We start from the raw sequence: 135912 nt of genomic DNA, 5'->3' as shown, positions 1-135912 counted from the left end.
CCGGAGTGGTTTTCGGCTTTGCGGAGTGGTTTCAGCCCCGACGGAGTGGTTTTCGGCTTTGCGGAGTGGTTTCAGCCCCGGCGGAGTTGTTTTAGGCTCAGCAGAGTGGTTTTAGGCCTGATGCAGTGGTTTTCGTCTTGGCGGAGCAGTTTCAGCCCCGACGCAGTGGTTTTAGGCTCGGCGGAGTGGTTTCAGCCCCGACGGACTGGTTTTAGGCTCGGTGCAGTGGTTTTAATATCGGCGGAGTGTTTTTGGCCCTGGTGGAGTCCTTTTCGGCCTGACAGAGCAATTTCCACCCTGACGGAGTGGTTTTGGTCCTGGCACAGTGGTTTCAGCCCCAACGGAGTGGTTTTAGGCTCGGCGGAGTCGTTTCAGGCTTGGCGGAGTGGTTTCAGGCCCGACGCAGTGGTTTCAGCACTGGTGGAGTGGTTTCAGGTCTGACGCAGTGGTTTCAGGCTTGGCGGAGTCGTTTCAGGTCCGACGCAGTGGTTTCAGCACTGGCGGAGTGGTTTCAGGTCTGACGCAGTGGTTTCAGCACTGGCGGAGTGGTTTCAGGTCTGACGCAGTGGTTTCAGCACTGGTGGAGTGGTTTCAGCCCCGACGCAGTGGTTTCAGCACTGGTGGAGTGGTTTCAGCCCCGACGGAGTGGTTTTAGGCTTGATGGAGCGGTTTCAGCCCCGACGGAGTGGTTTTAGGCTTGATGGAGTGGTTTCAGCCCCCACGCAGTGGTTTCAGGCTTGGCGGAGTGATTTCAGCCCCGACGGAGTGGTTTTAGGCTCGGCGGAGTGCTTTCAGCCCCGACGGAGTGGTTTTAGGCTCGGCGGAGTGCTTTCAGCCCCGACGGAGTGGTTTTAGGCTCGGCGGAGTGGTTTCAGCCCCGACGCAGTCGTTTTGGCCTCAGCGGAGGGGTTTCAGCCCCGATGCAGTGCTTTTCGGCTCGGCGGAGTGGTTTTAAGGTCAGACGAGTGGTTTTGGCCCTGGCGGAGGGGTTTCAGCCCCGACACAGTGCTTTTCGGCTTCACGGAGGGGTTTCAGCCCCGACACAGTGCTTTTCGGCTTCACGGAGGGGTTTCAGCCCCGACACAGTGCTTTTCGGCTTCACGGAGGGGTTTCAGCCCCGACACAGTGCTTTTCGGCTTCACGCAGGGGTTTCAGCCCCGACACAGTGCTTTTCGGCTTCACGCAGGGGTTTCAGCCCCGACGGAGCGGTTTCAGCACTGGTGAAGTGGTTTTGGCCCCGACGGAGTTGTTTTAGGCTCGGCGGAGTGGTTTTAGGCCTGACGCAGTGGTTTTGGCCCTGGCGGAGTGGTTTCAGGCCTGACGCAGTGGTTTCAGGCTCGGCGGAGTGGTTTCAGCACTGGTGGAGTGGTTTTGGCCCTGGCGGAGTGGTTTCAGGCCTGATGCAGTGGTTTCAGGCTCGGCGGAGTGGTTTCAGCCCTGACGCAGTGCTTTTAGGCTTTGCGCAGTGGTTTTAATGTCGGCGGAGTGGTTTTAGCCCTGGTGGAACGCTTTCAGCCCCGACGCAGTGGTTTTGGCCCTGGTGGAGTGCTTCTCAGCCTGACGCAGTGGTTTACAGCCTGACGGAGCAGTTTCTGCCCCAGCACAGTGGTTTCAGCCCCGATGGAGGGGTTTTAGGCTCGGCGGAGTGGTTCCAGCCCTGACGGAATGGTTTTAATGTCAGCGGAGGGGTTTTGGCCCCGGCGGAGTGGTTTTCCACCTGACGCACTGCTTTTCGCCTCAGTGGAGTGGTTTCAGCCCTGACGCACTGCTTTTCGCCTCGGCGGAGTGGTTTCAGCCTCAACGCTGTGGTTTTGGCCCTGGCGGAGTGGTTTCAGCCCCGACGCAGTGGTTTTTGGCTTGGCAGAGTGGTTTTAGCCCTGACGCACTGCTTTTAGGCTCGGCGGAGTGGTTTCCGCCCCGACAGAGTGCTTTTCGGCTTGATGCAGTGGTTTCAGCCCTGACGCACTGCTTTTAGGCTCGGCGGAGTGGTTTCAGCAGCCACGGAGTGGTTTTCGCTCCGGCGGAGTGGTTTTAGGCTTGGCAGAGTGGTTTCAGCAACCACGGAGTGGTTTCAGCCCCGACGGAGGGGTTTTAGGCTCGGCGGAGTGGTTTCAGCAACCACGGAGTGGCTTCTGCCCTGACGCAGTGGTTTCAGGCTCGGCGGAGTGGTTTTCAGCCTGACGGAGCAGTTTCTGCCCCGACGCAGTGCTTTTAGGCTTGATGGAGTGGTTTTAAGGTCAGACGAGTGGTTTTGGCCCTGGCAGAGTGGTTTCAGCCCCGACGCAGTGGTTTCAGGCTTGGCAGAGTGGTTTCAGCCCTGACGCACTGCTTTTAGGCTCGGCGGAGTGGTTTTCCACCTGACGCAGTGGTTTTAGGCTTGGCGGAGTGTTTTCAGTCCTGACGCACTGCTTTTAGGCTCGGCGGAGTGGTTTCAGCCCTGACGCAGTGGTTTTAGGCTTGGCGGAGTGGTTTCAGCACTGGTGGAGTGGTTTAGGTCCTGACGGAGTTATTTTGGGCCTGACGCACTAGTTTCAGCCCCGACGGAGTGGTTTTAGGCTTGATGGAGTGGTTTCAGCCCCGACGGAGTGGTTTTGGCCTCGGAGGAGTGGTTTCAGCCCCGACGCAGTGGTTTTAGGCTCAGCGGAGTGGTTTTAGGCCTGACGCAGTGGTTTCAGGCTCGGCAGAGTGGTTTCAGCCCTGACGGAATGGTTTTAGGCTTGATGGAGTGGTTTTACTGTCGGCGGAGTGCTTTTGGCCCTGGCACAGTGGTTTCAGCCCCGACGGAGTGGTTTCTGCCCCGACGGAGTGGTTTTAGGCTTGTTGGAGTGGTTTTAATGTCGACGGAGTGGTTTTAGCCCTCGTGGAACGCTTTCAGCCCCGACGCAGTGGTTTTGGCCCTGGTGGAGTGCTTTTCGGCCTGACGCAGTGGTTTACAGCCTGACGGAGCAGTTTCCGCCCCAGCACAGTGGTTTCAGCCCCGACGGAGGGGTTTTAGGCTCGGCGGAGTGGTTCCGGCCCTGACGGAATGGTTTTAATGTCAGCGGAGGGGTTTTGGCCCTGGCGGAGTGGTTTTGGCCCTGGCGGAGTGGTTTCAGCCCCGACGCAGTGGTTTTCGCCTCGGCACAGTGGTTTCAGCCCAGACGCAGTGGTTTTCGCCTCGGCGGAGTGGTTTCCGCCCCGACGCAGTGGTTTTCGCCTCGGTGGACTGGTTTCAGCCCAGACGCACTGCTTTTAGGCTCGGCGGAGTGCTTTCAGCAACCACGGAGTGGTTTTCGCCTCGGTGGAGTGGTTTTAGGCTTGGCAGAGTGGTTTCAGCCCTGACGCACTGCTTTTAGGCTCGGCGGAGTGGTTTTCCACCTGACGCAGTGGTTTTAGGCTTGGCGGAGTGGTTCCAGCCCTGACGCACTGCTTTTAGGCTCGGCAGAGTGGTTTCAGCCCCGACGGAGTAGTTTTCGTCCCGGCGGAGTGGTTTTAGGCTTGGCAGAGTGGTTTTGGCCCTGGCGGAGTGGTTTCAGCCCCGGTGCAGTGGTTTTAGGCTCGGCGGAGTGGTTTCAGCAACCACGGAGTGGCTTCTGCCCTGACGCAGTGGTTTCAGGCTCGGCGGAGTGGTTTAGAGCCTGACATAGCAGTTTCAGCCCCGACACAGTGCTTTTAGGCTTGATGGAGTGGTTTTAAGGTCAGATGAGTGGTTTTGGCCCTGGCGGAGTGGTTTCAGCCCCGACGCAGTGGTTTCAGGCTTGGCGGCGTGGTTTTGGCCCCGACGGAGTTGTTTTGGGCCTGACGCAGTAGTTTCAGCCCCGACGGAGTGGTTTTGGCCCTGGTGGAGTGGTTTCATCCCCGACGCAGTGCTTTTAGGCTTGGTGGAGTGGTTTCAGCCCCGACGGAGAGGTTTTAGGCTCGGCGGAGTGGTTCCAGCCCCCACGGAATGGTTTTAATGTCAGCGGTGTGGTTTTGGCCCTGGCGGAGTGGTTTTCCACCTGATGCAGTGGTTTTAGGCTCGGCGGAGTGGTTTCAGCCCCGACGCAGTGGTTTCAGGCTTGGCGCAGTGGTTTTAATGTCGGCGGAGTGGTTTTAGCCGTGGTGGAACGCTTTCAGCCCCGATTGAGTGGTTTTGGCCCTGGTGGAGTGCTTTTTGGCCTGACGCAGTGCTTTTAGCCTTGGTGGAGTGGTTTCAACCCCGACGCAGTGCTTTTAGGCTTGGCGCAGTGGTTTTAATGTCAGCGGAGTGGTTTTAGGCTCGGCGGAGTGGTTTCAGCCCTGACGCACTGCTTTTAGGCTCGGCGGAGTGGTTTCAGCCCCAACGCAGTGGTTTTCGCCTCGGTGGAGTGGTTTTAGGCTTGGCAGAGTGGTTTCAGCACCGACGCACTGCTTTTAGGCTCGGCGGAGGGGTTTTCCACCTGACGCAGTGGTTTTAGGCTTGGCGGAGTGGTTTCAGCCCTGACGCACTGCTTTTAGGCTCGGCGGAGTGGTTTCAGCCCCGACGGAGTGGTTTTTGCCCCGGCGAAGTGGTTTTAGGCTTGGCAGACTGGTTTTGGCCCTGGCACGGTGGTTTCAGCCCCGACGGAGTGCTTTTCGGCCTGATGCAGAGCTTTTCGGTTTGATGGAGTGGTTTCAGCCCTGACCGAGTGGATTTGGCCCTGGCGGAGTGGTTTCAGCCCCGACACAGTGCTTTTCGGCTTCACGGAGGGGTTTCAGCCCCGACACAGTGCTTTTCGGCTCGGCGGAGGGGTTTCAGCCCCGACACAGTGCTTTTCGGCTTCCCGGAGGGGTTTCAGCCCCGACACAGTGCTTTTCGGCTCGGCGGAGGGGTTTCAGCCCCGACACAGTGCTTTTCGGCTTCACGGAGGGGTTTCAGCCCCGACACAGTGCTTTTCGGCTTCACCGAGGGGTTTCAGCCCCGACACAGTGCTTTTCGGCTTCACGCAGGGGTTTCAGCCCCGACACAGTGCTTTTCGGCTTCACGGAGGGGTTTCAGCCCCGACACAGTGCTTTTCGGCTTCACGGAGGGGTTTCAGCCCCGACGCAGTGCTTTTCGGCTTCACCGAGGGGTTTCAGCCCCGACGCAGTGCTTTTCGGCTTCACCGAGGGGTTTCAGCCCCGACGCAGTGCTTTTCGGCTTCACGGAGGGCTTTCAGCCCCGACGCAGTGCTTTTCGGCTTCACGGAGGGGTTTCAGCCCCGACACAGTGCTTTTCGGCTTCACCGAGGGGTTTCAGCCCCGACACAGTGCTTTTCGGCTCGGCGGAGGGGTTTCAGCCCCGACGGGGCGGTTTCAGCACTGGTGGAGTGGTTCCAGCCCCGACGGAGTTGTTTTAGGCTCGGTGGAGTGGTTCCAGCCCCGACGGAGTGGTTTTCGGCTCGGCGGAGTGGTTCCAGCCCCGACGCTGTGGTTTTCGGCTCCGACGGAGTGGTTTCAGCCCCGACGGAGTGCTTTTAGGCTCGGCGGAGTGCTTTCAGCCCCGACGGAGTGGTTTTAGGCTCGGCGGAGTGGTTCCAGCCCCGACACAGTGCTTTTAGGCTCGGCGGAGTGCTTTCAGCCCCGATGGAGTGGTTTTAGGCTCGGCGGAGTGCTTTCAGCCCCGACGGAGTGGTTTTAGGCTCGGCGGAGTGGTTTCAGCCCCGACGCAGTCGTTTTGGCCTCAGCGGAGGGGTTTCAGCCCCGATGCAGTGCTTTTCGGCTCGGCGGAGTGGTTTTAAGGTCAGACGAGTGGTTTTGGCCCTGGCGGAGGGGTTTCAGCCCCGACACAGTGCTTTTCGGCTTCACGGAGGGGTTTCAGCCCCGACACAGTGCTTTTCGGCTTCACGGAGGGGTTTCAGCCCCGACACAGTGCTTTTCGGCTTCACGGAGGGGTTTCAGCCCCGACACAGTGCTTTTCGGCTTCACGCAGGGGTTTCAGCCCCGACACAGTGCTTTTCGGCTTCACGGAGGGGTTTCAGCCCCGACGGAGCGGTTTCAGCACTGGTGAAGTGGTTTTGGCCCCGACGGAGTTGTTTTAGGCTCGGCGGAGTGGTTTTAGGCCTGACGCAGTGGTTTTGGCCCTGGCGGAGTGGTTTCAGCCCCGACGCAGTGGTTTTTGGCCTAACGCAGTGCTTTCAGCCCCGCCGGAGTGGTTTTCGGCTTTGCGGAGTGGTTTCAGCCCCGACGGAGTGGTTTTCGGCTTTGCGGAGTGGTTTCAGCCCCGGCGGAGTTGTTTTAGGCTCAGCAGAGTGGTTTTAGGCCTGATGCAGTGGTTTTCGTCTTGGCGGAGCAGTTTCAGCCCCGACGCAGTGGTTTTAGGCTCGGCGGAGTGGTTTCAGCCCCGACGGACTGGTTTTAGGCTCGGTGCAGTGGTTTTAATATCGGCGGAGTGTTTTTGGCCCTGGTGGAGTCCTTTTCGGCCTGACAGAGCAATTTCCACCCTGACGGAGTGGTTTTGGTCCTGGCACAGTGGTTTCAGCCCCAACGGAGTGGTTTTAGGCTCGGCGGAGTCGTTTCAGGCTTGGCGGAGTGGTTTCAGGCCCGACGCAGTGGTTTCAGCACTGGTGGAGTGGTTTCAGGTCTGACGCAGTGGTTTCAGGCTTGGCGGAGTCGTTTCAGGTCCGACGCAGTGGTTTCAGCACTGGCGGAGTGGTTTCAGGTCTGACGCAGTGGTTTCAGCACTGGCGGAGTGGTTTCAGGTCTGACGCAGTGGTTTCAGCACTGGTGGAGTGGTTTCAGCCCCGACGCAGTGGTTTCAGCACTGGTGGAGTGGTTTCAGCCCCGACGGAGTGGTTTTAGGCTTGATGGAGCGGTTTCAGCCCCGACGGAGTGGTTTTAGGCTTGATGGAGTGGTTTCAGCCCCCACGCAGTGGTTTCAGGCTTGGCGGAGTGATTTCAGCCCTGACAGAGTGGTTTTCGGCTCGGCGGAGTGGTTTCAGGTCCAACGCAGTGGTTTTCGGCTTGGCAGAGTGCTTTAGGCCCCCAAGGAGTGCTTTTGGCCCCGACGGAGTGGTTTCAGGCTTGGCGGAGTGATTTCAGCCCCAACACAGTGGTTTTCGGCTTGATGGGGTGGTTTTAGGCTTGACGGAGTGGTTTTAAGGTGAGCTGGGTGGTTTTCGGCCTGGCGGAGTGGTTTCAGCCCCGACGCAGTGGTTTTTGGCCTAACGCAGTGCTTTCAGCCCCGCCGGAGTGGTTTTCGGCTTTGCGGAGTGGTTTCAGCCCCGACGGAGTGGTTTTCGGCTTTGCGGAGTGGTTTCAGCCCCGGCGGAGTTGTTTTAGGCTCAGCAGAGTGGTTTTAGGCCTGATGCAGTGGTTTTCGTCTTGGCGGAGCAGTTTCAGCCCTGACGCAGTGGTTTTAGGCTCGGCGGAGTGGTTTCAGCCCCGACGGACTGGTTTTAGGCTCGGTGCAGTGGTTTTAATATCGGCGGAGTGTTTTTGGCCCTGGTGGAGTCCTTTTCGGCCTGACAGAGCAATTTCCACCCTGACGGAGTGGTTTTGGTCCTGGCACAGTGGTTTCAGCCCCAACGGAGTGGTTTTAGGCTCGGCGGAGTCGTTTCAGGCTTGGCGGAGTGGTTTCAGGCCCGACGCAGTGGTTTCAGCACTGGTGGAGTGGTTTCAGCCCCGACGGAGTGGTTTTAGGCTTGATGGAGCGGTTTCAGCCCCGACGGAGTGGTTTTAGGCTTGATGGAGTGGTTTCAGCCCCCACGCAGTGGTTTTAGGCTTGATGGAGCGGTTTCAGCCCCGACGGAGTGGTTTTAGGCTCGGCGGAGTGGTTTCGGCCCCAATGGAGTGGTTTTGGCCCCGACGGAGTGGTTTCAGGCTTGGCGGAGTGATTTCACCTCCGACGCAGTGGTTTGAGCTCCAACGCAGTAGTTTCAGGCTTGATGGAGTGGTTTCAAGGTCAGCCGAGTGCTTTTGGCCCTGGCGGAGTGGTTTCAGCCCCGACGGAGTGGCTTTCGGCCTGGCAGAGTGGTTTCAGCTCCGACGGAGTGGTTTTCGGCCTGGCGGAGTGGTTTCAGCTCCGACGGAGTGGTTTTCGGCCTGGCGGAGTGGTTTTCCACCTGATGCAGTGGTTTTAGGCTCGGCGGAGTGGTTTCAGCCCCGACGCAGTGGTTTCAGGCTTGGCGCAGTGGTTTTAATGTCGGCGGAGTGGTTTTAGCCGTGGTGGAACGCTTTCAGCCCCGATTGAGTGGTTTTGGCCCTGGTGGAGTGCTTTTTGGCCTGACGCAGTGCTTTTAGCCTTGGTGGAGTGGTTTCAACCCCGACGCAGTGCTTTTAGGCTTGGCGCAGTGGTTTTAATGTCAGCGGAGTGGTTTTAGGCTCGGCGGAGTGGTTTCAGCCCTGACGCACTGCTTTTAGGCTCGGCGGAGTGGTTTCAGCCCCAACGCAGTGGTTTTCGCCTCGGTGGAGTGGTTTTCGGCTTGGCAGAGTGGTTTCAGCCCCGACGCACTGCTTTTAGGCTCGGCGGAGGGGTTTTCCACCTGACGCAGTGGTTTTAGGCTTGGCGGAGTGGTTCCAGCCCTGACGCACTGCTTTTAGGCTCGGCGGAGTGGTTTCAGCCCCGACGGAGTGGTTTTTGCCCCGGCGAAGTGGTTTTAGGCTTGGCAGAGTGGTTTTGCCCCTGGCGGAGTGGTTTCAGCCCTGACGCACTGCTTTTAGGCTTGATGGAGTGGTTTTAGGCTTGGCAGAGTGGTTTCAGCACTGGTGGAGTGTTTTCAGCCCCGACGCACTGCTTTTAGGCTTGATGGAGTGGTTTTAGGCTCGGCGGAGTGGTTTCAGCAACCACGGAGTGGCTTCTGCCCTGACGCAGTGGGTTCAGGCTCGGCGGAGTGGTTTTCAGCCTGACGGAGCAGTTTCTGCCCCGACGCAGTGCTTTTAGGCTTGATGGAGCGTTTTTAAGGTCAGACGAGTGGTTTTGGCCCTGGCGGAGTGGTTTCAGCCCCGACGCACTGGTTTCAGGCTTGGCGCAGTGGTTTCAGCACTGGTGGAGTGGTTTTGGCCCCGACGGAGTTATTTTGGGCCTGACGCAGTAGTTTCAGCCCCAACGCACTGGTTTTAGGCTTGATGGAGTGGTTTCAGCCCCGACGCAGTCGTTTTAGCCCTGGCAGAGTGGTTTCAGCCCCAATGCAGTGCTTTTAGGCTCAGTGGAGTGGTTCTAGGCTCGGCGGAGTGGTTTCCCACCTGACGCAATGCTTTTAGGCTCGGCGGAGTGGTTTCAGCCCTGACGCACTGCTTTTAGGCTCGGTGGAGTGGTTTCAGCCCCGACGCAGTGGTTTTCGCCCCGACGGAGTGGTTTTGCCCCTGGCGGAGTGGTTTCAGCCCCGATGCACTGCTTTTAGGCTTGATGGAGTGGTTTTAAGGTCAGCCGAGTGGTTTTGGCCCCGACGGAGTTTTTTTAGGCTCGGCGGATTGGTTTTAGGCCTGACGCAGTGGTTTTGGCCCTGGCGGTGTGGTTTCAGCCCCGACGGAGTGGTTTTGGCCCTGGCGGAGTGGTTTTAAACTTGGCGGAATGGTTTCAGCAACCACGGAGGGGTTTCAGCCCCGACGGAGTGGTTTTGGCCCTGGCGGAGTGGTTTTAGGCTCGGCAGAGTGGTTTTCCACCTGACGCAGTGGTTTTAGGCTCGGCGGAGTGGTTTCAGCCCTGACGCACTGCTTTTAGGCTCGGCGGAGTGGTTTCAGCCCCGACGCAGTGGTTTTAGCCTCAGTGGAGTGCTTTTAGGCTTGGCAGAGTGGTTTCAGCCCTGACGCACTGCTTTTAGGCTCGGCGGTGTGGTTTTCCACCTGACGCAGTGGTTTTAGGCTTGGCGGAGTGGTTTCAGCCCCGACGCAGTGGTTTTAGGCTTGGCGGAGTGGTTTCAGCCCTGACGCAGTGGTTTTAGGCTTGGCGGAGTGGTTTTCGCCCCGGCGAAGTGGTTTTAGGCTTGGCAGAGTGGTTTTGGCCCTGGCGGAGTGGTTTCAGCCCCGACGCACTGCTTTTAGGCTTGATGGAGTGGTTTTAGGCTTGGCAGAGTGGTTTCAGCACTGGTGGAGTGGTTTCAGCCCTGACGCAGTGGTTTCAGGCTTGGCGCAGTGGTTTCAGCACTGGTGGAGTGGTTTTGGCCCTGACGGAGTTGTTTTGGGCCTGACGCACTAGTTTCAGCTCCCACGCAGTGGTTTTAGGCTTGATGGAGTGGTTTTCGCCCCGACACAGTGGTTTTGGCCTCGGCGGAGTGGTTCCAGCCCCGACGCAGTGGTTTTGGCCTCGGCGGAGTGGTTCCAGCCCTGACACAGTGCTTTTAGGCTCGGCGGAGTGGTTTTAAGGTCAGACGAGGGGTTTTGGCCCTGGCGGAGTGGTTTCAGCCCCGACACAGTCCTTTTCGGCTTCACGGAGGGGTTTCAGCCCCGACACAGTCCTTTTCGGCTTGGCGGAGTGGTTTCAACCCCGACAGAGTGCTTTTCGGCTTGGCGGAGTGGTTTCGGCCCCGACAAAGTGCTTTTCGGCTTTACGGAGGGGTTTAAGCTCCGACGGAGCGGTTTCAGCACTGGTGGAGTGGTTTTGGCCCTGACGGAGTTGTTTTAGGCTCGGCGGAGTGGTTTTAGGCCTGACGCAGTGGTTTACAGCCTGACGGAGCAGTTTCCGCCCCAGCACAGTGGTTTCAGCCCCGACGGAGGGGTTTTAGGCTCGGCGGAGTGGTTTTAGGCTCGGCGGAGTGGTTTCAGCAACCACGGAGTGGTTTCAGCCCCGACGGAGTGGTTTTGGCCCTGGCGGAGTGGTTTTAGGCTCGGCTGAGTGGTTTCAGCAACCACGGAGTGGCTTCTGCCCTGACGCAGTGCTTTTAGCCTTGGTGGAGTGGTTTTAAGGTCAGACGAGTGGTTTTGGCCCCAACGGAGTTGTTTTAGGCTCGGCGGAGTGGTTTTAGGCCTGACGCAGTGGTTTCAGGCTCAGCAGAGTGATTTCAGGCCTGACGCAGTGGTTTCAGGATCGGCGGAGTGGTTTCAGCCCCGACGGAGTGGTTTTAGGCTTGGCGGAATGGTTTTAATGTCGGCGCAGTGGTTTTAGGCTTGGCGGAGTGGTTCCAGCCCTGACGCACTGCTTTTAGGCTCGGCAGAGTGGTTTCAGCCCCGACGGAGTGGTTTTAGGCTTGGCAGAGTAGTTTTGGCCCTGGCGGAGTGGTTTCAGCCCCGGTGCAGTGGTTTTAGGCTCGGCGGAGTGGTTTCAGCAACCACGGAGTGGCTTCTGCCCTGACGCAGTGGGTTCAGGCTCGGCGGAGTGGTTTTCAGCCTGACGGAGCAGTTTCTGCCCCGACGCAGTGCTTTTAGGCTTGATGGAGCGTTTTTAAGGTCAGCCGAGTGGTTTTGGCCCTGGCGGAGTGGTTTCAGCACCGACGCAGTGGTTTCAGGCTTGGCGCAGTGGTTTTGGCCCTGACAGAGTTGTTTTGGGCCTGACGCAGTAGTTTCAGCCCCGACAGAGTGGTTTTAGGCTTGATGGAGTGGTTTTGGCCCCGACGCAGTGGTTTTGGCTCTGGCGGAGTGGTTTCAGCCCCAATGCAGTGCTTTTAGGCTCAGTGGAGTGGTTTTCCACCTGACGCAGTGGTTTTAGGCTCGGCGGAGTGGTTTTCGCCCGAAGGAGTAGTTTTCGCCCCGACGGAGTGGTTTTGGCCCTGGCGGCGTGGTTTCAGGCTCGGCGGAGTGGTTTTCAGCCTGACGCAGTGGTTTCAGCCCCAACGCAGTGCTTTTAGGCTTGATGGAGTGGTTTTAAGGTCAGACGAGTGGTTTTGACCCTGGCGGAGTGGTTTCAGCCCCGACGCACTGCTTTTAGGCTCAGCGGAGTGGTTTCAGCCCCGACGCAGTGGATTTGGCCTCGGCGGAGTGGTTTCAGCCCCGATGCAGTGCTTTTAGGCTCGGCGGAGTGGTTTTAAGGTCAGACGAGTCGTTTTGGCCCTGGCGGAGTGGTTTTGGCCCCGACGCAGTGCTTTTAGGCTTGGCGGAGTGGTTTCAGCACTGGTGGAGTGGTTTTGGCCCTGACGGAGTTGTTTTGGGCCTGACGCACTAGTTTCAGCCCCGACGGAGTGGTTTTAGGCTTGATGGAGTGGTTTCAGCCCTGACAGAGTGGATTTGGCCCTGGCACTGTGGTTTCAGCCCCGACAGAGTGCTTTTCGGCTTCACGGAGGGGTTTCAGCCCCGACACAGTGCTTTTCGGCTTCACGCAGGGGTTTCAGCCCCGACACAGTGCTTTTCGGCTTCACGGAGGGGTTTCAGCCCCGACAGAGTGCTTTTCGGCTTCACGGAGGGGTTTCAGCCCCGACACAGTGCTTTTCGGCTTCACAGAGGGGTTTCAGCCCCGACGGAGCGGTTTCAGCACTGGTGGAGTGGTTTTGGCCCCGACGGAGTTGTTTTAGGCTCGGCGGAGTGGTTTAAGGGCTGACGCAGTGGTTTTGGCCCTGGCGGAGTGGTTTCAGGCCTGACGCAGTGGTTTCAGGCTCGGCGGAGTGGTTTCAGCACTGGTGGAGTGGTTTTGGCCCTGGCGGAGTGGTTTCAGGCCTGATGCAGTGGTTTCAGGCTCGGCGGAGTGGTTTCAGCCCTGACGCAGTGCTTTTAGGCTTTGCGCAGTGGTTTTAATGTCGGCGGAGTGGTTTTAGCCCTGGTGGAACGCTTTCAGCCCCGACGCAGTGGTTTTGGCCCTGGTGGAGTGCTTCTCAGCCTGACGCAGTGGTTTACAGCCTGACGGAGCAGTTTCTGCCCCAGCACAGTGGTTTCAGCCCCGATGGAGGGGTTTTAGGCTCGGCGGAGTGGTTCCAGCCCTGACGGAATGGTTTTAATGTCAGCGGAGGGGTTTTGGCCCCGGCGGAGTGGTTTTCCACCTGACGCACTGCTTTTCGCCTCAGTGGAGTGGTTTCAGCCCTGACGCACTGCTTTTCGCCTCGGCGGAGTGGTTTCAGCCTCAACGCTGTGGTTTTGGCCCTGGCGGAGTGGTTTCAGCCCCGACGCAGTGGTTTTTGGCTTGGCAGAGTGGTTTTAGCCCTGACGCACTGCTTTTAGGCTCGGCGGAGTGGTTTCCGCCCCGACGGAGTGCTTTTCGGCTTGATGCAGTGGTTTCAGCCCTGACGCACTGCTTTTAGGCTCGGCGGAGTGGTTTCAGCAGCCACGGAGTGGTTTTCGCTCCGGCGGAGTGGTTTTAGGCTTGGCAGAGTGGTTTCAGCAACCACGGAGTGGTTTCAGCCCCGACGGAGGGGTTTTAGGCTCGGCGGAGTGGTTTCAGCAACCACGGAGTGGCTTCTGCCCTGACGCAGTGGTTTCAGGCTCGGCGGAGTGGTTTTCAGCCTGACGGAGCAGTTTCTGCCCCGACGCAGTGCTTTTAGGCTTGATGGAGTGGTTTTAAGGTCAGACGAGTGGTTTTGGCCCTGGCAGAGTGGTTTCAGCCCCGACGCAGTGGTTTCAGGCTTGGCAGAGTGGTTTCAGCCCTGACGCACTGCTTTTAGGCTCGGCGGAGTGGTTTTCCACCTGACGCAGTGGTTTTAGGCTTGGCGGAGTGTTTTCAGTCCTGACGCACTGCTTTTAGGCTCGGCGGAGTGGTTTCAGCCCTGACGCAGTGGTTTTAGGCTTGGCGGAGTGGTTTCAGCACTGGTGGAGTGGTTTAGGCCCTGACGGAGTTATTTTGGGCCTTACGCACTAGTTTCAGCCCCGACAGAGTGGTTTTAGGCTTGATGGAGTGGTTTCAGCCCCGACGGAGTGGTTTTGGCCTCGGAGGAGTGGTTTCAGCCCCGACGCAGTGGTTTTAGGCTCAGCGGAGTGGTTTTAGGCCTGACGCAGTGGTTTCAGGCTCGGCAGAGTGGTTTCAGCCCTGACGGAATGGTTTTAGGCTTGATGGAGTGGTTTTACTGTCGGCGGAGTGCTTTTGGCCCTGGCACAGTGGTTTCAGCCCCGACGGAGTGGTTTCTGCCCCGACGGAGTGGTTTTAGGCTTGTTGGAGTGGTTTTAATGTCGACGGAGTGGTTTTAGCCCTCGTGGAACGCTTTCAGCCCCGACGCAGTGGTTTTGGCCCTGGTGGAGTGCTTTTCGGCCTGACGCAGTGGTTTACAGCCTGACGGAGCAGTTTCCGCCCCAGCACAGTGGTTTCAGCCCCGACGGAGGGGTTTTAGGCTCGGCGGAGTGGTTCCGGCCCTGACGGAATGGTTTTAATGTCAGCGGAGGGGTTTTGGCCCTGGCGGAGTGGTTTTGGCCCTGGCGGAGTGGTTTCAGCCCCGACGCAGTGGTTTTCGCCTCGGCACAGTGGTTTCAGCCCAGACGCAGTGGTTTTCGCCTCGGCGGAGTGGTTTCCGCCCCGACGCAGTGGTTTTCGCCTCGGTGGACTGGTTTCAGCCCAGACGCACTGCTTTTAGGCTCGGCGGAGTGCTTTCAGCAACCACGGAGTGGTTTTCGCCTCGGTGGAGTGGTTTTAGGCTTGGCAGAGTGGTTTCAGCCCTGACGCACTGCTTTTAGGCTCGGCGGAGTGGTTTTCCACCTGACGCAGTGGTTTTAGGCTTGGCGGAGTGGTTCCAGCCCTGACGCACTGCTTTTAGGCTCGGCAGAGTGGTTTCAGCCCCGACGGAGTAGTTTTCGTCCCGGCGGAGTGGTTTTAGGCTTGGCAGAGTGGTTTTGGCCCTGGCGGAGTGGTTTCAGCCCCGGTGCAGTGGTTTTAGGCTCGGCGGAGTGGTTTCAGCAACCACGGAGTGGCTTCTGCCCTGACGCAGTGGTTTCAGGCTCGGCGGAGTGGTTTAGAGCCTGACATAGCAGTTTCAGCCCCGACACAGTGCTTTTAGGCTTGATGGAGTGGTTTTAAGGTCAGATGAGTGGTTTTGGCCCTGGCGGAGTGGTTTCAGCCCCGACGCAGTGGTTTCAGGCTTGGCGGCGTGGTTTTGGCCCCGACGGAGTTGTTTTGGGCCTGACGCAGTAGTTTCAGCCCCGACGGAGTGGTTTTGGCCCTGGTGGAGTGGTTTCATCCCCGACGCAGTGCTTTTAGGCTTGGTGGAGTGGTTTCAGCCCCGACGGAGAGGTTTTAGGCTCGGCGGAGTGGTTCCAGCCCCCACGGAATGGTTTTAATGTCAGCGGTGTGGTTTTGGCCCTGGCGGAGTGGTTTTCCACCTGATGCAGTGGTTTTAGGCTCGGCGGAGTGGTTTCAGCCCCGACGCAGTGGTTTCAGGCTTGGCGCAGTGGTTTTAATGTCGGCGGAGTGGTTTTAGCCGTGGTGGAACGCTTTCAGCCCCGATTGAGTGGTTTTGGCCCTGGTGGAGTGCTTTTTGGCCTGACGCAGTGCTTTTAGCCTTGGTGGAGTGGTTTCAACCCCGACGCAGTGCTTTTAGGCTTGGCGCAGTGGTTTTAATGTCAGCGGAGTGGTTTTAGGCTCGGCGGAGTGGTTTCAGCCCTGACGCACTGCTTTTAGGCTCGGCGGAGTGGTTTCAGCCCCAACGCAGTGGTTTTCGCCTCGGTGGAGTGGTTTTAGGCTTGGCAGAGTGGTTTCAGCACCGACGCACTGCTTTTAGGCTCGGCGGAGGGGTTTTCCACCTGACGCAGTGGTTTTAGGCTTGGCGGAGTGGTTTCAGCCCTGACGCACTGCTTTTAGGCTCGGCGGAGTGGTTTCAGCCCCGACGGAGTGGTTTTTGCCCCGGCGAAGTGGTTTTAGGCTTGGCAGACTGGTTTTGGCCCTGGCACGGTGGTTTCAGCCCCGACGGAGTGCTTTTCGGCCTGATGCAGAGCTTTTCGGTTTGATGGAGTGGTTTCAGCCCTGACCGAGTGGATTTGGCCCTGGCGGAGTGGTTTCAGCCCCGACACAGTGCTTTTCGGCTTCACGGAGGGGTTTCAGCCCCGACACAGTGCTTTTCGGCTTGGCGGAGGGGTTTCAGCCCCGACACAGTGCTTTTCGGCTCGGCGGAGGGGTTTCAGCCCCGACACAGTGCTTTTCGGCTTCACGGAGGGGTTTCAGCCCCGACACAGTGCTTTTCGGCTTCACCGAGGGGTTTCAGCCCCGACACAGTGCTTTTCGGCTTCACGGAGGGGTTTCAGCCCCGACACAGTGCTTTTCGGCTTCACGGAGGGGTTTCAGCCCCGACGCAGTGCTTTTCGGCTTCACGGAGGGGTTTCAGCCCCGACGCAGTGCTTTTCGGCTTCACGGAGGGGTTTCAGCCCCGACGCAGTGCTTTTCGGCTTCACCGAGGGGTTTCAGCCCCGACGCAGTGCTTTTCGGCTTCACCGAGGGGTTTCAGCCCCGACGCAGTGCTTTTCGGCTTCACGGAGGGCTTTCAGCCCCGACGCAGTGCTTTTCGGCTTCACGGAGGGGTTTCAGCCCCGACACAGTGCTTTTCGGCTTCACCGAGGGGTTTCAGCCCCGACACAGTGCTTTTCGGCTCGGCGGAGGGGTTTCAGCCCCGACGGGGCTGTTTCAGCACTGGTGGAGTGGTTCCAGCCCCGACGGAGTTGTTTTAGGCTCGGTGGAGTGGTTCCAGCCCCGACGGAGTGGTTTTCGGCTCGGCGGAGTGGTTCCAGCCCCGACGCTGTGGTTTTCGGCTCCGACGGAGTGGTTTCAGCCCCGACGGAGTGCTTTTAGGCTCGGCGGAGTGCTTTCAGCCCCGACGGAGTGGTTTTAGGCTCGGCGGAGTGGTTCCAGCCCCGACACAGTGCTTTTAGGCTCGGCGGAGTGCTTTCAGCCCCGACGGAGTGGTTTTAGGCTCGGCGGAGTGCTTTCAGCCCCGACGGAGTGGTTTTAGGCTCGGCGGAGTGGTTTCAGCCCCGACGCAGTCGTTTTGGCCTCAGCGGAGGGGTTTCAGCCCCGATGCAGTGCTTTTCGGCTCGGCGGAGTGGTTTTAAGGTCAGACGAGTGGTTTTGGCCCTGGCGGAGGGGTTTCAGCCCCGACACAGTGCTTTTCGGCTTCACGGAGGGGTTTCAGCCCCGACACAGTGCTTTTCGGCTTCACGGAGGGGTTTCAGCCCCGACACAGTGCTTTTCGGCTTCACGGAGGGGTTTCAGCCCCGACACAGTGCTTTTCGGCTTCACGCAGGGGTTTCAGCCCCGACACAGTGCTTTTCGGCTTCACGGAGGGGTTTCAGCCCCGACGGAGCGGTTTCAGCACTGGTGAAGTGGTTTTGGCCCCGACGGAGTTGTTTTAGGCTCGGCGGAGTGGTTTTAGGCCTGACGCAGTGGTTTTGGCCCTGGCGGAGTGGTTTCAGCCCCGACGCAGTGGTTTTTGGCCTAACGCAGTGCTTTCAGCCCCGCCGGAGTGGTTTTCGGCTTTGCGGAGTGGTTTCAGCCCCGACGGAGTGGTTTTCGGCTTTGCGGAGTGGTTTCAGCCCCGGCGGAGTTGTTTTAGGCTCAGCAGAGTGGTTTTAGGCCTGATGCAGTGGTTTTCGTCTTGGCGGAGCAGTTTCAGCCCCGACGCAGTGGTTTTAGGCTCGGCGGAGTGGTTTCAGCCCCGACGGACTGGTTTTAGGCTCGGTGCAGTGGTTTTAATATCGGCGGAGTGTTTTTGGCCCTGGTGGAGTCCTTTTCGGCCTGACAGAGCAATTTCCACCCTGACGGAGTGGTTTTGGTCCTGGCACAGTGGTTTCAGCCCCAACGGAGTGGTTTTAGGCTCGGCGGAGTCGTTTCAGGCTTGGCGGAGTGGTTTCAGGCCCGACGCAGTGGTTTCAGCACTGGTGGAGTGGTTTCAGGTCTGACGCAGTGGTTTCAGGCTTGGCGGAGTCGTTTCAGGTCCGACGCAGTGGTTTCAGCACTGGCGGAGTGGTTTCAGGTCTGACGCAGTGGTTTCAGCACTGGCGGAGTGGTTTCAGGTCTGACGCAGTGGTTTCAGCACTGGTGGAGTGGTTTCAGCCCCGACGCAGTGGTTTCAGCACTGGTGGAGTGGTTTCAGCCCCGACGGAGTGGTTTTAGGCTTGATGGAGCGGTTTCAGCCCCGACGGAGTGGTTTTAGGCTTGATGGAGTGGTTTCAGCCCCCACGCAGTGGTTTCAGGCTTGGCGGAGTGATTTCAGCCCTGACAGAGTGGTTTTCGGCTCGGCGGAGTGGTTTCAGGTCCAACGCAGTGGTTTTCGGCTTGGCAGAGTGCTTTAGGCCCCCAAGGAGTGCTTTTGGCCCCGACGGAGTGGTTTCAGGCTTGGCGGAGTGATTTCAGCCCCAACACAGTGGTTTTCGGCTTGATGGGGTGGTTTTAGGCTTGACGGAGTGGTTTTAAGGTGAGCTGGGTGGTTTTCGGCCTGGCGGAGTGGTTTCAGCCCCGACGCAGTGGTTTTTGGCCTAACGCAGTGCTTTCAGCCCCGCCGGAGTGGTTTTCGGCTTTGCGGAGTGGTTTCAGCCCCGACGGAGTGGTTTTCGGCTTTGCGGAGTGGTTTCAGCCCCGGCGGAGTTGTTTTAGGCTCAGCAGAGTGGTTTTAGGCCTGATGCAGTGGTTTTCGTCTTGGCGGAGCAGTTTCAGCCCTGACGCAGTGGTTTTAGGCTCGGCGGAGTGGTTTCAGCCCCGACGGACTGGTTTTAGGCTCGGTGCAGTGGTTTTAATATCGGCGGAGTGTTTTTGGCCCTGGTGGAGTCCTTTTCGGCCTGACAGAGCAATTTCCACCCTGACGGAGTGGTTTTGGTCCTGGCACAGTGGTTTCAGCCCCAACGGAGTGGTTTTAGGCTCGGCGGAGTCGTTTCAGGCTTGGCGGAGTGGTTTCAGGCCCGACGCAGTGGTTTCAGCACTGGTGGAGTGGTTTCAGCCCCGACGGAGTGGTTTTAGGCTTGATGGAGCGGTTTCAGCCCCGACGGAGTGGTTTTAGGCTTGATGGAGTGGTTTCAGCCCCCACGCAGTGGTTTTAGGCTTGATGGAGCGGTTTCAGCCCCGACGGAGTGGTTTTAGGCTCGGCGGAGTGGTTTCGGCCCCAATGGAGTGGTTTTGGCCCCGACGGAGTGGTTTCAGGCTTGGCGGAGTGATTTCACCTCCGACGCAGTGGTTTGAGCTCCAACGCAGTAGTTTCAGGCTTGATGGAGTGGTTTCAAGGTCAGCCGAGTGCTTTTGGCCCTGGCGGAGTGGTTTCAGCCCCGACGGAGTGGCTTTCGGCCTGGCAGAGTGGTTTCAGCTCCGACGGAGTGGTTTTCGGCCTGGCGGAGTGGTTTCAGCTCCGACGGAGTGGTTTTCGGCCTGGCGGAGTGGTTTTCCACCTGATGCAGTGGTTTTAGGCTCGGCGGAGTGGTTTCAGCCCCGACGCAGTGGTTTCAGGCTTGGCGCAGTGGTTTTAATGTCGGCGGAGTGGTTTTAGCCGTGGTGGAACGCTTTCAGCCCCGATTGAGTGGTTTTGGCCCTGGTGGAGTGCTTTTTGGCCTGACGCAGTGCTTTTAGCCTTGGTGGAGTGGTTTCAACCCCGACGCAGTGCTTTTAGGCTTGGCGCAGTGGTTTTAATGTCAGCGGAGTGGTTTTAGGCTCGGCGGAGTGGTTTCAGCCCTGACGCACTGCTTTTAGGCTCGGCGGAGTGGTTTCAGCCCCAACGCAGTGGTTTTCGCCTCGGTGGAGTGGTTTTCGGCTTGGCAGAGTGGTTTCAGCCCCGACGCACTGCTTTTAGGCTCGGCGGAGGGGTTTTCCACCTGACGCAGTGGTTTTAGGCTTGGCGGAGTGGTTTCAGCCCTGACGCACTGCTTTTAGGCTCGGCGGAGTGGTTTCAGCCCCGACGGAGTGGTTTTTGCCCCGGCGAAGTGGTTTTAGGCTTGGCAGAGTGGTTTTGCCCCTGGCGGAGTGGTTTCAGCCCTGACGCACTGCTTTTAGGCTTGATGGAGTGGTTTTAGGCTTGGCAGAGTGGTTTCAGCACTGGTGGAGTGTTTTCAGCCCCGACGCACTGCTTTTAGGCTTGATGGAGTGGTTTTAGGCTCGGCGGAGTGGTTTCAGCAACCACGGAGTGGCTTCTGCCCTGACGCAGTGGGTTCAGGCTCGGCGGAGTGGTTTTCAGCCTGACGGAGCAGTTTCTGCCCCGACGCAGTGCTTTTAGGCTTGATGGAGCGTTTTTAAGGTCAGCCGAGTGGTTTTGGCCCTGGCGGAGTGGTTTCAGCCCCGACGCACTGGTTTCAGGCTTGGCGCAGTGGTTTCAGCACTGGTGGAGTGGTTTTGGCCCCGACGGAGTTATTTTGGGCCTGACGCAGTAGTTTCAGCCCCAACGCACTGGTTTTAGGCTTGATGGAGTGGTTTCAGCCCCGACGCAGTCGTTTTAGCCCTGGCAGAGTGGTTTCAGCCCCAATGCAGTGCTTTTAGGCTCAGTGGAGTGGTTCTAGGCTCGGCGGAGTGGTTTCCCACCTGACGCAATGCTTTTAGGCTCGGCGGAGTGGTTTCAGCCCCAACGCAGTGCTTTTAGGCTCGGTGGAGTGGTTTCAGCAACCACGGAGTGGTTTTCGCCCCGACGGAGTGGTTTTGCCCCTGGCGGAGTGGTTTCAGCCCCGATGCAGTGCTTTTAGGCTTGATGGAGTGGTTTTAAGGTCAGACAAGTGGTTTTGGCCCTGGCGGAGTGGTTTCAGCCCCGACGCACTGGTTTCAGGCTTGGCGCAGTGGTTTCAGCACTGGTGGAGTGGTTTTGGCCCTGACGGAGTTGTTTTGGGCCTGACGCACTAGTTTCAGCCCCGACGGAGTGGTTTTAGGCTCGGCGGAGTGGTTCCAGCCCCGACGCAGTGGTTTTGGCCTCGGCGGAGTGGTTCTAGCCCCGACGCAGTGGTTTTGGCCCTGGCGGAGTGGTTTCAGCCCCGATGCAGTGCTTTTAGGCTCGGCGGAGTGGTTTTAAGGTCAGACGAGTGGTTTTGGCCTCAGCGGAGTGGTTTCAGCCCCGACACAGTGCTTTTCGGCTCGGCGGAGGGGTTTCAGCCCCGACACAGTGCTTTTCGGCTCGGCGGAGGGGTTTCAGCCCCGACACAGTGCTTTTCGGCTCGGCGGAGGGGTTTCAGCCCCGACACAGTGCTTTTCGGCTCGGCGGAGGGGTTTCAGCCCCGACACAGTGCTTTTCGGCTCGGCGGAGGGGTTTCAGCCCCGACACAGTGCTTTTCGGCTCGGCGGAGGGGTTTCAGCCCCGACACAGTGCTTTTCGGCTTCACGGAGGGGTTTCAGCCCCGACACAGTGCTTTTCGGCTTCACGGAGGGGTTTCAGCCCCGACACAGTGCTTTTCGGCTTCACCGAGGGGTTTCAGCCCCGACACAGTGCTTTTCGGCTTCACCGAGGGGTTTCAGCCCCGACACAGTGCTTTTCGGCTTCACGGAGGGGTTTCAGCCCCGACACAGTGCTTTTCGGCTTCACCGAGGGGTTTCAGCCCCGACACAGTGCTTTTCGGCTTCACCGAGGGGTTTCAGCCCCGACACAGTGCTTTTCGGCTTCACGGAGGGGTTTCAGCCCCGACACAGTGCTTTTAGGGTCGGCGGAGTGGTTTCAGCCCCGACGCAGTGGTTTTAGGCTCGGCGGAGTGGTTTCAGCCCCGACGCAGTGCTTTTAGGCTCGGCGGAGTGGTTTCAGCCCCGACGCACTGCTTTTAGGCTCGGCGGAGTGGTTTCAGCCCCGACGCAGTGCCTTTAGGCTCGGCGGAGTGGTTTCAGCCCCGACGCAGTGCTTTTAGGCTCGGCGGAGTGGTTTCAGCCCCGACGCAGTGCTTTTAGGGTCGGCGGAGTGGTTTCAGCTCCGACGCACTGCTTTTAGGCTCGGCGGAGTGGTTTCAGCCCCGACGCAGTGCTTTTAGGCTTGGCGCAGTGGTTTTAATGTCAGCGGAGTGGTTTTAGGCTCGGCGGAGTGGTTTCAGCCCTGACGCACTGCTTTTAGGCTCGGCGGAGTGGTTTCAGCCCCAACGCAGTGGTTTTCGCCTCGGTGGAGTGGTTTTAGGCTTGGCGGAGTGGTTTCAGCCCTGACGCACTGCTTTTAGGCTCGGCGGAGTGGTTTCAGCCCCGACGGAGTGGTTTTTGCCCCGGCGAAGTGGTTTTAGGCTTGGCAGAGTGGTTTTGCCCCTGGCGGAGTGGTTTCAGCCCTGACGCACTGCTTTTAGGCTTGATGGAGTGGTTTTAGGCTTGGCAGAGTGGTTTCAGCACTGGTGGAGTGTTTTCAGCCCCGACGCACTGCTTTTAGGCTTGATGGAGTGGTTTTAGGCTCGGCGGAGTGGTTTCAGCAACCACGGAGTGGCTTCTGCCCTGACGCAGTGGGTTCAGGCTCGGCGGAGTGGTTTTCAGCCTGACGGAGCAGTTTCTGCCCCGACGCAGTGCTTTTAGGCTTGATGGAGCGTTTTTAAGGTCAGACGAGTGGTTTTGGCCCTGGCGGAGTGGTTTCAGGCTTGGCGGAGTGATTTCAGCCCCAACACAGTGGTTTTCGGCTTGATGGGGTGGTTTTAGGCTTGACGGAGTGGTTTTAAGGTGAGCTGGGTGGTTTTCGGCCTGGCGGAGTGGTTTCAGCCCCGACGCAGTGGTTTTTGGCCTAACGCAGTGCTTTCAGCCCCGCCGGAGTGGTTTTCGGCTTTGCGGAGTGGTTTCAGCCCCGACGGAGTGGTTTTCGGCTTTGCGGAGTGGTTTCAGCCCCGGCGGAGTGGTTTTCGGCTCAGCAGAGTGGTTTTAGGCCTGATGCAGTGGTTTTCGTCTTGGCGGAGCAGTTTCAGCCCCGACGCAGTGGTTTTAGGCTCGGCGGAGTGGTTTCAGCCCCGACGGACTGGTTTTAGGCTCGGTGCAGTGGTTTTAATATCGGCGGAGTGTTTTTGGCCCTGGTGGAGTCCTTTTCGGCCTGACAGAGCAATTTCCACCCTGACGGAGTGGTTTTGGTCCTGGCACAGTGGTTTCAGCCCCAACGGAGTGGTTTTAGGCTCGGCGGAGTCGTTTCAGGCTTGGCGGAGTGGTTTCAGGCCCGACGCAGTGGTTTCAGCACTGGTGGAGTGGTTTCAGCCCCGACGGAGTGGTTTCAGGCTTGGCGGAGTCGTTTCAGGTCCGACGCAGTGGTTTCAGCACTGGCGGAGTGGTTTCAGGTCTGACGCAGTGGTTTCAGCACTGGCGGAGTCGTTTCAGGTCTGACGCAGTGGTTTCAGGTCTGACGCAGTGGTTTCAGCACTGGTGGAGTGGTTTCAGCCCCGACGCAGTGGTTTCAGCACTGGTGGAGTGGTTTCAGCCCCGACGGAGTGGTTTTAGGCTTGATGGAGCGGTTTCAGCCCCGACGGAGTGGTTTTAGGCTTGATGGAGTGGTTTCAGCCCCCACGCAGTGGTTTCAGGCTTGGCGGAGTGATTTCAGCCCTGACAGAGTGGTTTTCGGCTCGGCGGAGTGGTTTCAGGTCCAACGCAGTGGTTTTCGGCTTGGCAGAGTGCTTTAGGCCCCCAAGGAGTGCTTTTGGCCCCGACGGAGTGGTTTCAGGCTTGGCGGAGTGATTTCAGCCCCAACACAGTGGTTTTCGGCTTGATGGGGTGGTTTTAGGCTTGACGGAGTGGTTTTAAGGTGAGCTGGGTGGTTTTCGGCCTGGCGGAGTGGTTTCAGCCCCGACGCAGTGGTTTTTGGCCTAACGCAGTGCTTTCAGCCCCGCCGGAGTGGTTTTCGGCTTTGCGGAGTGGTTTCAGCCCCGACGGAGTGGTTTTCGGCTTTGCGGAGTGGTTTCAGCCCCGGCGGAGTTGTTTTAGGCTCAGCAGAGTGGTTTTAGGCCTGATGCAGTGGTTTTCGTCTTGGCGGAGCAGTTTCAGCCCTGACGCAGTGGTTTTAGGCTCGGCGGAGTGGTTTCAGCCCCGACGGACTGGTTTTAGGCTCGGTGCAGTGGTTTTAATATCGGCGGAGTGTTTTTGGCCCTGGTGGAGTCCTTTTCGGCCTGACAGAGCAATTTCCACCCTGACGGAGTGGTTTTGGTCCTGGCACAGTGGTTTCAGCCCCAACGGAGTGGTTTTAGGCTCGGCGGAGTCGTTTCAGGCTTGGCGGAGTGGTTTCAGGCCCGACGCAGTGGTTTCAGCACTGGTGGAGTGGTTTCAGCCCCGACGGAGTGGTTTTAGGCTTGATGGAGCGGTTTCAGCCCCGACGGAGTGGTTTTAGGCTTGATGGAGTGGTTTCAGCCCCCACGCAGTGGTTTTAGGCTTGATGGAGCGGTTTCAGCCCCGACGGAGTGGTTTTAGGCTCGGCGGAGTGGTTTCGGCCCCAATGGAGTGGTTTTGGCCCCGACGGAGTGGTTTCAGGCTTGGCGGAGTGATTTCACCTCCGACGCAGTGGTTTGAGCTCCAACGCAGTAGTTTCAGGCTTGATGGAGTGGTTTCAAGGTCAGCCGAGTGCTTTTGGCCCTGGCGGAGTGGTTTCAGCCCCGACGGAGTGGCTTTCGGCCTGGCAGAGTGGTTTCAGCTCCGACGGAGTGGTTTTCGGCCTGGCGGAGTGGTTTCAGCTCCGACGGAGTGGTTTTCGGCCTGGCGGAGTGGTTTTCCACCTGATGCAGTGGTTTTAGGCTCGGCGGAGTGGTTTCAGCCCCGACGCAGTGGTTTCAGGCTTGGCGCAGTGGTTTTAATGTCGGCGGAGTGGTTTTAGCCGTGGTGGAACGCTTTCAGCCCCGATTGAGTGGTTTTGGCCCTGGTGGAGTGCTTTTTGGCCTGACGCAGTGCTTTTAGCCTTGGTGGAGTGGTTTCAACCCCGACGCAGTGCTTTTAGGCTTGGCGCAGTGGTTTTAATGTCAGCGGAGTGGTTTTAGGCTCGGCGGAGTGGTTTCAGCCCTGACGCACTGCTTTTAGGCTCGGCGGAGTGGTTTCAGCCCCAACGCAGTGGTTTTCGCCTCGGTGGAGTGGTTTTCGGCTTGGCAGAGTGGTTTCAGCCCCGACGCACTGCTTTTAGGCTCGGCGGAGGGGTTTTCCACCTGACGCAGTGGTTTTAGGCTTGGCGGAGTGGTTTCAGCCCTGACGCACTGCTTTTAGGCTCGGCGGAGTGGTTTCAGCCCCGACGGAGTGGTTTTTGCCCCGGCGAAGTGGTTTTAGGCTTGGCAGAGTGGTTTTGCCCCTGGCGGAGTGGTTTCAGCCCTGACGCACTGCTTTTAGGCTTGATGGAGTGGTTTTAGGCTTGGCAGAGTGGTTTCAGCACTGGTGGAGTGTTTTCAGCCCCGACGCACTGCTTTTAGGCTTGATGGAGTGGTTTTAGGCTCGGCGGAGTGGTTTCAGCAACCACGGAGTGGCTTCTGCCCTGACGCAGTGGGTTCAGGCTCGGCGGAGTGGTTTTCAGCCTGACGGAGCAGTTTCTGCCCCGACACAGTGCTTTTAGGCTTGATGGAGCGTTTTTAAGGTCAGACGAGTGGTTTTGGCCCTGGCGGAGTGGTTTCAGCCCCGACGCACTGGTTTCAGGCTTGGCGCAGTGGTTTCAGCACTGGTGGAGTGGTTTTGGCCCCGACGGAGTTATTTTGGGCCTGACGCAGTAGTTTCAGCCCCAACGCACTGGTTTTAGGCTTGATGGAGTGGTTTCAGCCCCGACGCAGTCGTTTTAGCCCTGGCAGAGTGGTTTCAGCCCCAATGCAGTGCTTTTAGGCTCAGTGGAGTGGTTCTAGGCTCGGCGGAGTGGTTTCCCACCTGACGCAATGCTTTTAGGCTCGGCGGAGTGGTTTCAGCCCCAACGCAGTGCTTTTAGGCTCGGTGGAGTGGTTTCAGCAACCACGGAGTGGTTTTCGCCCCGACGGAGTGGTTTTGCCCCTGGCGGAGTGGTTTCAGCCCCGATGCAGTGCTTTTAGGCTTGATGGAGTGGTTTTAAGGTCAGACAAGTGGTTTTGGCCCTGGCGGAGTGGTTTCAGCCCCGACGCACTGGTTTCAGGCTTGGCGCAGTGGTTTCAGCACTGGTGGAGTGGTTTTGGCCCTGACGGAGTTGTTTTGGGCCTGACGCACTAGTTTCAGCCCCGACGGAGTGGTTTTAGGCTCGGCGGAGTGGTTCCAGCCCCGACGCAGTGGTTTTGGCCTCGGCGGAGTGGTTCTAGCCCCGACGCAGTGGTTTTGGCCCTGGCGGAGTGGTTTCAGCCCCGATGCAGTGCTTTTAGGCTCGGCGGAGTGGTTTTAAGGTCAGACGAGTGGTTTTGGCCTCAGCGGAGTGGTTTCAGCCCCGACACAGTGCTTTTCGGCTCGGCGGAGGGGTTTCAGCCCCGACACAGTGCTTTTCGGCTCGGCGGAGGGGTTTCAGCCCCGACACAGTGCTTTTCGGCTCGGCGGAGGGGTTTCAGCCCCGACACAGTGCTTTTCGGCTCGGCGGAGGGGTTTCAGCCCCGACACAGTGCTTTTCGGCTCGGCGGAGGGGTTTCAGCCCCGACACAGTGCTTTTCGGCTCGGCGGAGGGGTTTCAGCCCCGACACAGTGCTTTTCGGCTCGGCGGAGGGGTTTCAGCCCCGACACAGTGCTTTTCGGCTTCACGGAGGGGTTTCAGCCCCGACACAGTGCTTTTCGGCTTCACGGAGGGGTTTCAGCCCCGACACAGTGCTTTTCGGCTTCACGGAGGGGTTTCAGCCCCGACACAGTGCTTTTCGGCTTCACCGAGGGGTTTCAGCCCCGACACAGTGCTTTTCGGCTTCACGGAGGGGTTTCAGCCCCGACACAGTGCTTTTCGGCTTCACCGAGGGGTTTCAGCCCCGACACAGTGCTTTTCGGCTTCACCGAGGGGTTTCAGCCCCGACACAGTGCTTTTCGGCTCGGCGGAGGGGTTTCAGCCCCGACACAGTGCTTTTAGGGTCGGCGGAGTGGTTTCAGCCCCGACACAGTGCTTTTAGGGTCGGCGGAGTGGTTTCAGCCCCGACGCAGTGCTTTTAGGCTCGGCGGAGTGGTTTCAGCCCCGACGCACTGCTTTTAGGCTCGGCGGAGTGGTTTCAGCCCCGACGCAGTGCCTTTAGGCTCGGCGGAGTGGTTTCAGCCCCGACGCAGTGCTTTTAGGCTCGGCGGAGTGGTTTCAGCCCCGACGCAGTGCTTTTAGGGTCGGCGGAGTGGTTTCAGCTCCGACGCACTGCTTTTAGGCTCGGCGGAGTGGTTTCAGCCCCGACGCAGTGCTTTTAGGCTCGGCGGAGGGGTTTCAGCCCCGACGCAGTGCTTTTCGGCTCGGCGGAGTGGTTTCAGCCCCGACACAGTGCTTTTGGGCTCGGCGGAGTGGTTTCAGCCCCGACACAGTGCTTTTGGGCTCGGCGGAGTGGTTTCAGCCCCGACACAGTGCTTTTCGGCTCGGCGGAGGGGTTTCAGCCCCGACACAGTGCTTTTCGGCTTCACGGCGGGGTTTCAGCCCCGACACAGTGCTTTTCGGCTTCACCGAGGGGTTTCAGCCCCGACACAGTGCTTTTCGGCTTCACCGAGGGGTTTCAGCCCCGACACAGTGCTTTTCGGCTTCACGGCGGGGTTTCAGCCCCGACACAGTGCTTTTCGGCTTCACGCAGGGGTTTCAGCCCCGACACAGTGCTTTTCGGCTTCACGGAGGGGTTTCAGCCCCGACACAGTGCTTTTCGGCTTCACGGAGGGGTTTCAGCCCCGACGGAGCGGTTTCAGCACTGGTGGAGTGGTTTTGGCCCGGACGGATGGGTTTTAGGCTCGGCGGAGTGGTTTTAGGCCTGACGCAGTGGTTTTGGCCCTGGCGGTGTGGTTTCGGCCCCGACGGAGTGGTTTTGGCCCCGACGGAGTGGTTTCAGCAACCACGGGGTGGTTTCAGCCCCGACGCAGTGGTTTCAGGCTCGGCGGAGTGGTTTTCAGCCTGACGGAGCAGTTTCTGCCCCCGACGCAGTGCTTTTAGGCTTGATGGAGTGGTTTTAAGGTCAGCCGAGTGGTTTTGGCCCCGACGGAGTTGTTTTAGGCTCGGCGGAGTGGTTTTAGGCCTGACGCAGTGGTTTTGGCCCTGGCGGTGTGGTTTCAGCCCCGGCGGAGTGGTTTTGGCCCTGGCGGAGTGGTTTTAAACTTGGCGGAATGGTTTCAGCAACCACGGAGGGGTTTCAGCCCCGACGGAGTGGTTTTGGCCCTGGCGGAGTGGTTTTAGGCTCGGCGGAGTGTTTTCAGCAACGACTGAGTGGCTTCTGCCCTGACGCGGTGGTTTCAGGCGCGGCGGAGTGGTTTTCAGCCTGACGGAGCAGTTTCTGCCCCGACGCAGTGCTTTTAGGCTTGATGGAGTGGTTTTAAGGTCAGCCGAGTGGTTTTGGCCCCGACGGAGTTGTTTTAGGCTCGGCGGAGTGCTTTTAGGCCTGACGCAGTGGTTTCAGGCTCGGCAGAGTGATTTCAGCCCCGACGCACTGCTTTTCGGCTCGGCGGAGTGGTTTCAGCCCCGACGCAGTGGTTTTGGCTTCGGCGGAGTGGTTTCAGCCCCGATGCAGTGCTTTTAGGCTCGGCGGAGTGGTTTCAACCCCGACACAGTGCTTTTCGGCTTCCTGGAGGGGTTTCAGCCCCGACACAGTGCTTTTAGGCTCGGCGGAGTGGTTTCAGCCCCAACGCAGTGCTTTTAGGCTCAGTGGAGTGGTTTCAGCCCCGACGCAGTGCTTTTAGGCTTGATGGAGTGGTTTTAAGGTCAGACGAGTGGTTTTGGCCCTGGCGGAGTGGTTTCAGCCCCGACACAGTGCTTTTCGGCTTCACGGAGGGGTTTCAGCCCCGACACAGTGCTTTTCGGCTTCACGGAGGGGTTTCAGCCCCGACACAGTGCTTTTCGGCTTCACGGAGGGCTTTCAGCCCCGACACAGTGCTTTTCGGCTCGGCGGAGTGGTTTCAGCCCCGACACAGTGCTTTTCGGCTCGGCGGAGGGGTTTCAGCCCCGACACAGTGCTTTTCAGCTTCACGGAGGGGTTTCAGCCCCGACACAGTGCTTTTAGGGTCGGCGGAGTGGTTTCAGCCCCGACGCAGTGCTTTTAGGGTCGGCGGAGTGGTTTCAGCCCCGACGCAGTGCTTTTAGGCTCGGCGGAGGGGTTTCAGCCCCGACACAGTGCTTTTAGGCTCGGCGGAGGGGTTTCAGCCCCGACACAGTGCTTTTAGGCTCGTCGGAGGGGTTTCAGCCCCGACACAGTGCTTTTAGGCTCGTCGGAGGGGTTTCAGCCCCGACACAGTGCTTTTCGGCTTCACGGAGGGGTTTCAGCCCCGACACAGTGCTTTTCGGCTTCACGGAGGGGTTTCAGCCCCGACACAGTGCTTTTCGGCTTCACGGAGGGGTTTCAGCCCCGACACAGTGCTTTTCGGCTTCACGGAGGGGTTTCAGCCCCGACACAGTGCTTTTCGGCTTCACGGAGGGGTTTCAGCCCCGACACAGTGCTTTTCGGCTTCACCGAGGGGTTTCAGCCCCGACACAGTGCTTTTCGGCTTCACCGAGGGGTTTCAGCCCCGACACAGTGCTTTTCGGCTTCACGGAGGGGTTTCAGCCCCGACACAGTGCTTTTCGGCTTCACCGAGGGGTTTCAGCCCCGACGCAGTGCTTTTCGGCTTCACCGAGGGGTTTCAGCCCCGACGCAGTGCTTTTCGGCTTCACCGAGGGGTTTCAGCCCCGACACAGTGCTTTTCGGCTTCACGGAGGGGTTTCAGCCCCGACACAGTGCTTTTCGGCTTCACGCAGGGGTTTCAGCCCCGACACAGTGCTTTTCGGCTTCCCGGAGGGGTTTCAGCCCCGACACAGTGCTTTTCGGCTTCACGGAGGGGTTTCAGCCCTGACACAGTGCTTTTCGGCTTCACGGAGGGGTTTCAGCCCCGACGGAGTGGTTTCAGCACTGGTGGAGTGGTTTTGGCCCCGACGGAGTTGTTTTCGGCTCGGTGGAGTGGTTTTAGGCCTGACGCAGTGGTTTTGGCCCTGGCGGAGTGGTTTCAGCCCCGACGCAGTGGTTTTTGGCCTAACGCAGTGCTTTCAGCCCCGCCGGAGTGGTTTTCGGCTTTGCGGAGTGGTTTCAGCCCCGACGGAGTGGTTTTCGGCTTTGCGGAGTGGTTTCAGCCCCGGCGGAGTTGTTTTAGGCTCAGCAGAGTGGTTTTAGGCCTGATGCAGTGGTTTTCGTCTTGGCGGAGCAGTTTCAGCCCTGACGCAGTGGTTTTAGGCTCGGCGGAGTGGTTTCAGCCCCGACGGACTGGTTTTAGGCTCGGTGCAGTGGTTTTAATATCGGCGGAGTGTTTTTGGCCCTGGTGGAGTCCTTTTCGGCCTGACAGAGCAATTTCCACCCTGACGGAGTGGTTTTGGTCCTGGCACAGTGGTTTCAGCCCCAACGGAGTGGTTTTAGGCTCGGCGGAGTCGTTTCAGGCTTGGCGGAGTGGTTTCAGGCCCGACGCAGTGGTTTCAGCACTGGTGGAGTGGTTTCAGCCCCGACGGAGTGGTTTCAGGCTTGGCGGAGTCGTTTCAGGTCCGACGCAGTGGTTTCAGCACTGGCGGAGTGGTTTCAGGTCTGACGCAGTGGTTTCAGCACTGGCGGAGTGGTTTCAGGTCTGACGCAGTGGTTTCAGGTCTGACGCAGTGGTTTCAGCACTGGTGGAGTGGTTTCAGCCCCGACGCAGTGGTTTCAGCACTGGTGGAGTGGTTTCAGCCCCGACGGAGTGGTTTTAGGCTTGATGGAGCGGTTTCAGCCCCGACGGAGTGGTTTTAGGCTTGATGGAGTGGTTTCAGCCCCCACGCAGTGGTTTCAGGCTTGGCGGAGTGATTTCAGCCCTGACAGAGTGGTTTTCGGCTCGGCGGAGTGGTTTCAGGTCCAACGCAGTGGTTTTCGGCTTGGCAGAGTGCTTTAGGCCCCCAAGGAGTGCTTTTGGCCCCGACGGAGTGGTTTCAGGCTTGGCGGAGTGATTTCAGCCCCAACACAGTGGTTTTCGGCTTGATGGGGTGGTTTTAGGCTTGACGGAGTGGTTTTAAGGTGAGCTGGGTGGTTTTCGGCCTGGCGGAGTGGTTTCAGCCCCGACGCAGTGGTTTTTGGCCTAACGCAGTGCTTTCAGCCCCGCCGGAGTGGTTTTCGGCTTTGCGGAGTGGTTTCAGCCCCGACGGAGTGGTTTTCGGCTTTGCGGAGTGGTTTCAGCCCCGGCGGAGTTGTTTTAGGCTCAGCAGAGTGGTTTTAGGCCTGATGCAGTGGTTTTCGTCTTGGCGGAGCAGTTTCAGCCCTGACGCAGTGGTTTTAGGCTCGGCGGAGTGGTTTCAGCCCCGACGGACTGGTTTTAGGCTCGGTGCAGTGGTTTTAATATCGGCGGAGTGTTTTTGGCCCTGGTGGAGTCCTTTTCGGCCTGACAGAGCAATTTCCACCCTGACGGAGTGGTTTTGGTCCTGGCACAGTGGTTTCAGCCCCAACGGAGTGGTTTTAGGCTCGGCGGAGTCGTTTCAGGCTTGGCGGAGTGGTTTCAGGCCCGACGCAGTGGTTTCAGCACTGGTGGAGTGGTTTCAGCCCCGACGGAGTGGTTTTAGGCTTGATGGAGCGGTTTCAGCCCCGACGGAGTGGTTTTAGGCTTGATGGAGTGGTTTCAGCCCCCACGCAGTGGTTTTAGGCTTGATGGAGCGGTTTCAGCCCCGACGGAGTGGTTTTAGGCTCGGCGGAGTGGTTTCGGCCCCAATGGAGTGGTTTTGGCCCCGACGGAGTGGTTTCAGGCTTGGCGGAGTGATTTCACCTCCGACGCAGTGGTTTGAGCTCCAACGCAGTAGTTTCAGGCTTGATGGAGTGGTTTCAAGGTCAGCCGAGTGCTTTTGGCCCTGGCGGAGTGGTTTCAGCCCCGACGGAGTGGCTTTCGGCCTGGCAGAGTGGTTTCAGCTCCGACGGAGTGGTTTTCGGCCTGGCGGAGTGGTTTCAGCTCCGACGGAGTGGTTTTCGGCCTGGCGGAGTGGTTTTCCACCTGATGCAGTGGTTTTAGGCTCGGCGGAGTGGTTTCAGCCCCGACGCAGTGGTTTCAGGCTTGGCGCAGTGGTTTTAATGTCGGCGGAGTGGTTTTAGCCGTGGTGGAACGCTTTCAGCCCCGATTGAGTGGTTTTGGCCCTGGTGGAGTGCTTTTTGGCCTGACGCAGTGCTTTTAGCCTTGGTGGAGTGGTTTCAACCCCGACGCAGTGCTTTTAGGCTTGGCGCAGTGGTTTTAATGTCAGCGGAGTGGTTTTAGGCTCGGCGGAGTGGTTTCAGCCCTGACGCACTGCTTTTAGGCTCGGCGGAGTGGTTTCAGCCCCAACGCAGTGGTTTTCGCCTCGGTGGAGTGGTTTTCGGCTTGGCAGAGTGGTTTCAGCCCCGACGCACTGCTTTTAGGCTCGGCGGAGGGGTTTTCCACCTGACGCAGTGGTTTTAGGCTTGGCGGAGTGGTTTCAGCCCTGACGCACTGCTTTTAGGCTCGGCGGAGTGGTTTCAGCCCCGACGGAGTGGTTTTTGCCCCGGCGAAGTGGTTTTAGGCTTGGCAGAGTGGTTTTGGCCCCTGGCGGAGTGGTTTCAGCCCTGACGCACTGCTTTTAGGCTTGATGGAGTGGTTTTAGGCTTGGCAGAGTGGTTTCAGCACTGGTGGAGTGTTTTCAGCCCCGACGCACTGCTTTTAGGCTTGATGGAGTGGTTTTAGGCTCGGCGGAGTGGTTTCAGCAACCACGGAGTGGCTTCTGCCCTGACGCAGTGGGTTCAGGCTCGGCGGAGTGGTTTTCAGCCTGACGGAGCAGTTTCTGCCCCGACGCAGTGCTTTTAGGCTTGATGGAGCGTTTTTAAGGTCAGCCGAGTGGTTTTGGCCCTGGCGGAGTGGTTTCAGCCCCGACGCACTGGTTTCAGGCTTGGCGCAGTGGTTTCAGCACTGGTGGAGTGGTTTTGGCCCCGACGGAGTTATTTTGGGCCTGACGCAGTAGTTTCAGCCCCAACGCACTGGTTTTAGGCTTGATGGAGTGGTTTCAGCCCCGACGCAGTCGTTTTAGCCCTGGCAGAGTGGTTTCAGCCCCAATGCAGTGCTTTTAGGCTCAGTGGAGTGGTTCTAGGCTCGGCGGAGTGGTTTCCCACCTGACGCAATGCTTTTAGGCTCGGCGGAGTGGTTTCAGCCCCAACGCAGTGCTTTTAGGCTCGGTGGAGTGGTTTCAGCAACCACGGAGTGGTTTTCGCCCCGACGGAGTGGTTTTGCCCCTGGCGGAGTGGTTTCAGCCCCGATGCAGTGCTTTTAGGCTTGATGGAGTGGTTTTAAGGTCAGACAAGTGGTTTTGGCCCTGGCGGAGTGGTTTCAGCCCCGACGCACTGGTTTCAGGCTTGGCGCAGTGGTTTCAGCACTGGTGGAGTGGTTTTGGCCCTGACGGAGTTGTTTTGGGCCTGACGCACTAGTTTCAGCCCCGACGGAGTGGTTTTAGGCTCGGCGGAGTGGTTCCAGCCCCGACGCAGTGGTTTTGGCCTCGGCGGAGTGGTTCTAGCCCCGACGCAGTGGTTTTGGCCCTGGCGGAGTGGTTTCAGCCCCGATGCAGTGCTTTTAGGCTCGGCGGAGTGGTTTTAAGGTCAGACGAGTGGTTTTGGCCTCAGCGGAGTGGTTTCAGCCCCGACACAGTGCTTTTCGGCTCGGCGGAGGGGTTTCAGCCCCGACACAGTGCTTTTCGGCTCGGCGGAGGGGTTTCAGCCCCGACACAGTGCTTTTCGGCTCGGCGGAGGGGTTTCAGCCCCGACACAGTGCTTTTCGGCTCGGCGGAGGGGTTTCAGCCCCGACACAGTGCTTTTCGGCTCGGCGGAGGGGTTTCAGCCCCGACACAGTGCTTTTCGGCTCGGCGGAGGGGTTTCAGCCCCGACACAGTGCTTTTCGGCTCGGCGGAGGGGTTTCAGCCCCGACACAGTGCTTTTCGGCTCGGCGGAGGGGTTTCAGCCCCGACACAGTGCTTTTCGGCTTCACGGAGGGGTTTCAGCCCCGACACAGTGCTTTTCGGCTTCACGGAGGGGTTTCAGCCCCGACACAGTGCTTTTCGGCTTCACGGAGGGGTTTCAGCCCCGACACAGTGCTTTTCGGCTTCACCGAGGGGTTTCAGCCCCGACACAGTGCTTTTCGGCTTCACCGAGGGGTTTCAGCCCCGACACAGTGCTTTTCGGCTTCACCGAGGGGTTTCAGCCCCGACACAGTGCTTTTCGGCTTCACCGAGGGGTTTCAGCCCCGACACAGTGCTTTTCGGCTCGGCGGAGGGGTTTCAGCCCCGACACAGTGCTTTTAGGGTCGGCGGAGTGGTTTCAGCCCCGACACAGTGCTTTTAGGGTCGGCGGAGTGGTTTCAGCCCCGACGCAGTGCTTTTAGGCTCGGCGGAGTGGTTTCAGCCCCGACGCACTGCTTTTAGGCTCGGCGGAGTGGTTTCAGCCCCGACGCAGTGCCTTTAGGCTCGGCGGAGTGGTTTCAGCCCCGACGCAGTGCTTTTAGGCTCGGCGGAGTGGTTTCAGCCCCGACGCAGTGCTTTTAGGGTCGGCGGAGTGGTTTCAGCTCCGACGCACTGCTTTTAGGCTCGGCGGAGTGGTTTCAGCCCCGACGCAGTGCTTTTAGGCTCGGCGGAGGGGTTTCAGCCCCGACGCAGTGCTTTTGGGCTCGGCGGAGTGGTTTCAGCCCCGACACAGTGCTTTTGGGCTCGGCGGAGTGGTTTCAGCCCCGACACAGTGCTTTTGGGCTCGGCGGAGTGGTTTCAGCCCCGACACAGTGCTTTTGGGCTCGGCGGAGGGGTTTCAGCCCCGACACAGTGCTTTTCGGCTTCACGGCGGGGTTTCAGCCCCGACACAGTGCTTTTCGGCTTCACCGAGGGGTTTCAGCCCCGACACAGTGCTTTTCGGCTTCACCGAGGGGTTTCAGCCCCGACACAGTGCTTTTCGGCTTCACGCAGGGGTTTCAGCCCCGACACAGTGCTTTTCGGCTTCACGGAGGGGTTTCAGCCCCGACACAGTGCTTTTCGGCTTCACGGAGGGGTTTCAGCCCCGACGGAGCGGTTTCAGCACTGGTGGAGTGCTTTTGGCCCCGACGGAGTTGTTTTAGGCTCGGCGGAGTGGTTTTAGGCCTGACGCAGTGGTTTTGGCCCTGGCGGTGTGGTTTCGGCCCCGACGGAGTGGTTTTGGCCCCGACGGAGTGGTTTCAGCAACCACGGGGTGGTTTCAGCCCCGACGCAGTGGTTTCAGGCTCGGCGGAGTGGTTTTCAGCCTGACGGAGCAGTTTCTGCCCCCGACGCAGTGCTTTTAGGCTTGATGGAGTGGTTTTAAGGTCAGCCGAGTGGTTTTGGCCCCGACGGAGTTGTTTTAGGCTCGGCGGAGTGGTTTTAGGCCTGACGCAGTGGTTTTGGCCCTGGCGGTGTGGTTTCAGCCCCGGCGGAGTGGTTTTGGCCCTGGCGGAGTGGTTTTAAACTTGGCGGAATGGTTTCAGCAACCACGGAGGGGTTTCAGCCCCGACGGAGTGGTTTTGGCCCTGGCGGAGTGGTTTTAGGCTCGGCGGAGTGTTTTCAGCAACGACTGAGTGGCTTCTGCCCTGACGCGGTGGTTTCAGGCGCGGCGGAGTGGTTTTCAGCCTGACGGAGCAGTTTCTGCCCCGACGCAGTGCTTTTAGGCTTGATGGAGTGGTTTTAAGGTCAGCCGAGTGGTTTTGGCCCCGACGGAGTTGTTTTAGGCTCGGCGGAGTGCTTTTAGGCCTGACGCAGTGGTTTCAGGCTCGGCAGAGTGATTTCAGCCCCGACGCACTGCTTTTCGGCTCGGCGGAGTGGTTTCAGCCCCGACGCAGTGCTTTTAGGGTCGGCGGAGTGGTTTCAGCCCCGATGCAGTGCTTTTAGGCTCGGCGGAGTGGTTTCAACCCCGACACAGTGCTTTTCGGCTTCCTGGAGGGGTTTCAGCCCCGACACAGTGCTTTTAGGCTCGGCGGAGTGGTTTCAGCCCCAACGCAGTGCTTTTAGGCTCAGTGGAGTGGTTTCAGCCCCGACGCAGTGCTTTTAGGCTTGATGGAGTGGTTTTAAGGTCAGACGAGTGGTTTTGGCCCTGGCGGAGTGGTTTCAGCCCCGACACAGTGCTTTTCGGCTTCACGGAGGGGTTTCAGCCCCGACACAGTGCTTTTCGGCTTCACGGAGGGGTTTCAGCCCCGACACAGTGCTTTTCGGCTTCACGGAGGGCTTTCAGCCCCGACACAGTGCTTTTCGGCTCGGCGGAGTGGTTTCAGCCCCGACACAGTGCTTTTCGGCTCGGCGGAGGGGTTTCAGCCCCGACACAGTGCTTTTCGGCTCGGCGGAGGGGTTTCAGCCCCGACACAGTGCTTTTCAGCTTCACGGAGGGGTTTCAGCCCCGACACAGTGCTTTTAGGGTCGGCGGAGTGGTTTCAGCCCCGACGCAGTGCTTTTAGGGTCGGCGGAGTGGTTTCAGCCCCGACGCAGTGCTTTTAGGCTCGGCGGAGGGGTTTCAGCCCCGACACAGTGCTTTTAGGGTCGGCGGAGTGGTTTCAGCCCCGACGCAGTGCTTTTAGGCTCGGCGGAGTGGTTTCAGCCCCGACGCAGTGCTTTTAGGCTCGGCGGAGTGGTTTCAGCCCCGACGCAGTGCCTTTAGGCTCGGCGGAGTGGTTTCAGCCCCGACGCAGTGCCTTTAGGCTCGGCGGAGTGGTTTCAGCCCCGACGCAGTGCTTTTAGGCTCGGCGGAGTGGTTTCAGCCCCGACGCAGTGCTTTTAGGGTCGGCGGAGTGGTTTCAGCTCCGACGCACTGCTTTTAGGCTCGGCGGAGTGGTTTCAGCCCCGACGCAGTGCTTTTAGGCTCGGCGGAGGGGTTTCAGCCCCGACGCAGTGCTTTTGGGCTCGGCGGAGTGGTTTCAGCCCCGACACAGTGCTTTTGGGCTCGGCGGAGTGGTTTCAGCCCCGACACAGTGCTTTTGGGCTCGGCGGAGTGGTTTCAGCCCCGACACAGTGCTTTTGGGCTCGGCGGAGTGGTTTCAGCCCCGACACAGTGCTTTTCGGCTCGGCGGAGGGGTTTCAGCCCCGACACAGTGCTTTTCGGCTTCACGGAGGGGTTTCAGCCCCGACACAGTGCTTTTCGGCTTCACCGAGGGGTTTCAGCCCCGACACAGTGCTTTTCGGCTTCACCGAGGGGTTTCAGCCCCGACACAGTGCTTTTCGGCTTCACGCAGGGGTTTCAGCCCCGACACAGTGCTTTTCGGCTTCACGGAGGGGTTTCAGCCCCGACACAGTGCTTTTCGGCTTCACGGAGGGGTTTCAGCCCCGACGGAGCGGTTTCAGCACTGGTGGAGTGCTTTTGGCCCCGACGGAGTTGTTTTAGGCTCGGCGGAGTGGTTTTAGGCCTGACGCAGTGGTTTTGGCCCTGGCGGTGTGGTTTCGGCCCCGACGGAGTGGTTTTGGCCCCGACGGAGTGGTTTCAGCAACCACGGGGTGGTTTCAGCCCCGACGCAGTGGTTTCAGGCTCGGCGGAGTGGTTTTCAGCCTGACGGAGCAGTTTCTGCCCCCGACGCAGTGCTTTTAGGCTTGATGGAGTGGTTTTAAGGTCAGCCGAGTGGTTTTGGCCCCGACGGAGTTGTTTTAGGCTCGGCGGAGTGGTTTTAGGCCTGACGCAGTGGTTTTGGCCCTGGCGGTGTGGTTTCAGCCCCGGCGGAGTGGTTTTGGCCCTGGCGGAGTGGTTTTAAACTTGGCGGAATGGTTTCAGCAACCACGGAGGGGTTTCAGCCCCGACGGAGTGGTTTTGGCCCTGGCGGAGTGGTTTTAGGCTCGGCGGAGTGTTTTCAGCAATGACTGAGTGGCTTCTGCCCTGACGCGGTGGTTTCAGGCGCGGCGGAGTGGTTTTCAGCCTGACGGAGCAGTTTCTGCCCCGACGCAGTGCTTTTAGGCTTGATGGAGTGGTTTTAAGGTCAGCCGAGTGGTTTTGGCCCCGACGGAGTTGTTTTAGGCTCGGCGGAGTGCTTTTAGGCCTGACGCAGTGGTTTCAGGCTCGGCAGAGTGATTTCAGCCCCGACGCACTGCTTTTAGGCTCGGCGGAGTGGTTTCAGCCCCGACGCAGTGCTTTTAGGGTCGGCGGAGTGGTTTCAGCCCCGATGCAGTGCTTTTAGGCTCGGCGGAGTGGTTTCAACCCCGACACAGTGCTTTTCGGCTTCCTGGAGGGGTTTCAGCCCCGACACAGTGCTTTTAGGCTCGGCGGAGTGGTTTCAGCCCCAACGCAGTGCTTTTAGGTTCAGTGGAGTGGTTTCAGCCCCGACGCAGTGCTTTTAGGCTTGATGGAGTGGTTTTAAGGTCAGACGAGTGGTTTTGGCCCTGGCGGAGTGGTTTCAGCCCCGACACAGTGCTTTTCGGCTTCACGGACGGGTTTCAGCCCCGACACAGTGCTTTTCGGCTTCACGGAGGGGTTTCAGCCCCGACACAGTGCTTTTCGGCTTCACGGAGGGCTTTCAGCCCCGACACAGTGCTTTTCGGCTCGGCGGAGTGGTTTCAGCCCCGACACAGTGCTTTTCGGCTCGGCGGAGGGGTTTCAGCCCCGACACAGTGCTTTTCAGCTTCACGGAGGGGTTTCAGCCCCGACACAGTGCTTTTAGGGTCGGCGGAGTGGTTTCAGCCCCGACGCAGTGCTTTTAGGGTCGGCGGAGTGGTTTCAGCCCCGACGCAGTGCTTTTAGGCTCGGCGGAGTGGTTTCAGCCCCGACACAGTGCTTTTAGGCTCGGCGGAGGGGTTTCAGCCCCGACACAGTGCTTTTAGGCTCGTCGGAGGGGTTTCAGCCCCGACACAGTGCTTTTAGGCTCGTCGGAGGGGTTTCAGCCCCGACACAGTGCTTTTCGGCTTCACGGAGGGGTTTCAGCCCCGACACAGTGCTTTTCGGCTTCACGGAGGGGTTTCAGCCCCGACACAGTGCTTTTCGGCTTCACGGAGGGGTTTCAGCCCCGACACAGTGCTTTTCGGCTTCACGGAGGGGTTTCAGCCCCGACACAGTGCTTTTCGGCTTCACGGAGGGGTTTCAGCCCCGACACAGTGCTTTTCGGCTTCACCGAGGGGTTTCAGCCCCGACGCAGTGCTTTTCGGCTTCACCGAGGGGTTTCAGCCCCGACGCAGTGCTTTTCGGCTTCACGGAGGGGTTTCAGCCCCGACACAGTGCTTTTCGGCTTCACCGAGGGGTTTCAGCCCCGACACAGTGCTTTTCGGCTTCACGGAGGGGTTTCAGCCCCGACACAGTGCTTTTCGGCTTCACGGAGGGGTTTCAGCCCCGACGGAGCGGTTTCAGCACTGGTGGAGTGGTTTTGGCCCTGACGGAGTTGTTTTAGGCTCGGCGGAGTGGTTCCAGCCCCGACGCAGTGGTTTTGGCCTCGGCGGAGTGGTTTCAGCCCCGACGCACTGGTTTTGGCCCTGGCGGAGTGGTTTCAGCCCCGATGCAGTGCTTTTAGGCTCGGCGGAGTGGTTTTAAGGTCAGACGAGTGGTTTTGGCCTCAGTGGAGTGGTTTCAGCCCCGACACAGTGCTTTTCGGCTCGGCGGAGGGGTTTCAGCCCCGACACAGTGCTTTTCGGCTCGGCGGAGGGGTTTCAGCCCCGACACAGTGCTTTTCGGCTTCACGGAGGGGTTTCAGCCCCGACACAGTGCTTTTCGGCTTCACCGAGGGGTTTCAGCCCCGACACAGTGCTTTTCGGCTTCACGGAGGGGTTTCAGCCCCGACACAGTGCTTTTCGGCTTCACGGAGGGGTTTCAGCCCCGACACAGTGCTTTTCGGCTTCACGGAGGGGTTTCAGCCCCGACGCAGTGCTTTTCGGCTTCACGGAGGGGTTTCAGCCCCGACACAGTGCTTTTCGGCTTCACGGAGGGGTTTCAGCCCCGACACAGTGCTTTTCGGCTTCACGGAGGGGTTTCAGCCCCGACGCAGTGCTTTTCGGCTTCACGGAGGGGTTTCAGCCCCGACGCAGTGCTTTTCGGCTTCACGCAGGGGTTTCAGCCCCGACACAGTGCTTTTCGGCTTCACCGAGGGGTTTCAGCCCCGACACAGTGCTTTTCGGCTTCACCGAGGGGTTTCAGCCCCGACACAGTGCTTTTCGGCTTCACCGAGGGGTTTCAGCCCCGACACAGTGCTTTTCGGCTTCACCGAGGGGTTTCAGCCCCGACACAGTGCTTTTCGGCTCGGCGGAGGGGTTTCAGCCCCGACGGGGCGGTTTCAGCACTGGTGGAGTGGTTCCAGCCCCGACGGAGTTGTTTTAGGCTCGGTGGAGTGGTTCCAGCCCCGACGGAGTGGTTTTCGGCTCGGCGGAGTGGTTCCAGCCCCGACGCTGTGGTTTTCGGCTCTGGCGGAGTGGTTTCAGCCCCGACGGAGTGGTTTTAGGCTCGGCGGAGTGCTTTCAGCCCCGACGGAGTGGTTTTAGGCTCGGCAGAGTGGTTCCAGCCCCGACACAGTGCTTTTAGGCTCGGCGGAGTGCTTTCAGCCCTAACGCAGTGCTTTTAGGCTTGGCGGAGTGGTTTCAGCCCCGACGCAGTCGTTTTGGCCTCAGCGGAGGGGTTTCAGCCCCGATGCAGTGCTTTTCGGCTCGGCGGAGTGGTTTTAAGGTCAGACGAGTGGTTTCGGCCCTGGCGGAGGGGTTTCAGCCCCGACACAGTGCTTTTCGGCTTCACGGAGGGGTTTCAGCCCCGACACAGTGCTTTTCGGCTTCACGGAGGGGTTTCAGCCCCGACACAGTGCTTTTCGGCTTCACGGAGGGGTTTCAGCCCCGACACAGTGCTTTTCGGCTTCACGGAGGGGTTTCAGCCCCGACGGAGCGGTTTCAGCACTGGTGGAGTGGTTTTGGCCCCGACGGAGTCGTTTTAGGCTCGGCGGAGTGGTTTTAGGCCTGACGCAGTGGTTTTGGCCCTGGCGGAGTGGTTTCAGCCCCGACGCAGTGGTTTTTGGCCTAACGCAGTGCTTTCAGCCCCGCCGGAGTGGTTTTCGGCTTTGCGGAGTGGTTTCAGCCCCGACGGAGTGGTTTTCGGCTTTGCGGAGTGGTTTCAGCCCCGGCGGAGTTGTTTTAGGCTCAGCAGAGTGGTTTTAGGCCTGATGCAGTGGTTTTCGTCTTGGCGGAGCAGTTTCAGCCCCGACGCAGTGGTTTTAGGCTCGGCGGAGTGGTTTCAGCCCCGACGGACTGGTTTTAGGCTCGGTGCAGTGGTTTTAATATCGGCGGAGTGTTTTTGGCCCTGGTGGAGTCCTTTTCGGCCTGACAGAGCAATTTCCACCCTGACGGAGTGGTTTTGGTCCTGGCACAGTGGTTTCAGCCCCAACGGAGTGGTTTTAGGCTCGGCGGAGTCGTTTCAGGCTTGGCGGAGTGGTTTCAGGCCCGACGCAGTGGTTTCAGCACTGGTGGAGTGGTTTCAGTTCTGACGCAGTGGTTTCAGGCTTGGCGGAGTCGTTTCAGGTCCGACGCAGTGGTTTCAGCACTGGCGGAGTGGTTTCAGGTCTGACGCACTGGTTTCAGCACTGGTGGAGTGGTTTCAGCCCCGACGCAGTGGTTTCAGCACTGGTGGAGTGGTTTCAGCCCCGACGGAGTGGTTTTAGGCTTGATGGAGCGGTTTCAGCCCCGACGGAGTGGTTTTAGGCTTGATGGAGTGGTTTCAGCCCCCACGCAGTGGTTTTAGGCTTGATGGAGCGGTTTCAGCCCCGACGGAGTGGTTTTAGGCTCGGCGGAGTGGTTTTGGCCCCAATGGAGTGGTTTTGGCCCCGACGGAGTGGTTTCAGGCTTGGCGGAGTGATTTCACCTCCGACGCAGTGGTTTGAGCTCCAACGCAGTAGTTTTAGGCTTGATGGAGTGGTTTCAAGGTCAGCCGAGTGCTTTTGGCCCTGGCGGAGTGGTTTCAGCCCCGACGCAGTGGTTTTCGGCCTGGCGGAGTGGTTTTAGCCCCGACGGAGTGGCTTTCGGCCTGGCGGAGTGGTTTCAGCTCCGTCGGAGTGGTTTTCGGCCTGGCGGAGTGGTTTCAGCTCCGACGCAGTGGTTTTCGGCCTGGCGGAGTGGTTTCAGCTCCGACGGAGTGGTTTTCGGCCTGGCGGAGTGGTTTCAGCCCCGGTGCAGTGGTTTTAGGCTCGGCGGAGTGGTTTCAGCAACCACGGAGTGGCTTCTGCCCTGACGCAGTGGTTTCAGGCTCGGCGGAGTGGTTTAGAGCCTGACGTAGCAGTTTCAGCCCCGACACAGTGCTTTTAGGCTTGATGGAGTGGTTTTAAGGTCAGATGAGTGGTTTTGGCCCTGGCGGAGTGGTTTCAGCCCCGACGCAGTGGTTTCAGGCTTGGCGGCGTGGTTTTGGCCCCAACGGAGTTGTTTTGGGCCTGACGCAGTAGTTTCAGCCCCGACGGAGTGGTTTTGGCCCTGGTGGAGTGGTTTCATCCCCGACGCAGTGCTTTTAGGCTTGGTGGAGTGGTTTCAGCCCCGACGGAGAGGTTTTAGGCTCGGCGGAGTGGTTCCAGCCCTGACGGAATGGTTTTAATGTCAGCGGTGTGGTTTTGGCCCTGGCGGAGTGGTTTTCCACCTGATGCAGTGGTTTTAGGCTCGGCGGAGTGGTTTCAGCCCCGACGCAGTGGTTTCAGGCTTGGCGCAGTGGTTTTAATGTCGGCGGAGTGGTTTTAGCCGTGGTGGAACGCTTTCAGCCCCGATTGAGTGGTTTTGGCCCTGGTGGAGTGCTTTTTGGCCTGACGCAGTGCTTTTAGCCTTGGTGGAGTGGTTTCAACCCCGACGCAGTGCTTTTAGGCTTGGCGCAGTGGTTTTAATGTCAGCGGAGTGGTTTTAGGCTCGGCGGAGTGGTTTCAGCCCTGACGCACTGCTTTTAGGCTCGGCGGAGTGGTTTCAGCCCCGACGGAGTGGTTTTTGCCCCGGCGAAGTGGTTTTAGGCTTGGCAGAGTGGTTTTGCCCCTGGCGGAGTGGTTTCAGCCCTGACGCACTGCTTTTAGGCTTGATGGAGTGGTTTTAGGCTTGGCAGAGTGGTTTCAGCACTGGTGGAGTGTTTTCAGCCCCGACGCACTGCTTTTAGGCTTGATGGAGTGGTTTTAGGCTCGGCGGAGTGGTTTCAGCAACCACGGAGTGGCTTCTGCCCTGACGCAGTGGGTTCAGGCTCGGCGGAGTGGTTTTCAGCCTGACGGAGCAGTTTCTGCCCCGACGCAGTGCTTTTAGGCTTGATGGAGCGTTTTTAAGGTCAGACGAGTGGTTTTGGCCCTGGCGGAGTGGTTTCAGGCTTGGCGGAGTGATTTCAGCCCCAACACAGTGGTTTTCGGCTTGATGGGGTGGTTTTAGGCTTGACGGAGTGGTTTTAAGGTGAGCTGGGTGGTTTTCGGCCTGGCGGAGTGGTTTCAGCCCCGACGCAGTGGTTTTTGGCCTAACGCAGTGCTTTCAGCCCCGCCGGAGTGGTTTTCGGCTTTGCGGAGTGGTTTCAGCCCCGACGGAGTGGTTTTCGGCTTTGCGGAGTGGTTTCAGCCCCGGCGGAGTTGTTTTAGGCTCAGCAGAGTGGTTTTAGGCCTGATGCAGTGGTTTTCGTCTTGGCGGAGCAGTTTCAGCCCCGACGCAGTGGTTTTAGGCTCGGCGGAGTGGTTTCAGCCCCGACGGACTGGTTTTAGGCTCGGTGCAGTGGTTTTAATATCGGCGGAGTGTTTTTGGCCCTGGTGGAGTCCTTTTCGGCCTGACAGAGCAATTTCCACCCTGACGGAGTGGTTTTGGTCCTGGCACAGTGGTTTCAGCCCCAACGGAGTGGTTTTAGGCTCGGCGGAGTCGTTTCAGGCTTGGCGGAGTGGTTTCAGGCCCGACGCAGTGGTTTCAGCACTGGTGGAGTGGTTTCAGGTCTGACGCAGTGGTTTCAGGCTTGGCGGAGTCGTTTCAGGTCCGACGCAGTGGTTTCAGCACTGGCGGAGTGGTTTCAGGTCTGACGCAGTGGTTTCAGCACTGGCGGAGTGGTTTCAGGTCTGACGCAGTGGTTTCAGCACTGGTGGAGTGGTTTCAGCCCCGACGCAGTGGTTTCAGCACTGGTGGAGTGGTTTCAGCCCCGACGGAGTGGTTTTAGGCTTGATGGAGCGGTTTCAGCCCCGACGGAGTGGTTTTAGGCTTGATGGAGTGGTTTCAGCCCCCACGCAGTGGTTTCAGGCTTGGCGGAGTGATTTCAGCCCTGACAGAGTGGTTTTCGGCTCGGCGGAGTGGTTTCAGGTCCAACGCAGTGGTTTTCGGCTTGGCAGAGTGCTTTAGGCCCCCAAGGAGTGCTTTTGGCCCCGACGGAGTGGTTTCAGGCTTGGCGGAGTGATTTCAGCCCCAACACAGTGGTTTTCGGCTTGATGGGGTGGTTTTAGGCTTGACGGAGTGGTTTTAAGGTGAGCTGGGTGGTTTTCGGCCTGGCGGAGTGGTTTCAGCCCCGACGCAGTGGTTTTTGGCCTAACGCAGTGCTTTCAGCCCCGCCGGAGTGGTTTTCGGCTTTGCGGAGTGGTTTCAGCCCCGACGGAGTGGTTTTCGGCTTTGCGGAGTGGTTTCAGCCCCGGCGGAGTTGTTTTAGGCTCAGCAGAGTGGTTTTAGGCCTGATGCAGTGGTTTTCGTCTTGGCGGAGCAGTTTCAGCCCCGACGCAGTGGTTTTAGGCTCGGCGGAGTGGTTTCAGCCCCGACGGACTGGTTTTAGGCTCGGTGCAGTGGTTTTAATATCGGCGGAGTGTTTTTGGCCCTGGTGGAGTCCTTTTCGGCCTGACAGAGCAATTTCCACCCTGACGGAGTGGTTTTGGTCCTGGCACAGTGGTTTCAGCCCCAACGGAGTGGTTTTAGGCTCGGCGGAGTCGTTTCAGGCTTGGCGGAGTGGTTTCAGGCCCGACGCAGTGGTTTCAGCACTGGTGGAGTGGTTTCAGCCCCGACGGAGTGGTTTTAGGCTTGATGGAGCGGTTTCAGCCCCGACGGAGTGGTTTTAGGCTTGATGGAGTGGTTTCAGCCCCCACGCAGTGGTTTTAGGCTTGATGGAGCGGTTTCAGCCCCGACGGAGTGGTTTTAGGCTCGGCGGAGTGGTTTCGGCCCCAATGGAGTGGTTTTGGCCCCGACGGAGTGGTTTCAGGCTTGGCGGAGTGATTTCACCTCCGACGCAGTGGTTTGAGCTCCAACGCAGTAGTTTCAGGCTTGATGGAGTGGTTTCAAGGTCAGCCGAGTGCTTTTGGCCCTGGCGGAGTGGTTTCAGCCCCGACGGAGTGGCTTTCGGCCTGGCAGAGTGGTTTCAGCTCCGACGGAGTGGTTTTCGGCCTGGCGGAGTGGTTTCAGCTCCGACGGAGTGGTTTTCGGCCTGGCGGAGTGGTTTTCCACCTGATGCAGTGGTTTTAGGCTCGGCGGAGTGGTTTCAGCCCCGACGCAGTGGTTTCAATGTCGGCGGAGTGGTTTTAGCCGTGGTGGAACGCTTTCAGCCCCGATTGAGTGGTTTTGGCCCTGGTGGAGTGCTTTTTGGCCTGACGCAGTGCTTTTAGCCTTGGTGGAGTGGTTTCAACCCCGACGCAGTGCTTTTAGGCTTGGCGCAGTGGTTTTAATGTCAGCGGAGTGGTTTTAGGCTCGGCGGAGTGGTTTCAGCCCTGACGCACTGCTTTTAGGCTCGGCGGAGTGGTTTCAGCCCCAACGCAGTGGTTTTCGCCTCGGTGGAGTGGTTTTCGGCTTGGCAGAGTGGTTTCAGCCCCGACGCACTGCTTTTAGGCTCGGCGGAGGGGTTTTCCACCTGACGCAGTGGTTTTAGGCTTGGCGGAGTGGTTTCAGCCCTGACGCACTGCTTTTAGGCTCGGCGGAGTGGTTTCAGCCCCGACGGAGTGGTTTTTGCCCCGGCGAAGTGGTTTTAGGCTTGGCAGAGTGGTTTTGCCCCTGGCGGAGTGGTTTCAGCCCTGACGCACTGCTTTTAGGCTTGATGGAGTGGTTTTAGGCTCGGCGGAGTGGTTTCAGCACTGGTGGAGTGTTTTCAGCCCCGACGCACTGCTGTTAGGCTTGATGGAGTGGTTTTAGGCTCGGCGGAGTGGTTTCAGCAACCACGGAGTGGCTTCTGCCCTGACGCAGTGGGTTCAGGCTCGGCGGAGTGGTTTTCAGCCTGACGGAGCAGTTTCAGCCCCGACGCAGTGCTTTTAGGCTTGATGGAGCGTTTTTAAGGTCAGATGAGTGGTTTTGGCCCTGGCGGAGTGGTTTCAGCCCCGACGCACTGCTTTCAGGCTTGGCGCAGTGGTTTCAGCACTGGTGGAGTGGTTTTGGCCCCGACGGAGTTATTTTGGGCCTGACGCAGTAGTTTCAGCCCCAACGCACTGGTTTTAGGCTTGATGGAGTGGTTTCAGCCCCGACGCAGTCGTTTTGGCTCTGGCGGAGTGGTTTCAGCCCCAATGCAGTGCTTTTAGGCTCAGTGGAGTGGTTCTAGGCTCGGCGGAGTGGTTTCCCACCTGACGCAATGCTTTTAGGCTCGGTGGAGTGGTTTCAGCCCCAACGCAGTGCTTTTAGGCTCGGTGGAGTGGTTTCAGCCCCGACGCAGTGGTTTTCGCCCCGACGGAGTGGTTTTGCCCCTGGCGGAGTGGTTTCAGCCCCGATGCAGTGCTTTTAGGCTTGATGGAGTGGTTTTAAGGTCAGACAAGTGGTTTTGGCCCTGGCGGAGTGGTTTCAGCCCCGACGCACTGGTTTCAGGCTTGGCGCAGTGGTTTCAGCACTGGTGGAATGGTTTTGGCCCTGACGGAGTTGTTTTGGGCCTGACGCACTAGTTTCAGCCCCGACGGAGTGGTTTTAGGCTCGGCGGAGTGGTTCCAGCCCCGACGCAGTGGTTTTGGCCTCGGCGGAGTGGTTCTAGCCCCGACGCAGTGGTTTTGGCCTCGGCGGAGTGGTTTCAGCCCCGACGCAGTGGTTTTGGCCCTGGCGGAGTGGTTTCAGCCCCGATGCAGTGCTTTTAGGCTCGGCGGAGTGGTTTTAAGGTCAGACGAGTGGTTTTGGCCTCAGCGGAGTGGTTTCAGCCCCGACACAGTGCTTTTCGGCTCGGCGGAGGGGTTTCAGCCCCGACACAGTGCTTTTCGGCTCGGCGGAGGGGTTTCAGCCCCGACACAGTGCTTTTCGGCTCGGCGGAGGGGTTTCAGCCCCGACACAGTGCTTTTCGGCTCGGCGGAGGGGTTTCAGCCCCGACACAGTGCTTTTCGGCTCGGCGGAGGGGTTTCAGCCCCGACACAGTGCTTTTCGGCTCGGCGGAGGGGTTTCAGCCCCGACACAGTGCTTTTCGGCTTCACGGAGGGGTTTCAGCCCCGACACAGTGCTTTTCGGCTTCACCGAGGGGTTTCAGCCCCGACACAGTGCTTTTCGGCTTCACGGAGGGGTTTCAGCCCCGACACAGTGCTTTTCGGCTTCACGGAGGGGTTTCAGCCCCGACACAGTGCTTTTCGGCTTCACGGAGGGGTTTCAGCCCCGACACAGTGCTTTTCGGCTTCACGGAGGGGTTTCAGCCCCGACACAGTGCTTTTTGGCTTCACCGAGGGGTTTCAGCCCCGACACAGTGCTTTTCGGCTCAGCGGAGGGGTTTCAGCCCCGACACAGTGCTTTTCGGCTTCACGGAGGGGTTTCAGCCCCGACACAGTGCTTTTAGGGTCGGCGGAGTGGTTTCAGCCCCGACGCAGTGCTTTTAGGCTCGGCGGAGTGGTTTCAGCCCCGACGCACTGCTTTTAGGCTCGGCGGAGTGGTTTCAGCCCCGACGCAGTGGTTTTTGGCCTAACGCAGTGCTTTCAGCCCCGCCGGAGTGGTTTTCGGCTTTGCGGAGTGGTTTCAGCCCCGACGGAGTGGTTTTCGTCTTGGCGGAGTGGTTTCAGCCCCGGCGGAGTTGTTTTAGGCTCAGCAGAGTGGTTTTAGGCCTGATGCAGTGGTTTTCGTCTTGGCGGAGCAGTTTCAGCCCCGACGCAGTGGTTTTAGGCTCGGCGGAGTGGTTTCAGCCCCGACGGACTGGTTTTAGGCTCGGTGCAGTGGTTTTAATATCGGCGGAGTGTTTTTGGCCCTGGTGGAGTCCTTTTCGGCCTGACAGAGCAATTTCCACCCTGACGGAGTGGTTTTGGTCCTGGCACAGTGGTTTCAGCCCCAACGGAGTGGTTTTAGGCTCGGCGGAGTCGTTTCAGGCTTGGCGGAGTGGTTTCAGGCCCGACGCAGTGGTTTCAGCACTGGTGGAGTGGTTTCAGCCCCGACGGAGTGGTTTTAGGCTTGATGGAGCGGTTTCAGCCCCGACGGAGTGGTTTTAGGCTTGATGGAGTGGTTTCAGCCCCCACGCAGTGGTTTTAGGCTTGATGGAGCGGTTTCAGCCCCGACGGAGTGGTTTTAGGCTCGGCGGAGTGGTTTCGGCCCCAATGGAGTGGTTTTGGCCCCGACGGAGTGGTTTCAGGCTTGGCGGAGTGATTTCACCTCCGACGCAGTGGTTTGAGCTCCAACGCAGTAGTTTCAGGCTTGATGGAGTGGTTTCAAGGTCAGCCGAGTGCTTTTGGCCCTGGCGGAGTGGTTTCAGCCCCGACGGAGTGGCTTTCGGCCTGGCAGAGTGGTTTCAGCTCCGACGGAGTGGTTTTCGGCCTGGCGGAGTGGTTTCAGCTCCGACGGAGTGGTTTTCGGCCTGGCGGAGTGGTTTTCCACCTGATGCAGTGGTTTTAGGCTCGGCGGAGTGGTTTCAGCCCCGACGCAGTGGTTTCAATGTCGGCGGAGTGGTTTTAGCCGTGGTGGAACGCTTTCAGCCCCGATTGAGTGGTTTTGGCCCTGGTGGAGTGCTTTTTGGCCTGACGCAGTGCTTTTAGCCTTGGTGGAGTGGTTTCAACCCCGACGCAGTGCTTTTAGGCTTGGCGCAGTGGTTTTAATGTCAGCGGAGTGGTTTTAGGCTCGGCGGAGTGGTTTCAGCCCTGACGCACTGCTTTTAGGCTCGGCGGAGTGGTTTCAGCCCCAACGCAGTGGTTTTCGCCTCGGTGGAGTGGTTTTCGGCTTGGCAGAGTGGTTTCAGCCCCGACGCACTGCTTTTAGGCTCGGCGGAGGGGTTTTCCACCTGACGCAGTGGTTTTAGGCTTGGCGGAGTGGTTTCAGCCCCGACGGAGTGGTTTTTGCCCCGGCGAAGTGGTTTTAGGCTTGGCAGAGTGGTTTTGCCCCTGGCGGAGTGGTTTCAGCCCTGACGCACTGCTTTTAGGCTTGATGGAGTGGTTTTAGGCTCGGCGGAGTGGTTTCAGCACTGGTGGAGTGTTTTCAGCCCCGACGCACTGCTGTTAGGCTTGATGGAGTGGTTTTAGGCTCGGCGGAGTGGTTTCAGCAACCACGGAGTGGCTTCTGCCCTGACGCAGTGGGTTCAGGCTCGGCGGAGTGGTTTTCAGCCTGACGGAGCAGTTTCAGCCCCGACGCAGTGCTTTTAGGCTTGATGGAGCGTTTTTAAGGTCAGATGAGTGGTTTTGGCCCTGGCGGAGTGGTTTCAGCCCCGACGCACTGCTTTCAGGCTTGGCGCAGTGGTTTCAGCACTGGTGGAGTGGTTTTGGCCCCGACGGAGTTATTTTGGGCCTGACGCAGTAGTTTCAGCCCCAACGCACTGGTTTTAGGCTTGATGGAGTGGTTTCAGCCCCGACGCAGTCGTTTTGGCTCTGGCGGAGTGGTTTCAGCCCCAATGCAGTGCTTTTAGGCTCAGTGGAGTGGTTCTAGGCTCGGCGGAGTGGTTTCCCACCTGACGCAATGCTTTTAGGCTCGGTGGAGTGGTTTCAGCCCCAACGCAGTGCTTTTAGGCTCGGTGGAGTGGTTTCAGCCCCGACGCAGTGGTTTTCGCCCCGACGGAGTGGTTTTGCCCCTGGCGGAGTGGTTTCAGCCCCGATGCAGTGCTTTTAGGCTTGATGGAGTGGTTTTAAGGTCAGACAAGTGGTTTTGGCCCTGGCGGAGTGGTTTCAGCCCCGACGCACTGGTTTCAGGCTTGGCGCAGTGGTTTCAGCACTGGTGGAATGGTTTTGGCCCTGACGGAGTTGTTTTGGGCCTGACGCACTAGTTTCAGCCCCGACGGAGTGGTTTTAGGCTCGGCGGAGTGGTTCCAGCCCCGACGCAGTGGTTTTGGCCTCGGCGGAGTGGTTCTAGCCCCGACGCAGTGGTTTTGGCCTCGGCGGAGTGGTTTCAGCCCCAACGCAGTGGTTTTGGCCCTGGCGGAGTGGTTTCAGCCCCGATGCAGTGCTTTTAGGCTCGGCGGAGTGGTTTTAAGGTCAGACGAGTGGTTTTGGCCTCAGCGGAGTGGTTTCAGCCCCGACACAGTGCTTTTCGGCTCGGCGGAGGGGTTTCAGCCCCGACACAGTGCTTTTCGGCTCGGCGGAGGGGTTTCAGCCCCGACACAGTGCTTTTCGGCTCGGCGGAGGGGTTTCAGCCCCGACACAGTGCTTTTCGGCTCGGCGGAGGGGTTTCAGCCCCGACACAGTGCTTTTCGGCTCGGCGGAGGGGTTTCAGCCCCGACACAGTGCTTTTCGGCTCGGCGGAGGGGTTTCAGCCCCGACACAGTGCTTTTCGGCTTCACGGAGGGGTTTCAGCCCCGACACAGTGCTTTTCGGCTTCACCGAGGGGTTTCAGCCCCGACACAGTGCTTTTCGGCTTCACGGAGGGGTTTCAGCCCCGACACAGTGCTTTTCGGCTTCACGGAGGGGTTTCAGCCCCGACACAGTGCTTTTCGGCTTCACGGAGGGGTTTCAGCCCCGACACAGTGCTTTTCGGCTTCACGGAGGGGTTTCAGCCCCGACACAGTGCTTTTTGGCTTCACCGAGGGGTTTCAGCCCCGACACAGTGCTTTTCGGCTCAGCGGAGGGGTTTCAGCCCCGACACAGTGCTTTTCGGCTTCACGGAGGGGTTTCAGCCCCGACACAGTGCTTTTAGGGTCGGCGGAGTGGTTTCAGCCCCGACGCAGTGCTTTTAGGCTCGGCGGAGTGGTTTCAGCCCCGACGCACTGCTTTTAGGCTCGGCGGAGTGGTTTCAGCCCCGACGCAGTGGTTTTTGGCCTAACGCAGTGCTTTCAGCCCCGCCGGAGTGGTTTTCGGCTTTGCGGAGTGGTTTCAGCCCCGACGGAGTGGTTTTCGTCTTGGCGGAGTGGTTTCAGCCCCGGCGGAGTTGTTTTAGGCTCAGCAGAGTGGTTTTAGGCCTGATGCAGTGGTTTTCGTCTTGGCGGAGCAGTTTCAGCCCCGACGCAGTGGTTTTAGGCTCGGCGGAGTGGTTTCAGCCCCGACGGACTGGTTTTAGGCTCGGTGCAGTGGTTTTAATATCGGCGGAGTGTTTTTGGCCCTGGTGGAGTCCTTTTCGGCCTGACAGAGCAATTTCCACCCTGACGGAGTGGTTTTGGTCCTGGCACAGTGGTTTCAGCCCCAACGGAGTGGTTTTAGGCTCGGCGGAGTCGTTTCAGGCTTGGCGGAGTGGTTTCAGGCCCGACGCAGTGGTTTCAGCACTGGTGGAGTGGTTTCAGGTCTGACGCAGTGGTTTCAGGCTTGGCGGAGTCGTTTCAGGTCCGACGCAGTGGTTTCAGCACTGGCGGAGTGGTTTCAGGTCTGACGCAGTGGTTTCAGCACTGGTGGAGTGGTTTCAGCCCCGACGCAGTGGTTTCAGCACTGGTGGAGTGGTTTCAGCCCCGACGGAGTGGTTTTAGGCTTGATGGAGCGGTTTCAGCCCCGACGGAGTGGTTTTAGGCTTGATGGAGTGGTTTCAGCCCCCACGCAGTGGTTTTAGGCTTGATGGAGCGGTTTCAGCCCCGACGGAGTGGTTTTAGGCTCGGCGGAGTGGTTTCGGCCCCAATGGAGTGGTTTTGGCCCCGACGGAGTGGTTTCAGGCTTGGCGGAGTGATTTCACCTCCGACGCAGTGGTTTGAGCTCCAACGCAGTAGTTTCAGGCTTGATGGAGTGGTTTCAAGGTCAGCCGAGTGCTTTTGGCCCTGGCGGAGTGGTTTCAGCCCCGACGGAGTGGCTTTCGGCCTGGCAGAGTGGTTTCAGCTCCGTCGGAGTGGTTTTCGGCTTGGCGGAGTGGTTTCACCTCCGACGCAGTGGTTTTCGGCCTGGCGGAGTGGTTTTAGCCCCGACGGAGTGGCTTTCGGCCTGGCGGAGTGGTTTCAGCTCCGTCGGAGTGGTTTTCGGCCTGGCGGAGTGGTTTCAGCTCCGTCGGAGTGGTTTTCGGCTCGGCGGAGTGGTTTCAGCCCCGACGCAGTGGTTTTCAGCTCGGCGGAGTGGTTTCAGCCCCGACGGAGTGGTTTTCGGCCTGGCGGAGTGGTTTCAGCTCCGACGGAGTGGTTTTCGGCCTGGCGGAGTGGTTTCAGCCCCGGTGCAGTGGTTTTAGGCTCGGCGGAGTGGTTTCAGCAACCACGGAGTGGCTTCTGCCCTGACGCAGTGGTTTCAGGCTCGGCGGAGTGGTTTAGAGCCTGACGTAGCAGTTTCAGCCCCGACACAGTGCTTTTAGGCTTGATGGAGTGGTTTTAAGGTCAGATGAGTGGTTTTGGCCCTGGCGGAGTGGTTTCAGCCCCGACGCAGTGGTTTCAGGCTTGGCGGCGTGGTTTTGGCCCCGACGGAGTTGTTTTGGGCCTGACGCAGTAGTTTCAGCCCCGACGGAGTGGTTTTGGCCCTGGTGGAGTGGTTTCATCCCCGACGCAGTGCTTTTAGGCTTGGTGGAGTGGTTTCAGCCCCGACGGAGAGGTTTTAGGCTCGGCGGAGTGGTTCCAGCCCCCACGGAATGGTTTTAATGTCAGCGGTGTGGTTTTGGCCCTGGCGGAGTGGTTTTCCACCTGATGCAGTGGTTTTAGGCTTGGCGGAGTGGTTTCAGCCCCGACGCAGTGGTTTCAGGCTTGGCGCAGTGGTTTTAATGTCGGCGGAGTGGTTTTAGCCGTGGTGGAACGCTTTCAGCCCCGATTGAGTGGTTTTGGCCCTGGTGGAGTGCTTTTTGGCCTGACGCAGTGCTTTTAGCCTTGGTGGAGTGGTTTCAACCCCGACGCAGTGCTTTTAGGCTTGGCGCAGTGGTTTTAATGTCAGCGGAGTGGTTTTAGGCTCGGCGGAGTGGTTTCAGCCCTGACGCACTGCTTTTAGGCTCGGCGGAGTGGTTTCAGCCCCAACGCAGTGGTTTTCGCCTCGGTGGAGTGGTTTTAGGCTTGGCAGAGTGGTTTCAGCCCCGACGCACTGCTTTTAGGCTCGGCGGAGGGGTTTTCCACCTGACGCAGTGGTTTTAGGCTTGGCGGAGTGGTTCCAGCCCTGACGCACTGCTTTTAGGCTCGGCGGAGTGGTTTCAGCCCCGACGGAGTGGTTTTTGCCCCGGCGAAGTGGTTTTAGGCTTGGCAGAGTGGTTTTGCCCCTGGCGGAGTGGTTTCAGCCCTGACGCACTGCTTTTAGGCTTGATGGAGTGGTTTTAGGCTCGGCAGAGTGGTTTCAGCACTGGTGGAGTGTTTTCAGCCCCGACGCACTGCTGTTAGGCTTGATGGAGTGGTTTTAGGCTCGGCGGAGTGGTTTCAGCAACCACGGAGTGGCTTCTGCCCTGACGCAGTGGGTTCAGGCTCGGCGGAGTGGTTTTCAGCCTGACGGAGCAGTTTCTGCCCCGACGCAGTGCTTTTAGGCTTGATGGAGCGTTTTTAAGGTCAGATGAGTGGTTTTGGCCCTGGCAGAGTGGTTTCAGCCCCGACGCACTGCTTTCAGGCTTGGCGCAGTGGTTTCAGCACTGGTGGAGTGGTTTTGGCCCCGACGGAGTTATTTTGGGCCTGACGCAGTAGTTTCAGCCCCAACGCACTGGTTTTAGGCTTGATGGAGTGGTTTCAGCCCCGACGCAGTCGTTTTGGCTCTGGCGGAGTGGTTTCAGCCCCAATGCAGTGCTTTTAGGCTCAGTGGAGTGGTTCTAGGCTCGGCGGAGTGGTTTCCCACCTGACGCAATGCTTTTAGGCTCGGCGGAGTGGTTTCAGCCCTGACGCACTGCTTTTAGGCTCGGTGGAGTGGTTTCAGCCCCGACGCAGTGGTTTTCGCCCCGACGGAGTGGTTTTGCCCCTGGCGGAGTGGTTTCAGCCCCGATGCAGTGCTTTTAGGCTTGATGGAGTGGTTTTAAGGTCAGACAAGTGGTTTTGGCCCTGGCGGAGTGGTTTCAGCCCCGACGCACTGGTTTCAGGCTTGGCGCAGTGGTTTCAGCACTGGTGGAATGGTTTTGGCCCTGACGGAGTTGTTTTGGGCCTGACGCACTAGTTTCAGCCCCGACGGAGTGGTTTTAGGCTCGGCGGAGTGGTTCCAGCCCCGACGCAGTGGTTTTGGCCTCGGCGGAGTGGTTCTAGCCCCGACGCAGTGGTTTTGGCCTCGGCGGAGTGGTTTCAGCCCCGATGCAGTGCTTTTAGGCTCGGCGGAGGGGTTTTAAGGTCAGACGAGTGGTTTTGGCCTCAGCGGAGTGGTTTCAGCCCCGACACAGTGCTTTTCGGCTCGGCGGAGTGGTTTCAGCCCCGACACAGTGCTTTTCGGCTTCACGGAGGGGTTTCAGCCCCGACACAGTGCTTTTCGGCTCGGCGGAGGGGTTTCAGCCCCGACACAGTGCTTTTCGGCTCGGCGGAGGGGTTTCAGCCCCGACACAGTGCTTTTCGGCTCGGCGGAGGGGTTTCAGCCCCGACACAGTGCTTTTCGGCTTCACGGAGGGGTTTCAGCCCCGACACAGTGCTTTTCGGCTTCACGGAGGGGTTTCAGCCCCGACACAGTGCTTTTCGGCTTCACGGAGGGGTTTCAGCCCCGGCGGAGTGGTTTTCGCCTTGGTGGAATGGTTTTGGCCCCGACGGAGTTGTTTTAGGTTCGGCAGAGTGGTTTTAGGCCTGACGCAGTGGTTTTGGCCCTGACGGAGTGGTTTCAGGCCCGACGGAGTGGTTTTAGGCTCGGCGGAGCGGTTTCATCAACGACCGAGTGGCTTCTGCCCTGACGCAGTGGTTTCAGGCTCAGCGGAGTGGTTTCAGCCCTGACAGGGTGGTTTTAGGCTTGGCGCAGTGGTTTTAATGTCGACGGAGTGGTTTTAGCCCTCGTGGAACGCTTTCAGCCCCGACGCAGTGGTTTTGGCCCTGGTGGAGTGCTTCTCAGCCTGACGCAGTGGTTTACAGCCTGACGGAGCAGTTTCCGCCCCAGCACAGTGGTTTCAGCCCCGACGGAGTGGTTTTAGGCTCGGCGGAGTGGTTCCGGCCCTGACGGAATGGTTTTAATGTCAGCGGAGGGGTTTTGGCCCTGGCGGAGTGGTTTTCGGCCTGATGGAGCAGTTTCCGCCCCAGCACTGTGGTTTCAGCCCCGACGGAGTGGTTCTACGCTCGGCAGAGTGGTTCCAGCCCTCACGGAATGGTTTTAGGCTTGATGGAGTGGTTTTAAGGTCAGCCGAGTGCTTTTGGCCCTGGCGGAGTGGTTTCCGCCCCGACCGAGTGGTTTTGGTCCTGGCACAGTGGTTTCAGCTTCGATAGAGTGGTTTTCGGTCGGATGCAGTGGTTTTAAGTTTGGTGGAGCGGTTTCAGCCCTGACGCACTGCTTTTAGGCCCGACGGAGTGGTTTTAGGCCCGACGGAGTGGTTTTAGGCCCGACGGAGTGGTTTCCGCCCCGACGGAGTGGTTTCCGCCCCGACGGAGTGTTCTCCCAAGCCCACCAGACTTAGCAGTAGGCCGTACCAGGCTGCACCAGCCCCCCAGCCCCCACACCACGCCACCCTAGCCCACCAGGCCCCGCACCAGGCTGCACCAGCCCCCCAGGTCCAGCACCAGTACAGCCAACCTCCACTCTCCAGGCAGCAGGCAACATGGCAATGCAGCTCTACAGCCCAACACGTCCCACACCCAGCCACAGCCTCTTCCTCTGCTTCCCACCTCACCTCAAGCCACCTCTGTCCTCAGCGGCCCTGCCAGCACCAGCACCTCCAGCGCCGCCTCCGCCTCTCCGGCACCCGCTCTCCACAGGCTCCACACGCCGCCTTTCCCCCTCCAAGCGCTCCGCTTCACCGCACCGCCTGCCAAAACCAAGCACAACAAGGCCACGCGCAGCTTTCCTAGGGACCCTCTCGCACGGCCGGGCCTTTCCGTGGACAGCAGCCCCCCGACCCGCGCCTCCTCCAGCCTCGCCGCCCTCGCCGACACCCCGCCTCGCGCAGCCCACCCCCTCGGGCCTCGCGGGACAACGCAGCGCCTCGGGGGCAGCGCTCCCCCGCAACGCACCCTCCCGCCTCGCTTGGCGGCACCCTGCGCACAGCCCAACCTGCTCCCAGCACTTGGCCTTCGGCACCGGCCGCTCCAGGCCCGCGCCAGCCACCGCCGCTTCCTGCCTGCCCTGCCCGCAGCCCCTGCCCTGCCCGCGCACGGCGCCTGCCCTCCCCGCTGCCCTCTGCCGCCACCGACAGCCGACCGCCCTGCTCTCCTGGCCGCCTCGCCCAGGGCCACCAACCCCCGAGCCCAGCAGCTCCCGGCCCACTTGTTTTGCCAGGGGCCCCTCGGCCCGCTCTCGCCCTTCGCCCCCACCAGAGACGCAGCTCGGCCGAGGCGCCCGAGCGGCACAAGGCGGGCGGGCACAAGGGGTGGACGGGGTCGAGGGGACAGCGAGGGGGACACTGAGGGGGGACAGCGGGGACCGCGTCCCTGGCGCCGGCAGACCCCGCCCCGCCGCCCGCCCGCCCGCCCGCTCGGCGGCGCCCACGGCCGCCGGACGCCATCTCCGGCCTCTCTCCGCTCCCTCCCGCCCTCCGCCCGGGCCGCCGCGGGGATTGGCCGGCCGGGCCAGCTGCCTCTCGGCCATTGGAGGGCGCCTGCGCGCCGCCCGCCGCTGATTGGCGCCCCGCTCCCGCCTCTGGCCGGGCGGAAGGGTGTGGTCGGCGGCGAAGATGGCGGCGGGGTGGCTGGCTGTGGGGGGGCGCCTGGCGGCGAAGATGGCGGAGCGGAAGGGGAGGGCTCCCCATCCCGCCCCGTCCGGCCCCGCGGCGCGGCGCAGTTGGAGAGCGGCAGGCTGCGGGACACGCGGTGGGTCGTGGCGCAGCCGGGCGGGCAGGGCTCGGGGGCGGTAGCGGCAGGGGCAGGGGGCGGGGGGCGGCGAAGGGGCTTTTCGGGGCCCGAAGGGCGGCGGCGCCTGCGCCGGGAGGCTGCGCGAAGGTGCTGGCGGCTGCGGGGCTGGGGCTGGTGCTGGTGCTGGTGCTGGGAGGCGGCGGGGTCGGTGCCGGGCGGGCCGGGGAGGGTTTGCGGCGGCCGGTCGGGCGGGGCCGGGGCCGGGGCCGGGGCCGAGCGGGGCTTCGGTGTCGCCCGGCGCCCGGCTGAGGAGGCCGGTGCGTCGCCGCTGGACGGGGGAGCGTTTGTGTCCGCCGCCTGCTCGCCCGCCGCCTGGGGAAGGGAGCTGAAGGGCGGCAGGGAAAGGGGTGGGGGAAGTAGGAGCAGGGTCGGGGGCGGGGCGGGGCGGGGGGGTGGGAGCGCGGGGCGTTTGCGGGGCGCTGGGCGGGAGGCGGCGGCGGCGGGAGGCTGGAGAGCGAGGCGGGGCGGGGGGCGGGCGGCGAGGAGCTGCTGAGCTCGGGCAGGCGGAGCGCGGAGCGGAGCGGGCGAGGAGGAGAGCGGGCAGAAGGGCGAGGTGGGGAGGGCGGGGCGGGGGCAGGAGGCGGCCTGGGGGCTGCTGGGGCGGGGCGGGGGCGGCGTGAGCGTGTGTGGCCTGGCTCCAGCTCGCCTGTCCTGTGGGTGGTGTTGAAGTGGTGTTTGTGTGCGCCGGAGACAGAGCTGGGTAAGCTGGAGCGAGAGGTGGGTTTTCCAGCTAGTCACCTTTAGCGGTGGCTGGTGTGTGGAGCTCTGAAGGTAGGAGCGCGACTGGTGCGTGCTAGCAGTGTTGCCTCTTGTGTGTGTACTTCTGTGATGGGGGTGTGTTGGTTTGAACTGTGCCTGAGCACGTTGTTTGAGCTCGGTTGCCTGGTGGGAGTTGAGGAGCAGCAGTGGAGTGGGTGCTTTGAACTGATGTGATGTTTGGTGTTGAGGGGAGTAGTGATGGCAGAGGTGTGTCACTTAGGCAGCCGCTTCCTTTTCCTAGCATCCATGCAAAACCTTGCCCAAGTGTTTGCACCTTATAACGAATGGCTGAAACTGGCTCTGTCAGGGTGCTGCCTAGGATTGCTCCAAGAGCTCTTGCAGCGTGGTGCTGGGAGCCTGTGTCTTGTTCATGCCTGGGTGTATGTCGCTCCCTCGAGTGCAGTAGTGAGCAGGAGTTTGTGGGAGAGGGTGTGCAAGTACATGTGGTGGAAGATGCCTTTGGACTGGGTGTCAAAGGAGGTGAGCTGAAGTGATGGGGAAGGTGTCTGGGGGGCTGCTTTTCAGCTGGTGGGCTTGAACTGGGTGGAGCTGAGAGGGAGCTGGGTCAGGTGCATTTGTTTAGTGGGGGGGGGGGGAAGGGAGGTTCTGGGTGAAGGCAGTGGAGTAGTTGTAGTTGCCCTGTGGCTGTGTCTGGAAGTGAGGGGTGGGCAGTGGTGCTTGGCCCATGGGAGTCGAGAGGCTTATTCCTGATGTGGGGTCATGTTACTTTGTCTGTTGGGTTTTTTTTTTGTGGGGGGATGGGGGGGATTGAACCTGATTTGATTACTGTTGTGTGTTCCCTGATAGAGGGGAAGTAAGGCCAGGCTAGAGAGAGGGTTTGTGCTAGAACTAGTTTTCTGGAAGACCATTCTGAAGTTGAACTTTGTGTGCCTGCCCAAGAAAGTGGAGGCAATGTGTATTGGAGCTGCTAATTGGCTGTTTGTTGCTTTGGGTCCCTTGGAGTCGTTCAGGTCTACTGTAATATGTTGCCCTTGATAGGCTGTGCAATTGGAGTGTAGTGCCAGTCTTGATAGTACTAATGTATGAGGTGGAGTCTTTTGCAAAGACTGAAGGTGCTAGTTGGAGCCCCTTGACACAGGAGTGCTGCTGAAAGGAGTGGGTTCATCTGTTTTTTGACCTCCTTTTGTTGTGGCTGGAGGTGGGAATGAGTGTTTAGTGTGGGGGGTGGTGGTGGTGATTGTTGTTGTTGTTGACAATGAAATGGGTGGGGTGGGGGGAATGCATTCTTTGGGCAAAGGATCATCTGTTCTTCTGCCAGTACTGAGTATGCCCTAAGCTGGTGTCAGACAGTAGGCTAAGAGTTTTTATCCTTTAGCTTAAATGCAAAAGTGTGCTTGGGGGAATAGGTTTCCCAGTGACATGACCACTCTTCCTCTTGCCCCCCCTCCCCCCCCCCGCCCCCAAGTGCAGGAGTTAACCAGTGTTTGAAAGCAGGTGTCAGTGAGTGAGTGTGAGAGAGGCAGTGTGCTACAGGGCCTGTATGCTTGGTGAGAAGCATCCCATGTTGAGCTGCTCAGGCTATTTGGCTATTGGATGTGCTTCTCCTGTGAAGGAGTAGTATGCTCTTGACCTATGAGTCATGTAGGTGCTTGTATGCTGAGTAAGCCAACTGCTCAGTGTGTTGAGCAGAGATGTTGGCGCATGAAGGAAGCAGTCCTGGTTTGAGAGCCTAGGGTGTGTGGTAGTGAGTCAGGGCATGGCTGCAGAGGATTGCTGGGCTGCTTCAGCTGCATGCTTGAGTAAGAGGTGGACTGCAGTGCTTGTCTTTGAGAAGACTTGTTGGCCTTCTTGGGTGCAAGTGCAGTTATTCCAGCAGGTGAAGGTAGGCTGAGGTCCAGCTGTTATGGTAGAGGGACCTTGCTGCCTTCTGGAAGCTTGTTGATGTTGCAGCCAATGGTGCTGGTATTAAAGCAGGCAGGAATGGTAGTTTGATAGAGGAGGGCATGGTTGGTGCTGAGGTTTAGCTGAGTGCTTTCTCTTGTGATGTTAATTGGTTCCTGCTGGGGTTTAGAGGAGGTGATAGATAGAGTGCTGAGGCTATCTGCTGGTGGCGATTAAGCTTTCTGGAGTACTTGTTCTAAGAGAAAAGAGTGGAGCTATGCCACGTGAGGAAGCTTTACAAGCAAGCCAAGTTCTGTCTGGGCAATGAGAGAGATGATGTTAGTGGAAAGTGGCAGTGTGGGCATCCAGTGGAAGTGATGCTTTGTGAAGCGTTGAAGCGCTGAAGTGCTGAAGGTTCAGGCTGTTAAGGCTGAGCTTGCAACTGATTGATTTATGTATTGATTGGACGCGTAGCCTCTAAAATGTATGGCAGTGATAACTGTGATTGCTGATGAGGCAAGTTCCTGTGTGAAGGGAAGGCTAGGCTTCAGAGCGTTGGCTGTGTTAAGATGACTTGGTGTTACCTGTGTGGGTTGCAATGCTTTAGAGGTAGGCAACACTGGCTACTGAAGTGCCTCCAGTTGTCTTTGTGCCCGTGCAAATCTAGAGGTCGAGTAGAGAAGAAAGAGCTGGTGCTTGCTGCTGAAGGCCAAGAAGTTAGGAAATGACTAAGGGGAGTCTTTTTGTGTCTAGGTCGCGTTTTGTATTTGTGATCCTTGCAGAACTGTGTTTTGTAGGAGGAAGGTTTTGGGTGGAAAGGGTTGAGGGGAGCAGCTGATTTTCCTGGAAGGTTAAGAGAAGATGTGTAGCAACTTGTGTCCGTTTGGGAAGTTGCAGTAGGGGACCAGTTTGGACTGGCTTAAACTTGCTGCTTGTTTGGGTGTGAAATGGATCTTTCACTTCAGGTCTTGGGAGTAGAGTAGCTTTCCATTGCGATATTGGTGGAATGAAGGTCTCTAGATCTGCTGCTTTTGAGCATGACTTGCTAATAGGCAAGCAAGCTGACTGGTGTTTGACACGTTACCCACTCACACAGTGGGTAAAGCAAATATGTTGTGTTTGTTAGCTATGGACCCCTTGTATGGGAAGGAGGAGTGAAAAGGGAAGCAATGCTGAAGCAGTTGCTTGTTTTTTCCGAGGAAAACCTGAATGGCATATTGACCCTTGTCAGTCAGTGTTCATAACTTGGAACAGATTATGTGTGGTTTGGGCTTGGAATGTGGAAATGGCCTGGAAAAGGGTGTGTTAGGCGTCATGGATGAAGGAGAGCGATCTGGCATGGTTAAAATGCGTTGATCTTGGAGGAACTCTTTTGCTGTTAGGTGTTTCCTGTCTCCTGTGCCATTGTGGAGTTTCACTGGGGTTTGCTGGGCGAGATCCTGTGAGAGTTGGCTCTATCTCAGCCAATGACTAGCAGCTGCATGTACTATTCTTGCTCTGAGTCAATGCAGGCTGTCATCTGGATTTAGAGCTGCTGAAATGGTTTAGGAACTAGTATTGTAGCTAGGCAACAATTTTTTTTTTCCTCTTGGCTTTTTTAATGTGACAGGAACTATTTAGACTTTGTTTGGAAAGACAGGACTGTTGTCTCCTGGTATTACTTGAGTATACTGGCCTGTGTAAAAGCAGTGACTTTAAGATATTGCCCAGTGCTGTCATTGTTGAACAGAAATCAGTTTTAGCGAGTCACAAATGAAATACTTGCCCTCGATGTTTTTTCGTGGTTTCACCTGTGGTTCTAGTGAAGTAAGAGCTGCCAAACATTGCTCTTCAGTAAACCTCTGGGTTGACCTGAGGTAGAAGAAAAAGTTTCAGGACTGGCTTTAAAAAGGTGGTCAAGGTTCTTGGAGATCTGTAAGCATGTGACCTGGTGTAACATGAGATGCTTCTCCTGTTTGGACACTAGGGGATGTTGGTTTTGGAATTGTGATTCCTGGGGAAGTCAACTGCTAGCAAGAGAGGCGTGTGGCTATATCACTGGCAGAACTTGAGCTACTTTGAGTTTTCTATAGCTGAAGGTCTCTGTTGTGGGTTAGAGGTTTCTCTATAGCTTTTTAGTGTAGAGGAAACTAAAATGTTTCCCTTTTTTTTTTCCCTTTCTCTCTTCCTGCTCTCCTAATGGTAGTGGAAGTACAAAGTTTGTATGACCCAAGACCCCAAAGTAGCATATTGGTTTTGTCATGGGACAGTAAATGCAGGAGGATTTGCCTGACAAGTGTGAGCTTCTCAGAGCAGTGTTTGGCTAGTAGGTAGGTTGGAAGCAGTTTCTAAATGACATGTTAGTAGATGTGGGAGAGTAGGGAAGTAGTGCTGTAGACTCTCAGGCCTTGAAGTGACCTGACTGAAGCCTTAAAGCACGGTTGCTGCCTTAGTGGTTGTAAGTTGTGGGTTACCCATGTAAAGCATGGTTCTTGGTGGTGGTGGTGGTTGTAGTTGTTGTCTCATTTCCTTTGGCTAGCAGTTATGAAACCGAAGTGGCTTTACCTGTAGGGAGGGAGAAAAGTAAAGAAAGGATGTTGAGGGCTGAGCCTTGCTTTTTGAACTGCTGCCTTGTTGCATGCATGTATTGTCTTAAAGTAGAGTTTTGTAGCAGCTTCTGAAGATGCATGGGAGAGTGGGAGAGAGGACATGGAGGTGTGAAGCCCTATTAATGGGCTAGAGAGGTTGCAGGTGCCTCATGCATGACTTGCCACTTGATGCTCAGGTTCATTGGATGTAACAGACATAATAGCATGTTGTTGTAGTTCTAGGCATTTGTGCAGGCTTTCTGGAAGAAATGACTGTGCCTGAAAGCAGACTAATGGCATGCCTGCGTTTCACCTTAGTTCTGCCTGAATGCTCTCTCTTGGTTTACAACTTGTGTAGTGTGTGTTTATAATGTCGGCAAGGGCTTGCTAGAAATCCCTCACTTCTGCTGGTCTCTAGGGGTCAGTTGTTGAGCAGGACAAAATAAAATTAAAAAAAAAAGCAGGTGCTTGGGGCTAGAAGAACTTTCCTTCAGCAGGGGATCAGTCCTTCAGTGAGTAGTAGTGTGAAAGTGAGTGCTGGTTGAAGGGTATGGATGTTGCATGAGAGTAGCTTTGTCGGGGAGGGGTACAAGGTGAGGTTTGCTAGAGTCTTAACAGCAGCTACCAGTAGTTATTTTTGTCCAGGAGAGAGTTTCCTGCTTTCCTGTGGGGGTTTTATTCTTCATATTCTGCTGGAAATTATTTTGGTACCTAAAAAAAAAAAAAAGGACTAACTTCTGCAATACTGTGGCTTCCTGGTGAAACTCTGTTGGAGATGTATATGGTGCTGGTATGAGTGCATGAGGAGGTGAGGACTAGATGGCAGGATGGTTCTTATCAGTTCAGAGAGTTGTGTGCAGGGTGCCAGTTGTATTAGAGCAGGTAAATATTTGCAGGAAAGGCAGAAGAGGGAAATATTGGCTGTTATCAAGCTAGCATCTGGGATTGCCTGGCTAGTCAGTGTAACTGGTGAACGTAAGTAATGGAAATATACTTGGGTGGACTTGAGGCTGAGCATGTGCATAGGTACGCGTTGCCAATTAGGCTTTATTTTTTGGCCCCCCCCCATAGAACAGGGTTGCATTTAGGACGTGAGTACTTTCCCATGCAAATCTAATGGTTTTTTGTACTGGCTGCTGTAATGATGCTTCTTGAAGAAGGTTGTATTGAGTAGGCAGGACTGGAGAGAGTTGAGTGTGAGTGATCTTTTGCCCTTTGCTTGACAAGAGAGTTGATTTCCCAAGTAGGCCTCCTCAGCTTGGTGCAGTGAAATGTTAGGAGAAGTGGAGCATAACAATTTGGGAAGTGCTTTGAGATGCCTACCTCGGTTCCTGTGCATGTCTCTGGTGCCTGTCGAAGGTGCGAGATGAACATTAGAGCAGAAGGCATCTGTCCGTGTAGCTGCTCCTGCAGTGGTCTGAGGCAGGAGTGCTTGTCAGTGTGAATGGATGTAGGAAGCCTCTTTTGCCCTCCAGCTTTGTCTGAAGTGCCACTATGAATCTGCAGGCTAGTAATTGTAAATCAGAGGCAACGTGTGTATTGTGTTAGTAGGTGGAGACTTAATAAAAGCTTCGTGCTGTGGCTTTACCTGTCTAATTGGGGAATGGTTCCACCGAGGTGTATAAAGTGGAGACTGAAACTTGCCTTGCCTTGCCTTGCTGGAAGCTGGAGGCAAAGGCTAGAGAGGTCCAGGCTGCAGGATTATGGAGGATGGAGGAGCTGCAGGAGCTGCTGAGCCTTCAGCCAGGAACGTGTGCTGGAGGAAATGGAGTTTCCTCAGCATGAGGGTCATCAGTGTTTTCTTTTGGTGGGAAAAATGCAGTGGGTGATCCGTTGGCCGTAGAGGGGTGGCCAGGAGGAACGGGGTCGGTTTTGAGGAAGGTGGCTCCCGTTTAGTAGTTTTAGTAAGGCATAGCTGAACAAGAGATTTGAAAAGCATAGAGTGCTGTGAGTTTGGCACTGGAAGTTAATGCCATGCTGTCGAGTTGTTTAATTCTCGGGATGCTGATGTTTCAGCTTCAGTAGCCTGACCTGTCCTTCAGAGAGGAAGTGGTGATTTTTCCCCACCACTAAATGCAGGGAGCGTTTATGTGCAGCCTTCCGATGACTCTTTGTTCCCTCCTAGCATGTTAGTGTGGCCAAGACTGATGTTTTAAGCTAGAAGACTAGACTATAAAATAAGAGAGTAACTAGGAGAGGTTCCTTATGCGCAGGGAATCCGATAGCTTGCTTTTTAAAATGATGCCCTAGTTTGAGGCATCTGTCCTCGAAGCCACTGCAAGGAATTGTAAGCGTGACTTGGCGCATTAATTGCTATATCAGCTTTCTTTTACTGTAGCAGGATTTTGAGGTAAGCCTGGTGAACCTTCTGAGTGCCTCCTTCCCAGCTCTGTTTGTTTCGGTTATCCTGAAAGACCTGAAGCTCTTGGGTTAAGGAACGTTTAACATCTCTTTGTGGGTCCCCGTTTATTCACTGCAAGGCTAGTTGGGGAGTAATGTGAGAAGCTCGACTCGAGATGCTGAAATGCCAAGCGTTGGGCAGAATTGGTATGCTTTGGAGTCCGCAAGATGGCTTCCCTCTGTTCCACGTGTGACCTGTCCTGAGTCTACCCTAAGTGATGTTCTTCTCTGAAATGTAATCTCTAGGTGTGAATTATTTTTTTCTTACAGCCCAGTTTGTGAGTTGTGCTGCTGCTGCTTGGATGACCTTTGAGAATGTTTGTAGTGCTGCCACGCAATAGAGTTAGCATGTGTGCTTTGCTGTATTTCTACTTGTATGTGCTTATTGTCCAATGGATGTCTTTGCAGTGTGGCAGAGTAGCCAGCTTTAGAAACTGAGGAGTGCAGAGATCATTGGATATGCTGTTGATGCTCAAGCTTCTGTCGGTGAAGTCCAGTTGCCCAGCTACTTGTTGATGCTCGTTGCATGAACTTATCAGAAGAAGCAGTTGTGGATCTCTTTGGGGGAAAAAAAGGATGGTAAGACGATGTGGCCAATCATGTTGAGAGTTTCGTTTGTTATGATATGAATGTCTATTAGGTAATAGTACTTTTCAAATGTTGTAGTTTTGGCAGTAGTGTGTTGGGGATGTGTGAGCTCAGCAGGGGGAGCGTAGCACCAGACTGATCTGTTCCATCGACCCTTGAGTAACTGATGGGAAGAGTCTGTACTGCTGTTCCATATGTTTCATTCATTCCAATGGGAGATTGGTCCGTGTGGGACAGCTGGGCGTGGGACTGCCAGCACCTGAGGCAAAAGAAGAGGGGAACCCCGCAAAGAGTGACTCTGGCCGTAGTAGGCGCAAGTATCCCGCGCAATGTACCCGCAGCAACCGCTCCACCCTATACCCCTTTGCTCTCGCCTCCTAGAGATTTATCTGTCACTTGCTCTCTCTCTCTTTCTCCTACTTCTACTCTGCCAGCTGCTGGACTCTCCCCTAGGGGTCCCAATGTTTTACCTAATCTGGCAGCGTTACAGCCGGGCGTAGCAGGGGGAGCTCCCCCTGCTCTGTTCCAGTGCTGCCTGTATTTACTAAGCAAGGCTGGAGCCCGAGTGATTTAGCATTGCAGGGAAGCAAGAAGCCCGGGTTGAGGGAAGACGCGGGAAGGTGTGCTCAGCTATTTTCTAATATATGCACGGGGCAGTAGTATCGCCAGTTCTTGATGGAGGTATGGAGTGAACGCAAGTCCCTTCTCAGAAGAGTGGGCTCGGTGGCAAGGAGCAGAATTGGGAAGCTGCTGAAGAATACCTGAAGGTAACTGGGGGCCACACAAGGGATGGACAAGGGAGAGGCATTCTCGGCAAGAGGTATCTGTTTAGAAGCTGCGTATCCAGAAAGGGAGACTGGGAATAGAAAGGAGCAGGAGCTAAAGACAGACCTGGAAGGTAGGAAGGCAGCTGAGTAGTTGTTGCCTTTGACAACTGAACAGCTGCAGAATGCAAGGAAAGACTAGGTGACAAGGACCTGCCCAGGCAACTCCCTGCGTGGGCCGAATTCATGCATGGCAAGGTTAAGCCCAGGCATGAAAAGGGCTGGGACTGATCTAACAGCTGAAAAAGGGAACCTGAAGCCCCAGGGGGAAGAGCTCATAGGGTGAGACCAGTGATATAGGCTCCCCCTGGGAATAGGAACTAAGTCAAAGGGAAATAAGCCTCCAGACCCGCGAACAGGATATCGGGAACTGAGCAATGGGCTGTGGAGGAAAGCCTCAGGATTCAAGGTGGGCCTACTGGCGTTGTCTGGAGTGTGCTTGAAGCATCCCAGAAACAAGAGAATGGCCGAAGGTGGTGGTGGGGGGGTGTACTTTTACTCCGCCAGTGCCAGCTCCCAGAGAGAGAGAGACAATGCCTAGGGAGGACTTGCAGGGCATGAAAGAAAAAAGAAAGGAGGAAAAAAACGAAAAAAGGGGAAAACCCCAAGCAATGCCCAGAAGGCAATTGGGTCTGCCTGTTGGGCAAGGGGAGGCTTATGAGTGGAGAAGTGATAATGGCCCATGTATCTAGATTGCAGTTGGTCCTCAGGGACAATTGGTGAAGTTGTAATAGATACAGGAGCACAAATGTCAATACTGACCCCACAAGGTGCCTAGGAGCTGGGTGTGTGACCCGGAGGGCAGAGAGTTAGAATTACTGGTGTGAAGGGAGCGAGTGTTGTGTGCCAAACTGCCAAGGGTTAATTCATGGCTCCCGGGCAAGAGGCGCATGTCGACTACTGGCTTTTTTGGAATATATTTGAACTTTTGATGTTTTAAACAGACGAACGTGGTGCCTGCTGGCTGGTGGTGTGTGTTCCTTCAGCTCAAACATGGGTACTAACCCCCGTAGAAAGAGGGAGGCTGTAGTGTGTGTACTTTGCCCAGCCCTGCACTCTCCGATTGAGAAATCGCTGACGGACAACAATAGCCGGTCTCTGCTGCGGCGCGCAATGGGATTTCTGAAGCCAGAGCTGATTTGGAGAAAGGACAAATGATCTCCAAAGCCCACTCCCCATATGACCCTCCTCTGTGGCCAGTTGGGAAAGCAGATGGGAAGTGGTGTTTGGGAATGAGTGATCAGGGCCCCCTTAACAGCTGCTGGACCAAATAGTGCAGCGTTAACAGCTCTATTGCAAGCAGCTGCACACCCCTGGATGGTGGCGCTAGCCAGGAAGGAGATGTTCTTTCTGGTCCCCTTGCAGGAAGAGGATAAAGAGGAGTTGGCTTTCCCTGGGGAGGGAATGCAATATACCTTTACCAGACTTCCCCCCCCACACCCCCCCCCCCCAAGGAGGGGGACAAACATTCCCCCACGATTGCTCCTGCTGCCGTTGCTGAACTTGTACAGACAGTCGCACTGCCTCCAGATGGGAAACTGCACCAATAGAGAGATGGTGTTCTGATGGGAGGACCTTCCCCTGAGAAAGTGGAGGAGGCAGCAGCAGCAGTGTGGCAAGCACTACAGAAAGCAGAAACTGAGGTTCCACCTGAAAATGGTCAGGGACCAAGGAGGGGAGTCAAATGTTTAGGTCCTTGGTGGATAGTGGGCAGTGCAGGGATTCCTCCAGACGCGTCCAGAAAAATGAGAGAGCTGCAAATGGCCCAACCAAGGAAGGAGGTTGCAACAGTTGATGGGAGCTTGAGGCTCCTGGAGGAAGCGTGTGCCTGGGTTTTCTCTTAGTGCTTGTCCATTATGTTCGCCCTTATGGGAAGGCAAACCCTGGGGGTGGAAATGAGAACACAGAGAGGTGGTCCAAACTGGAACGGAAGAAATGGAAAGCATATCAGTCATTGGGACCAGTATGCCCCCGTGACCCTGCTAGAGCCGAATGGGGTTTTGCAGAGCGTGCTACTTGATGTGTAACCTGTTCCAAACTGGCCCCGATCATGACTGAGAGCATTTCTGAGCCTGAGTACGTGTTTGAATCGGATTGTAGATGGGTGCAGCTGCACACTTCTGACTTCATGTCAGAGTCCAATGCTCTGGGTTTTTTTTAATATTCCACGTGTGGAGGGTTTAATGCTTAATAGGAAGTGTACTTATTTGAATTGTGTTGAAGTCGCACAGGATTTTGATTGAGCACAGTGTCCCAGCAGTGCACTGAAAGAACAGCATACGCCTAGCAGAGCACAGCAATTGCAATATCCAGTTGAATCCCAGCATCAGTCTCCTGACCGGTCTCTAGAATATCCTCGCTGTCGCGACACCGAGTGTGTCCAGTGGCCAGGAAGGAAAATGGAGGTTGAAAGCAGCTCAAGCCTGCTGCTCTCTTCAGAGTTCCTTTGTTCCTTGTTGGGTTTGTAGACTTCGTGTTGGGCTGAACCACGTATGCGCTCCCCATCCTCGCCTGGCTGAGTAGTTTATAGCCAGGAGGTCTCCAGTGCCGAGTCTGCGTCCCATCCCTTATCACTTCAGGCCTGCACGTCTCTAAGCTGTACTCTGTGCCTTTGCTTCTCGAAGCCACTGCTGCCGTCCTGGGCCTATATTTCAGTGTGTTGAGAGTCATCAGTAGCTGCCTGTACCTAGAAGGAGTGGGCCAGGCAGTTACAGGAGGAGTGTTTACGCTTAGCTGATGTAGGCAGTTTGTCTAGAACAAAGGCATCTTGCAGTGTCCTTTGTTGAGGTGATGTTAGCGTCCTTGGCCAAAACTATGGTAAATCACTCCATCGCTCTCCTGTGAGCCCTAAAGGGTGCAGAGTCTCTGCTTCTCTTGACAGCATTCCTCCCGTGTATGGGGGGGGTCCTCGGATCTGTCATCCTTCACAGGTCGGCTCCAAGCTGTGGGATAAGTAAAGCAGCTAACTTTCTTTGTGCCTTCTCCTTTGGAAGGCATTGTGGAGGAATTTTGGGAGAGGGGGCAGTAGTGAGATGGTAACAGGTGCAGTGAAATTTGAGTGCTACTAGTAGAAAGTATTCCGATGAGTTTTCTCTCGCCCAGACAAGTACATTGGTGGTGATTAGCCCTAAAGCGAAAAGGAATAGTGTTATCCTCTAGTGTACGTGAGTACTAAGGCCAAAAAGTAATGCAAGCGAGTTCCTGGAACTGAGCGCTCTCAGCCAAACGTGCCCCATTGGGTAGAATTTTCTAGTAAGAAATAATCCAACTTTCTTTGTTTCAGGGCTTCTTCACTGGGAGGGGGGGGTGGGAGGGTAAGGGCGTATTCTCTCCTGTTTGCTAAGGAGGCAGCACTGGAAGAGATATTGTGACCTAGTACCCAGCCATGCTTTGGTAGAGAAGCTTCTCTCTTGGTAGAGAAGCTTTGCTTAGTAGGACTGAGGGTGCCAGCACACTTCCAGGATACATGTTAACGAGCAGAAAACAAGCTCTCTGTATTCATTTCAAGTTGCTTGTCTTGGTTTCTGGGTGTGTATTTGTATGTATGTCTCTAGCTGAATACCCTCTGCAGTTATGTGTCTGAAACGTCAGCTAAGGAGTTGTCCTTGTAGGGGCTAGGCCCTGGAAACATGCATTGGAAGCCCTGAAAGTGGCAGTGGTTGGAGACATCTGTAAATAAGCCTTCTTTGAGAGGGGCTGATGATGGCAGGAGCATAATAAACATCTAAGCTAACATTTGAAAATGTTGAACCTAAGATTCTCTTCCCTAGTGTTGGAAACCAACCTTGATTAGCTTGTGTTTGTTGTCGAAGATAGATAGTCTACACATCAGCAAGGAGGTAGCTTTTGAAGAGCTGTATAGTCTTGCCCTCAGCTTTCCAGGTAACAGTGAAGGTAAGAGGCTAATAGTACATCAGCTATGGTTCAACAAGGTCAGCATGACCAGTTCACCTGCTCCTGCGGCCCCTTTTTGGAAAAAGTCCTTCTCCCACAATTCGTTGCCAGCTTCTCCTCTCCAGTGTTGAGGCAGAGGCCAGCTGGAGAAAGATGCTCTTGCATGTCCTAAGGTGAGGGGGCGTTTAGAACAGGGACTGACCCCGCGGGAGGACCTTTCTGCTGGGATCTGCCCTGGTTGCCCTCCAACTCAGCATGGAGCGCTTGAGGCAACAAATGGGCAATGCCAGGGCCTGTGTGCTGTAGGCCACAGTGCTAGAAAAGGTCTGGAGCTGCATCTCAGACCCCAGAGACCCCTTTGACGGGACAGGTAAGCCCTGCAGAGCGCGAGGCCTGCTCTTGCTCCACCATGTCTCTGGAGAGAGCAGGGGACGCGAAAGCTTTTCTTCTCCTTGCCTCTTGGTTTTGCACCCCAGCAGAGTAGCTGGCGCTTTGTGGCAAAGACGCAGTGTGTGAGCGTGTTCCGGCGGGAAGAGTGCATGTCCTAGCTCTCTCGGGATGATCCTGATTCCTTCAGAGCCTGAGTTTTCTGCTGTTTAGTTTCCACCAAGAAAAGATCCCGACATGTGGTGAAGAGGCAGGGCTGCTGCTTTGGGGAAAGTGTAGCAGTGCTATGGAAACAGTTTGAGCCTAGGTTTCCAAGGAGCAGAGTCTCGCACAGGTCTAGCAGCAAAAGGAATTGATTATTTGTTGGTGGTGCAGCAAAGCAAGAGCTTGAGGTGGATGCCTCTAAGGAGGGACCCCGAACAAAGAGATTCTTTACAGTCTTATTTCCCTGCCTGCCAGGGAAGGTCTCGTTCAGTTTCTACTGAGTTGGTGGTCTCTCTCTTTCTGATTGGTCTTGGCCTACATCCCGGGCTGGTTGCCATGTCCTTGTCTTCCATGGTCCCTTGTCCTCTCAGAGGTGAACCACCACCCAGGTGCATCCCGTCTGGTCTCCTGCATGCATCCTGTTGTATGTCCTCATTAGGTAGTTGTGTGTCCTCATTAGCTGATTTGAACTGACCTTGTGGTTTTGTGGTCAGCAATGATTCTCGAGTTTGTTGACAGTTCAGCCTGGAGGCTTGCAGGCTTTGTTCACTTGAGATGCTAGTGCTAAGCAAGAGTTAGACTTGTGCTAAGCTAGTTACCATCTGAGTTACCATGTCCTTCTCTAACAAGCACAGGGTGGCCTGGCAGCGGCAGAGAGGCCAGGAAGCCCCCAGAGTTCCTTGCGCGCTCCGGTGGCGGCCATGGGCCAAGCAGGCCAGGCTCAGAAGTGAGCAGAGGTGCAGCAGCAAAGGCTGCTGTGTCTTAGAGGCCGCTGCCACCTCTGCCACTTGTTCCTGATCCAGGAGGAGAGGGTTCCTTGGCTGGCTCTGGCTGGAGACTTTGTCCTTGAAGCTCTCAGGATCAGGATGGTTTGGGCCACCAGCGAACAAGTGGAGGGCCTGGCCCTCTTCTGCAAGGTTTCAAGGGCTGAAAGAGCAAGGACCAGAGCAGAGATCAACCCCCCTGGATCTGCACAGACCCCAGGCTTCCCCTCCCCTGCTGCCAGGGCCGGTCCCACCTAGCTCTTCCCATGGCCAGGAGGAAGTGGGGGGACAAATGGCTCAGCTGCAAGTGTGTGGCCAGGAATGTCCCAAGGGCCCCTGAAGTCTCTCTCTCTCCTCTCCCCCCAAGGCCCCTGCTGCGCAAGGGGAGCAGAGCAGTGGGGTGGGGTGCTCACTGCCCAGGGTGTGTCTTCCTCCCCGTCAGCCCTGGCTGACCTGCCACTGCCCTCACTCACCCTTGCAAATGTGCTGCAGCTCCTCCTCATCCTGCTCCCTCATCTGCCGTCCAATGAGCCCTAGGCACACACAGCCTGTCACAAATCCTGCTCGCCAGCGCACTGCCAGCAGCAGAGCTCCTTCCCAGCCCTGCTGGCGTGGCCACGGGCCCTGCTCTGTGCAGGCAGGGCTGACTGCAGGGTGCTCTCCAGAGCGTAACACTCAAGGAGGCTGTAAGGGACTGGCCAAGGCCCCCACTATTCCCACTGGTGTGGACAAGGCTGGGAGAAGGTGACATGGAGCTGCCAGGCACGGGGCTGCCTGCACGGGGCAGGTGGGGCTGTGGCAGCCCCGGGGCTGGTTGTGGCTGCCAGCCCAAAAGCCAGGGCTGGGGCCAAGCTGCCCTGGGACAGAGAGGGACCCCAGGAGGGGTTGTGGCTCACCAAGGAACCTCACGGCTTCCTCTTGCAAGGGCTCCTGCGGGCTCTGCAGGTAGCGCAGGCTCTGGCGCAGGTATTCCGCTCTGTTGTTCCCCTTTGCCAGCTGGGGAGAGCACAAGGGTTGGTGGTTGGTGCCGAGCCTCCCCACTCAGCTGTCCAGCACCTCCACCTAGGAGCAGTCTCCCCTTCCTTCCCCTGCCAGGGCGTTCACGGTGCCCGGCCAGGAGGCGCGTAGCGCTCGGGTTTGGAGGGAGCAGAGGCCCCGGTGCTGCCCAGGGATGGTGAGGTGCCAGGTGGGCTGGAGTTGCCTGAGCATGCCAGAGGTGAGCGAGGGGCACAGCTCGGGCCTGGAGGGGCCCAGGCCTTATGCAGGCTGGGTGCTTTGGGGCTGTGCTTACCAGGTACTCGCTGATGCGCCTTGTCTGTCCTGTCTCGGTGAGGTAGGTGAGCTGCTGCCATTTCAGGAACTTGGCAGCGCCCAGGAGGGCTTCCTGAGAGGCCTGCACAGCAGCAGAGAGTGAGAGATGCCACCGTGGCCCAAGGGAGGAGATCCTGTGCCCCCGTCCTTGCGGTGAGGCTCAGAGCCTTTCTTAGCCCGTGGTGGGAAGATGCCGCAGCTGGGCACCAAGGCTGCCACTGGGTTCAGTGCCCCAGGCAGAGATGTGAGGCAACCACCATCTCAGGTGCCACATGCTGCCAGGGCAGCAGGACAGAGATGGCCAAGAGGTGCTGAGCTGTAGCCAAAGCCAGGAGGAGGCTGAAGTGCTGCAGTCCCAGCGACGCCAGTGCAGGACTCGGGCAGAAGAGCCTCCCCTGGGGCTTCCCAGCGTGGTGCTGGGCTCCCTGTCCTGCTCAGTTGCTGTTGCCTCATGGCCAGGCTCCAGAGCTTGGTAGCTGGGATGCAGGGCTGGTTCTCTGCCCTGATTGCAAGTGTCTGTGTCTCTGCCCTCCCCAGGCAGGGGGAGGCTGGGCAATGTTCTGGCTCTCGCAACCCCTTGAGGGTGCTGCACCCCTCTGCAGGGGCCAAGTGCCCTGGCCATGGGTAGGGAGAACTCTGTTGCTGTGGTGGTCATGCCTTAGAGAGCTGGGGCATGCCCCAGCCCAGACACCTGGGTGTCCCCTGGGCAGAGCGTGGTGGGGCGGGAGGGGAGGAGGGCCGTGATGGGGAGAGCATAACCCTGGCTTTTTGACTCCTGCAGGGACAGCTGGGAAGCCTGTGGGGCCTCGAGTGCTTAGGCTGTTTTGGCCATGGATGGCTGCCGAGCCTTGTTGGAGCAGGTAGAGGAGCTCTGGGAAATGGCCAGCTTCTCTGGGCCTGCCGGGGCTCTTGCTATGGCCCGCACTGGTGGAGGGCTGTAGGGAGGGAGCGGGGCTGTGAGGGGACCTCAGCTCTCTGTCCATCTGTGCAGGAAGAGGCATGGCAGGAGGATGAAGGCAGGGCAGTGGGTGGCTTGGTAGAGACAGGGAGGAGGCTCTGTGCCCTGCTCAGGGCCTCCGGAGGTTGGGCCTCAAGGTAACACCCATTCAAAGGGAGCGACTGCCGGCAGCCTTTGCTCTTGATGCTGAGGCCCAGCCAAGGTGGGGAGGGGGTCAGCATTGCCCTCCTGCAATGACTGGTCAGGTTCGAAATCCACACCTGGGCCACGCTCTGGACCTGGTCGTGCAAGTGGAAGAGGAGGAGGAGCAGGCTCCTCTGCACTTGCTTCCTCATCAGTTTTCTTGTGGTGCCCGCTACCATTGTCATCATATCTTTCAGGAGGTTGATGGAGAGGTTTCTGACGCAGCCGGACTCCTGTTGGGAAGGAAGAGGAGAGGAGCTCAGCCCTGGCTGCTCTCAAACCACAATGGGCAAGGGGCTCAATGTGGCTGGAGCAGCCTGGGCTGGCCATCCGCATCAGATCCCGGGGGACCCAGCGGGTGCCCGACTGTCCCCCGAGCCTTACATCATCGAAGAGTGGCAAGAGTTTCTCAGCCAGCTGCGGAACGTTGAGGCTGGCCCTCTGCCCGTCCAGGAGATGGATCATGCTGCTGAGCAGAGCTAGGGCCTTCTCGCGGATGTCCGTGTCTGCGTCCTGCAGGCTCTCCATGAGGGCTGGCAAGAGGGCCTGCATTTTCCTTGCCTGTGGGAAAGGCAACTTCCTTCAGCACAGCATTCTTGTGACTGAGGTGGTTTGGAGGTGGCTTGCTTGGTGCAGGGCCAGGGTCTGGGTCTGCTGCCGGCACCAGTGCCTTTCTCCTTGTGCGGCAGAGCCAGGGCCCTGTCCCAAAGGACTCCCAAAGTGGGCAGAGGAAGAGGACCGCTCCTGAGTTGTAAGCTACTGAGTTACCCAGCCCCTCCTGCCCAGCCCCAGGCCTCTGGCATGGCTTCAGCTGGCTGTCCCCGCTCGCTCACCATCTCGGGTCTCTCCCACAGCCTGAGGAGGCCCCTGAACACCAGCCTGCGCATCACCGAGCTCTGGCTTTGCAGGTATCTCAGGAAGAGGTTCAGGATGTGATGGTCCTCTCCTCTGAGGTCAGCACAGCCCAGCAGCTGAAACACACACAGCAGTGGCAGACTGACAAAGCTGGCAGGACTCCCCATATCCTGCAGTGCTGGATCCAACCACCAGCTGAGGGCAAGGCCACCAGACCCGGGCAAGGCAGCAGTGGTTGCGAGAGCCCCTGTGGCCCTGTCCTGTGCCTCAGGGCACGCTGTGCAGCTAGCTCGCTTGTTCTTCCAGGCCAGGCCACCAGCTGCAGCCTTTTCCTGTCATGCCTCTGAGGAGCAGTTGAGTAGGGAGAGCAGGCACAAAGCAGATAGATAGGAAATACAGGTAGTGGCAAGCATTACCCCACCAGAAATGGACGGAGGTACTGCTCGGAGTGCACCCACCACCCTGCTCCATTCATTGCCACCCACGGTGCAGTGGTGGGCACAAGAGCAGAGTGGTTTGAGGCACCCCAGAGATGCACCGCTGGCCACTGAGCTCACCTCGACGAGGAAAGCCATAGCAGGGATCTCATGGGAGGGCTTCTCCCTGCTGAGCAGCTCTAGCAGGTGGTGGAAGATGTAGGCACGCTGGGGCCTGGGGGCCTTCCTCATCTCCCTGGCAGAGGGAAGAAGGTAGCGTTGGCCTTGAGCAGGGCAGGCCAACCTCTTCTGGGATGGCACTGCCCAGTCTAGGTGTTCTCCCACAGGCCAGGCCAGGCAGGGTGAGGCCATGTTTGTGCTCACCTCCAGCAGCATTTGTTTTGCCACCGCACTTTGCCATTAGAAAGGCAGTGCCCAACATGAGGAGGCTCATTTTGGTGGAGGAGGCTGGAGAAGCTCCCTTCCTGCCCTGAAGTCTGCCTTGCAGCACAGCCCATGTCCTGCCCACTGTGGAGTCATGCCCCGTGCCCCCACCCCGCGGGCTCTTGCAGTGTTCCCCTGTGCCTCCTGCCCCTTCCCTGCTGGGCTGCCTGGGGTGGGGGTGGAGGAGGCGACTGCTGCTGTGCATCACCCTCTTTTGTGCCTGGTAACACCAGCTCTCCTCCAGGAGCTCTCAGAGCTGGGCTGTGACAGAGCGAGACCCCCCCCCCAGCCCTTTGCCGTTCCCCTGTGCCATCCCTCAGTGACGAGGGCTGAGAGTGCAGCTCCTTTGTGGAGAGCTGGGGCCGGCCTGTCAGCCACGAGGAAGGGGATTGTATAGGGCGTCCCACCAGTGGGGAGAAGGGCTAGGGGAGAGCGGGGAGGAGGGGGCTCTCACATGGCCAGCAAAGCCACTCCGCAGTGGTGGGTGGCGGCAGTGAGGAGCATGTCCCAGGCGCCCTTGCTCTCCATGGCAAGCACTTGGCTCTTGTAGTTAGCCCAGCAGAGCAGTGCTTTCATGGCCTCTGCTGCGCACCTGCCCGCAGAGGAAAGGCCAGGTCACCCTGGGAGCCCTGGCCTTGGCTCCAGGTGCAGGGCAGAGGTGGGGGAAGTGGGAGGCAGTACCTGGTGGGGCTGGAGGCAGCAGGCTGATGCTGTTGGCATTGCCCCCAGAAGACAGCAACCTCCTCTGGCATCATCTCGAGAGCGAGGGAAATGTGGAAGAGCAGTGCCAGGAGGAGTTGGGGGAAAAAGAGCTTCACCTCCTGGGGGCAGAGGGGCTGATGGAGAATCTCGTGCAGCGCCCTGGTTGCCTGCAACAAACCCCCAGAGACAGTTGTCAATGATGAGATGGTGTTGCCCTGGCCGAGCTTGGGGCGTGAGGCTCAGGCGGTGCCCTGTGCCCCAGCAGATGCAGCGCAGTGTGCGCGCGGCCTGGCTGTCTGGGCAGGGCTAAGTCATGGAAGCTCTTGAGGCTCAGCTCCTGTTTGTGACATGGGCCCATCGAGCCTCCCTGCGTGGGCATGGACATCAACCTTGGGGCGGGGGGGGGGGGGGGGCGGCTCTCGCGTATCTCCTGTGTCAGCCCTTGCAGCCTGCTTGGGTTGTGCGTGGGCCCTGCCTGGCCCTGAACCCGGCCCCAACTGCTAAGCCTGCCCCTAACACAAGCTTCCAGCCTGCTGAGGAAGGCCAGGAGATGCAGAGACCCAGGAGGCCAGAGAGCTGCCCAGGCAGGCCTCGTGCTTGTGCGCGCAGGGCTCCAGGCGGTGCTCGGCAGCCCAGTGCACTGGCCCAGCAGAGGCTAGACGCTGGGCAGAGCCCTGCTGGCCATGGCCCTGAGGTGTGTGTGCCCTGTGGGAGGTGCCAGCTTGGGGGGCAGATGGGGAAGGCGAAAGGGAGCGCTGCCTCTTGCCTGGGGAGGCAAGCGCAGCCCTGAAGGTGATGGAGGCCTCGCCTGGAAACTCACAGCCCACGAAAGGATGCCCGCGTTGTTGCTGATGCAGGCGGATGTCTTGCCCAGTGGTGAGTCCTCCAGCAGCCTCAGTAGTTCAGGCAGCACCTTCTCTGCAGCGCCGGGCTCTGAGACCATCACCCGCCACATGGCCTTGGCAGCGCTGTAGGCCCCGAGCGCTCTGTCAGCAGGCTGCCTTGGGCGCGCCGTGGCCTGGCTGCCCTGGAGGGCCCAGGCTGGCCACCAGCCCTGCCTCTGCCCGCTGCCCTTTGCTAGCAACAGCCAGTGCGCCCTGCCCCACCAGCAGCACGTGGCCAAGCTGCAGTTCCTTATGGGGCAGGCAGGCACCAAGGTAGCCAGGCTCTGCGGCTCACTCGAGCAGCGCTCCAGGCAGGCCTGATCACCTCTGCCTGCTGCAGCCCTGGCTCATGCACCAGCACTGGGTCCAGTCCCTCAGCAGGGGTCCTGGAGATCTCCACCGCTCTGGTAGCCCCCATGGCATGAGCTCCCAAGGCTGCTGGGCCCTGAGCCCTGCAGGCAGCTGAGCCCCGTACCTGTTGCATGCTGGCGAACAGTACAAGAGGCTCAGGACTGCCTCGTGAGGGTGTGCGCAGGTCAGCTCCAGAAGAGCCCTGTTCACGCTGTGCCGGGCAGACGCCTCTTTGATGGCCATCAGGCAGCTGCACATGCACCTCATGATGTTGGCCACCTGCAGGGCACATGGCATGGAGGGAGGCATTTCTCCAGCTCCCACCGACAACTGCTTCCCTTCCCACCGCTCCGTGCTGGCCTCAAAGGCTCTTAGGTGCCTGGGAGGGAGACCTGCATCCAGAGGAAAAACAATGCCCTGCAGGGCTCGAGCCCCGGCCATGCCAGCCGCAGGCGACTTACGTGCTTCAGCTGAGAGGCGTCCTCTGTCACCAGCACATCCAGCATGTGAGCGGCTGCCTGTGTGACAAAGGCACTGGAGCAGCTCATGGCCCTGATGGCTACGACAATGAGATCTGCTCTCTCCGACGGCTGGAGGTATTTTGCAAACATCTAGAGCAGAAAGGAGGCAGGGAAGAGAGATGCATCACACGCAGTGCCCTCGTGCTGCTGGCTGCTGCCTGCTGCCCAGCTGAGCAGTGAGAGCGGCTCTGGAGAGAAGCGTGTGGCAGTGCTGGCTCTGTGCTGCCAGGAGAGCCAGGAGCAGGGGTTGAGCTGGGCTGGGTGATGGCCCCAGGCAGGAAGTGGGCGGCTGGGCTCAGGGTGCCCCTCTGCTGCTCCTGTGGGGAAGCAGAGCTCTGGTGGGGGGGGAGGGGGCCAGGCCACAAACTTGTGGCTAGTCCATGCTCAAGAACAAGGTGAGCCCCCTGCCCGATGACGGCAAGCACCCGTTAGTCCCCCTGTCAAAGGGTCCTTCTGTCCATCTGAGCATCGTGCTGACCCCACGGCCGGCAGTCCCAGCAACGGAGACGCTCCTTACCGCCGTGATTTCCCTAACGTCGTTGGGCGGCCAAAGGCGGCTTTTTGCCTCTTCCCTGTCCTTTTGGATCTGCAGGTGCTTTGGGCTATCGTGGGACAGCTCCATGCCTGGACAGGAGGGGAGACACAGGGCAATTAGGAGGGAGGATGGTGACTCAGAGGTGGTACCCTGCAGGCCTCAGCGAGAAACGTTGCTGGCAGAGAAAGCAGGCGTGCCAGAAATGGATGGGGAGCAGGCTTTCCGGGGAAGTCCTGGGCCTATCGCAAGGCAGGTGGGAGGGGAAACGGCTTTTAAGACTACCACAAGGCAGATGCGTTTGAGCAGCCGTTCTAGTAGGAAGCGAGACACAAGCCCTAAGAGGAGCAGGGGCTGCTGAAGGTTTTCCAGCCTGTTGGTAAGCGGGCGAGGGATTCCAGCAAGGCAGCTGACGGCCCTGTGTGAAGTCTAGGAGGTGGCTGCTGTTTATTAAGTAGTGTGTGCATGCCCCCTCTCTCCCCAGAGAGCTGGCTGCAGATCACATCCCCCATGGCCTCCTGCTTACGGGCCCGCTACACTGAGCCTGGGCTCTGTGGGCCCTGGCCTTTACGCAGTGCTTGCCCTGCGCCTACAATGCAGGAGTTTCTGGCGCTTTGCTGCTGCTGCGGAGAGTGGCTGAGGCAGCGCGGTGCCTTGCCTGCCCTTGCCTGGCTCTGTGCGTGTGTGGAAGGACTCAGCCTGCGGCCGCTTCTCTTACTTTCTTCCTGTAGGATGAAGGTGTACAGGTGATGAAGAGCTTCTGCAGCTCCGTGACTGGTGCCTTGGTCCTGGCAGGCACAGCACAGGATGACGTGTCCCACCAGCCCGCCCAGGATGGAGAACTGCTTCCTTCTGCAGTCGTCAGGGCCGTCACTGCTTCCTTCCAAGGGCGAGCGGACCTGGGGGAGGGAGGCAGGGCTGAAGGGTGCTGCTTGCCACCAAAGCCCCGAGGCCACGTTTAAGCCGTGACTGGACCGCAGGTGAGCGGGAGCTGTGGCGGGCCTACCAAAGGGGCTGGGCAGGGAGGGCTGCCAGAGCTGTTGGGCCCACAGTGTGTGCCCAGGGCAGTGCTGTCCTGCCCAGGGCTGCGAGCAGAGGTGGCGTCTGAGAGAGCAGGGCCTGCAGAAGGAAGGCCACCGAGGCATGGCCAAGAGCATAGCTTCAGGGCAGGGCCTTGCTGAGTGCCCTACCTTGTAGCCAGGCTTCCCTTGGAGGCAGCGCGGAGCTGCAGAAGGCTCCGGAGCACCATGGAGGGGTGATGGGGCAGCTGGAGGTTGCCTGGTCCTGAGGCGGCTTACCTTGAGCAAGGGAGGGATGACCAGGAGCTGCGTGAGCTCGGCAATGCGCCCCACAGCCCTCTGGCGCGTGGCTGCTTGCTTGGACCGGAGGAAGGGCAGCAGGACCTGGGAGGAGAAAAGCTCCTGGTCTGCGCGGTGACCTGCCAGCTGCTGCAAGTGAGGCAGCTCTGCTGATGCCCGGTCGGCTTTGCCCTTCAGCTCCTGGGAGCAGGAGCAAAGCCTGTAAGTGGGTTCTTGCCTTGCGAGTCCCCCCAAACTAGGGACAAGTCCCCTCGGCTGAGTGGCTGGAGCCAGGCAGGCAGCAGGCTCCCGTGGCTCCTGCAGCCTCTGCTGCTTGCCCGAAAGGGCCCGCTGGGCCCTCCTGTCGCGGAGGGCCAGGGCTTAGGGCTTTGCCTTCCCCTGCAGGAGTCGGGTGGGCAAGAAAGGACTCTTGACTGCAGCCAGGAGACACTGGGCTTGCAGAAGAGCACGGTGGGGAAGCCTCGCTCCCCCGAGGGAGACGCTCCTCTCCCTGCAGCATGCTCTCTGCCCCTAGCGCTGCGGGGCCGAGCAGAGGGAGGTCCCCTCCAGAGAGTCCCTTTGTTTTGGGGTGAGAAACAGTCAGTCCCTGTGAAGGCCACTCTTTGCGTAAATGCCACACCTGCAGGATGTTCTGCAGCTCCAGGAGAGCAGGCGAGAGACATGTGAGCACCAGCGCCTGCAGCATGCTGTCCAGGGCAGCCAGCGTCTGCAAGGAAGACAGAGGCTTGTGGCACTTCTTCCCTGGAGCCCCCTGCCTGCAGGAGAGGGGCTTGAATCCCTGCAGCCTGAGGGGGACACCCAGGGCCCTGCGGTGCCCGGGGAGAGGCTTAGGGCAGAGGAGCTGCCGCACGAGGACCAGCTTGGCGACACTACATGGGGCCATCGCCAGGGCAAGGGGGAAAAGGCACGAGGGTGGGGAAGCCGCGCTGCAGTGCTGCTCTGGCTTGGAGCTTGCGCTCATCTCTCGGCACAGAGCAGCCGGGGACCAGCCCAGGGGGACTGTCGGGCTCTGCAGCCCTCGGCCAGGGCGTACCTTGGAGTAGAGGGCAGCCTGCAGGCTCTGCATGTGCTCTGTGGGAGGAAGGAAGAAGACCGCGCAGAAGCAGGACTGGAGGAGGCTTGTCTTCTGGTTGCCATCTAGCACCAGCTTCGCTTTGCTGCAAGGAGGGAGAGGCGCTGCTCAGAGCCGGGGGCTGACAGTGGCACCTCCAGAGCTCGTGGGCGGCAGAGCCTATGCTGCTAGGGCTGCGAGGTGGGGAGGCGCCTCTTCCTCCTGTGATGCTGGCCCAGGGACAGAGGACGGGCCGGCAGCATGTGCCCGATACCCTCTGCATCTCCTGCCTCAGCTTTCGTGAGCAAAGTCCAGAGACACTGGACAGGGCCCCGGGGCCCTCTCTGCCCTCCCATCTCCAGCACTGTCAAGGCCCGTGCAGGGGAGAGCAGAGGCCCCGCAGACGCCTCGCTCAGACTGCCCCCGAACGGGAGATGCCGCCCAGCTGCAGCTGGTGCCGTCAGGTCCGTAGGCTGTGGAGGCCTTGAGCAAGGCAGGGGCTGGGGCAGCTACCTCATTGCAGCGATGGCGAGGAAGGCTTGCTGCCGCACCGCAGTGCTCAGCTGCTCCACGGGCTCCTCTCGCAACAGCACCTGGAGAGCGCAGCGAGGACGCGGCGTGGGAGCTGTCAGCAGCCAGCGAGGAGCCTGCCAGGCTGGCAGAGCCCAGGTGCCCCCGTCGCACCCCAGCGCTGGCACCCAGGGCAGCCCCCTCGTCGCCCCGCTCTCGGTGGCTTCTGGAGCCCTGCAGTGGGCAGCGCTGCGCTCACGAGCAAGGGCTCCCCACCTTCCCACGCTCACGCACCCCAGTCCTGGCCTCCCTGGTGTGCCAGTGCCTGGCTAGGCTTGCCCACTCCCCCAGGCCCCGGCCTGCGCCCTCACCTCGATTGCCTTTGCCAGATCCACCCTGCACAGGAAAAGCAGGACCCGCAGCAAGACATCGGTGCTGGCGCCTCTGCAGAGGATGCAGACGTCGGCCAGAAACTGCAGCTTCTCGGCCTCTTCCTGGCAGCAGCAGGACGAGAGAGACGGAGAGCATAAGTGCGCCAGAGGCATGGGCAGCAGCACCGGAGCGTTTGCGGCCACGCAGTGGTGCGTGGCGTGCCTCTACGGGAGCAGCTCTGCACAGCCAGCAGCCCTTGCGGGGCCGCCTGAGCGTTGCACGTGCAGGGGCCACCCACCAGGAGATGCAGGCACAGCCCAGGCACAAGTGCCTGCCGTTACCTTGCCTCCGCTTCGCAGAAAGGTGCGCATGCTTCCCAGGGCTTCCTCCTCTCCTGGCAGAAGCTGCCCTAGATGTGACCAAGAAAGAGAGTGGGCAGAGCTGTCGGGGCTGGCAGGAGACAGGGACCAGTTGAGGCCTGTGCCCAGCTATGGGCTCGCAGCCCCCGGTCCTGCCCAGCCCAGGGGTGCCCACTCACTCACCTGGCTGCAATGGCTGGAGCGAGCACTGCTCTGGCTGCGAGCTGCTCCCTGAAGGGCCTCCATCCTCCTCCTCCTCCTCCTCCTCCTCCTCCTCCTCCTCCTCCTCCCAGGCAACCCTGGTGGAGGTGGAGGGTCCACCCTCCTCCTCCTCTTCCCAGGCCCTCCTGGGGTGGCTCTCTGAAGGGCCTCCGTCCTCTTCCTCCTCTTCCAAGGCTTCCTTTGGGTGCCTGGGAGGTCCATCCTCCTCCTCCTCCTTCAAAGCCACCCTAGGGCAGCTGATGGAGCCATCCTTCTCATCCTCCCAGGCCACCCTTGGGAGCCTGGGGGATCTGTCCTCCTCCTTCAAAGCCACCTCAGGGCAGCTGACAGAGTCGTCATCCTTTCCCTTCTCCCAGGCCACCCTGGGGTGCCTGGGAGGTCCGTCCTCCTCCTCCTCCTTCAAAGCCACCCTACGGCGGCTGACGGAGCCATCCTTCTCCCAGGCCACCCTTGGGTGCCTGGGGGGTCCATCCGCCTCCTCCTTCAAAGCCGCCCTAGGGCAGCTGATGGAGCCATCCTTCTTCTCCTTCTCCCAGGCCACCCTGGGGTGCCTGGGGGGTCCATCCTCCTCCTCCTCCTTCAAAGCTACCCTAGGGCGGCAGACGGAGCCATCCTTCTTCTCCCAGGCCACCCTGGGGTGCCTGGGGGGTCCATCCGCCTCCTCCTTCAAAGCTGCCCTAGGGCAGCTGATGGAGCCATCCTTCTTCTCCTTCTCCCAGGCCACCCTGGGGTGCCGGGGGGGTCCATCCTCCTCCTCCTCCTTCAAAGCCACCCTAGGGCGGCGGACGGAGCCATCCTTCTTCTCCCAGGCCACCCTGGGGTGCCTGGGAGGTCTCCTCTCCATCCTGCAGGGAGGAAGAAAAGGGGGACGTTGGGAATGGAGGAGCCTAAGGCCAGGCCTGGCACCTGGAAACAGTTGCACTGTCCCCCTGGGCTTAGCAGACAGCCTGGCTGGAGAAGGCCGAGCCCACGGCTGTGGTTTTTCCATGCGAAAGGTGTCATTTGGAAAATGCGCGGAGGCTTTGCCAAGATGTTCTTGGAAGGAAAACCTTTCGCTAACCCCACCAGCAGAGGGTGGTTCCCTGCGGGACATTGGCGTCCCCCTGCCCGCTGCAGGTGTGCTGGGCCCTGGCGCCAGCTCTCCTGCACCTTAGCTCCAGCCCCACCCCATCACCCTGCCTGCTCCTTCCTCTCCTGGCCATGGCCATGGCCAAGGGCCCCCTTGAGGCCCTGGGGAGCTGCTCAGCCCCAGCCCCAGCCCTCTTACCCAGGTCTGAGCTGGGGGTGCCTTGGGGAAACGCCTCGCACTGCGGGGCTGCCCGGGGCGACAGGGAAAGACATCACGCGCTCAAGGGCTCCTTCAGCAGCCCTGCGTGCTCCTTCCTTTCCTGTTGCCGTCCTCCCGGACACTGCCTTGCTCATGCCATAGTGGTGCCCAACAACACCATGGGGCGCCATGGGGTCACAAAGGCCCCTGCTGTGACCCGCCGCCCTAGGGAGGGGCAGGGCACATCCCTTCAGGGGCGCAGGGCTGCCTGCCCCTCGGCCACCTCTGTCTGCCTCTGCACCTCCATGGGGCTCTGGTCACAGACTCACAGAGCGGTGGAGGTTGGAAGGGACCTCTGGAGATCATCTAGTCCAACCCCTCTGCTCCAGCAGGGTCACCTAGAGCGGGTTGCCCAGCACCCTAGCCAGATGCCTTTTGACTATGCCCACGGATGGGGACTGCACGACCTCGCTGGGCAGCCTGTTCCAGCGCTCCGTCACTCCCACAGCAAAGACGTTTGTCCTCATGGTCCGACGGACCTGCCTGTGCTTCAGTTTGTGCTCACTGCCTCTCCTCCTGTGAGTGGGCCCCTCTGACAAGGCTCTGGCCCCATCCTCTTGACACCCTCCCTTCAGATATTTCTACCCATTGGTCAGATCTCGCCCCCCCCCCCGCTCCCAAGTCGTCTCTTCTCCACGCTGAACAGGCCCAGCTCTCGCAGCCTTTCCTCCTATGCCCCCATCCCTTCAGCATCTGAGGAACCCTCAGCGGCACTCACTGCACTAGCTCCATGTCTCTCTTGTATTGGGGAGCCCACCCCTGCACCCGGGACTCCAGGCGAGGCCTCACCAGGGCTGAGGAGAGGGAGAGGATGACCGCCCTCAACCTGCTGCCAATGCTTTGCCTACTGCAGCCTGGGAGATCGTTGGCCGCCTTGGCCACAAGGGCACGTTGCTGCCTCGTGCTCGACTTGCTGGCCACCTGCCCTCCCAGCACCTCACTCCCCAGCCTGTACTGCTGCACCAGGGTGTTTCTCCTGCAGGGCAGGACTCTGCCCTTCCTTGGCTTGAACTTCATGAGCTTCCCCTCTGCCCATCTCTCCAGCCTGTCGAGCTCCCACTGAACGGCGCTACAACCCTCCAGGGTTGCAACCATACCTCCCAGTTCAGAACAGCCGCAAACTCGCTGAGGGTGCACGCTGTCCCTTCAGCCAAGTTTCTGAGGAACAACTTGAACAGGATTGAAGCCAGTATCGACCCCTGGGGTACCCCACTCGCTATGATGCACTAAGGCATCCAAAATAACTGTAGATGTCTGCCATGCAGATAATTAAGATGATCCCCTAGGATAGGATTTAAGATTTACATCTTAATTTGGGGGGATGTGCGTGTGTAAAACTGCGTGTGAGCAGGTGCCCTTTTCTATTCACTAGGGACATAGTCGTTAAGGTCAGTGTTATCTCGAGAGCTATTCACAACGTGCCAAGTGGACACACACTGTTTGGTCAGCTTGGTCTGCCATTTTCCTGATGTACCAAAGCCAATACACAGCCTAAATAAGACACCCCCCCCCCCATCTCCAATCATTAAAGGAACAAATGCAGTAAATACCAGTGTTTTTTCTTGGGGAATGTGATGTCATTTTTTCCTACTATTCCTAATTAGGCTCGAAGCAAAAAGAAGAAGAGAGAGTGTTTCCAAAATAAAAGGAGTGTGTTTATTTTATGTTTTTCTTGAGGGAGTAGTCAAAGAAGCTGTTGTTCTCCTCACTAGGCAATGACTTCTTCGTGTCGCCGTGCCTCACCTGAGGGGATCTGTTTCTAGCACCACCAACAACAACAGCAGCACAAGTTAGAGCAGCAATTCTACTTCGCTCTCCTGTCTCCAAGTGGCCACAAATCAAGCATGCCCTTTAATTTGCTTCCATTCTCCAACCCTTTGGGGCTGAAAGAATACCTCCTTTTCTTCTCTCTTCAAGTATGGCACCTCCTAGCTCCAGCTGCTGTTGAAGGACACCGAGACTTGCCTTGTTCCCCTTTCCCACAGCACTTCGTTCCAGGCAGCTCTCTCCTACCTCTCTCAGCTGTCTCTTTTCCTTCCTGAAGAGCCCTCCTCCAGGCTCCCGTTCCTTTAACGGAAAGGGTCATCTCTTTGACTAGTCTGGTCATGCTTTTCTACATCCTTCTCAGTTCCAGGAAATCCTCTGGCACCCCAGTATTTCACAGAGTCACAATTGGAATTCGGGATTTCGGCTCACCACGTGGTGAGAGTCCTTTCCAGATGCTTTGATACACGCCTAGCACACGTGAGACTACATTTAGACAGGATTATCATTTTCCTCCGGTGGCAGACATAACGGCTAGAGACGTGCAGTCCTTCTGCAGTGCCACCGCTCTCTGGGATCGATTGGGTGAAGGGCTCTCTGGAAGGGCCTGTTTTTCTCCACAGCCTAGGGAGGGAGCCCGGAGAAGCAGTTCAGACCTTAAGTTTGGCTTCCTAAAGTTAGATGAGATAACTCCACCCCAGTTACTAGCCTAATGGGTTTTAAGACTGTCGGCTTCCTATCAAAAAGCTGCTTTTTTCCTTTTGCCTTCCTTTCCTGCTGTCTGCCTTCCTTTCGAGCCTCAGTTATGGGCACAGAAGATGGGGTTAACATGTCTTGGAAACCACACAGGACGTGTCTAAGGGGAGGAAGGGAAAGGAGAAAGACTGCAGCGAGGAGGCCTAAGGCAGATGTAAGGCAGCAAAGATAACGGCAAACTGATACTAGCTCATAGCGCCCGGCATGGGCCCGCACGAACTCGGAGCGGTCCCGTATGAGCCCGTAGGGCCCAGCACGAGTCCGTTGGAGTCCCTAGGGCCCAGTGCGGGCCCGTACCAGCCCACAGGGCCTGGCACAAGTCTGTATGAGCACGCAGAGCCTGGCGTGGGCTCGTACGAGCCCGTAGAGCGCTGTGCAGGACCGTACAGAATCACAGAATCACAGAATCGTTTAGGTTGGAAGGGACCTCTGGAGATCATCTAGTCCAACCTCCCTGTTCAAGCAGGGTCACCTAGAGCATATTGCCCAGGATCACATCCAGACAGCTTTTGAAGATCTCCAGCGAAGGAGACTCCACCACCTCTCTGGGCAACCTGTTCCAATGCTCTGTCACCCTCACAGTGAAGAAGTTTTTTCTCAGGTACCAGCCCACAGAGCTCGGCACGGGCCCATATGTGCTCAGCACGGGGGTGTACAAGCCTGTAGAGCCCCAAACAGCTCTGTAGGAGTCCACAGAGCCCCGTGCAGGCCCATGGAAGTCCATAGAGCCCGGCAAGGGCCCACCCGAGCTTGGCGGGGACGGGGGGACAGCGAGGGGGACACTGAGGGGGGACAGCGGGGACCGCGTCCCTGGCGCCGGCAGACCCCGCCCCGCCGCCCGCCCGCCCGCCCGCCCGCTCGGCGGCGCCCACGGCCGCCGGACGCCATCTCCGGCCTCTCTCCGCTCCCTCCCGCCCTCCGCCCGGGCCGCCGCGGGGATTGGCCGGCCGGGCCAGCTGCCTCTCGGCCATTGGAGGGCGCCTGCGCGCCGCCCGCCGCTGATTGGCGCCCCGCTCCCGCCTCTGGCCGGGGGTGGGGGGAGCGAGCGGCCGGCGGCGAAGATGGCGGCGGGGTGGCCGGCTGTGTGGTGGCGCCTGGCGGCGGCGGCCGGGTCCCGTCGCGTCGCGTCGCGTCCTGTGTGGTGCGGTGGCGCGGCGCTGCTGGAGAGCGGCAGGCTGCGGGACGCGCGGCGGGTCGTGGCGCAGCCGGGCTCGGGGGCGGCGGGGGGGCCGGGCCGGGCGCGGGGAGGCGGTCGGGGCGGCCGGTCGCTCTCGCCTGGGCAACGCGCAACGGTTGTGGCAGCGCCGTTGGCAGCGCGGCGGGACCGAGCGGGACGTGCGCGATGGTGCCGGCCGCGAGCTGCTGGCAGCACCGGCGGGCGGCGCGGAGGAGCGAGCGCCGGCAGCGGAGCGCTGGGTGTCTGCGGGCGCTGTTTGCCGGCCCGTGCAGCGAGTGCCCGGCGGGCTGCGGGCGGCGCCGGAGGAGGGAGCGTTGGCAGCCGGCAGCCGGGCTGTCCGGAGCGCCGGGGAGGGGGCAGCGCTCGGGCAAGGGCTTCCCTGGCGGCCCCGAGGCGGCCGGGTGGCGCTTCCCGCCCCGCCGGGGGCTCGTCCGCTGCCGGGGGCGGCAGGTTTCCAGCGCGGCTGCCGCCCTCCCTCGGGCTTTCTTCGGGGGCGGGTGTTGGCAGGCTGGTTCCCAGCCCTGTGGGAGCCGCTGGAGCCTGGTGGTGGAGCGGCGTGTGGTGGCGCTGGCGCGGGGTCCTTCCTTGTCTGTCTGTCTGCCCGTGCAGAGCTTTCGGCCTTTGCTGTAGAAAGTGGAATCAGAGCGTATCATTTGGCCAGGGGGAAAAACCATCTCCTTGCCTGTGAAGCGTATAAGTAGAAGATGTGTTTTACTGGCGAGGCTGTTTTGGGGTTTCAGCTGCCTGGGGAGCTGAGAAGCGTAGTGGGAGCTGTGTCCTGTCTCTGCAAGATCTCTGTCTGCTTCCTTTGTGGCTGCTGAGAGCTGACGTGCTCACTGAGAGCTCGGTTGTGTTTCTCAGTTGTGTTTCTCGGTTGTGTTTTCTGTTGCCTGGGTCAGCTCAACGTGGCCGCTTTGTCTGTCTGCGGGGGCAACTGGGGCGTGCAGCTGCCGCTGCCGGAGGGCTGTGGGGTGTTTCAGTTCCCAGTAGGTCATGACCGACTGGGTTTCGCTCCCCGGGGCTCCTCTCCGCAGGTAAGGCCGGTGGGAATGTCTCGTGCCAGGGGAAGGGGCTCTCTGGGACAGCTCTGGCTGGGCTGCAGTGTCCTGGAGCGTACGAGGGGCTGGAGGACTTTGGACTTGCTTCTCTTTGGCTTTGCTTTTTGGAGTTGTTTAGCAAGCTCCCGGCCTGGGCTTCCCAACAACCTGTGCTTGTGGCTGCCCCTTTTTGGGGAGCTGTTGGGCAGTTGCTGCGAAAGGCAGCCCGGAGAGTCTTGGTGTTGCGGAGAGTTGCATTGTGCAACTGTTTCTTGCAGAGTAGAGAACGTGGCGCTGGAAAACGAGGTGGGACATGTCTGCGAGCTTTTAGCTAAGGAGGAAAGCAGTGATTTGGGGCAGAACCTCAAGAGCTCCCTTGCCTTTTCAGGGAAGCCACGGGCACTAATACAGGAGAGGGAGTGTGAGTTGTGTGCAAGAGCTGCTGTTGCTGTGTTGTGGTGCAGTGCCAGACTCGAGAGAGGGTCTCTCCTTTTCTAGGTGTCTGGGCGTCCCCTGCAGCCCACGCAGTAGGAACGTTGTGTCCCCTCGGCATTTCTGTACTGTGCCGGCGCCTTCTCTCTGAAGGCAGGCCTCTTGGTGTTCAGCGCTGTCGCCTTGCACACGAAGGAGGAGGAGAAATGGGCCTGAGCTGCGTATGGGAGGAAGAGAGCAGCGGCGCTCGGGCTCCTTCCGAGACCTTTGAGGCCTGGTAGGTGCCAGACAAGCTATGGCTCTGGTTTTGATTTATTTCATTATTAGTAGTAGTATTGTTTTTTCATATTTGGGGCCACTAGTTGTGTGCGTTTCTGCTCTGTTTTCAGCAGGAGCCGTGCTCTGTGGATGCGCTGAAGGCCAGAAGGCAGAGCCGCAGTGCGCAGAGCCCCAGCGCCCGCTCCCCGGGGGGGACGCGGGGTCGGGCCCGAGTGTTGAGAGAGGGGAAAGTGCCTGGTCCTGCTCTTTCTTAAGAGCTCTGTTTTGTTTTCCTAGGTGCTGGTTGCTGGCAAGAGCTGCTCTTTCGTCTCTTGCCCACCCCTCCCGCAGCTCTTTGGGGCCCCAGCTTCAGACTCCAGCTGCACTGAGGAAGTGACCTGCTTTCCCAGAGACCCCCCTCACCACCCGAAGGAGCAAGAATCTGGCTTTGGCCTTCACGCACCCCTCCAGGAGCTGCCGCAGCAGGAAGGCGGCCTGCGCCTGCCAGCTCGTCCTGCTCCCCAGGAAGCGCCAAGTGGGACTCGGGCACGGTGGCACCGCGCGAAGGTGTTTGGGCTCTGGGCAATAAAACTTGGCGCGAGCCCCAGCTGAGGCGAGGTGCCACGTGCTGTGTTCTGTGCGCGGTCTCTGTTCACGCCTGCTCGCAGCTTGCCGAAGGCTGCGTTCTCCCTGCTCGGGGAAGAGCTCCTGGCTGCAGCGCTGGAGCGGAGAGGGGGCAGCCGGCAGCCGGGGCCATCTCGCTGCCGTAGGTGAGAGCTCCTGTCCCAAGGGGCTGTTTCTCCTCGCCCCCAGGTTGGCCCTTCCTTTGAGCAGGGGCCCTGGCAGCCCAGCTCCAGCCCGGGAGGCAGCGGGGAAGGCCGGGGCGACGAGGGAGCAGCGAGCGCTCCTTGGCCTCAGGGCTTTGTGTGGGGGCAGTCGCTGGGCAGGGCTTTTTTGTGCCCCCACCAAAGCCCTGAGGCTGGGGAGTGGGGGGGTCTGGGCTGAGGCCTGCCCCTGCTGCCCTTAAAGGCAAGGTGGAGAGGCTTTAAGGCTCTTCAAGTCTCTGGGGGCTCTTCAGGGAACTGAAGGAGCCCCCAGAGACTTGAAGAGCCTTAAAGCCTCTCCACCTTGCCTTTAAGGGCAGTGGGGGGCGTGGGGGCCAGGCCTGGCCCCCATTGGGCCACACCCCCCCCCCGGGAGCCAGTGGGGGCCCTGGGGGCCCCTGGGCTCCCTAGCCTAAGAGACTTGTGTGGGGGCAAAAAAGCCTTGCTGAATTTCTGTCCCCACACAAGTCTCTTAGGCTAGGGAGCCCAGGGGCCTCCAGGGCCCCCATTGGGCCAGGCCGGCCCCTGCCCCCCGGGGGAGCCAATCGGGTCCAGGCCTGCCCCCGACGCCCACCACTGCCCTTAAAGGCAGGGCTGGGAGACTTTCAGAGTCTTCAAGTCTCTGGGGGCTCTCCAAGTTACTGGAAGAACCACCTCAGGGACTCAGCCCAACTGGGAGACCTGAAGAAGAAAGGTCTCCCAGGTGGGCGGACTCCCTGAGGTTGGTCTTCCAGGTACTTGGAGCTCCTTACTGTCTTCCTCAGTGCCTCCTGGTTCCCTTCAGAGCCCCCAGAGACTTTAAGACTCTGACAGCCCCTAGGGACTTGTAAGGAACGCAGCTGACCTGGGAGCCCTGCAGAAGAGAGGTCTCCCAGGTGGGCTGAGTCCCTGAGGTTGGTCTTCCAGTTACACTGAGGGACTCGGGAAGAAATTAAGGACCTCCAAGCTACTTGAAGAGCACCCTGAGGCTTGAAGACTCTGACAGTCTCCCAAGCCTGCCTTTAAGGGCAGGGGTGGGTGTCGGGGGCCGGCCTCGACCCGCCCGGCTCCCCCGGGGGGCAGGGGCAGGCCTGGCCCCACTGGAGCCGCTCCCACTCCAGGGAGCTGCTCGGGGCAAAAAAGCGCCGCGGCCTCGCTGTGCCTGGGGCGCCCTCGCTGCTCGGCCACGTGCCCCCAGCCGAGTTGACGCCCAAACCTTGGCTGTCACGAGGAACGCCCACGTCCAGCCGCGGAAAGGTCGGGGCCCCGGGGACCTAGATGGCCCCGCAGCGGCCGTGGCTGCTTTCTCCACCGCCTGGGGGCCCGGCCGGGCCGGCAACGCTGCTCTCCCTGGAGAGGAGGCTGCTCTCCCCCTTGGGCTCCGGGATCAGGTCCCTGGGGGCCGGGGGCCGGGCCCGGCCGTCTCGCTGACTCCGCTGGCGCTGCTGCAGGGCCGGGCGGGCTGCAAGGGAAAGACAAGAGCCCTTGGTGGCCCGTCCTCTGCCCGGCTGCTGACGGCTGAGCTGCCGGGCGCTGCCCGGCCGGAGAGGGCTCCGCGGGCACAGGACCGCGGCTCCCTCCTCTTCCTCCTCCTGGTGCTGGGCAGGGCAAGGGGATCGCTGCCAAACTCCTCTGCCTCCTGCCTGCCTGCAGGTGCTGCACGAGCCCCTCCCCGCCTGGCTGGGGTGAAGCCAGCGGGGTGCAGTGTTGGGGGGCTCTGGGGTGCCCCACAAGACAATCCAAGCATCGAGGGCGCTCCGAAAGGCAACCCGAGGAGCCGGGGCACACGGAGAAGCGAGTGGCGGGCCGAGGAACCAAACGGAGGGCTCCGAGGTGCTCTGGAAGGGGAAAAACACAAACAAACAAACAAACAAACCACCCCCAAGGCTCTGGGGAGCCAAAAAGCAAACCCCAGGGCTCCAGCACATCCCCACAGGCGAGCAGAAACATCTCAGATGCTTCAAAAGGCAACCCGAAGCCTAGAGGGCTCTCAAAGAGCTACAGCGGGGCTCCAGGAAAAGCACCCGAGGTGGCTAGAGCACCCTGCAGAGCACCCCAAGTGCTCTGGGGTGCCCCAAAAGGCATCTCCTAGGGGTGCAGGGTGCCCCAAAAGCCACACTGAGGGTCCAGGGGCACCCTGAAAGGCAACCTGAGGGGTCAGGGGCACCCTGAAAGGCAACTCGAGGGGTCAGGGGCACCCTGAAAGGCACCCAGGTGGGGCAGGCACCCCGCAAGGCACCCCCATCGCTCTGGGGTGCAAGGAAAGGCACTCCAAAGGGGGCCCAGGGGACCCCAAAATACACACCAACAGGCCCAGGACGTACCTAAAACGACAAGAAATGGGTCTGCAGTGCCCCAAAAGCCACATCCCGAGCTCTGGGGCGCACCAAAAGGCACAGCAAGGGGACCAGCAGGCACTGAAAAGCACACCAAGGGGTCTGGGTGACCCCAAAAAGCACACCAAGGGGCCCCGGGCACCCCGGACGGCACACCGAGGGGCTGAGGCACTCCGAAAGAAACACCGGGGGGTCCGCGCGGCCCGAGCAGCACAGCGAGAGGCCAGGAAAGCCCTGAAAGACGCGGCAAACACTCTGCGGGGCGCCAAAAGTGACACCGCGGGCTCCAGGGCAGCCCCAAACGCGCAATGGGGGCACCGGGGAGCACCCACAGCCCCACTCGGGGCTCAGGCTGCACCGAAACGCCCACCGAGGAGCCCGGGGCAGCAGGAGAAAACTGCTGAAGGCGCCAGGCCTCTCCGAAAGGCCCAACGCGGGGCCAGGGGCACCCCAAAAGCCACAACCGGAGCTCTGCGGAGCACAACAACGCACACCAAGGGCACAGGGCAGCACCCAAAGGCACCCTCAGCCGGGGCTGGCACCCCACAAGGCACGCCCAGGCTTTGGGGCACCCTGAAACGCACCCCGAGCAGCCACGCACACACCGCAAGGCAGACAAAAGGCACCCAGGGCACCCCCAGAAGCACAGTGAGGGCTCTGCGGTGCCCCAAAAGCCACACCAAGGCACACCAAAAGGCACCCTCAGCACCTCTAAGCACCCCAAAAGGCCCACCAGACGGCTCCACGGCACCCCCACACGCACCCTGAGGGCCCTGGGTGCACCAAAAGGCACGGGCAGGCACCCGCGACGCACCAACACGCCCACCGAGCCCCCTGGGCCACCAGGAGAGCCACAACCAGGGGCCGCAGAGGCACCACAAGGCACAGCCAGGCCTCTGCGAGCAACCACACGCACCTCACAAGCCCTGGCCAGCACCAAAAGACACCCCCGAGGGCCCAGGACACCCCCAAAGGGGCCACGAGGCCTCCGACGAGCGCCCCAACCCCCTTCCAAGGGCCACCGGCAACCCTAACGGCACCACAAACGCCTCCAGGCAGCCACCGACCCCACACCAAGGCACCCAGCGGACACCACAAAGCACACCCAGGGCTCCCGCTGCCCTCCCAGAGCACACCCATACGGCCGGGCCACCCCCAAAGGCCCCCAAGACCGCTGCCAGCGCAGCACCCAGAGGCACACCGAATGCCCTGGGGAGCACCAGCGGGCACCACGAGGGCTCTGGGGCGTCCCCAGAGGGGCAGCGATGGGTCTGGGCAGCACCACGGGGCACCTGAAGAGCCCTGCGGCGGGCACAAACACACTCCAAGGGGTCACGGACGACACAAAAGCACAACATGGGGTCTGGGCACCCCCAAAGCCACCCCGAGGGGTCGCAGGTGCCCCAAAAGGCACCAAATGACTCAGAGGCACCACAACAGACAGACCAAGGGGGCTGGGATGGGGCCAAAAACCACCCCCAGGAGTGTGCGGCACCCCGGAGGGCACACGGAGGGCCTCGGCCACCTCCAAAAGAGCCCGAATGAGACCGCAGAGCCCCTCCAAGCTCGCCCAAGCCTGCAGAGCCTGCCACAAGGCCATCCGAACACGCAGAGCCTGATACGAAGCTGTCCAGGCCGCACCCAAAGGCACGCGGAGGCTCCACGGCCGCACTCGAAGGCGCGCGGAGGATCCCCAACTCACCAGAACGACACTCTGACGCTCCCCGATCTTGTAGAACGACACTCGGAGGCTCCCTGGCCGCACCCAAAGGCAGTCGGAGGCTCCTCAGCCTCCTACAACGACACTCCGAGGCTGCCCGGTCTCCTACGACGATCCTCGGAAGCTGCCCGGTCTCCTACGACGACACGCGGATGCTCCCCTGACTCGAAGGCGACACTCGGATGCTGCCCACTCTCCTAGAACGACATGCACAGGCTCCCCGGCTGCACCGAAAGGGACGAGGAGGCTCTCTGGCCGCACCCAAAGGCACACGGAGGATACCCGGCTTCCTAGAACAAAACTAGATGCTCCCCGGCTGCTCCAAAAAGCACACAGAGGATCCTCCGCTTCCTAGAACAACGCTCCGAGGCTCCCCGGTCTCTAGAACGAAGTTCAGAGGCTGCACGGCCGCACCCAAAGGCACGCGGAGCCGGACCGGTCGACTGAAATGACACTCGCAGGCTGCCTGGCTTCCAAGAATGACGCTCCGAGGCTGCCCGGTCTCCTAGAACAACACTCGCAGGTTGCCCAGCTGCACCCAAACGCACGTGCACGTTTCCTGGCTTCCTAGAACGACACGCGGAGGCTCCTCAGCTTCCTAGAACGACACGTGGAGGCTCCCTGGTCGCACCCAATGGCACACGGAGGCTCCCTGGTCTCCTAGAACGACACTCGGAGGCTCCTCAGCTTCCTAGAACGACATTTAGAGGCTCCTCGGCCTCTTAGGATGACACTCGCAGGCTCCCTGGCCGCACTGAAAGGCAGGCAGAGGCTCCCCAGCCGCACCAAAAGGAACGCGGAGGCTGCCCGGCCTCCTCGAACGACACGCGGAGGCTGCCTGGCCGCACCCAAGGGCACGCGGATGCTGCCCACTCTCCTACAACGATACTCGGAGGCTCCCTGGCCACACTGCAAGGTTCGTGGACGCTGCTCGGTTTCCTGCAACGACACGCGGAGGCTCCCCGCTCTCCTAGAACGACACGCCGAGGCTGCCTGCTCTCCTACAACGACACTCAGAGGCTACCTGCTCTCCTACAACGACACGCCGAGGCTGCCTGCTCTCCTACAACGACACGCCAAGGCTTCCTGGCTGCCCGGCCGCACACACAAAGGCACGAGGATGCTGCCCGCTCTCCTAGAACAACACTCGGAGGCTGCCCGGCCGCACCCAAAGGCACATGGAGGCTGCCCAGATGCTCACAAAGGCACGTGGAGGCTGCCTGGCCTCCTACAATGACACTCGGAGGCTCCCCGCTCTGCTTGAACCCCATTCAGATGCTGTCCGGCCCTACCAAAAGACACGCAGTGGCTAACCGGCTTCCTAAAACGACACTCAGACGCTGCTCAGTCTCCTACAACCACACGCGGAGGCTGCCCGCTCCACTAGACCGACACGCCGAGGCTGCTCGGCCTCCTACAACAACACTCCGAGGCTGCTTGGACGTCCCCAAAGGCACACGGAGGTTGTCCGCTCTCCTACAATGACGCTCAAAGGCTGCCCGGATGTACCGAAACATATGCGGAGCCTCCCCGGCCACACCTAAAGACACGCACAGGATCTCTGGCCGCACCCAAAGGCACGGGGAGGCTCCCCGGCCTCCTCGAACGACACGCGGAGACTACCCGGCCTCCTCGAACGACACTCCGAGACTGCCCGGCCGTACCCAAAGGTAGGAGGAGGCTCCCTGGCCGCACAGAAAGGCACGCGGAGGCTCCCCGGCCTCCCCGAACGATACTCGGAGGCTGCCCGCTCTCCTGGAATCACACTGGCAGGCTGCCTGGCCGGACCGAAAGACAAGTGGAGGCTCACTGGTCTCCTGCAACCACACTCAGAGGCTGCCCGGCCGCACCCAAAGGCACACGGAGGCCGCCCAGCTGCACCCAAAGGCACGTGAAGCTTCCCCGGCCTCCTACAACCACACTGCGAGGCTGCCCGCTCTCCTACAACCACACTGCGAGGCTGCCCGCTCTCCTACAACCACACTGCGAGGCTGCCCGCTCTCCTACAACCACACTCCGAGGCTGCCCGCTCTCCTAGAAAGACACGTGGAGGCTCCCCAGCCTGCTAGAACGACACTCCGAGGCTGCCCGGCCGCACCCAAAGGCATGCGGAGGCTGCCCGGACGCTCACAAAGGCACGTGGAGGCTGCCTGGCCGAACCAAAAGGTATGCGGAGGCTCTCCGGCCTCCTACAACGCCACTCCAAGGCTGCCCCGAGGCGCCAAAAGGCACACAGATGTTCCCCAGTCTCCTAAACCGACAAGCGCAGGGTGCCCATTCTCGAATCGCTGGAGTGGTTTCCGCCCCGACACAGTGGTTTCAGCCCTGACGGAGTGGTTTCAGCCCCGACGGAGGGGTTTTAGGCTCAGCGGAGCGGCTTCCGCCCTGACAGAGTGGTTTTAGGCTCGGCGGAGTGGTTTCAGCCCCGACGCAGTGGTTTTGGGCCTGACGCAGTGGTTTCAGCCCCGATGGAGTGGTTTTCGGCCTGATGCAATGGTTTTAGGCTTGGTGGAGCGGTTTCAGCCCTGACGCTCTGCTTTTACACTTGGCGGCGTGGTTTTGGCCCTGACGGAGTTGTTTTGGCCCCGACAGAGTGGTTTCAGGCGTGGCAGAGTGGCTTCCACCCCAAAAGAGTGGTTTTAGGCTTGGCAGAGTGGTTTCACCCCCGACGCTGTGGTTTCAGTCCCAACGGAGTGGTTTCAGCCCCGACGCAGTGGTTTTGGCCTTGACGGAGTTGTTTTAGGCTCGGAGGAGTGGTTTTAGGCCTGACGCACTGGTTTCAGGCTGGGCGGAGTGGCTTCAGCCCCGATGCAGTGCTTTTAGGCTCGGCGGAGTGATTTCAGTCCTGACGGAATGGTTTTAGGCTCAGTGGAGTCGTTTTAAGGTCAGCCGAGTGGTTTTGGCCCCGACGGAGTTGTTTTAGGCTCGGCGGAGTGGTTTTAGGCCTGACGCAGTGGTTTCAGGCTCGGCGGAGTGGTTTCAGCCCCGACGGAGTGGTTTTGGCCCTGGTGGAGTGGTTTTAGGCTCGGCGGAGTGGTTTCAGCAATCACGGAGTGGCTTCTGCCCCGACGCAGTGGTTTCAGGCTCGGCGGAGTGGTTTCAACCCCGACACAGTGCTTTTCGGCTTCACGGAGGGGTTTCAACCCCGACACAGTGCTTTTCGGCTTCACGGAGGGGTTTCAACCCCGACACAGTGCTTTTGGGCTTCACGGAGGGGTTTCAGCCCCGACACAGTGCTTTTCGGCTTCACGGAGGGGTTTCAGCCCCGACACAGTGCTTTTCGGCTCGGTGGAGTGGTTTTAAGGTCAGAGGTTGGGCTCTGTGTTTAAGGTCAGTGTTGGGGGGGGGGCTCTGGGGTGCCCCACAAGACAATCCAAGCATCGAGGGCGCTCCGAAAGGCAAACCGAGGAGCCGGGGCGCACGGAGAAGCGAGTGGCGGGCCGAGGAACCAAACGGAGGGCTCCGAGGTGCTCTGGAAGGGGAAAAAACACAAACAAACAAACAAACAAACCACCCCCAAGGCTCTGGGGAGCCAAAAAGCAAACCCCAGGGCTCCAGCACATCCCCACAGGCGAGCAGAAACATCTCAGACGCTTCAAAAGGCAAACCGAAGCCTAGAGGGCTCTCAAAGAGCTACAGCGGGGCTCCAGGAAAAGCACCCCGAGGTGGCTAGAGCACCCTGCAGAGCACCCCAAGTGCTCTGGGGTGCCCCAAAAGGCATCTCCTAGGGGTGCAGGGTGCCCCAAAAGGCATCTCCTAGGGGTGCAGGGGCACCCTGAAAGGCAACTCGAGGGGTCAGGGGCACCCTGAAAGGCACTTGGGGGAAGCAGAGCACCACACAAGGCACCCCCCCCATTGCTCTGGGGTGCAAGGAAAGGCACTCCGAGGGGGCTAAGACACCCCAAAATACACACCAACAGGTCCAGGACGTACCTAAAAGGACAAGAAATGGGTCTGCGGTGCCCCAAAAGCCGCATCCCGAGCTCTGGGGCGCACCAAAAGGCACAGCAAGGGGACCAGCAGGCACTGAAAAGCACACCAAGGGGTCTGGGTGACCCCAAAAAGCACACCAAGGGGCCCCGGGCACCCCGGACGGCACACCGAGGGGCTGAGGCACTCCGAAAGAAACACCGGGGGGTCCGCGTGGCCCGAGCAGCACAGCGAGAGGCCAGGAAAGCCCTGAAAGACGCAGCAAACACTCTGCGGGGCGCCAAAAGTGACACCGCGGGCTCCAGGGCAGCCCCAAACGCGCAACGGGGGCACCAGGGAGCACCCACAGCCCCACTCGGGGCTCAGGCTGCTCCGAAACGCCCACCGAGGAGCCCGGGGCAGCAGGAGAAAACTGCTGAGGGCGCCAGGCCTCTCCGAAAGGCCCAACGCGGGGCCAGGGGCACCCCAAAAGCCACAACAACCCGCCTGGGACCTACCAACAAGCACACGACATGGCTCTGCGGTGCCCCAAAAGCCACACCAAGGGGCCCAGCGCACACCAAAAGGCACCCTCAGCACCTCTAAGCACCCCAAGAGGCCCACCAGACATCTCCATGGCACCCCCACACGCACCCTGAGGGCACTGCGGGCCCCCCCCCCACGCACCCTGAGGGCCCTGGGCGCACCAAAAGGCACGGGCAGGCACCCGCGACGCACCAACACGCCCACCGAGCCCCCTGGGCCACCAGGAGAGCCACAACCAGGGGCCGCAGAGGCACCACAAGGCACAGCCAGGCCTCTGCGAGCAACCACACGCACCTCACAAGCCCTGGCCAGCACCAAAAGACACCCCCGAGGGCCCAGGACACCCCCAAAGGGGCCACGAGGCCTCCGACGAGCGCCCCAACCCCCTTCCAAGGGCCACCGGCAACCCTAACGGCACCACAAACGCCTCCAGGCAGCCACCGACCCCACACCAAGGCACCCAGCGGACACCACAAAGCACACCCAGGGCTCCCGCTGCCCTCCCAGAGCACACCCATACGGCCGGGCCACCCCCAAAGGCCCCCAAGACGCCAGCGCAGCACCCAGAGGCACACCGAATGCCCTGGGGAGCACCAGCGGGCACCACGAGGGCTCTGGGGCGTCCCCAGAGGGGCAGCGACGGGTCTGGGCAGCACCACGGGGCACCTGAAGAGCCCTGCGGCGGGCACAAACGCACACCGAGGGGTCACGGACAACGCAAAAGCACAACATGGGGTCTGGGCACCCCCCAAAGCCACCCCGAGGGGTCGCAGGTGCCCCAAAAGGCACACCAAATGACTCAGAGGCACCACAACAGACAGACCAAGGGGGCTGGGATGGGGCCAAAAACCACCCCCAGGAGTGTGCGGCACCCCGGAGGGCACACGGAGGGCCTCGGCCACCTCCAAAAGAGCCCGAATGAGACCGCAGAGCCCCTCCAAGCTCGCCCAAGCCTGCAGAGCCTGCCACAAGGCCGTCCGAGCACGCAGAGCCTGATACGAAGCTGTCCAGGCCGCACCCAAAGGCACGCGGAGGCTCCACAGCCGCCCTCGAAGGCGCGCGGAGGATCCCCAACTCACCAGAACGACACTCTGACGCTCCCCGATCTTGTAGAACGACACTCGGAGGCTCCCTGGCCGCACCCAAAGGCAGTCGGAGGCTCCTCAGCCTCCTACAACGACACTCCGAGGCTGCCCGGTCTCCTACGACGATCCTCGGAAGCTGCCCGGTCTCCTACAACGACACGCGGATGCTCCCCTGACTCGAAGGCGACACTCGGATGCTGCCCACTCTCCTAGAACGACATGCACAGGCTCCCCGGCTGCACCGAAAGGGACGAGGAGGCTCCCTGGCCGCACCCAAAGGCACACGGAGGATACCCGGCTTCCTAGAACAAAACTAGATGCTCCCCAGCTGCTCCAAAAAGCACACAGAGGATCCTCCGCTTCCTAGAACAACGCTCCGAGGCTCCCCGGTCTCTAGAACGAAGTTCAGAGGCTGCACGGCCGCACCCAAAGGCACGCGGAGCCGGACCGGTCGACTGAAATGACACTCGCAGGCTGCCTGGCTTCCAAGAATGACGCTCCGAGGCTGCCCGGTCTCCTAGAACAACACTCGCAGGTTGCCCAGCTGCACCCAAACGCACGTGCACGTTTCCTGGCTTCCTAGAACGACACGCGGAGGCTCCCTGGCTGCACCCAAAGGCACACGGAGGCTCCCCAATCTCCTAGAAAGACACTCACAGGCTTCCTGGTCTCTTAGAACAAAATTCAGAGGCTGTTTGGCCGCACCCAAAGGCACACGGAGGCTCCCTGGTCTCCTAGAACGACACTCGGAGGCTCCTCAGCTTCCTAGAACGACATTTAGAGGCTCCTCGGCCTCTTAGGATGACACTCGCAGGCTCCCTGGCCGCACTGAAAGGCAGGCAGAGGCTCCCCAGCCGCCAAAAGGAACGCGGAGGCTGCCCAGCCTCCTAGAACGACACGTGGAGGCTGCCTGGCCTCCTACAATGACACTCGGAGGCTCCCCGCTCTGCTTGAACCCCATTCAGATGCTGTCCGGCCCTACCAAAAGACACGCAGTGGCTAACCGGCTTCCTAAAACGACACTCAGACGCTGCTCAGTCTCCTACAACCACACGCGGAGGCTGCCCGCTCCACTAGACCGACACGCCGAGGCTGCTCGGCCTCCTACAACAACACTCTGAGGCTGCTTGGATGTACCCAAAGGCACACGGAGGTTGTCCGCTCTCCTACAAGGACGCTCAAAGGCTGCCCGGACGTACCGAAACATATGCGGAGCCTCCCCGGCCACACCTAAAGACACGCACAGGATCTCTGGCCGCACCCAAAGGCACGCGGAGGCTCCCCGGCCTCCTCGAACGACACGCGGAGACTACCCGGCCTCCTAGACTGACACTCCGAGGCTGCCCGGCCGTACCCAAAGGTAGGAGGAGGCTCCCCGGCCGCACAGAAAGGCACGCGGAGGCTCCCCGGCCTCCCCGAACGATACTCGGAGGCTGCCCGCTCTCCTGGAATCACACTGGCAGGCTGCCTGGCCGGACCGAAAGACAAGTGGAGGCTCACTAGTCTCCTGCAACCACACTCAGAGGCTGCCCGGCCGCACCCAAAGGCACACGGAGGCCGCCCAGCTGCACCCAAAGGCACGTGAAGCTTTCCCGGCCTCCTACAACCACACTGCGAGGCTGCCCACTCTCCTACAACCACACTGCGAGGCTGCCCGCTCTCCTAGAAAGACACGTGGAGGCTCCCCAGCCTGCTAGAACGACACTCCGAGGCTGCCCGGCCGCACCCAAAGGCCTGCGGAGGCTGCCCGGACGCTCACAAAGGCACGTGGAGGCTGCCTGGCCGAACCAAAAGGTATGCGGAGGCTCTCCGGCCTCCTACAACGACACTCCGAGGCTGCCCCGAGGCGCCAAAAGGCAAACGGAGGTTCCCTAGTCTACGACACGCGCAGGCTGCCCATTCTCGGATCGGTGGAGTAGTTCTGGCCCTGGTGGAGTGGTTTCAGCACCAACGGAGTGCTTTTCGGCTTTCTGGAGTGGTTTCAGCCCCGACGCAGTGGTTTTAGGGCTGACGCAGTGGTTTCAGCCCTGACGGAGTGGTATTAGGCTTTGTGGAGTGATTTTGGCTCCGACAGAGTGGTTTTCGGCTTCGCAGAGTGGTTTCAGCCCCGACGGAGTGGTTTTAGGCTCGGCGCAGTGGTTTCAGCCCCGACGGAGTGGTTTTCGGCTCGGCGGAGTGGTTTCAGCCCTGACGGAGTTGTTTTAGGCTTGGCGGAGTGGTTACAGACCGGACGAAGTGGTTTCAGCCCCGATGGAGTGGTTTCAGGCCCTGACAGAGTGGTTTTAGGCTTGGCGCAGTGGTTTTAATGTCAGCGGAGTGGTTTTGGCCCTGGTGGAGTCCTTTTCGGCCTGACGCAGTGGTTTCCGCCCTCACGGAGTGGTTTTGGCCCTGGCACAGTGGTTTCAGCCCCGACGGAGTGGTTTTCGGCTCGGACGCAGTGGTTTCCGCCCCGACGGAGTGGTTTTCGGCCTGACGCAGTGGTTTTAGGCTCGGCAGAGTGGTTTTGGCCCTGACAGAGTGGTTTCAGGCTTGGCGGAGGGGTTTCAGCCCCGACACAGTGGTTTCAGTCTTGACTCAGTGGTTTAAAGGTCAGACAAGTGGTTTTGGCCCTGGTGGAGTGGTTTCCGCCCCAACGCACTGGTTTTGGCCCTGGCAGAGCAGTTTCAGCCCCGACGGAGTGGTTTTAGGCTCGGTAGAGTGGTTTCAGGCCCGACGGAGTGGTTTTCGGCTTGGCGGAGTGGTTTCAGCCCTGACGCAGTAGTTTTCGTCTCGGTGGAGCGGTTTCAGCCCCGACGGAGTGATTTTAGGCTCGGCGGAGTGATTTCGGCCCCGACGGAGTGGTTTTAGGCTTGGCGGAGTGCTTTTCGGCTTGACGCAGTGGTTTCAGGACCAACGCAGTGGTTTCAGCACTGGTGGAGTGGTTTCGGCCCCGACGGACTGGTTTTCGGCTCAGCAGAGTGGTTTTAGGCCTGACGCAGTGGTTTTGGCCCTGGCGGAGCAGTTTCAGCCCTGACGCGGTGGTTTTCGGCTTTGCAGAGTGGTTTCAGCCCCGACGGACTGGTTTTCGGCTCGGCGGAGTGGTTTCAGCCCCGATGCAGTGGTTTTCGGCTTCACGCAGGGGTTTCAGCCCCGACGGAGTGCTTTTCAGCTCGGCGGAGTGGTCTCAGCCCCAACGCAGTGGTTTTCGGCTCGGCGGAGTGGATTCAGCCCTGACGCAGTGGTTTTCGGCTTTGCGGAGTGGTTTCAGCCCTGACAGAGTGGTTTTAGGCTCAGCGGAGTGATTTCGGCCCCGACGAAGTGGTTTTAGGCTCAGCACAGTGGTTTTAATATCAGCGGAGTGTTTTTGGCCCTGGTGGAGTCCTTTTCGGCCTGACGGAGCAATTTCCACCCCGACGGAGTGGTTTTGGTCCTGGCACAGTGGTTTCCGCCCCGACGGAGTGGTTTTAGGCTCGGCGCAGTGGTTTCCGCCCCGACGGAGTGGTTTAGGCCCCCAAGGAGTGCTTTTGGCTCCGACGGAGTGGTTTCAGGCTTGGCGGAGTGATTTCAGCCCTGACAGAGTGGTTTTCGGCTTGGCGGAGTGGTTTCAGGTCCAACGCAGTGGTTTTCGGCTCGGCGGAGTGGTTTAGGCCCCCAAGGAGTGCTTTTGGCTCCGACGGAGTGGTTTCAGGCTTGGCGGAGTGATTTCAGCCCTGACAGAGTGGTTTTCGGCTTGGCGGAGTGGTTTCAGGTCCAACGCAGTGGTTTTCGGCTCGGCGGAGTGGTTTAGGCCCCCAAGGAGTGCTTTTGGCCCCGACGGAGTGGTTTCAGGCTTGGCGGAGTGATTTCAGCCCTGACAGAGTGGTTTTCGGCTTGGCGGAGTGGTTTCAGGTCCAACGCAGTGGTTTTCGGCTCGGCGGAGTGGTTTAGGCCCCCAAGGAGTGCTTTTGGCCCCGACGGAGTGGTTTCAGGCTTGGCGGAGTGATTTCAGCCCCAACACAGTGGTTTTCGGCTTGATGGAGTGGTTTTAGGCTTGACGGAGTGGTTTTAAGGTGAGCTGGGTGGTTTTCGGCCTGGTGGAGTGGTTTCAGCCCCGACGCAGTGGTTTTCGGCCTAACGCAGTGCTTTCAGCCCCGCCGGAGTGGTTTTCGGCTTCGCAGAGTGGTTTCAGGCCCGACGGAGTGGTTTTCGGCTTCGCAGAGTGCTTTCAGCCCTGACGGAGTGGTTTTCGGTTTGGCGGAGTGGTTTCAGCCCTGACGGAGTTGTTTTGGGCTCAGCAGAGTGGTTTTAGGCCTGATGCAGTGGTTTTCGTCTTGGCGGAGTGGTTTCAGCCCTGACGCAGTGGTTTTAGGCTCGGCGGAGTGGTTTCAGCCCCGACGGAGTGGTTTTAGGCTCGGTGCAGTGGTTTTAATATCGGCGGAGTGTTTTTGGCCCTGGTGGAGTCCTTTTCGGCCTGACGGAGCAATTTCCACCCTGACGGAGTGGTTTTGGTCCTGGCACAGTGGTTTCAGCCCCGGCGGAGTCGTTTCAGCCCCGGCGGAGTCGTTTCAGCCCCGGCGGAGTCGTTTCAGCCCCGGCGGAGTCGTTTCAGCCCCGGCGGAGTCGTTTCAGCCCCGGCGGAGTCGTTTCAGCCCCGGCGGAGTCGTTTCAGCCCCGGCGGAGTCGTTTCAGCCCCGGCGGAGTCGTTTCAGCCCCGGCGGAGTCGTTTCAGCCCCGGCGGAGTCGTTTCAGGCTTGGCGGAGTCGTTTCAGGTCCGACGCAGTGGTTTCAGCACTGGTGGAGTGGTTTCAGGTCTGACGCAGTGGTTTCAGCACTGGTGGAGCGGTTTCAGCCCCGACGCAGTGGTTTTAGGCTTGATGGAGCGGTTTCCGCCCCGACGGAGTCGTTTCCGCCCCGACGGAGTCGTTTCCGCCCCGACGGAGTCGTTTCAGCCCCGACGGAGTCGTTTCAGCCCCGACGGAGTCGTTTCAGCCCCGACGGAGTCGTTTCAGCCCCGACGGAGTCGTTTCAGCCCCGACGGAGTCGTTTCAGCCCCGACGGAGTCGTTTCAGCCCCGACGGAGTCGTTTCAGCCCCGACGGAGTCGTTTCAGCCCCGACGGAGTCGTTTCAGCCCCGACGGAGTCGTTTCAGCCCCGACGGAGTCGTTTCAGCCCCGACGGAGTCGTTTCAGCCCCGACGGAGTCGTTTCAGCCCCGACGGAGTCGTTTCAGCCCCGACGGAGTCGTTTCAGCCCCGACGGAGTCGTTTCAGCCCCGACGGAGTCGTTTCAGCCCCGACGGAGTCGTTTCAGCCCCGACGGAGTCGTTTCAGGCTTGGCGGAGTCGTTTCAGGCTTGGCGGAGTCGTTTCAGGCTTGGCGGAGTCGTTTCAGGCTTGGCGGAGTCGTTTCAGGTCCGACGGAGTGGTTTTGGCACTGGTGGAGTGGTTTCAGCCCAGACGAAGTGGTTTTTGACCTGATGGAGTGGTTTTAGGCTAGACAGAGTGGTTTCAGCCCCGTCGCAGTGGTTTTAGGCTCGGCGCAGTGGTTTCAGCCCGACAGAGTGGTTTTAGGCTCGGCGCAGTGGTTTCAGCCCCGACGGAGTGGTTTTCGGCTTGATGGAGCGGTTTCAGCCCCCACGCAGTGGTTTTAGGGCTGATGCAGTGGTTTCAGGCTTGGCGGAGTGGTTTCAGCCCCGACGGAGTGGTTTTCGACCTCATGGAGTGGTTTTAGGCTCGGCGGAGTGGTTTCGGCCCCAATGGAGTGGTTTTGGCCCCGACGGAGTGGTTTCAGGCTTGGCGGAGTGATTTCACCTCCGACGCAGTGGTTTGAGCTCCAACGCAGTAGTTTCAGGCTTGATGCAGTGGTTTCAAGGTCAGCCGAGTGCTTTTGGCCCTGGCGGAGTGGTTTCAGCCCCGACGCAGTGGTTTTCGGCCTGGCGGAGTGTTTTCAGCTCCGACGGAGTGGTTTTCGGCCTGGCGGAGTGGTTTCAGCTCCGACGGAGTGGTTTTCGGCCTGGCGGAGTGGTTTCAGCTCCGACGGAGTGGTTTTCGGCCTGGCGGAGTGGTTTCAGCCCCGACGGACTGGTTTTGGGCCTGGCGGAGTGGTTTCAGCCCCGACGGAGTGGTTTTCGGCCTGGCGGAGTGGTTTCAGGCCCGACGGACTGGTTTTCGGCCTGGCGGAGTGGTTTCAGCCCCGACGCAGTGGTTTTCGGCCTGGCGGAGTGGTTTCAGCCCCGACGCAGTGGCTTTCGGCCTGGCGGAGTGGCTTTCGGCCTGGCGGAGTGGCTTTCGGCCCCAACGGAGTGCTTTTCAGCCTGGCAGAGTGGTTTCGGCCCCGACGCAGGGGTTTTCGACCCCATGGAGTGGTTTTCGGCTTTGCGGAGTGGTTTCAGCCCCGACGCAGTGGTTTTCAGCTCAGCGGAGTGGTTTCAGCCCCGATGGACTGGTTTTCGGCTCAGCGGAGTGGTTTCAGCCCCGACGGACTGGTTTTCGGCTCAGTGGAGTGGTTTCCGCCCCGACGGAGTGGTTTTAGGCTCGGCGCAGTGGTTTCCGCCCCGACAGAGTGGTTTAGGCCCCCAAGGAGTGCTTTTGGCTCCGACGGAGTGGTTTCAGGCTTGGCGGAGTGATTTCAGCCCTGACAGAGTGGTTTTCGGCTCGGCGGAGTGGTTTCAGGTCCAACGCAGTGGTTTTCGGCTCGGCAGAGTGGTTTAGGCCCCCAAGGAGTGCTTTTGGCCCCGACGGAGTGGTTTCAGGCTTGGCGGAGTGATTTCAGCCCCAACACAGTGGTTTTCGGCTTGATGGAGTGGTTTCAGGCCCGACAGAGTGCTTTTCGGCTCGGTGGAGTGGTTTCAGCCCCGACGGAGTGGTTTTCGGCCTGATGTAGTGGCTTTAGGTTTGATGGAGTGGTTTCAGCCCTGACGGAGTGGATTTGGCACTGGCACTGTGGTTTCAGCCCCGACAGAGTGCTTTTCGGCTTCACGGAGGGGTTTCATCCCCGACAGAGTGCTTTTCGGCTTCACAGAGGGGTTTCAGCCCCGACACAGTGCTTTTCGGCTCGGCGGAGGGGTTTCAGCCCCGACACAGTGCTTTTCGGCTCGGCGGAGGGGTTTCAGCCCCGACACAGTGCTTTTCGGCTCGGCGGAGGGGTTTCAGCCCCAACACAGTGCTTTTCGGCTCGGCGGAGGGGTTTCAGCCCCGACACAGTGGTTTTCGGCTCGGCGGAGGGGTTTCAGCCCCGACACAGTGCTTTTCGGCTCGGCGGAGGGGTTTCAGCCCCGACACAGTGCTTTTCGGCTCGGCGGAGGGGTTTCAGCCCCGACACAGTGCTTTTCGGCTCGGCGGAGTGGTTTCAGCCCCGACACAGTGCTTTTCGGCTCGGCGGAGGGGTTTCAGCCCCGACACAGTGCTTTTCGGCTCGGCGGAGGGGTTTCAGCCCCGACACAGTGGTTTCAGGCTTGGCGCAGTGGTTTCAGCCCCGACACAGTGCTTTTCGGCTTCACGGAGGGGTTTCAGCCCCGACACAGTGCTTTTCGGCTTCACGGAGGGGTTTCAGCCCCGACACAGTGCTTTTCGGCTTCACGGAGGGGTTTCAGCCCCGACACAGTGCTTTTCGGCTTCACCGAGGGGTTTCAGCCCCGACACAGTGCTTTTCGGCTTCACCGAGGGGTTTCAGCCCCGACACAGTGCTTTTCGGCTTCACGGAGGGGTTTCAGCCCCGACACAGTGCTTTTCAGCTTCACGGAGGGGTTTCAGCCCCGACGGAGCGGTTTCAGCACTGGTGGAGTGGTTTTGGCCCCGACGGAGTTGTTTTAGGCTCGGCGGAGTGGTTTCCGGCCTGACGCAGTGGTTTCAGGCTCGGCGGAGTGGTTTCAGCCCCGACGCAGTGCTTTTAGGCTTGGCACAGTGGTTTTAATGTCGGCGGAGTGGTTTTAGCCCTGGTGCAACGCTTTCAGCCCCAACGCAGTGGTTTTGGCCCCGGTGGAGTGCTTTTCGGCCTGACGCAGTGGTTTACAGCCTGACGGAGCAGTTTCCGCCCCAGCACAGTGGTTTCAGCCCCGACGGAGGGGTTTTAGGCTCGGCGGAGTGGTTCCAGCCCTGACGGAATGGTTTTCATGTCAGCGGAGGGGTTTCGGCCCTGGCGGAGTGGTTTTCCACCTGACGCAGTGGTTTTAGGCTCGGCGGAGTGTTTTTAGGCTTGGAAGACTGGTTTTGGCCCTGGCGGAGTGGTTTCACCCCGACGCAGTGGTTTTGGCCCTGGTAGAGTGGTTTCAGCCCCGACACAGCGCTTTTAGGCTCGGCGGAGTGGTTTAAAGTCAGACGAGTGGTTTTGGCCTCGGCGGAGTGGTTTCAACCCCGACGCAGTGCTTTTCGGCTTGGCGGAGTGGTTTCAGCCCCGACACAGTGCTTTTCGGCTTCCTGGAGGGGTTTCAGCCCCGACACAGTGCTTTTCGGCTTCACGAAGGGGTTTCGGCCCCGACACAGTGCTTTTCGGCTTCACGGAGGGGTTTCAGCCCCGACGGAGCGGTTTCAGCACTGGTGGAGTGGTTTTGGCCCCGACGGAGGGGTTTTAGGCTCGGCGGAGTGGTTTCGGCCCCGACGGAGTGGTTTCGGCCCCGACGGAGTGGTTTCGGCCCCGACGGAGTGGTTTCGGCCCCGACGGAGTGGTTTCGGCCCCGACGGAGTGGCTTCGGCCCCGACGCAGTGGTTTCAGGCTCGGCGGAGTGGTTTTCAGCCTGACCGAGCAGTTTCTGCCCCGACGCAGTGCTTTTAGGCTTCACGGAGTGGTTTTAAGGTCAGCCGAGTGGTTTTGGCCCCGACGGAGTTGTTTTAGGCTCGGCGGAGTGGTTTTAGGCCTGACGCAGTGCTTTCAGGCTCGGCAGAGTGATTTCAGCCCCGACGGAGTGGTTTCAGGCTCGGCGGAGTGGTTTCAGCCCCGACGCAGTGGTTTCAGCACTGGTGGAGTGGTTTTGGCCCCGATGGAGTTGTTTTAGGCTCGGCGGAGTGGTTTTAGGACTGACGCAGTGGTTTCAGGCTCGGCAGAGTGATTTCAGGCCTGACGCAGTGGTTTCAGGCTCGGCGGAGTGGTTTCAGCCCCGACGGAGTGGTTTTAGGCTTGGAGGAATGGTTTTAATGTCAGCGCAGTGGTTTTAGGCTTGGCAGAGTGGTTTTGGCCCTGGCACGGTGGTTTCAGCCCCGACTGAGTGGTTTTCGGCCTGATGCAGTGCTTTTAGGTTTGATGGAGTGGTTTCAGTCCTGACAGAGTGGATTTGGCCCTGGCGGAGTGGTTTCAGCCCCGATGCAGTGCTTTTAGGCTCGGCGGTGTGGTTTCAACACCGACACAGTGCTTTTCGGCTTCACGGAGGGGTTTCAGCCCCGACACAGTGCTTTTCGGCTTCACGGAGGGGTTTCAGCCCCGACACAGTGCTTTTCGGCTTCCCGGAGGGGTTTCAGCCCCGACACAGTGCTTTTCGGCTTCACGGAGGGGTTTCAGCCCCGACACAGTGCTTTTCGGCTCGGCGGAGGGGTTTCAGCCCCGACACAGTGCTTTTCGGCTTCACGGAGGGGTTTCAGCCCCGACACAGTGCTTTTCGGCTTCACGGAGCGGTTTCAGCCCCAACACAGTGCTTTTCGGCTTCGCGGAGGGGTTTCAGCCCCAACACAGTGCTTTTCGGCTTCACGGAGGGGTTTCAGCCCCGACACAGTGCTTTTCGGCTTCACGGAGGGCTTTCAGCCCCGACACAGTGCTTTTCGGCTTCACGGAGGGGTTTCAGCCCCGACACAGTGCTTTTCGGCTTCACGGAGGGGTTTCAGCCCCGACACAGTGCTTTTCGGCTTCACGGAGGGGTTTCAGCCCCGACACAGTGCTTTTCGGCTTCACCGAGGGGTTTCAGCCCCGACACAGTGCTTTTCGGCTTCACGGAGGGGTTTCAGCCCCGACGGAGCGGTTTCAGCACTGGTGGAGTGGTTTTGGCCCCGACAGAGTTGTTTTAGGCTCGGTGGAGTGGTTTTAGGCCTGACGCAGTGGTTTTGGCCCTGGCGGAGTGGTTTCAGGTCTGACGCAGTGGTTTCAGGCTCGGCGGAGTGCTTTTAGGCTTGGCGTAGTGGTTTTAATGTCGACGGAGTGGTTTTAGCCCTGGTGGAACGCTTTCAGGTTTTGGCCCTGGTGGAGTGCTTTTCGGCCTGACGCAGTGGTTTACAGCCTGACGGAGCAGTTTCCGCCCCAGCACAGTGGTTTCAGCACCGACCGAGTGGTTTTAGGCTCGGCGGAGTGCTTTCAGCCCCGACGGAGTGGTTTTAGGCTTGATGTAGTGGTTTTACTGTCGGAGGAGTGGTTTTGGCCCTGGCACAGTGGTTTCAGCCCTGGCACAGTGGTTTCGGCCCCGACGGAGTGGTTTTCGGCCTGATGCAGTGGTTTTAGGTTTGATGGAGTGGTTTTAGGTTTGATGGAGTGGTTTCAGTCCTGACGGAGTGGATTTGGCCCTGGCGGAGTGGTTTCAGCCCCGACACAGTGCTTTTCGGCTTCACGGAGGGGTTTCAGCCCCGACACAGTGCTTTTCGGCTTCACGGAGGGGTTTCAGCCCCGACACAGTGCTTTTCGGCTTCACGGAGGGGTTTCAGCCCCGACACAGTGCTTTTCGGCTTCACGGAGGGGTTTCAGCCCCGACACAGTGCTTTTCGGCTTCACGGAGGGGTTTCAGCCCCGACACAGTGCTTTTCGGCTTCACCGAGGGGTTTCAGCCCCGACGGAGCGGTTCCAGCACTGGTGGAGTGGTTTTGGCCCCGACAGAGTTGTTTTAGGCTCGGCGGAGTGGTTTTAGGCCTGACGCAGTGGTTTTGGCCCTGACGCAGTGGTTTCAGGCTCGGCGGAGTGGTTTCAGCCCCGACGCAGTGCTTTTAGGCTTGGCGCAGTGGTTTTAATGTCGGTGGAGTGGTTTTAGCCCTGGTGGAACACTTTCAGCCCCGACGCAGTCGTTTTGGCCCTGGTGGAGTGCTTTTCGGCCTGACGCAGTGGTTTACAGCCTGACGGAGCAGTTTCCGCCCCAGCACAGTGGTTTCAGCCCCGACGGAGGGGTTTTAGGCTCGGCGGAGTGGTTCCGGCCCTGACGGAGTGGTTTTAATGTCATCGGAGTGGTTTTGGCCCTGGCGGAGTGGTTTTCCACCTGACGCAGTGGTTTTAGGCTTGGCAGAGTGGTTTTAGCCCTGGCGGAGTGGTTTCAGCCCCGACGCAGTGGTTCTGGCCCTGGCAGAGTGGTTTCAACCCCGACACAGTGCTTTTCGGCTCGGTGGAGTGGTTTTAAGGTCACACAAGTGGTTTTGGCCTCGGCGGAGTGGTTTCAACCCTGACACAGTGGTTTTCGGCTTGGCGGAGCGGTTTCAACCCCGACACAGTGGTTTTTGGCTTCACGGAGGGGTTTCAGCCCCGACACAGTGCTTTTCGGCTTCACGGAGGGGTTTCAGCCCCGACACAGTGCTTTTCGGCTTCACCGAGGGGTTTCAGCCCCGACACAGTGCTTTTCGGCTTCACGGAGGGGTTTCAGCCCCGACACAGTGCTTTTCGGCTTCGCAGAGGGGTTTCAGCCCCGACGGAGCGGTTCCAGCACTGGTGGAGTGGTTTTGGCCCCGACGGAGTTGTTTTAGGCTCGGCGGAGTGGTTGTAGGCCTGACGCAGTGGTTTTGGCCCTGGCGGTGTGGTTTCAGGCTCGGGGGAGTGGTTTCAGCAACCACGGAGTGGTTTCAGCCCCGATGGAGTGGTTTTGGCCCTGGCGGAGTGGTTTCAGTCCCGACGCAGTGGTTTTGGCCCTGGCGGAGTGGTTTTCACCCCGACAGAGTGCTTTTCGGCTTGGCGGAGGGGTTTCAGCCCCGACACAGTGCTTTTCGGCTTCACGGAGGGGTTTCAGCCCCGACGGAGCGGTTTCAGCACTGGTGGAGTGGTTTTGGCCCCGACGGAGTTGTTTTAGGCTCGGCGGAGTGGTTTTAGGCCTGACGCAGTGGTTTCAGGCTCGGTGGAGTGGTTTTAGGCTTGACGCAGTGGTTTACAGCCTGACGGAGCAGTTTCCGCCCCAGCACAGTGGTTTACGCCCCGACGGAGGAGTTTTAGGCTCGGCGGAGTGGTTCCAGCCCTGACGGAATGGTTTTAATGTCATCGGAGTGGTTTTGGCCCTGGCGGAGTGGTTTCAGCCCCGACGGAGTGGTTTTCGGGCTCGGCGGAGTGGTTTTCAGCCTGACGGAGCAGTTTCAGCCCCGACGCAGTGGTTTCAGGCTTGGCGGAGTGGTTTCAGCACTGGTGGAGTGGTTTGGGCCCTGACGGACTCGTTTTGGGCCTGACGCAGTAGTTTCAGCCCCGGCGGAGTGGTTTTGGCCCTGGCGGAGTGGTTTCAGCCCCGACGCAGTGGTTTTAGGCTCGGCGGAGTGGTTTCAGCCCCGACACAGTGCTTTTCGGCTTGGCGGAGTGGTTTTAAGGTCAGACGAGTGGTTTTGGCCTCGGCGGAGTGGTTTCAGCCCCGACGCAGTGCTTTTAGGCTTCACGGAGGGTTTTCAGCCCCGACACAGTGCTTTTCGGCTTCACCGAGGGGTTTCAGCCCCGATACAGTGCTTTTCAGCTTCACGGAGGGGTTTCAGCCCCGACACAGTGCTTTTCGGCTTCACGGAGGGGTTTCGGCCCCGACGGAGCGGTTTCAGCACTGGTGGAGTGGTTTCAGCCCCGACGGAGGGGTTTTAGGCTCGGCGGAGTGGTTTCGGCCCCGACGGAGCGGCTTCGGCCCCGACGGAGCGGCTTCGGCCCCGACGGAGCGGCTTCGGCCCCGACGGAGTGGTTTCAGGCTCGGCGGAGTGGTTTCAGGCTCAGCGGAGTGGTTTTCAGCCTGACGGAGCAGTTTCTGCCCCGACGCAGTGCTTTTAGGCTTGATGGAGTGGTTTTAAGGTCAGCCGAGTGGTTTTGGCCCCGACGGAGTTGTTTTAGGCTCGGCGGAGTGGTTTTAGGCCTGACGCAGTGGTTTCAGGCTCGGCAGAGTGATTTCAGCCCCGACGGAGTGGTTTCAGGCTCGGCGGAGTGGTTTCAGCCCCGACGCAGTGGTTTTAGGCTTGGCGGAATGGTTTTAATGTCGGCGCAGTGGTTTTAGGCTTGGCAGAGTGGTTTCAGCCCTGACGCACTGCTTTTAGGCTCGGCGGAGTGGTTTCAGCCCCGACGCAGTGGTTTCAGCACTGGTGGAGTGGTTTTGGCCCCGACGGAGTTGTTTTAGGCTCGGCGGAGTGGTTTTAGGACTGACGCAGTGGTTTCAGGCTCGGCAGAGTGATTTCAGGCCTGACGCAGTGGTTTCAGGCTCGGCGGAGTGGTTTCAGCCCCGACGGAGTGGTTTCAGGCTTGGAGGAATGGTTTTAATGTCAGCGCAGTGGTTTTAGGCTTGGCAGAGTGGTTTTGGCCCTGGCACGGTGGTTTCAGCCCCGACTGAGTGGTTTTCGGCCTGATGCAGTGCTTTTAGGTTTGATGGAGTGGTTTCAGTCCTGACAGAGTGGATTTGGCCCTGGCGGAGTGGTTTCAGCCCCGATGCAGTGCTTTTAGGCTCGGCGGTGTGGTTTCAGCCCCGACACAGTGCTTTTCGGCTTCACGGAGGGGTTTCAGCCCCGACACAGTGCTTTTCGGCTTCACGGAGGGGTTTCAGCCCCGACACAGTGCTTTTCGGCTTCACGGAGGGGTTTCAGCCCCGACACAGTGCTTTTCGGCTTCACGGAGGGGTTTCAGCCCCGACACAGTGCTTTTCGGCTTCACCGAGGGGTTTCAGCCCCGACGCAGTGCTTTTCGGCTTCACCGAGGGGTTTCAGCCCCGACACAGTGCTTTTCGGCTTCACGGAGGGGTTTCAGCCCCGACGGAGCGGTTTCAGCACTGGTGGAGGGGTTTTGGCCCCGACGGAGTTGTTTTAGGCTCGACGGAGTGGTTTTAGGCTCGACGGAGTTGTTTTAGGCTCGGCGGAGTTGTTTTAGGCCTGACGCAGTGGTTTTGGCCCTGGCGAAGTGGTTTCAGGCCCGACGGAGGGGTTTCCGCACTGGTGGAGTGGTTTGGGCCCTGACAGAGTTCTTTTGGGCCTGACGCACTAGTTTCAGCCCCGACGCAGTGGTTTTTGGCTTGATGGAGTGGTTTCAGCCCCGACGGAGTGGTTTTAGGCTTGGCGGAGTGGTTTCAGACCTGATGCACTGCTTTTAGGCTCGGCAGAGTGGTTTCAGCCCTGACGCAGTGGTTTTCGCCCCGGTGGAATGGTTTTTGGCTTGGCAGAGTGGTTTTGGCCGTGGCGGAGTGGTTTCAGCAACCACGGAGTGGCTTCTGCCCTGACGCAGTGGTTTTAGGCTCGGCGGAGTGGTTTTCAGCCTGACGCAGTGGTTTCAGCCCCGACGCAGTGCTTTTAGGCTTGATGGAGTGGTTTTAAGGTCAGACGAGTGGTTTTGGCCCTGGCGGAGTGGTTTCAGCCCCGACGCAGTGGTTTTCGGCCTGGAAGAGTGGTTTTAGCTCCAACGGAGTGGTTTTCAGCCTGACGCAGTGCTTTCAGCCCCGACGGAGTGGTTTTCGGCCTGACGCAGTGGTTTCAGCCCCGACGGAGTGGTTTTCAGCTTGGCGGAGTGGTTTCAGCCCCGACGGAGTGGTGTTCAGCTTGGCGGAGTGGTTTCAGCCCCAACGGAGTGCTTTTGGCCCTGGCAGAGTGGTTTTAGGCTCGGCGGGGTGGTTTCAGCAATGACCGAGTGGCTTCTGCCCTGACGCAGTGGTTTCAGGCTCGGCGGAGTGGTTTCAGCCCCGACGCAGTGCTTTTCGGCTTGGCGTAGTGGTTTTAATGTCAGCGGAGTGGTTTTAGCCCTGGTGGCACGCTTTCAGCCCCAACGCAGTCGTTTTGGCCCTGGTGGAGTGCTTTTCGGCCTGACGCAGTGGTTTACAGCCTCACGGAGCAGTTTCCGCCCCGACGGAGGGGTTTTAGGCTCGGCGGAGTGGTTCCAGCCCTGACGGAATGGTTTTAATGTCAGCGGAGGGGTTTTGGCCTCGGCGGAGTGGTTTTCCACCCGACGCACTGCTTTTCACCTCGGCGGAGTGGTTTTCAGCCTGACGGAGCAGTTTCTGCCCCGACGCAGTGCTTTTAGGCTTGATGGAGTGGTTTTAAGGTCAGCCGAGTGGTTTTGGCCCCGACGGAGTTGTTTTAGGCTCGGCGGAGTGGTTTTAGGCCTGACGCAGTGGTTTCAGGCTCGGCAGAGTGATTTCAGGCCTGACGCAGTGGTTTCAGGCTCGGCGGAGTGGTTTCAGCCCCGACGGAGTGGTTTTAGGCTCGGCAGAGTGGTTTCAGCCCTGACCCAGTGGTTTTAGGCTCGGCAGAGTGTTTTTCCACCTGACGCAGTGGTTTTAAGCTTGGCGGAGTGGTTTCAGCCCTGACGCACTTCTTTTAGGCTCGGCGGAGTGGTTTCAGCCCCGGCGGAGTGGTTTCGGCCCCGGCGGAGTGGTTTCAGCAACCACGGAGTGGTTTCAGGCTCGGCGGAGTGGTTTTCCACCTGACGCCGTGGTTTTAGGCTTGGAGGAGTGGTTTCAGCCCTGACGCACTGCTTTTAGGCTCGACCGAGTGGTTTTGGCCCTGGCGGAGTGGTTTTAGGCTCGGCGGAGTGCTTTAAGCAACCACGGAGTTGTTTCTGCCCCAACGGAGTGGTTTTCAGCCTGACGGAGTGGTTTCAGCCCCGACGCAGTGCTTTTAGGCTTGATGGAGTGGTTTTAAGGTCAGACGAGTGGTTTTGGCCCTGGCGGAGTGGTTTCAGGCTTGGCGGAGTGCTTTCAGCACTGCTGGAGTGGTTTTGGCCCTGACGGAGTTGTTTTGGGCCTGACGCAGTAGTTTCAGCCCCGGCGGAGTGGTTTTAGGCTCGGTGGAGTGGTTTCAGCCCCGACGCACTGCTTTTAGGCTCGGCGGAGTGGTTTCATCCCCGACACAGTGCTTTTAGGCTCGGCGGAGGGGTTTTAAGGTCAGACGAGTGGTTTTGGCCCTGGCGGAGTGGTTTCAGCCCCGATGCAGTGCTTTTAGGCTCGGCGGAGTGGTTTCAACCCCGACAGAGTGCTTTTCGGCTTCACGGAGGGGTTTCAGCCCCGACACAGTGCTTTTTGGCTCCACGGAGGGGTTTCAGCCCCGACACAGTGCTTTTCAGCTTCACGGAGGGGTTTCAGCCCCGACACAGTGCTTTTCGGCTTCACGGAGGGCTTTCAGCCCCGACGGAGCGGTTTCAGCACTGGTGGAGTGGTTTTGGCCCCGACGGAGTTGTTTTAGGCTCGGCGGAGTGGTTTCAGCAACCACGGAGTGGCTTCTGCCCTGATGCAGTGGTTTCAGGCTCGGCGGAGTGGTTTTCAGCCCCGACGGAGCAGTTTCTGCCCTGACGCAGTGCTTTCATGCTTGATGGAGTGGTTTTAAGGTCAGCCGAGTGGTTTTGGCCCCGACGGAGTTGTTTTAGGCTCGGCGGAGTGGTTTTAGGCCTGACGCAGTGGTTTTGGCCCTGGCGGAGTGGTTTCAGGTCTGACGCAGTGGTTTCAGGCTCGGCGGAGTGCTTTTAGGCTTGGCGTAGTGGTTTTAATGTCGACGGAGTGGTTTTAGCCCTGGTGGAACGCTTTCAGGTTTTGGCCCTGGTGGAGTGCTTTTCGGCCTGACGCAGTGGTTTACAGCCTGACGGAGCAGTTTCCGCCCCAGCACAGTGCTTTCAGCCCCGACGGAGTGGTTTTAGGCTTGATGTAGTGGTTTTACTGTCGGAGGAGTGGTTTTGGCCCTGGCACAGTGGTTTCAGCCCTGGCACAGTGGTTTCAGCCCCGACGGAATGGTTTCGGCCCCGACGGAGTGGTTTTCGGCCTGATGCAGTGGTTTTAGGTTTGATGGAGTGGTTTCAGCCCTGACCGAGTGGATTTGGCCCTGGCACTGTGGTTTCAGCCCCGACACAGTGCTTTTCGGCTTCACGGAGGGGTTTCAGCCCCGACACAGTGCTTTTCGGCTTCACGGAGGGCTTTCAGCCCCGACACAGTGCTTTTCGGCTTCACGGAGGGGTTTCAGCCCCGACGGAGCGGTTTCAGCACTGGTGGAGTGGTTTTGGCCCCGACGGAGTTGTTTTAGGCTCGGCGGAGTGGTTTCCGGCCTGACGCAGTGGTTTCAGGCTCGGCGGAGTGGTTTCAGCCCCGACGCAGTGCTTTTAGGCTTGGCACAGTGGTTTTAATGTCGGCGGAGTGGTTTTAGCCCTGGTGCAACGCTTTCAGCCCCAACGCAGTGGTTTTGGCCCCGGTGGAGTGCTTTTCGGCCTGACGCAGTGGTTTACAGCCTGACGGAGCAGTTTCCGCCCCAGCACAGTGGTTTCAGCCCCGACGGAGGGGTTTTAGGCTCGGCGGAGTGGTTCCAGCCCTGACGGAATGGTTTTCATGTCAGCGGAGGGGTTTCGGCCCTGGCGGAGTGGTTTTCCACCTGACGCAGTGGTTTTAGGCTCGGCGGAGTGTTTTTAGGCTTGGAAGACTGGTTTTGGCCCTGGCGGAGTGGTTTCACCCCGACGCAGTGGTTTTGGCCCTGGTAGAGTGGTTTCAGACCCGACACAGCGCTTTTAGGCTCGGCGGAGTGGTTTAAAGTCAGACGAGTGGTTTTGGCCTCGGCGGAGTGGTTTCAACCCCGACGCAGTGCTTTTCGGCTTGGCGGAGTGGTTTCAGCCCCGACACAGTGCTTTTCGGCTTCCTGGAGGGGTTTCAGCCCCGACACAGTGCTTTTCGGCTTCCTGGAGGGGTTTCAGCCCCGACACACTGCTTTTCGGCTTCCCGGAGGGGTTTCAGCCCCGACACAGTGCTTTTCGGCTTCACGCAGGGGTTTCAGCCCCGACACAGTGCTTTTCGGCTTCACGGAGGGGTTTCAGCCCCGACACAGTGCTTTTCGGCTTCACGGAGGGGTTTCAGCCCCGACACAGTGCTTTTCGGCTTCACGGAGGGGTTTCAGCCCCGACACAGTGCTTTTCGGCTTCACGGAGGGGTTTCAGCCCCGACACAGTGGTTTTCGGCTCGGCGGAGTGGTTTCAGCCCCGACGCAGTGGTTTTCGGCTCGGCGGAGTGGTTTCAGCCCCGACGCAGTGCTTTTGGACTCGGCGGAGTGGTTTCAGCCCCGACGCAGTGCTTTTGGACTCGGCGGGGTGGTTTCAGCCCCGACGCAGTGGTTTTGGCCCTGGCGGAGTGGTTTCAGCCCCGATGCAGTGCTTTTAGGCTCGGCGGAGTGGTTTTAAGGTCAGACGAGTGGTTTTGGCCCTGGCGGAGTGGTTTCAGACTCGACGGAGTGGTTTTAGGCTCAGTGGAGTGGTTTTAGCCTTGATGGAGTGGTTTCAGCCCTGACGCACTGCTTTTAGACTCGGTGGAGTGGTTTCAGCCCCGACGCAGTGGTTTTTGGCTCAGCGGAGTGTTTTTAAGGTCAGACGAGTGGTTTTGGCCCTGGCGGAGTGGTTTCAGCCCCGACGCAGTGCTTTTAGGCTTGGTGGAGTGGTTTCAGCCCCGACGCAGTGCTTTTCGGCTTGGCAGAGTGGTTTCAGCCCCGACGCAGTGCTTTTAGGCTCGGCGGAGTGGTTTTCCACCTGACGCAGTGGTTTTAGGCTTGGCGGAGTGGTTCCAGCCCCGACGCTGTGGTTTTAGGCTTGATGAAGTGGTTTCAGCCCCGACGGAGTTGTTTCAGCCCCGACGGAGTGGTTTTAGGCTTGGCAGAGTGGTTTTGGCCGTGGCGGAGTGGTTTCAGCAACCACGGAGTGGTTTCAGCACCGGTGCAGTGGTTTTCAGCCTGACGGAGCAGTTTCAGCCCCAACGCAGTGCTTTTAGGCTTGATGGAGTGGTTTTAAGGTCAGCCGAGTGGTTTTGGCCCTGGCGGAGTGGTTTCAGCCCCGACGCAGTGGTTTCAGGCTTGGCGGAGTGGTTTCAGCACTGGTGGAGTGGTTTGGGCCCTGACGGAGTTGTTTTGGGCCTGACGCAGTAGTTTTAGCCCCGACGCAGTGGTTTTAGGCTCGGCGGAGTGGTTTCAGCCCCAACGCAGTGGTTTTGGCCCTGACGGAGTAGTTTCAGCCCCGACGCAGTGGTTTTGGCCCTGACGGAGTGGTTTCAGCCCCGACGCAGTGGTTTCAGGCTCGGCTGAGTGGTTTCAGCCCCGACGCAGTGGTTTTAGGCTCGGCAGAGTGGTTTTAAGGTCAGACGAGTGGTTTTGGCCCTGGCGGAGTGGTTTCAACCCCGACGCAGTGGTTTTAGCCTTGATGGAGTGGTTTCAGCCCCAACGCACTGCTTTTAGGCTCGGCGGAGTGGTTTCAGCCCCGACGCAGTGCTTTTAGGCTCGGCGCAGTGGTTTTAAGGTCAGACGAGTGGTTTTGGCCCTGGCGGAGTGGTTTCAACCCCGATGCACTGCTTTTCACCTCGGCGGAGTGGTTTCAGCCCCGACGGAGTGCTTTTCGGCTCGGCGGAGTGGTTTCAGCCCTGACGCACTGCTTTTAGGCTCGGCGGAGTGGTTCCAGCCCTGGCGGAGTGGTTTTGGCCCTGGCGGAGTGGTTTTAGGCTCGGCGGAGTGGTTTCAGCAACCACGGAGTGGCTTCTGCCCTGACGCAGTGGTTTCAGGCTCGGCGGAGTGGTTTTCAGCCTGACGGAGCAGTTTCAGCCCCAACGCAGTGCTTTTAGGCTTGATGGAGTGGTTTTAAGGTCAGCCGAGTGGTTTTGGCCCTGGCGGAGTGGTTTCAGCCCCGACGCATTGGTTTCAGGCTTGGCGGAGTGGTTTCAGCACTGGTGGAGTGGTTTCAGCCCCGACGGAGGGGTTTTAGGCTCAGCGGAGTGGTTCCAGCCCTGATGGAATGGTTTTAATGTCAGCAGAGGGGTTTTGGCCTCGGCGGAGTGGTTTCAGCCCCGACGCACTGCTTTTCACCTCGGCGGAGTGGTTTCAGCCCCAACGCTGTGGTTTTGGCCCTGGCGGAGTGGTTTCAGCCCCGACGCAGTGGTTTTCGGCTTGGCAGAGTGGTTTCAGCCCTGACGCACTGCTTTTAGGCTCGGCGGAGTGGTTTCCGCCCCAACGCAGTGGTTTTCGCACTGACGGAGTGGTTTTAGGCTTGGCAGAGTGGTTTTGGCCCTGGCAGACTGGTTTTGGCCCTGGCGGAGTGGTTTCTGCCCCGACGGAGTGGTTTTGGCCCTGGTGGAGTGGTTTTAGGCTCGGCGGAGTGGCTTCAGCAACCACGGAGTGGCTTCTGCCCTGACGCAGTGGGTTCAGCACTGGTGGAGTGGATTCAGCCCCGACGCAGTGGTTTTAGGCTTGATGGAGCGGTTTCCGCCCCGACGCAGTGGTTTCAGGCTTGATGGAGCGGTTTCCGCCCCGACGGAGTCGTTTCAGGCTTGATGGAGCGGTTTCCGCCCCGACGGAGTCGTTTCAGGCTTGGCGGAGTCGTTTCAGGCTTGGCGGAGTCGTTTCAGGCTTGGCGGAGTCGTTTCAGGCTTGGCGGAGTCGTTTCAGGTCCGATGGAGTGGTTTCGGCACTGGTGGAGTGGTTTCAGCCCAGACGAAGTGGTTTTTGACCTGATGCAGTGGTTTTAGGCTAGACAGAGTGGTTTCAGCCCCGTCGCAGTGGTTTTAGGCTTGGCGCAGTGGTTTCAGCCCCGACGCAGTGGTTTCAGCACTGGTGGAGTGGTTTCAGCCCCGACGCAGTGGTTTTAGGCTTGATGGAGCGGTTTCCGCCCCGACGGAGTGGTTTTAGGCTTGATGGAGCGGTTTCCGCCCCGACGGAGCGGTTTCAGGCTTGGCGGAGTCGTTTCAGGCTTGGCGGAGTGCTTTTCGGCTTGGTGGAGTGGTTTCAGGTCCGACGGAGTGGTTTCGGCACTGGTGGAGTGGTTTCAGCCCAGACGAAGTGGTTTTTGACCTGATGCAGTGGTTTTAGGCTAGACAGAGTGGTTTCAGCCCCGTCGCAGTGGTTTTAGGCTCGGCGCAGTGGTTTCAGCCCGACAGAGTGGTTTTAGGCTCGGCGCAGTGGTTTCAGCTCCGACGGAGTGGTTTTCGGCTTGGTGGAGTGGTTTCAGCCCCCACGCAGTGGTTTTAGGGCTGATGCAGTGGTTTCAGGGCTGATGCAGTGGTTTCAGGCTTGGCGGAGTGGTTTCAGCCCCGACGGAGTGGTTTTCGACCTCATGGAGTGGTTTTAGGCTCGGCGGAGTGGTTTCGGCCCCAATGGAGTGGTTTTGGCCCCGACGGAGTGGTTTCAGGCTTGGCGGAGTGATTTCACCTCCGACGCAGTGGTTTGAGCTCCAACGCAGTAGTTTCAGGCTTGATGCAGTGGTTTCAAGGTCAGCCGAGTGCTTTTGGCCCTGGCGGAGTGGTTTCAGCTCCGACGCAGTGGTTTTCGGCCTGGCGGAGTGGTTTCAGGCCCGACGCAGTGGTTTTCGGCCTGGCGGAGTGGTTTCAGCCCCGACGCAGTGGTTTTCGGCCTGGCGGAGTGGTTTCAGCTCCGACGGAGTGGTTTTCGGCCTGGCGGAGTGGTTTCAGCCCCGACGGAGTGGTTTTCGGCCTGGCGGAGTGGTTTCAGCCCCGACGGAGTGGCTTTCGGCTTGATGGAGCGGTTTCAGCCCCGACGCAGTGGTTTCAGGCTTGATGGAGCGGTTTCCGCCCCGACGCAGTGGTTTTAGGCTTGATGGAGTGGTTTCAGCCCCGACGCAGTGGTTTCAGACTTGATGGAGGGGTTTCCGCCCCGACGGAGCGGTTTTAGGCTTGATGGAGCGGTTTCCGCCCCGACGGAGTCGTTTCAGGCTTGGCGGAGTCGTTTCAGGCTTGGCGGAGTGCTTTTCGGCTTGGTGGAGTGGTTTCAGGTCCGACGGAGTGGTTTCGGCACTGGTGGAGTGGTTTCAGCCCAGACGAAGTGGTTTTTGACCTGATGCAGTGGTTTTAGGCTAGACAGAGTGGTTTCAGCCCCGTCGCAGTGGTTTTAGGCTCGGCGCAGTGGTTTTAGGCTCGGCGCAGTGGTTTCAGCCCGACAGAGTGGTTTTAGGCTCGGCGCAGTGGTTTCAGCCCCGACGGAGTGGTTTTCGGCTTGGTGGAGTGGTTTCAGCCCCGACGGAGTGGTTTTCGACCTCATGGAGTGGTTTTAGGCTCGGCGGAGTGGTTTCGGCCCCAATGGAGTGGTTTTGGCCCCGACGGAGTGGTTTCAGGCTTGGCGGAGTGATTTCACCTCCGACGCAGTGGTTTGAGCTCCAACGCAGTAGTTTCAGGCTTGATGGAGTGGTTTCAAGGTCAGCCGAGTGCTTTTGGCCCTGGCGGAGTGGTTTCCGCCCCGACGGAGCGGTTTTAGGCTTGATGGAGCGGTTTCCGCCCCGACGGAGTCGTTTCAGGCTTGGCGGAGTCGTTTCAGGCTTGGCGGAGTGCTTTTCGGCTTGGTGGAGTGGTTTCAGGTCCGACGGAGTGGTTTCGGCACTGGTGGAGTGGTTTCAGCCCAGACGAAGTGGTTTTTGACCTGATGCAGTGGTTTTAGGCTAGACAGAGTGGTTTCAGCCCCGTCGCAGTGGTTTTAGGCTCGGCGCAGTGGTTTTAGGCTCGGCGCAGTGGTTTCAGCCCGACAGAGTGGTTTTAGGCTCGGCGCAGTGGTTTCAGCCCCGACGGAGTGGTTTTCGGCTTGGTGGAGTGGTTTCAGCCCCGACGGAGTGGTTTTCGACCTCATGGAGTGGTTTTAGGCTCGGCGGAGTGGTTTCGGCCCCAATGGAGTGGTTTTGGCCCCGACGGAGTGGTTTCAGGCTTGGCGGAGTGATTTCACCTCCGACGCAGTGGTTTGAGCTCCAACGCAGTAGTTTCAGGCTTGATGGAGTGGTTTCAAGGTCAGCCGAGTGCTTTTGGCCCTGGCGGAGTGGTTTCAGCCCCGACGCAGTGGTTTTCGGCCTGACGCAGTGGTTTCAGCTCCGACGGAGTGGTTTTCGGCCTGGCGGAGTGGTTTCAGGCCCGACGGAGTGGTTTTCGGCCTGGCGGAGTGGTTTCAACCCCGACGGAGTGGTTTTCGGCCTGGCGGAGTGGTTTCAACCCCGACGGAGTGGTTTTCGGCCTGGCGGAGTGGTTTCAGCTCCGACGGAGTGGCTTTCGGCCTGGCGGAGTGGTTTCAGCCCCGACGGAGTGGCTTTCGGCCTGGTGGAGTGGCTTTCAGCCCCGACGGAGTGGTTTTCGGCCGCGACGGAGTGGTTTCAGCCCCGACGGAGTGGTTTCAGCCCCGACGGAGTGGTTTTCGGCTTAGCGGAGTGGTTTCATCGCCAACGGAGTGCTTTTCGGCCTGGCAGAGTGGTTTCAGCCCCGACGCAGAGGTTTTCGACCCCATGGAGTAGTTTTAGCCTCGGCAGAGTGGTTTCAGCCCCAACGCAGTGGTTTTCGGCTCAGCGGAGTGGTTTCAGCCCCGACGGAGTGGTTTTTCGGCCTGACGCAGTGGTTTTAGACTCGGCCTGGCGGAGTGGTTTCAGCCCAGAAGGAGGGGTTTTTGACCTGATGGAGTGGTTTCAGGCTAGACAGAGTGGTTTCAGCCCCGACGGAGTGGTTTTTGGCTCGGCGGAGGGGTTTCAGCCCCGACGCAGTGCTTTTCGGCTTCACGGAGCGGTTTCAGCCCCGACACAGTGCTTTTCGGCTTCACGGAGGGGTTTCAGCCCCGACACAGTGCTTTTCGGCTTCACGGAGGGGTTTCAGCCCCGACACAGTGCTTTTCGGCTTCACCGAGGGGTTTCAGCCCCGATGGAGCGGTTTCAGCACTGGTGGAGTGGTTTTGGCCCCGACGGAGTTGTTTTAGGCTCGACGGAGTGGTTTTAGGCTCGACGGAGTTGTTTTAGGCTCGGCGGAGTTGTTTTAGGCCTGACGCAGTGGTTTTGGCCCTGGCGAAGTGGTTTCAGGCCCGACGGAGGGGTTTCCGCACTGGTGGAGTGGTTTGGGCCCTGACAGAGTTCTTTTGGGCCTGACGCACTAGTTTCAGCCCCGACGCAGTGGTTTTTGGCTTGATGGAGTGGTTTCAGCCCCGACGGAGTGGTTTTAGGCTTGGCGGAGTGGTTTCAGACCTGATGCACTGCTTTTAGGCTAGGCAGAGTGGTTTCAGCCCTGACGCAGTGGTTTTCGCCCCGGTGGAATGGTTTTTGGCTTGGCAGAGTGGTTTTGGCCGTGGCGGAGTGGTTTCAGCAACCACGGAGTGGCTTCTGCCCTGACGCAGTGGTTTCAGGCTCGGCGGAGTGGTTTTCAGCCTGACGCAGTGGTTTCAGCCCCGACGCAGTGCTTTTAGGCTTGATGGAGTGGTTTTAAGGTCAGACGAGTGGTTTTGGCCCTGGCGGAGTGCTTTCAGCCCCGACGGAGTGGTTTTCGGCCTGACGCAGTGGTTTCAGCCCCGACGGAGTGGTTTTCAGCTTGGCGGAGTGGTTTCAGCCCCGACGGAGTGGTGTTCAGCTTGGCGGAGTGGTTTCAGCCCCAACGGAGTGCTTTTGGCCCTGGCAGAGTGGTTTTAGGCTCGGCGGGGTGGTTTCAGCAATGACCGAGTGGCTTCTGCCCTGACGCAGTGGTTTCAGGCTCGGCGGAGTGGTTTCAGCCCCGACGCAGTGCTTTTCAGCTTGGCGTAGTGGTTTTAATGTCAGCGGAGTGGTTTTAGCCCTGGTGGCACGCTTTCAGCCCCAACGCAGTCGTTTTGGCCCTGGTGGAGTGCTTTTCGGCCTGACGCAGTGGTTTACAGCCTCACGGAGCAGTTTCCGCCCCGACGGAGGGGTTTTAGGCTCGGCGGAGTGGTTCCAGCCCTGACGGAATGGTTTTAATGTCAGCGGAGGGGTTTTGGCCTCGGCGGAGTGGTTTTCCACCCGACGCACTGCTTTTCACCTCGGCGGAGTGGTTTTCAGCCTGACGGAGCAGTTTCTGCCCCGACGCAGTGCTTTTAGGCTTGATGGAGTGGTTTTAAGGTCAGCCGAGTGGTTTTGGCCCCGACGGAGTTGTTTTAGGCTCGGCGGAGTGGTTTTAGGCCTGACGCAGTGGTTTCAGGCTCGGCAGAGTGATTTCAGGCCTGACGCAGTGGTTTCAGGCTCGGCGGAGTGGTTTCAGCCCCGACGGAGTGGTTTTAGGCTCGGCAGAGTGGTTTCAGCCCTGACCCAGTGGTTTTAGGCTCGGCAGAGTGTTTTTCCACCTGACGCAGTGGTTTTAAGCTTGGCGGAGTGGTTTCAGCCCTGACGCACTTCTTTTAGGCTCGGCGGAGTGGTTTCAGCCCCGGCGGAGTGGTTTCGGCCCCGGCGGAGTGGTTTCAGCAACCACGGAGTGGTTTCAGGCTCGGCGGAGTGGTTTTCCACCTGACGCCGTGGTTTTAGGCTTGGAGGAGTGGTTTCAGCCCTGACGCACTGCTTTTAGGCTCGACCGAGTGGTTTTGGCCCTGGCGGAGTGGTTTTAGGCTCGGCGGAGTGCTTTAAGCAACCACGGAGTTGTTTCTGCCCCAACGGAGTGGTTTTCAGCCTGACGGAGTGGTTTCAGCCCCGACGCAGTGCTTTTAGGCTTGATGGAGTGGTTTTAAGGTCAGACGAGTGGTTTTGGCCCTGGCGGAGTGGTTTCAGGCTTGGCGGAGTGCTTTCAGCACTGCTGGAGTGGTTTTGGCCCTGACGGAGTTGTTTTGGGCCTGACGCAGTAGTTTCAGCCCCGGCGGAGTGGTTTTAGGCTCGGTGGAGTGGTTTCAGCCCCGACGCACTGCTTTTAGGCTCGGCGGAGTGGTTTCATCCCCGACACAGTGCTTTTAGGCTCGGCGGAGGGGTTTTAAGGTCAGACGAGTGGTTTTGGCCCTGGCGGAGTGGTTTCAGCCCCGATGCAGTGCTTTTAGGCTCGGCGGAGTGGTTTCAACCCCGACAGAGTGCTTTTCGGCTTCACGGAGGGGTTTCAGCCCCGACACAGTGCTTTTTGGCTCCACGGAGGGGTTTCAGCCCCGACACAGTGCTTTTCAGCTTCACGGAGGGGTTTCAGCCCCGACACAGTGCTTTTCGGCTTCACGGAGGGCTTTCAGCCCCGACGGAGCGGTTTCAGCACTGGTGGAGTGGTTTTGGCCCCGACGGAGTTGTTTTAGGCTCGGCGGAGTGGTTTCAGCAACCACGGAGTGGCTTCTGCCCTGATGCAGTGGTTTCAGGCTCGGCGGAGTGGTTTTCAGCCCCGACGGAGCAGTTTCTGCCCTGACGCAGTGCTTTCATGCTTGATGGAGTGGTTTTAAGGTCAGCCGAGTGGTTTTGGCCCCGACGGAGTTGTTTTAGGCTCGGCGGAGTGGTTTTAGGCCTGACGCAGTGGTTTTGGCCCTGGCGGAGTGGTTTCAGGTCTGACGCAGTGGTTTCAGGCTCGGCGGAGTGCTTTTAGGCTTGGCGTAGTGGTTTTAATGTCGACGGAGTGGTTTTAGCCCTGGTGGAACGCTTTCAGGTTTTGGCCCTGGTGGAGTGCTTTTCGGCCTGACGCAGTGGTTTACAGCCTGACGGAGCAGTTTCCGCCCCAGCACAGTGCTTTCAGCCCCGACGGAGTGGTTTTAGGCTTGATGTAGTGGTTTTACTGTCGGAGGAGTGGTTTTGGCCCTGGCACAGTGGTTTCAGCCCTGGCACAGTGGTTTCAGCCCCGACGGAATGGTTTCGGCCCCGACGGAGTGGTTTTCGGCCTGATGCAGTGGTTTTAGGTTTGATGGAGTGGTTTCAGCCCTGACCGAGTGGATTTGGCCCTGGCACTGTGGTTTCAGCCCCGACACAGTGCTTTTCGGCTTCACGGAGGGGTTTCAGCCCCGACACAGTGCTTTTCGGCTTCACGGAGGGCTTTCAGCCCCGACACAGTGCTTTTCGGCTTCACGGAGGGCTTTCAGCCCCGACACAGTGCTTTTCGGCTTCACGGAGGGGTTTCAGCCCCGACGGAGCGGTTTCAGCACTGGTGGAGTGGTTTTGGCCCCGACGGAGTTGTTTTAGGCTCGGCGGAGTGGTTTCCGGCCTGACGCAGTGGTTTCAGGCTCGGCGGAGTGGTTTCAGCCCCGACGCAGTGCTTTTAGGCTTGGCACAGTGGTTTTAATGTCGGCGGAGTGGTTTTAGCCCTGGTGCAACGCTTTCAGCCCCAACGCAGTGGTTTTGGCCCCGGTGGAGTGCTTTTCGGCCTGACGCAGTGGTTTACAGCCTGACGGAGCAGTTTCCGCCCCAGCACAGTGGTTTCAGCCCCGACGGAGGGGTTTTAGGCTCGGCGGAGTGGTTCCAGCCCTGACGGAATGGTTTTCATGTCAGCGGAGGGGTTTCGGCCCTGGCGGAGTGGTTTTCCACCTGACGCAGTGGTTTTAGGCTCGGCGGAGTGTTTTTAGGCTTGGAAGACTGGTTTTGGCCCTGGCGGAGTGGTTTCACCCCGACGCAGTGGTTTTGGCCCTGGTAGAGTGGTTTCAGCCCCGACACAGCGCTTTTAGGCTCGGCGGAGTGGTTTAAAGTCAGACGAGTGGTTTTGGCCTCGGCGGAGTGGTTTCAACCCCGACGCAGTGCTTTTCGGCTTGGCGGAGTGGTTTCAGCCCCGACACAGTGCTTTTCGGCTTCCTGGAGGGGTTTCAGCCCCGACACACTGCTTTTCGGCTTCACGCAGGGGTTTCAGCCCCGACACAGTGCTTTTCGGCTTCACGGAGGGGTTTCAGCCCCGACGCACTGCTTTTCGGCTTCACGGAGGGGTTTCAGCCCCGACACAGTGCTTTTCGGCTTCACGGAGGGGTTTCAGCCCCGACACAGTGCTTTTCGGCTTCACGGAGGGGTTTCAGCCCCGACACAGTGCTTTTCGGCTTCACCGAGGGGTTTCAGCCCCGACACAGTGCTTTTCGGCTTCACGGAGGGGTTTCAGCCCCGACACAGTGGTTTTCGGCTCGGCGGAGTGGTTTCAGCCCCGACGCAGTGGTTTTAGGCTTGATGGAGTGGTTTCAGCCCCGACGCAGTGCTTTTCGGCTTGGCAGAGTGGTTTCAGCCCCGACGCAGTGCTTTTAGGCTCGGCGGAGTGGTTTTCCACCTGACGCAGTGGTTTTAGGCTTGGCGGAGTGGTTCCAGCCCCGACGCTGTGGTTTTAGGCTTGATGAAGTGGTTTCAGCCCCGACGGAGTGGTTTCAGCCCCGACGGAGTGGTTTTAGGCTTGGCAGAGTGGTTTTGGCCGTGGCGGAGTGGTTTCAGCAACCACGGAGTGGTTTCAGCACCGGTGCAGTGGTTTTCAGCCTGACGGAGCAGTTTCAGCCCCAACGCAGTGCTTTTAGGCTTGATGGAGTGGTTTTAAGGTCAGCCGAGTGGTTTTGGCCCTGGCGGAGTGGTTTCAGCCCCGACGCAGTGGTTTCAGGCTTGGCGGAGTGGTTTCAGCACTGGTGGAGTGGTTTGGGCCCTGACGGAGTTGTTTTGGGCCTGACGCAGTAGTTTTAGCCCCGACGCAGTGGTTTTAGGCTCGGCGGAGTGGTTTCAGCCCCAACGCAGTGGTTTCAGGCTCGGCGGAGTGGTTTCAGCCCCGACGCAGTGGTTTTGGCCCTGACGGAGTGGTTTCAGCCCCGACGCAGTGGTTTCAGGCTCGGCTGAGTGGTTTCAGCCCCGACGCAGTGGTTTTAGGCTCGGCAGAGTGGTTTTAAGGTCAGACGAGTGGTTTTGGCCCTGGCGGAGTGGTTTCAACCCCGACGCAGTGGTTTTAGCCTTGATGGAGTGGTTTCAGCCCCAACGCACTGCTTTTAGGCTCGGCGGAGTGGTTTAAGCCCCGACGCAGTGGTTTTAGGCTCGGCGCAGTGGTTTTAAGGTCAGACGAGTGGTTTTGGCCCTGGCGGAGTGGTTTCAACCCCGATGCACTGCTTTTCACCTCGGCGGAGTGGTTTCAGCCCCGACGGAGTGCTTTTCGGCTCGGCGGAGTGGTTTCAGCCCTGACGCACTGCTTTTAGGCTCGGCGGAGTGGTTCCAGCCCTGGCGGAGTGGTTTTGGCCCTGGCGGAGTGGTTTTAGGCTCGGCGGAGTGGTTTCAGCAACCACGGAGTGGCTTCTGCCCTGACGCAGTGGTTTCAGGCTCGGCGGAGTGGTTTTCAGCCTGACGCAGCGGTTTCAGCCCCGACGCAGTGCTTTTAGGCTTGATGGAGTGGTTTTAAGGTCAGACGAGTGGTTTTGGCCCTGGCGGAGTGCTTTCAGCCCCGACGGAGTGGTTTCAGGCTTGGCGGAGTGGTTTCAGCACTGGTGGAGTGGTTTCAGCCCCGACGGAGGGGTTTTAGGCTCAGCGGAGTGGTTCCAGCCCTGATGGAATGGTTTTAATGTCAGCAGAGGGGTTTTGGCCTCGGCGGAGTGGTTTCAGCCCCGACGCACTGCTTTTCACCTCGGCGGAGTGGTTTCAGCCCCAACGCTGTGGTTTTGGCCCTGGCGGAGTGGTTTCAGCCCCGACGCAGTGGTTTTCGGCTTGGCAGAGTGGTTTCAGCCCTGACGCACTGCTTTTAGGCTCGGCGGAGTGGTTTCCGCCCCAACGCAGTGGTTTTCGCACTGACGGAGTGGTTTTAGGCTTGGCAGAGTGGTTTTGGCCCTGGCAGACTGGTTTTGGCCCTGGCGGAGTGGTTTCTGTCCCGACGGAGTGGTTTTGGCCCTGGTGGAGTGGTTTTAGGCTCGGCGGAGTGGCTTCAGCAACCACGGAGTGGCTTCTGCCCTGACGCAGTGGGTTCAGCACTGGTGGAGTGGATTCAGCCCCGACGCAGTGGTTTTAGGCTTGATGGAGCGGTTTCCGCCCCGACGCAGTGGTTTCAGGCTTGATGGAGCGGTTTCCGCCCCGACGGAGTCGTTTCAGGCTTGATGGAGCGGTTTCCGCCCCGACGGAGTCGTTTCAGGCTTGGCGGAGTCGTTTCAGGCTTGGCGGAGTCGTTTCAGGCTTGGCGGAGTCGTTTCAGGTCCGATGGAGTGGTTTCGGCACTGGTGGAGTGGTTTCAGCCCAGACGAAGTGGTTTTTGACCTGATGCAGTGGTTTTAGGCTAGACAGAGTGGTTTCAGCCCCGTCGCAGTGGTTTTAGGCTTGGCGCAGTGGTTTCAGCCCCGACGCAGTGGTTTCAGCACTGGTGGAGTGGTTTCAGCCCCGACGCAGTGGTTTTAGGCTTGATGGAGCGGTTTCCGCCCCGACGGAGTCGTTTCAGGCTTGATGGAGCGGTTTCCGCCCCGACGGAGCGGTTTCAGGCTTGGCGGAGTCGTTTCAGGCTTGGCGGAGTGCTTTTCGGCTTGGTGGAGTGGTTTCAGGTCCGACGGAGTGGTTTCGGCACTGGTGGAGTGGTTTCAGCCCAGACGAAGTGGTTTTTGACCTCATGCAGTGGTTTTAGGCTAGACAGAGTGGTTTCAGCCCCGTCGCAGTGGTTTTAGGCTCGGCGCAGTGGTTTCAGCCCGACAGAGTGGTTTTAGGCTCGGCGCAGTGGTTTCAGCTCCGACGGAGTGGTTTTCGGCTTGGTGGAGTGGTTTCAGCCCCCACGCAGTGGTTTTAGGGCTGATGCAGTGGTTTCAGGGCTGATGCAGTGGTTTCAGGCTTGGCGGAGTGGTTTCAGCCCCGACGGAGTGGTTTTCGACCTCATGGAGTGGTTTTAGGCTCGGCGGAGTGGTTTCGGCCCCAATGGAGTGGTTTTGGCCCCGACGGAGTGGTTTCAGGCTTGGCGGAGTGATTTCACCTCCGACGCAGTGGTTTGAGCTCCAACGCAGTAGTTTCAGGCTTGATGCAGTGGTTTCAAGGTCAGCCGAGTGCTTTTGGCCCTGGCGGAGTGGTTTCAGCTCCGACGCAGTGGTTTTCGGCCTGGCGGAGTGGTTTCAGCCCCAACGCTGTGCTTTTAGGCTTGATGGAGTGGTTTTAAGGTCAGCCGAGTGGTTTTGGCCCTGGCGGAGTGGTTTCAGCCCCGACGCAGTGGTTTCAGGCTTGGCGGAGTGGTTTCAGCACTGGTGGAGTGGTTTGGGCCCTGACGGAGTTGTTTTGGGCCTGACGCAGTAGTTTTAGCCCCGACGCAGTGGTTTTAGGCTCGGCGGAGTGGTTTCAGCCCCAACGCAGTGGTTTCAGGCTCGGCGGAGTGGTTTCAGCCCCGACGCAGTGGTTTTGGCCCTGACGGAGTGGTTTCAGCCCCGACGCAGTGGTTTCAGGCTCGGCTGAGTGGTTTCAGCCCCGACGCAGTGGTTTTAGGCTCGGCAGAGTGGTTTTAAGGTCAGACGAGTGGTTTTGGCCCTGGCGGAGTGGTTTCAACCCCGACGCAGTGGTTTTAGCCTTGATGGAGTGGTTTCAGCCCCAACGCACTGCTTTTAGGCTCGGCGGAGTGGTTTAAGCCCCGACGCAGTGGTTTTAGGCTCGGCGCAGTGGTTTTAAGGTCAGACGAGTGGTTTTGGCCCTGGCGGAGTGGTTTCAACCCCGATGCACTGCTTTTCACCTCGGCGGAGTGGTTTCAGCCCCGACGGAGTGCTTTTCGGCTCGGCGGAGTGGTTTCAGCCCTGACGCACTGCTTTTAGGCTCGGCGGAGTGGTTCCAGCCCTGGCGGAGTGGTTTTGGCCCTGGCGGAGTGGTTTTAGGCTCGGCGGAGTGGTTTCAGCAACCACGGAGTGGCTTCTGCCCTGACGCAGTGGTTTCAGGCTCGGCGGAGTGGTTTTCAGCCTGACGCAGCGGTTTCAGCCCCGACGCAGTGCTTTTAGGCTTGATGGAGTGGTTTTAAGGTCAGACGAGTGGTTTTGGCCCTGGCGGAGTGCTTTCAGCCCCGACGGAGTGGTTTCAGGCTTGGCGGAGTGGTTTCAGCACTGGTGGAGTGGTTTCAGCCCCGACGGAGGGGTTTTAGGCTCAGCGGAGTGGTTCCAGCCCTGATGGAATGGTTTTAATGTCAGCAGAGGGGTTTTGGCCTCGGCGGAGTGGTTTCAGCCCCGACGCACTGCTTTTCACCTCGGCGGAGTGGTTTCAGCCCCAACGCTGTGGTTTTGGCCCTGGCGGAGTGGTTTCAGCCCCGACGCAGTGGTTTTCGGCTTGGCAGAGTGGTTTCAGCCCTGACGCACTGCTTTTAGGCTCGGCGGAGTGGTTTCCGCCCCAACGCAGTGGTTTTCGCACTGACGGAGTGGTTTTAGGCTTGGCAGAGTGGTTTTGGCCCTGGCAGACTGGTTTTGGCCCTGGCGGAGTGGTTTCTGTCCCGACGGAGTGGTTTTGGCCCTGGTGGAGTGGTTTTAGGCTCGGCGGAGTGGCTTCAGCAACCACGGAGTGGCTTCTGCCCTGACGCAGTGGGTTCAGCACTGGTGGAGTGGATTCAGCCCCGACGCAGTGGTTTTAGGCTTGATGGAGCGGTTTCCGCCCCGACGCAGTGGTTTCAGGCTTGATGGAGCGGTTTCCGCCCCGACGGAGTCGTTTCAGGCTTGATGGAGCGGTTTCCGCCCCGACGGAGTCGTTTCAGGCTTGGCGGAGTCGTTTCAGGCTTGGCGGAGTCGTTTCAGGCTTGGCGGAGTCGTTTCAGGTCCGATGGAGTGGTTTCGGCACTGGTGGAGTGGTTTCAGCCCAGACGAAGTGGTTTTTGACCTGATGCAGTGGTTTTAGGCTAGACAGAGTGGTTTCAGCCCCGTCGCAGTGGTTTTAGGCTTGGCGCAGTGGTTTCAGCCCCGACGCAGTGGTTTCAGCACTGGTGGAGTGGTTTCAGCCCCGACGCAGTGGTTTTAGGCTTGATGGAGCGGTTTCCGCCCCGACGGAGTCGTTTCAGGCTTGATGGAGCGGTTTCCGCCCCGACGGAGCGGTTTCAGGCTTGGCGGAGTCGTTTCAGGCTTGGCGGAGTGCTTTTCGGCTTGGTGGAGTGGTTTCAGGTCCGACGGAGTGGTTTCGGCACTGGTGGAGTGGTTTCAGCCCAGACGAAGTGGTTTTTGACCTCATGCAGTGGTTTTAGGCTAGACAGAGTGGTTTCAGCCCCGTCGCAGTGGTTTTAGGCTCGGCGCAGTGGTTTCAGCCCGACAGAGTGGTTTTAGGCTCGGCGCAGTGGTTTCAGCTCCGACGGAGTGGTTTTCGGCTTGGTGGAGTGGTTTCAGCCCCCACGCAGTGGTTTTAGGGCTGATGCAGTGGTTTCAGGGCTGATGCAGTGGTTTCAGGCTTGGCGGAGTGGTTTCAGCCCCGACGGAGTGGTTTTCGACCTCATGGAGTGGTTTTAGGCTCGGCGGAGTGGTTTCGGCCCCAATGGAGTGGTTTTGGCCCCGACGGAGTGGTTTCAGGCTTGGCGGAGTGATTTCACCTCCGACGCAGTGGTTTGAGCTCCAACGCAGTAGTTTCAGGCTTGATGCAGTGGTTTCAAGGTCAGCCGAGTGCTTTTGGCCCTGGCGGAGTGGTTTCAGCTCCGACGCAGTGGTTTTCGGCCTGGCGGAGTGGTTTCAGGCCCGACGCAGTGGTTTTCGGCCTGGCGGAGTGGTTTCAGCCCCGACGCAGTGGTTTTCGGCCTGGCGGAGTGGTTTCAGCCCCGACGCAGTGGTTTTCGGCCTGGCGGAGTGGTTTCAGCTCCGACGGAGTGGTTTTCGGCCTGGCGGAGTGGTTTCAGCCCCGACGGAGTGGTTTTCGGCCTGGCGGAGTGGTTTCAGCCCCGACGGAGTGGCTTTCGGCTTGATGGAGCGGTTTCAGCCCCGACGCAGTGGTTTCAGGCTTGATGGAGCGGTTTCCGCCCCGACGCAGTGGTTTTAGGCTTGATGGAGTGGTTTCAGCCCCGACGCAGTGGTTTCAGACTTGATGGAGGGGTTTCCGCCCCGACGGAGCGGTTTTAGGCTTGATGGAGCGGTTTCCGCCCCGACGGAGTCGTTTCAGGCTTGGCGGAGTCGTTTCAGGCTTGGCGGAGTGCTTTTCGGCTTGGTGGAGTGGTTTCAGGTCCGACGGAGTGGTTTCGGCACTGGTGGAGTGGTTTCAGCCCAGACGAAGTGGTTTTTGACCTGATGCAGTGGTTTTAGGCTAGACAGAGTGGTTTCAGCCCCGTCGCAGTGGTTTTAGGCTCGGCGCAGTGGTTTTAGGCTCGGCGCAGTGGTTTCAGCCCGACAGAGTGGTTTTAGGCTCGGCGCAGTGGTTTCAGCCCCGACGGAGTGGTTTTCGGCTTGGTGGAGTGGTTTCAGCCCCGACGGAGTGGTTTTCGACCTCATGGAGTGGTTTTAGGCTCGGCGGAGTGGTTTCGGCCCCAATGGAGTGGTTTTGGCCCCGACGGAGTGGTTTCAGGCTTGGCGGAGTGATTTCACCTCCGACGCAGTGGTTTGAGCTCCAACGCAGTAGTTTCAGGCTTGATGGAGTGGTTTCAAGGTCAGCCGAGTGCTTTTGGCCCTGGCGGAGTGGTTTCAGCCCCGACGCAGTGGTTTTCGGCCTGACGCAGTGGTTTCAGCTCCGACGGAGTGGTTTTCGGCCTGGCGGAGTGGTTTCAGGCCCGACGGAGTGGTTTTCGGCCTGGCGGAGTGGTTTCAACCCCGACGGAGTGGTTTTCGGCCTGGCGGAGTGGTTTCAACCCCGACGGAGTGGTTTTCGGCCTGGCGGAGTGGTTTCAGCTCCGACGGAGTGGCTTTCGGCCTGGCGGAGTGGTTCCAGCCCCGACGGAGTGGCTTTCGGCCTGGTGGAGTGGCTTTCAGCCCCGACGGAGTGGTTTTCGGCCGCGACGGAGTGGTTTCAGCCCCGACGGAGTGGTTTCAGCCCCGACGGAGTGGTTTTCGGCTTAGCGGAGTGGTTTCATCCCCAACGGAGTGCTTTTCGGCCTGGCAGAGTGGTTTCAGCCCCGACGCAGAGGTTTTCGACCCCATGGAGTAGTTTTAGCCTCGGCAGAGTGGTTTCAGCCCCAACGCAGTGGTTTTCGGCTCAGCGGAGTGGTTTCAGCCCCGACGGAGTGGTTTTTCGGCCTGACGCAGTGGTTTTAGACTCGGCCTGGCGGAGTGGTTTCAGCCCAGAAGGAGGGGTTTTTGACCTGATGGAGTGGTTTCAGGCTAGACAGAGTGGTTTCAGCCCCGACGGAGTGGTTTTTGGCTCGGCGGAGTGGTTTCAGCCCCGACGCAGTGGTTTTCAGCTCAGCGGAGTGGTTTCAGCCCCGACGCAGTGGTTTTCGGCTCGGCGGAGTGGTTTCAGCCCCGACGCAGTGGTTTTCGGCTCGGCGGAGTGGTTTCAGCCCCGACGCAGTGGTTTTCGGCTCGGCGGAGTGGTTTCAGCTCCAACGGAGTGGTTTTCGGCCTGGCGGAGTGGTTTCAGCAACCACGGAGTGGCTTCTGCCCTGACGCAGTGGTTTCAGGCTCGGCGGAGTGGTTTTCAGCCTGACGGAGCAGTTTCAGCCCCAACGCAGTGCTTTTAGGCTTGATGGAGTGGTTTTAAGGTCAGCCGAGTGGTTTTGGCCCTGGCGGAGTGGTTTCAGCCCCGACGCAGTGGTTTCAGGCTTGGCGGAGTGCTTTCAGCACTGGTGGAGTGGTTTCAGCCCCGACGGAGGGGTTTTAGGCTCGGCGGAGTGGTTCCAGCCCTGATGGAATGGTTTTAATGTCAGCAGAGGGGTTTTGGCCTCGGCGGAGTGGTTTCAGCCCCGACACAGGGCTTTTCGGCTTCACGGAGGGGTTTCAGCCCCGATGGAGCGGTTTCAGCACTGGTGGAGTGGTTTTGGCCCCGACGGAGTTGTTTTAGGCTCGGCGGAGTGGTTTTAGGCCTGACGCAGTGGTTTTGGCCCTGGCGGTGTGGTTTCAGCCCCGATGCAGTGGTTTTGGCCCTGGCGGAGTGGTTTTAGGCTCGGCGGAGTGGTTTCAGCAACCACGGAGTGGTTTCAGCCCCCACGGAGTGGTTTTGGCCCTGGCGGAGTGGTTTTAGGCTTGGCGGAGTGGTTTCAGCAACCACGGAGTGGCTTCTGCCCTGACGCAGTGGTTTCAGGCTCGGCGGAGTGGTTTTCAGCCTGACCGAGCAGTTTCTGCCCCGACGCAGTGCTTTTAGGCTTCACGGAGTGGTTTTAAGGTCAGCCGAGTGGTTTCAGCCCCGACGGAGTGGTTTTCAGCCTGGCGGAGTGGTTTCAGCCCCGACGCAGTGGTTTTCGGCCTGGCGGAGTGATTTCAGCCCTGACAGAGTGGTTTTCGGCTTGGCGGAGTGGTTTCATCCCCAACGGAGTGCTTTTCGGCCTGGCAGAGTGGTTTCAGCCCCGACGCAGAGGTTTTCGACCCCATGGAGTAGTTTTAGCCTCGGCAGAGTGGTTTCAGCCCCAACGCAGTGGTTTTCGGCTCAGCGGAGTGGTTTCAGCCCCAACGGAGTGGTTTTCGGCCTGACGCAGTGGTTTTAGACTCGGCCTGGCGGAGTGGTTTCAGCCCAGAAGGAGGGGTTTTTGACCTGATGGAGTGGTTTCAGGCTAGACAGAGTGGTTTCCGCCCCGACGGAGTGGTTTTCGGCTTTGCGGAGTGGTTTCAGCCCCGACAGAGTGGTTTTCAGCTCAGCGGAGTGGTTTCAGCCCCGACGGAGTGGTTTTCGACTCGGCGGAGTGGTTTCAGCCCCGACGGAGTGGTTTTCGGCTCAGCGGAGTGGTTTCAGCCCCGACGGAGTGGTTTTCGGCTCAGCGGAGTGGTTTCAGCCCCGACGGAGTGGTTTCAGCCCCGACGGAGTGGTTTTAATATCGGCGGAGTGTTTTTGGCCCGGGTGGAGTCCTTTTCGGCCTGACGGAGCAATTTCCACCCTGACGGAGTGGTTTTGGTCCTGGCACAGTGGTTTCAGCCCCAACGGAGTGGTTTTAGGCTCGGCGGAGTGGTTTCAGGCTCGGCGGAGTGGTTTCAGGCTTGGCGGAGTCGTTTCAGGTCCGACGCAGTGGTTTCAGGCTTGGCGGAGTCGTTTCAGGTCCGACGCAGTGGTTTCAGCACTGGTGGAGTGGTTTCAGGTCCGACGCAGTGGTTTCAGCACTGGTGGAGTGGTTTCAGGTCCGACGCAGTGGTTTCAGCACTGGTGGAGTGGTTTCAGGTCCGACGCAGTGGTTTCAGGTCCGACGCAGTGGTTTCAGGTCCGACGCAGTGGTTTCAGCACTGGTGGAGTGGTTTCAGCCCCGACGCAGTGGT

The sequence above is a fragment of the Struthio camelus genome, chromosome 5 (assembly GCF_040807025.1).
Source record: "Struthio camelus isolate bStrCam1 chromosome 5, bStrCam1.hap1, whole genome shotgun sequence".
Taxonomy (NCBI): Eukaryota; Metazoa; Chordata; class Aves; order Struthioniformes; family Struthionidae; genus Struthio; species Struthio camelus.
The sequence above is the reverse complement of the archived record's forward strand: the minus strand, read 5'-3'. Positions refer to the sequence as shown.